Source organism: Oncorhynchus masou, chromosome 1 (genome assembly GCF_036934945.1).
Source record: "Oncorhynchus masou masou isolate Uvic2021 chromosome 1, UVic_Omas_1.1, whole genome shotgun sequence".
Taxonomy (NCBI): domain Eukaryota; kingdom Metazoa; phylum Chordata; class Actinopteri; order Salmoniformes; family Salmonidae; genus Oncorhynchus; species Oncorhynchus masou.
Window position 1 is genome coordinate 27,884,305 of NC_088212.1, and position 109,990 is coordinate 27,994,294.

Here is a 109,990-nt window from a genome sequence, read left to right on the forward strand (position 1 = left end):
TTGCCTGTATCCGTAATGGGTCAGCGGTCAAACAACCTCCACTCATCACTGTCAAACGCTCCCTGAAACACTTCAGGGAGCAGGCCTTTCTAATCGATCTGGCCCGGGTATCCTGGAAGGATATTGACCTCATCCCGTCAGTAGAGGATGCCTGGTTATTCTTTAAAAATGCCTTCCTCACCATCTTAAATAAGCATGCCCCATTCAAGAAATTTAGAACCAGGAACAGATATAGCCCTTGGTTCTCTCCAGACCTGACTGCCCTTAACCAGCACAAAGACATCCTGTGGCATTCTGCATTAGCATCGAACAGCCCCTGAGATATGCAACTTTTCAGGGAAGTTAGGAAAGAATATGCACAGGCAGTTAGAAAAGCCACTCAAAAAGGTTCTGGGACACTGTAAAGTCCATGGAGAATAAGAGCACCTCCTCCCAGCTGCCCACTGCCCTGAGGATAGGAAACTCTGTCACCACTGATAAAACCACTATAATTGAGAATTTCAATAAGCATTTTTCTACAGCTGGCCATGCTTTCCACCTGGCTACACCTACCCCGGTCAACAGCACTGCACCCCCCACAGGAACTCGCCCAAGCCTTCCCCATTTCTCCTTCTCCCAAATACAGTCAGCTGATGTTCTGAAAGAGCTGCAAAATCTGGACCCCTACAAATAAGTCGGGCTAGACAATCTGGACCCTTTCTTTCTAAAATTATCTGCCGAAATTGTTGCAACCCCTATTACTAGCCTGTTCAACTTCTCTTTCGTGTCATCTGAGATTCCCAAATATTGGAAAGCAGCTGCGGTCATCCCCTTCTTCAAAGGGGGGGACACTCTTGACCCAAACTGCTACAGACCTATATCTATCCTACCCTGCCTTTCTAGGGTCTTGAATGCCAAGTTAACAAACAGATTACAGACCATTTCGAATCCCACCGTACCTTCTCCACTATGCAATCGGATTTCAGAGCTGGTCATGGGTGCACCTCAGCCACGCTCAAGGTCCTAAACCATATCTTAACCTCCATCGATAAGAAACAATACTGTGCAGACGTATTCATTGACCTGGCCAAGGCTTTCGATTCTGTCAATCACCACATCCTCATCAGCAGACTCAACAGCCTCGGTTTTTCAAATGATTGCCACGCCTGGTTCACCAACTACTTTTCCGATAGAGTTCAGTGTGTCAAATCGGAGAGCCTGTTGTCCGGGCCTCTGGTAGTCTCTATGGTGGTGCCACAGGGTTCAATTCTTGGGCCAACTCTTTTCTCTGTATACATCAATGATGTTGCTCTTGCTGCTGGTGAGTCTCTGATCCAACTCTACGCAGACGACACCATTCTGTATACTTCTGGCTCTTCTTTGGCAACTGTGTTAACTACCCTCCAGACGAGCTTCAATCCCATACAACTCTCCTTTCGTAGCCTCCAACTGCTCTTAAATACAAGTAAAACTAAATGCATGCTTTTCAACCGATCGCTGCCCGCACCTGCCCGCCCGCCCAGCATCACTACTCTGGATGGTTCTGACTTAGAATATGTGGACAACTACAAATACCTAGGTGTCTGGTTAGCCTGTAAACTCTCCTTCCAGACTCTCATCAAACATCTCCAATCCAAAGTGAAATCTAGAATTGGCTTAATATTTCGCAACAAAGCATCCTTCAATCATTCTGCCAAACATACCCTCATAAAACTGACCATCCTACCGATCCTCGACTTCAGCGATGTCATTTACAAAATAGCCTCCAACAAATTGGATGCAGTCTATCACAGTGCCATCCAGTGCCATCCGTTTTGTTACCAAAGCCCCATATACTACCCACCACTGCGACCTGTATGCTCTCGTTGGCTGGCCCTACCTTCATACTCGTCGCCAAGCCCACTGGTTCCAGGTCATCTACAAGACCCTGCTAGGTAAAGTCCCGCCTTATCTCAGCTCGCTAGTCACCATAGCAGCACCCAACCATAGCACACGCTCCAGCAAGTGTATTTCACTGGTCACCCCCAGGGCCAATTCCTCCTTTGGCCTCCTCTCCTTCCAGTTCTCTGCTGCCAATGACTGGAACAAACTACAAAAATCTCTGAAACTGGAAACACTTATCTCCCTCACCAGCTGTCAGAGCAGCTCACAGATCAATGCACCTGTACATAGCCCATCTATAAATAGCCCAGACAATTACCTCATCCCCTACCGTATTTATTTATTTTGCTCCCTGGCACCCCAGTATTTCTACTTTGCACATTCACCTACTGTAAATCTACAATTCCAGTGTTTTTAATTGCTATATTGTATTTAATTCGCCACCGTGGCCTTTTTATTGCCTTTACCTCCATTATCTCACCTAATTTTCTCACATTGTATGTATACTTGTTTTAGTACTGTATTATTGACTGTATGTTTGTTTTACTCCATGTGTAACTGTGTTGTTGTATCAGTCGAACTGCTTTGCTTTATCTTGGCCAGGTCACAGTTGTAAATGAGAACTTGTTTTCAACTTGCCTACCTGGTTAAACAAAGGTAAAATACATTTAGAAATGAAGGTCACAGTTATAAAAACTTAGGACACTAAAGAGGCCTTTCTACTGACTCTGGAAAAAAAAAAACAAAAGAAAGATGCCCAAGGTCCCTGCTCATCTGCATGAACGTGCCTTAGACATGCTGCAAGGAGGCATGAGGACTGCAGATGTGTCCAGGGCAATAAATTCCAATGTCCGTACTGTGAGACGCCTAAGACAGCGCTACAGGGAGACAGGACGGACAGATGATCGTCCTCGCAGTGGCAGACCATGTGTAACAACACCTGCACAGGATCGGTACATCTGGGCATCACACCTCTGGAACAGGTACAGGATGGCAACAACAACTACACCAGGAACCAGGAACGCACAATCCATCCATCAGTGTTCAGACTGTCCGCAATAGGAGAGGCTGGACTGAGGGCTTGTAGGCCTGCTGTAAGGCAGGTCATCACCAGACATCACCGGCAACAACGTTGCCTATGGACACAAACCCACCGTCGCAGGACCAGACAGGACTGGCAAAAAGTGCCAGTCCTGTCTGACGAGTCGTGGTTTTGTCTCACCAGGGGTGATGGTCTGATTTGTGATTATCGTCGAAGGAATGAGCGATACAAAGGCCTGTACCCTGGAGCGGGATCGATTTGGAGGTGGAGGGTCCGTCATGGTCTGGGGTAGTGTGTCACAGCATCGTCGGACTGAGCTTGTTGTTATTGCAGGCAATCTCAACGCTGTGCATTCCAGGGAAGACATCCTCCTCCCTCATATGGTACCCTTCCTGCAGGCTAATCCTGACATGATCCTGCAGCATGACAATGCCACCAGCCATACTGCTCATTCTGTGTGTGATTTCCTGCAAGACAGGAATGTCAGTGTTCTGCCATGGTCAGCGAAGAACCCGGATCTCAATCCCATTGAGGACGTCTGAGACCCGTTGGATCGGAGGATGAGGACCATTCCCCCCCAGAAATGTTTGGAAACTTGCAGGTGCCTTGGTGGAAGAGTGGGGTAGCATCTCACAGCAAGAACTGGCAAATCTGGTACAGTCCATGAGGATGAGATGCACTGCAGTACTTAATGCAGCTGGTGGCCACACCAGATACTGACTGTTACTTTTGATTTTGACCCCCACCTTTGTTCAGGGACACAGTATTTCATTTCTGTTAGTCACATGTCTGTGGAACTTGTTCAGTGTATGTCTCAGTTGTTGAATCTTGTTATGTTCATACAAATATATGCACATGTTAAGTTTGCTGAAAATAAACGCAGTTGACAGTGAAAGGACGTTTCTTTATTTGCTGAGTATAGTAATGCACCATCCTAGTTGAAAGTGACCCTGATAAGTTCCTCTTCAGCACTTGTCTGACTCACATTATTTGTTGCTGCATGTCCTTTTTCTGATACTGCTCATATCTGAGTATGTACACATAGCTTAGTTGGAAGTGAAAAAGTTCTCAAGAAATTCTACCACGTGTCTCCTATCTCATGCGGTCATAAAGTATGAAGGGACCGAGAAACAATGAATTAGAGACAGCAAGAGGGGTCATTTAGTTTGTACCATCCTAGTGATTATCTAAAAGGACTTTGAAGGCACAAGCAATAGTACACTCAATAGTGTACTTGACATTTGTGTATGGTAAATGAAATGGACAGTTTCTTCTAAATTACTGAATTATATGCATTTCTAGTTTTTGGAAAGGCATTATAACCCAACTACACATTTCAACTGAAACATTTGAACAGAATGTGTTTGATGTGGTTGCTTTGACTGTGATATAGTACAGTGGCAAATGTTGCAATTCCCATACCAGGTGCTGTGTAGAAGGATGACCTTGAATAATGTGAAGGGTCCATGCTTTAGTGAGTGCGCCCTCAACGCCTCACCCTTGTCTGAGCATTCTGTCCCCTGTTCCCTTGTCCTGTACACAGTTCTGGGGTTCGACCAAATGCCATGGTGAGTAACACTGCTCATCTCGCTGGGCTGCACTCTCATCACAGCCCAGGTTGTGTGGTTCATCGCCTGTCCACGGCTTAAGAAGAAGATGAAGCGTAAATCTCATTGCTGTTATACAACTTCCAACTTTGAAAGGGAATCGATTGATGTAGAAATCATGCTGATTGCTGCCTTGCTGCTGTTTGTCCATCAGTTGAAGGCCTCCAGTCGCTGTGAAACTCCACTGATGGAGAACACCCCCTCCAAACCTGCCACACAGGAGCATCCCTCCACAATCAAACCTTGTGACTCCGTTCCCCAGACGCCACCAGCCGATAAGCAAAGGGTGCCTTTAACATTGGAGGCTCAGAGCAGGCTGATCTGGACAGCAACATGGACACCAAAGACTTGGACGTCAGCAATAGTGAGATCCCCTAGTGACTAGTGACAAAATTATTAAGCTTTATAGTATTTTTACACTCATCTTTATTGTCTGAACTGGTTGTATTGTAGCTGGTTATCCCTGTTAGGTATTAATGGCAGAATGGGCCCCATGACTATCACAGACTCACATAGTGGCCAAGCCCACACTGTACAAAAGGACTCAGGGCTCTACAAAGACCTGCTACACAAGCTTCACCTGGCTAAGGTGGGAGACTGCATTGATGACGAGGATGGATGACCCATACGGCGAAACAACAGCTACACCTCCTACACCCTCGCCATCTATGGCATCCATGGGGACCGCAGATACAAGGGGAGAGCTAGCAGATCAGCTCAGGAGATTGCGGCTGGACAGCTACAGCAGCTACCGCTTGGCAGAGGCAGATGGTGGTACAGTGGTTAAGGAGGAGGCAGAGGCTGTGGGGCTGACAATGGAGGCAGGCAAGGACATACTTCTAGAGGAGGATGAGCTGGAGGTGGATCGGCCAGAGGTCACACATCTCTTCCGGTTCATACAGATCCTCACTGCTTGTTTCAGCTCCTCGCCCATGGAGGCAACGATGTACGGTATGCTAGGACAGGGAATATTTAAGCAATAATTCTCAGGGGGGTGTGGTATATGGCCAATATACCATGGCTAAGGGCTCTTACTTAAGCACAACGAAACGCAGAGTGCCTGGATAGAGCCCTTAGCCGTGGTACTGTATATTGGCCATATACCACAAACCACTGAGGTGACATATTGCTATTACAAACTGGTTACCAACGTAATTGGTAAAAAATGTTATGTCATAACCGTGGTATACGGTCTGATATACCAGGGCTGTCAGCCAATCAGTATTCAGGGCTCGACCCACCCAGTTTATAAAGATAAATAATTACTGTCTGCTTATTGTTATAGGATGATTATGTGAAGTAAGTATGCTCTCCTTTTTTATTCTCTCTCAGTAATGCAATTGGTCCTCTGGTGGCCCTGTAGCTGGTGTTTGAGAGTGGCTCTGTGGTGTCCAATGCCCCCACACCCATCTGGCTGCTTTTGTATGGAGGAGTGGGCATCACTGCTGGGCTCTGGTTGTAGGGACGCAAAGTGATCCAGACCATTGGCAAGGACCTCAACCCAATCACCCCCTCCAGGTATACCATGCACTGAAACTATCTGTGTTTTATATACGTACGTTTGTGGGCCAATACAACAAAATATCACATTGTTCAAACTCCCAAAGTCAATTAAGTATCAATATCATTCAATGTTCTCTTGTATCTTATTATTACACAGTATATGATTCTTGCGAATCTTATTTTCTCCTTCCAGTGGATTCAGCATTGAATTGTCCTCAGCGCTCACAGTGGTAGTAGCCTCTATATATCCCATTTAGCAGACGCTTTTGTCCAAAGCGACTTACAAGTCGGCTGGGGCCACTAGCGGGAATCGAACCCACGACGCTTGGCGTTGCAAGCGCCATGCTCTACCGACTGAGCCACACAGGACCCTCTAATATTGGACTCCCTGTCAGCACAACTCACTGCAAGGTAATTCAAGTTTAACTGTATAGATGAGTCGGGTCAATTTTGAGGCTAACAACCAAAAACTGGCTAGAGCGCTATACCACTAGCCAATTTGTCTTATAATACCATAACGGAAATACCATAACGGAGGAATCGCATGACACTAAAATACGTAACAATGAATTAATGAATTGACCAGTGTGAGCTAGTAGAAACCAGTGTGAACCTGTGGATAGTGTTGAGTAAACTTGTTTTTGTTGTGTGCACTCAGGTGGGCTCTGTGGTTGCTGTTGGATGGCTGCGCTCAAGGAAGGCTGTTGACTGGCATCTGTTCAGGAATATCTTTATCGCCTGGTTTGTAACCGTCCCCATCTCTGGGCTCATAAGTGCTGCCATCATGGCTCTCTTCATCTATTACATCCTGTGAGGTTCAAATGGACCTGAGATGACCCCTGCCCTCAACATGTGTTGAAAAATGTGTGTTTTCAGCATATTCCTGAGTTTGTTTCTTTGTACACATGTGTTTACTGCACAGTACCCAGCATCACTGAAGTTGATTACGATGTAATGTTGAACATCTGCCATGTAATAAAAAAATGTATTGTTAAATGTCTAGTTTACAGATCATGCTAACACTAGAAAGAGCTGTACATCCAGAGGCATTAGTAATGAAATGTTTTATTCAAAATAAAATGACATTACCAAACTATTTGTTGTTGTGGTTATAAGCTTAGTACACATTTACCAGCAAGAAAATACAGTGCAATGAAAAAGTTTTAAAATAAATTAATTTTGAATAGTCAACTTTTTAAATTTGATTTAACCTTTATTTATCTAGGCAAGTCAGTTAAGAACAAATTCTTACTTACAATGACGGCCTACCAAAAGGCCTCCTGCGGTGACGGGCTGGAATTAAAAATGTATCAAATATCAACATAGGACAAAACACACATCACAACAAGAGAGACAACACAACAATACATAAAGATAGACCTAAGACAACAATATAGCAAGGCAGCAACACATGACAACACAGCATGGTAGCAACATAACAACAACATGGTAGCAACACAACATGGTAATAGCACAAAACATGGTACAAACATTATTGGGCACAGACAATAGCACAAAGGGCAAGAAGGTAGAGACAATAATACATCACACAAAGCAGCTACAACTGTCAGTAAGAGTGTCCATGATTGAGTCTTTAAATGAAGAGTTTGAGATAAAACTGTACAGTTTGAGTGTTTGTTGCAGATTGTTCCAGTCGCTAGCTGCAGCGAACTGAAAAGGGGAGTGACCTAGGGATGTTTGGGTTTTTGGAACCTTCAACAGAATGTGACTGGCAGAACAGGTGTTGTATGTGGAGGATGCAGTAGATATCTCAGATAGGGGGGGAGTGAGGGCTAAGAGGGCTTTATAAATAAGCATCAACCAGTGTGTCTTGCGAGTGGTATACAGAGATGACCAGTTTACAGAGAAGTATAGAGTGCAGTGATGCATCCTATAAGGAGCATTGGTGGCAAATCTGATGGCCGAATGGTAAAGAACATCTAGCCGCTCGAGAGCACCCTTGCCTGCCGATCTATAAATTATGTCTCCGTAATCTTGCATGGGAAGGATGGTCATCTGAATCAGGGTTAGTTTGGCAGCTGGGGTGAAAGAGGAGCGATTACGATAGAGGAAACCAAGTCTTGATTTAACTTTAGCCTGCAGCTTTGATATGGGCTGAGAGAAGGACAGTGTACCGTCTAGCCATGCTCCCAAGTACTTGTATGAGGTGACTACCTCAAGCTCTAAACCCTCAGAGGTAGTAATCACACCTGTGGGGAGAGGGGCATTCTCCTTACCAAACCACAAATTGAGAAGAGTGTGGGGCCTAGGATCGAGCCTTGGGGGACGCCTTTGGCGACAGGCAGTGGCTGAGACAGTAGATTTTCTGGCTTTATACTCTGCACTCTTTGAGAGGTAGTTAGCAAACCAGGCCCACAAGAATGGAATGGTCTAACGTATCAAATAATTTGGCCAAGTCAATAAAAACAGCAGCACAACATTGCTTAAAATCAAGGGCAACGGTGACATCATTGAGGACCTTCAAGGTTGCAATGACACATCCATAACCTGAGCGGATTGCATACCTGAGAGAATACTATAGACATCAAGAAAGCCAGTCAGTTGAATATTGACAAGTTTGTCCAACACTTTTGATAAGCAGGGCAAAATAGAAATATGCCTAGAACAGTTACAGTAGGATCAGCTTGAGCTCCACCTTTAAATACAGAATGAACCGTGGCTGCCTTGCAATCAATGGGAACCTCCCCAGAAAGGACCCGGACTCAGTGACTGGCTGCAGGGAGACACTTTGTACCGGGGCAGGAGAAAAAGAAGGAGAAGCATCGGAATAGTCACATTAGAAGGGGTGGGAGATGAGGAAATGTTGGACGGGCAAGGACTTGATATGTAACTTGTAACTTGATATGTAGTTTGAAGAAATAATAGATGAATACCCTCCGTCATGGTTTACATAGGCACATACAATACAGAGACATTGTAATCCTCATAAAATCTTGATTGTTGTAGTCTTTCGTTAACTTAATCAATCATAGGAACATAATGTGTTTATGTGCGACACCTGGGTGATAAGAAATTATAAGATAATAATGAAATGGTGGATACCAGTAGATAGTACAGTATTTTACGTCTACTGTATACGTAGACTAGTGTGTGTGTGTCCAGATAATTTGAGACTGGGTGGGCCTGAGGTGATCACAGTACAGGAAGTATTTAGGAAGGGAAAAGATCCAGGAGATGATACACAGTAACCTACATATTAAAATACTATCCAACATTGTAATTGCAGTTTTTTTATCATCAAAGTGCTACACAGATTACTAGGCAATGCAATAGAGATTAGCGATTAGGCTATACACTACAGCTACAGTGTATTGCAGTATGTACAAACACAAAGGGAATGGAGCAACTGTTGGCAATTTCCTAACTATGTTTTTTTTTAAAGAATGGCACAGCAGCCCAATTATTAGCTATGCCTTTGTTGGGCAGTATTCACAAACCTATATGACCTCTTGTCATTATATAATTGTCACCAAAACCAAGCCAGGCTAACAATACAGTCAGTGGTGGTTGATGAGGAACAGTCTGAGTGGGGGTTTTGAACCAGGGACACCTGACCCAGCACTAACATATGGATGGGGATGCTATACTCTCACTATTAGTTTAGATTCTAGGAAACCCTATATTTAATTAAATTGGCCAGAGCGGTACTGCTTCGTCGAATTGATAGAGGTAACTGTACAAAAAATATAATCTCGAATTTGACCTACGACACGGACGGAAGCGGAAGTAGTAACTGAAGCGCCGCTTGTTGTTGGAGCGAGCGTGTTTGCAGAAACGTATGGCTAACGCTTTTACTAACAACAAGTACATCACATATCGCTGAGTGTATATATTGATACAAAGGATTTTCGCTTACTTCTATTTCTTGATCCAAGCACATCAACATTGGCTGTGGAGCTAACGTTAGCCAACCTTAGTATAGCATCTCCATCTTAGCTAGCTGCTCTAGAAACTCGCTAGCTAATGTTCAGCTAGCTAACATTAACTTGTCATCGTTCTTCTAGGGACACTGTAAATTGTAACTTTTGAACCACAACAGTGCTTAAACTTTCATTCAAGCAATCATGGCGGATGTTACTGCACGTAGCTTGCAGTACGAGTACAAAGCGGTAAGTATGAAATTGAACTAAGCTAACGTTAGCTAACTAACGTCACTTGGATATGTTTTCACTCATGCTGTATTGTTTTCTTGCGCCTAAGTAGTTTGCAGTAGTTCGTTAGTTATCTAACGTGTTACCGGTATGCTAATATGTCTGGACAAAGTATTGTAATTTCTACTGGTTACTAACTAGGTAGTTAGCGAGAAGTTCGCCAGGTAACGTTAGTCTGTTAGCTAGCCAGTTTGTCCAATGTTGGCAAACGAATTTCTCAATAAGTGTGTTGTTTTTGTGCTTCAGTAAGTGTATAACTAGCCAGCATGGTGAAGGCAAGTTTACATTGCTTTACCCTTCCTCTTAACTTTGTCTATTGTCCAATACTAGAACTCCAACTTGGTCTTGCAAGCAGACCGTTCGCTCATTGACCGCACAAGGCGTGATGAGCCCACAGGAGAGGTGCTGTCCCTGGTGGGGAAGTTGGTGGGAACCAAGATGGGTGACAAGTCCCAGAGGACCAAACCTTCAATGCTGGAGGAGAGACGGGCAAAGTAAGTACAAGTGCCTCTTCAAGTATTTTTCTAGTGCGTGTCTCAAACACTTCTTGACTGACTAACCCATGTATGACTATTCCCTCCACCTTTGTCTTTTGAACTGTGCAGAAGGAGGAAGAGAGATGAGGACAGGCACGACATGAACAAGATGAAGGGCTTCACCCTCCTGTCAGAGGGCATTGATGAGATGGTGGGCATCGTGTACAAGCCTAAGACCAAGGAAACCAGGGAGACATATGAGGTCCTTCTCAGCTTCATCCAAGCTGCGCTTGGAGATCAGGTCAGAGAAACAGCTGTTAAGACACTTGTGCAATTATGTGTCTGTCTCAAGGGGTCGTTGGTTTGAAAAGAATGAAGAACACTATGCAGGCCATGTATAATGGTGGAATAAACAATGTTCTAATCAAATCAATGACTTGAATATGCCCGTGCTGTATTTCTGTATCTCTGCAGCCGAGAGATATCCTGTGTGGAGCGGCTGATGAGGTGCTGGCTGTGCTGAAGAATGATAAAATGAGGGACAAGGAGAGACGGCGTGAAGTGGAGCAGTTACTAGGGCCTGCAGATGACACACGCTACCACGTGTTGGTCAACCTGGGCAAGAAGATCAGTGACTACGGTGGTGACAAAGAGCTCCAGAACATGGGTAAGGAAACAAACACAATGATGAAGGAATGTTTACATTATATTCACTCAACTGGATCATGCATTCATTTCTGGCTACTATTAAGCACTAAAATGAACCAATGTTTCAACACACAGATGACAACATTGACGAAACATACGGAGTGAATGTCCAGTTTGAATCTGATGAGGAGGAGGGTGATGAGGACCAGTTTGGGGAGGTGCGAGATGATGGCTCAGATGAAGAGAGTGAAGGAGAGGAAGCAGACTTGGGCTGCACTCTGACAGCCAACGTAAGACCCCTCATTCACATAACACACACGTCTGTGTTTATACTAAACTACAATGTCTCTTTTAACCTTTGCACTAATTAAACATGTATCCTGTAGCTTGGCGTGACAGGTGATGTGATGACAGCCAAGAAGAAGGAGCTGCACCCTCGTGACATCGATGCCTTCTGGCTCCAACGTCAGCTCAGCCGTTTCTATGACGATGCCATAATCTCTCAGAAGAAAGCAGATGAGGTTCTGGAGATCCTCAAGGTATGTGTTTGTGTGTCTTATTTGTTTCAGTATCTCTGCCTTTGTCTATGTGGTTGCCTTGGTCTCTGACTGACTTCCTGTTTCTGTATTCCACAGACGGCCAGTGATGACCGAGAATGTGAGAACCAGCTGGTCTTACTGTTGGGATTCAACACCTTTGACTTCATCAAAATCCTTCGTCAGCATCGTCGCATGAGTGAGTACCTATCATTTCCACATCTAATGTACATTAAGTTAACATTTAGATGGGGACTATAACATCATGCATTGCCAAAATTGAGAGGTCACTCATAATCAATTTCTCTGCTCCCTCACAGTCCAGTACTGTACCATGTTGGCAAGTGCTCAGAGCGAAGCAGAGAAGGAGAAGATCATAGGAAAGATGGAGACAGATCCAGACTTGTCCAAAGTTCTTTATCAGCTGCAGGAGACTGAGAAGGAGGATATTATCAGGGTAAGAAACCATCTTAATTGTTGTATTAATCACTGGATGAATCATTGTTTCTACGCTGTGTACTGTAGACATATTGGAACAGACTGAAATACATAGAAGGATAAATGATCACCTAAGCATTTAATGTTGGTTCCCTTGGTCTCAAACAACGGCTGGTGTTCATGTCTTCAGGAAGAGCGATCTCGCAGGGAGAGAGTAAGGAAGTCTCGTGTGGACAATGACTTGGAGTCTATGGACATCGACCATGGAGAGGTGAGGAGGACCATGAATAATGCACACATGACTGTAGCCTGTCTATAGCCACTGTAATCCACAGACGATTTTCACATAAACTAAACATTACACACGTAGCAATGATATACATTCAATATGAATACATTGATGCTAAATAAATCTTAACTTCAACCATTTATTCCCCCCTCTCAGTCTATGACCCCTAAACAGTTGCTGGACCTGGAGGACCTGGCCTTCACCCAGGGAAGCCACTTCATGGCCAACAAGAGGTGCCAGCTGCCCGATGGCTCCTTTCGCAAGCAGCGCAAAGGCTACGAGGAGGTGCACGTCCCTGCACTCAAACCCAAGCCCTTCGCTGACGATGAGGTGTGTGTGTGCGCCTATGTATCTTTTTGATGTAGTGAGTACTGATGCTTCTAGCAAATGAATGGTCTTATTTTCAAGAATCTTCCCTCAAGCCTCAATTGATCATCTGTATTAATAGGTGCTGGTGACCATTGAGAAGCTGCCCAAGTATGCCCAGGCAGGTTTCGAAGGGTTCAAAACCCTGAACCGCATTCAGAGCAAGCTGTTCAAGACTGCTATGGAGACCGATGAGAACCTGCTGGTGTGTGCTCCTACGGTTAGTAAATAACCCACGGTCAACTATAATACACTGCTCTCTGCTCAGCACTCTGTCATGTAGCATATATTCACCAGTGCCGTTGTTGAACTCTGTTTTGTTTTATAACTTATCCCAGTGTATTTTCTTCCTCTGTCTATTCCACTGGGGGCCTCCAGGGAGCAGGTAAGACCAACGTGGCCCTCATGGCTATGCTAAGAGAGATCGGCAAGCACATCAACCTGGACGGAACCATCAACTTGGACGACTTCAAGATCATCTATGTGGCTCCTATGCGCTCGCTGGTACAGGAGATGGTGGGAAGCTTTAGTAAGGTGAGACTTGTTATTTTTATGGGGTCAGAACTCAGTGTTATATGCTGTCATGCACTTGAATTGCCAGGGGAGCTATGTTTGTATAATAAGGAATTCTGTGATTGTGTTTTGCATGTCTCCCTCCCTCTCAGCGTCTGGCCAGTTATGGCATCACAGTGTCTGAGCTGACAGGAGACCACCAGCTGTGTAAAGAGGAGATCAATGCCACCCAGGTCATCGTCTGCACCCCAGAGAAATGGGACATCATCACACGTAAAGGAGGCGAGCGCACCTACACCCAGCTAGTGCGCCTCATCATCATTGTAAGTACAGACACTCTCTCAAACTTAAATGGTTATGGACTTTATGCAAGACCCTTTAATCAAACATCCCCTTACTATTTCCCAAGCATTTCTATTATTTGACATGATTTTTTAAAACTGTAGTTATAAACACATTGGGTGTAAGAGCTGTATGTAACTGAGTGTGTCTGGTGGTCAGGATGAGATCCATCTGCTGCATGATGACCGTGGGCCAGTCCTGGAGTCTCTGGTGGCCAGGACCATCCGCAACGTGGAGCTGACCCAGGAGGATGTGCGTCTGCTGGGTCTCAGTGCCACCCTGCCCAACTACGAGGACGTGGCCACCTGCCTGCGGGTAGACCCCGCCAAGGGACTATTCTACTTTGACAACAGGTCAGCCAGGGCTCCGGAAGGAGGGTTAATCTCTCTACTTGCTCTCACTTATCATCCTACTATAGATGAACAGGTTTTGTGAGAGGTTGGATTGGAAGCACACATTTGACTGATACTCTTTTCTGTCGTCCAGTTTCCGTCCAGTGCCCCTGGAACAGACATATGTGGGCATCACTGAGAAGAAGGCTATCAAGCGCTTCCAGATCATGAACGAAATTGTCTATGAGAAGATCATGGAGCATGCTGGGAAGAACCAGGTGAGGCCTGCTCAGCCTAGTGTTCTTTAACCATCATCTGACTCTGCAAAACATGAGAAACATGAGATCTGGAAAATCCTAATGTCTATCAGATGAGAAATATCAACAGACAGAACGTTCCACACAATCTGGTATTCCTGTGCTAACTTGTGTTTGTCAGGTGCTGGTGTTTGTCCACTCCAGGAAGGAGACGGGGAAGACGGCCCGGGCTATCAGGGACATGTGTCTGGAGAAAGACACCCTGGGGCTGTTCCTGAGGGAGGGGTCAGCCTCAACTGAGGTCCTCAGGACTGAGGCAGAGCAGTGCAAGGTGAGTTCATCTGACCTGGGGATTAATTTTAGCTAACAAAGCCTGTAGAATCTCTCCATGTCCAGAATTCTACACACATCTGTCCCCAAATCTGTGAGTAAAAAAACAAATCTTACAATAATCTGATTATTTAAGCTGCAATATGTAACTTTTTGGGCGACCAAATTCACATAGAATTGTGAGTTATAGATCTGTCATTCTCATTGAAAGCAAGTCTAAGCAGCGGTAGATCTGGTTTATGTGCGCTATTTCTATGCTTCCCGTTAAGTTTCATTTTTACATCTTTTACCTTTGGTTTTGAACACCAGCTTTAAACAGCTGAACATACAATATTTTTGATTATTGAAAATATATTTCACAGCGGTTTAGATTTGTCACAAACTGAAATTAATTGAACTATTATAATTTTAGCAAGCAGGAAATGGCGACGCGATTTCTGCATATTGCATCTTAAAAAAAAGGAACATTATATACATTTTTTTCATCCCCCAGAACCTTGAGCTGAAGGACTTGCTGCCCTACGGTTTCGCCATCCATCATGCTGGTATGACCAGAGTGGACCGTACCTTGGTGGAAGATCTCTTTGCTGATCGCCACATCCAGGTTGGTCTCTACTAACCTCTTTCCTTTAATACAGTCAGAGCTATTGTTACAATGTCACCGGACCTGTCTCACTGAAAGGGCTCTGTCTGTTTCAGGTGCTGGTGTCCACAGCCACATTGGCCTGGGGTGTGAATCTGCCTGCACATACTGTCATCATCAAAGGCACCCAGGTGTACAGCCCAGAAAAAGGCAGATGGACAGAGCTGGGAGCCCTGGACATTCTACAGGTTAGTCTGCACTGGCTGGATTAGACTAGTGAGGTACATTCACAGGGCTAGACTTCACTGTAGCAGAGTATTTTGTGAGCTAAATAATGCTCAAACTCTGTTAGCTTTGTGAGTTTGAATGACACCTGTGTTCTGTGCTGTGTTCAGATGCTTGGTCGAGCTGGGCGTCCTCAGTACGACACCAAGGGAGAGGGCATTCTGATCACATCCCATGGGGAGCTGCAGTACTACCTATCTCTGCTCAACCAGCAGCTGCCCATCGAGAGCCAGATGGTGTCCAAGCTGCCAGACATGCTCAACGCTGAGATAGTGCTGGGCAACGTGCAGAATGCTAAGGTGAGCGTAAACTGGATTTACAACACCTCACAACTCACCACTAATAACAATACAGACATGCTGTGGTTTGCTACTGAAACTACCTGTGGAGAGACTGGTCAACTAGAACCATTAGTGCTAACATTCAAACCCTTGCTGCTGTAGTGGTTTCACTCCTCCCTTGTTGTCTCCTCTTCAGGACGCAGTGAACTGGCTGGGCTACACCTACCTGTACGTGCGCATGCTCCGTAACCCCACCCTGTACGGAGTCTCCCATGACGACCGCAGCTCGGACCCCCTGCTGGAGCGCCGCAGGATGGACCTGGTCCACACTGCAGCCAATGTGCTGGACAAGAACAGCCTGGTCAAGTACGACAAGCGGACCGGCGCTTTCCAGGTACACACTGCTCTACACATGCACTCTGTCCAGTGGGATCAATGCAATGACACTGACCTATTGAGGTCAGATCCGTCACTCTTCAAGATTCTAAGATGGTGAAAACAAAGATTGTGCTATTGATATTCATAATGGATTACTTTTCTCGTCCTTTCCTGAAGGTGACGGATCTGGGTCGCATCGCCAGCCACTTCTACATCACCCATGACTCCATCCAGACGTACAACCAGCTGCTAAAGCCCACCCTCAGTGAGATCGAGCTTTTCCGTGTCTTCTCCCTCTCCTCTGAGTTCAGGAACATCACTGTCAGAGAGGTATGCAGCACTAGAATAGGGATGGGCACGGTTATTCAAATATCCAAATGGACGTTACTATTCACTGACTTGGGAGAGTAACTTTTGAGAGAATAAATATCGGCCTACTTTAACAATGAAAAGGCTTTGACTAAAATGAACAACGATTATCTATGTGACATTGTTACATAGCCTAAAAGGATAAACCATTACATATTTTTTTAATGTTTAATGACAGTTTGTATGAGTGCGCCACATAAAAAAGATTCACCAGCAGCCTACACTGGTTTCACACGTGTAGCTTGTTGTTATTGTCGGTCAATCAAAGTGCTGCTGCAGTCAGAGGCTCCATGTGTAGCAAGTGAAGAGGGAGATCTAATCAATACAAAATGGAATTACAATTGCAGAATTAAGTTGGCTAAATGAGAAGGAGTAGGCTAAAACAATCAACCAAGAGGTAGGCTGTTGTTTCATATGAATGGAGTTGTTGTAGACAAGGACAGGAAGCACATGCAAAAAATACTCAATTAGTTAGCTGTGCTAAGTTAGCTCGATAGATATCGGCAGCAACACGTTTTTCTATCATACCATCTGATAGTGCCTGTCTTGGTTGCATTGAATCGTTGTAAAGAAGCTAGCTAGCTACAGTAGCCAGTTAAGTTAGCCAGGTAGTTAGCTAGAGTATTTAACTGGCCTGTAGCCAGCTAGCTTCTTTACAACGATTCGATGCAGCCAAGACAGGCACTACCAGATGGTAAGATAGATAACCTACGGCAGCAACAACTTTGGCTACTTTCTTTCTCTCCAACACACCCTTCTGCTGAAACAAGCAGAGGGCAGCACACCGGCTGTCTCCATTGAAGTTTGAAAAGTTTTTTTGATTTAAAAAAAAATTAAAACATGTATTTCGACATCTGAATAGCCAGGAAAACAAGGTGAAATCATTTAAAATGCCCATCCCTACTCTGGAATACTATATGTAATTACCAAATCAAATGTATTTATAAAGCCCTTCTTACATCAGCTGATATCTCAAAGTGCAGTACAGAAACCCAGCCTAAAACATCAAACATCAAGCAATGGGGCGGCAGGGTAGCCTAGTGGTTAGAGCGTTGGACTAGTAAGGTTGCAAGTTCGAATCCCCGAGCCGATAAGGTACAAATCTGTACAAACCTGTCGTTCTGCCCCTGAACAGGCAGTTAAACCACTGTTCCTAGGCCGTCATTGAAAATAAGAATTTGTTCTTAACTGACGTGCCTAGTTAAATAAAAGTAGAATAAAAAAAGGAAGGTGTAGAAGCACGGAGGCTAGGAAAAACTCCCTAGAAAGGCCAAAACCTAGGAAGAAACCTAGAGAGGAACCAGGCTATGAGGGGTGGCCAGTCCTCTTCTGGCTGTGCCGGGTGGAGATTATAACAGAACATCGGCAAGATGTTCAAATGTTCATAAATAATAATAACCACTGTAGTTGTCGAGGGTGCAGCAAGTCAATACCTCAGGAGTAAATATCAGTTGGTTTTTCATAGCCGATCATTAGGAGTATCTCTACCGCTCCTGCTGTCTCTAGAGAGTTGAAAACAGCAGGTCTGGGACAGGTAGCACGTCCGGTGAACAGGTCAGGGTTCCATAGCCGCAGGCAGAACAGAAGGCCAGAAATGTTACTGAATGCTTTTGGCCCAGGTCTACACCAAACCAGAAACTGTACAGTAAAATGCTACAGATACATGAATGCTCACGTGGGGTCTTATTTCAGGAAGAGAAGCTGGAACTGCAAAAGCTGCTGGAGAGAGTCCCCATTCCAGTGAAGGAGAGCATTGAGGAGCCCAGCGCCAAGGTATACTACTACTACACGTGTCAATGTTGACACTACACTGATCAATGATATGGAACACCACTGCAGTATGTATTGCTAGAGCCCTGTTGCTATGAGCCAGTTCTGAGGTGTGTGTTCTTATTACAGATCAACGTGCTGCTCCAGGCTTACATCTCTCAGCTCAAACTGGAGGGCTTTGCTCTGATGGCTGACATGGTCTATGTGACGCAGGTAAGGCTATGTCCATTTGTTTGTTTGATTAGAGAGATGTTTTAAGTATGTTACCAGTATCTGACTGTTAACTATATCCTTCCTCAGAGTGCTGGAAGACTGATGCGAGCCATCTTTGAGATCGTCCTGAGCAGGGGATGGGCCCAGCTCACAGACAAGACCATGAACCTTTGCAAGATGATTGACAAGAGGATGTAAATTAACCATTGCTGTTTATTCCTAGTTTTCACTGATGAACACCTTAGTCACCAGTCCTAGTGAATTATAGTGGACAAAAATATAAACGCAAAACAATTTCAACGATTTTACTGAGTTACAGTACATATAAGGAAATCAGTCAATTGAAATTAATTCATTAGGCCCTAATCTATGGATTTCTTATGACTGGGCAGGGGCGCAGCCATGGGTGGGCCTGGGAGGGCATAGGCCCATCCACTTGGAAGCCAGGCACACCCACTGGGGAGCCAGGCCCAGCCAATCAGAATTACTTTTTCTCTACAGAAGGGTTTTATTACAGACACAAATACTCCCCAGTTTCATCAGCTGTCTAGGTGGCTGGTCTCAGACAATCCCACAGGTGAAGAAGCCCAATGTGGAGGTCCTGGGCTGGCGTGGTTACACGTGTGCGGCTGTGAGGCCGGTTAAACGTACTGCCAAATTCTCTAAAACAACATTGGAGGTGGCTTATGGTAGAGAAATTAACATTACATTATCTGGTAACAGCTCTGGTGGACATTCCTGCATTCAGCGTGCCAATTGCATTTCCCCTCAACTTGAGACATCTGTGGCATTGTGTTGTGACATAACGGCACATTTTAGAATGGCCTTTTATTGTCCCCAGCACAAGGTGCATCTGCGTACTGATCAAGCTGTTTAATCCGCTTTTTGATATGACACCTGTCAGGTGGATTGATTATCTTGGCAAAGGAGAAATGCGCACTAACAGGGATTTAAACACATTTGTGCTCGAAATTTGAGAGAAATAACCTTTTTGTGCATATGGATCATTTTGGGGATATTTTATTTTAACATGGGACCAACACTTTACATGTTGTGTTTATATTTTTGTTCAGTGTACATGACGAGGCTAGAATGAAATGTGATGTTCCTCTGGTCTTCTCTGTCTGAATATTTCCCTCTCCTACACAGGTGGCAGTCCATGTCTCCTCTGCGTCAGTTCAGGAAGCTCCCAGAGGAAGTCATCAAGAAGATTGAAAAGAAGAACTTCCCCTTCGAGCGCCTCTATGACCTCAACCACAATGAGATTGGTAAGTCTGTTCTGCATTGCACCCCAAATGCCCCACCTCGATCTGGACCCACTAACACTACATGCTCATTGATTCATCCCCGGTTGTTGAAGTTGTCATTGAAAGTGTTTCTGTCCCTCAGGTGAATTGATCCGCATGCCCAAGATGGGGAAGACCATCCATAAGTACGTGCACCAGTTCCCCAAACTGGACCTTGCTGTTCACCTGCAGCCCATCACCCGCTCCACACTGAAGGTGGAGCTCACCATCACACCAGACTTCCAGTGGGATGATAAGGTCAGTGGATCTGTATACTACCCTCAGGCTGTTAGTTGAAAGCTGTTACATGGCTCAGATTAAATTAGGTTTTTCTTACTGTAACACACCCACACATTCATACACACCCTCTCTGTGGCCCATACAGGTGCATGGCTCGTCAGAGGCCTTCTGGATCCTGGTGGAGGATGTAGACAGTGAGGTCATCCTACACCACGAGTACTTCCTGCTTAAGGCCAAGTACGCCCAGGACGAGCACCTGGTCACCTTCTTCGTGCCCGTGTTCGAGCCCCTACCCCCACAGTACTTCATCCGCGTGGCCTCGGACCGCTGGCTGTGTAAGTGCGACACTCCTCTGGCTAGCTCTTATTAGTAACTTTGTCGATTCAAACTGTGTAAGCAAATCTAAAGTTTTGGAGGATGTCAATTGAAAATATTTCTCTCTCTCTCTGCACATATTTCTCTCTCAGCCTGTGAGACCCAGCTGCCAGTATCTTTCCGCCACCTGATCTTGCCAGAGAAGTATCCCCCTCCTACTGAGCTGCTGGACTTGCAGCCCCTGCCTGTGACTGCCCTGCGTAATGCCGCCTTCGAGACCCTTTACCAGAACAAGTTTCCCTTCTTCAACCCCATCCAGACACAGGGTAAGACACTCTGAGACTCTGAAGTGTCACCATTTGAGCTAACAGTTTCTCACTGGCCCATTCAATGACTTCGATCAGGCCCATGCCTCCATACCTTTGGTGCTTACATTGTGAGTAAAATAGCATGTGGTATTCTCTGTGTTTGTCCAGTGTTTAACGCTGTGTACAACAGTGATGACAACGTGTTTGTGGGAGCCCCCACCGGCAGTGGGAAGACCATCTGTGCCGAGTTTGCCATCCTGAGGATGCTGCTGCACAACGCAGAGGGACGTTGTGTCTACATCACACCCATGGAGGCTCTGGCTGAACAGGTACAGGGCTATCAAGATGGAGTGTTTTCAACTTTAACATAATGTTGTTTTTGTCTGACTTCTGATTATTCGCACTTATATTACCCATTCCATCCACCCCGTTTAACGTCACTCGTGTGTGTCCAGGTGTTTGTTGACTGGCACCAGAAGTTCCAGGATGCTCTGAATAAGAAGGTGGTGTTGCTGACAGGAGAGACTAGCACTGACCTGAAGCTCCTGGGGAAGGGTGACATCATTGTCAGCACCCCGGACAAATGGGACATCCTGTCGCGCCGCTGGAAGCAGAGGAAGAACGTCCAGAACGTCAGCCTCTTCATCGTGGACGAGACTCACCTCATTGGAGGAGAGAACGGGGTAAAGCCATGATCCAAACTGATGAAACCTATGTATCCACATGCCTAGTGCTTTGATAGCAACTACACAATGCTTTTTTGACATGTGAAGTAAAATATATTGATATTCATACTCACCGTCTTGCTTGAAGCCTGTGTTGGAGGTGATCTGCTCCAGGATGAGGTACATCTCGTCTCAGATTGAGCGTCCCATCCGCATCGTGGCCCTCAGCTCCTCCCTGTCCAACGCCAAAGACGTGGCCCACTGGCTGGGATGCAGCACCACCGCAACCTTTAACTTCCACCCCAACGTCAGGCCTGTCCCTCTGGAGCTGCACATCCAGGTCTGTACCATGACTGTAATGTCCTCTCAACCTGTTACATCATCAACCTGCCCTTATCCAAATAAAACCCCCATAAGGTTTTGTCCATAAAATATATTATTATCTGGCTGGATAATATCATATCTGCTCAATTTACCTTAATTGTAATGCCTCTCTCCTCTCTCAGGGCTTCAATGTGAGTCACACCCAGACTCGCTTGCTGTCCATGGCCAAGCCAGTGTACCACGCCATCATGAAGCACTCCCCCTCTAAACCGGCTGTGGTGTTCGTCCCGTCCCGTCGACAGACCCGCCTCACCGCCATCGACATCCTCACCTTCTGTGCTGCTGATGTGGTCCCTCAGAGGTCAGACCCATAACCTTTACACACTTTAATCTTTCTGAGTGGTGCAAGGAGTTTAAACTCTTTATGTATACAATGTTGGTAGATGTTATAACATGAGGTCTCAGAGCAGGAACAGATGTCCCTGTCTCCCTGTAGGTTCCTGCACTGCACTGAGAAGGACCTGGCTCCCTTCCTGGAGAAGGTGACAGACGGCACCCTGAAGGAGACACTGGCCAATGGGGTGGGCTACCTGCACGAGGGCCTGTCCACTACAGAACGCAGGATCGTGGAGCAGCTCTTCAACTCGGGTACAACTGGCCACTCCCTTAGACCTGCTGATATAGTACATAGTTAGAGAAAGTATAGCGGGTGATTGTTAAATGACATACTGTGTCTGGTCCTCTGTCTGCAGGTGCAGTCCAGGTTGTAGTGGCTTCACGCTCCCTCTGCTGGGGCACAAACATATCTGCTCACCTGGTTGTTATCATGGACACTCAGTACTACAATGGCAAAATACATGCGTAAGTAACACTGTTTATTTATTATATATATTTTTGGTTGTTGTAATGACTACATTTCCTAGTCTATATAACTCAGACCCCCCCTGCCTCAGTTTAAGTGTGTTAGTGACCATGTCCTCTGTGTCCCCAGCTATGTGGACTACCCTATCTACGATGTACTCCAGATGGTGGGCAAGGCCAACCGGCCCCTGCAGGACGATGAGGGACGCTGTGTCATCATGTGCCAGGGTTCTAAAAAGGTACGTCAGCAATATCCTCTTTTTCTCTCCATTTTCGCTGTCACTTTTTCTTTCACTCCATCATTCTGTAATTTTAGAACCTAATCTATTTTTCTCAAATCTAGGATTTCTTCAAGAAGTTCCTGTATGAGCCCCTGCCGGTGGAATCTCACCTGGACCACTGCATGCACGACCACTTCAATGCTGAGATCGTCACCAAGACGGTGGAGAACAAACAGGACGCAGTGGACTACCTAACCTGGACCTTCCTGTACCGCCGGATGACCCAGAACCCTAACTACTACAACCTGCAAGGTGAGACAGGCACACCTACAGCACTGGCACTGCTCTCTACTGTTGAAATTCTAGACATGTAGTGTTTTTCCATACCTGTAGTGTTTTTGTCTAGGAGTCTTATGTTAATGTGCTGCTCTCCATCTCTCCCTTCCAGGCATGTCTCACCGTCATCTGTCCGACCACCTGTCAGAGCTGGTGGAGAACACCCTGCATGACCTGGAGCAGTCCAAGTGCATCAGCATCGAGGATGAGATGGACGTGGCACCTCTTAACTTGGGCATGATTGCTGCCTACTACTATATCAACTACACCACTATCGGTGAGAACTACCACAACCAACATCCCACTGTCACTAAATATGGCTTTATCAGTCACATCACCTATGCTGTGAACCACCCCATAGACTAAGCAAATGTTAAAATAGAATACATACATTATACAGTATATAACTTGAGTTACTGATATTTTGTGTTTGTATCAGAGTTGTTCAGTATGTCCCTGAACGCCAAGACCAAGATCCGTGGATTGATTGAGATCATTTCCAATGCTGCTGAGTACAAGAACATCCCCATCAGACACCATGAGGACAACCTGCTCAGACAGGTAAACACACTAATTTACGTCAATAATCATAATATGCATTTTTGCACTTACCCCACCCAAATAGCCATGTAGAACTGGAAGTAATGGAAGTGTGAATTCATTGCTCACAAATACTAATCTGGAAGCATTCTATGAAATTGTCATTAATCAAGTTGTATATGTTGTGTTTTCAGCTGGCCCAGAAGGTGCCCCACAAACTGAACAACCCCAAGTTCAACGACCCCCATGTGAAGACCAACCTGCTGTTGCAGGCTCACTTGTCCAGGATGCAGTTGAGCGCTGAGCTCCAGTCAGACACAGAGGAGATCCTCAGCAAGGTGAATGAGAAATGAATAGATGCTTTGGTGCAGTCTACACTGTGGTAAATCGACTCTGTAGAGCAGAAGACTCTAGTATGACCTAGTGTTGAAGAGTTCAGAAAGTAGAGGGTCAGATTTGAAGTGTGCTAGTGTTTTAAGATCTATGTGTATGGTTGTGTGTCCTGTCCAGGCTGTGCGTCTGATCCAGGCCTGTGTAGATGTGCTGTCCAGTAATGGCTGGCTGAGCCCTGCGCTGGCTGCTATGGAGCTAGCTCAGATGGTCACCCAGGCCATGTGGTCTAAGGACTCCTACCTCAAACAGCTGCCCTACTTCACCTCTGAGCACATCAAACGCTGCATGGACAAGGTAACACATCTACTACTGCCTGTTACTCTATTCATTTGTTACACTTCCATTTTCCAGACAAGGGATCATGGCCATCTTGCTTTGATGTGGATCTTGAAACTGATCTCTCATATTTCTCAAGGGTGTGGAGAGTATCTTTGACATCATGGAGATGGAGGATGAGGATCGTAGTGGGCTGCTGCAGCTCTCAGACACCCAGATAGCTGACGTGGCTCGCTTCTGTAACCGCTACCCTAACATTGAACTGTCCTACGAGGTGGCAGAGAAGGAGAACATCAAAAGGTGATTTAAATGAGGGTATTAGATGTAGAGGGGAATAATTGTGGGGAAATAGGTTGACTGAATATAGAGAGATCAGTACCACAGGAAAATATTTGTTTGCTTCGGAGGTTGTTAATTATAAGGTCTTTGCTACTTACTACGACTGCTCAGTGAATCTATAGACCATTGAGAATGAGAGAAGCAGAGTAAGTGAAGGTGTCTGAAGGTGTCTGATATCTTCGTTTACAGTGGAGGTCCAGTGCTGGTTTTGGTCCAGTTGGAGAGAGAAGAAGAGGTGACTGGGCCCGTTATTGCCCCACTCTTCCCCCAGGTATGGATCATCACCTCCAGTTTGTCAAAACTCCTCTAGTGATTCATTCAAGAAGCACAAACTCAACAATGACCATATTTAACCTTTGACTGTGTTGTTGTTTCAGAAACGTGAGGAGGGCTGGTGGGTGGTGATTGGAGACCCCAAGTCCAATAGCCTGATCTCCATAAAGAGGCTGACCCTGCAGCAGAAGGCCAAGGTCTGTTTATAACCCTAACTGGACCTTAAAGAGCCAATACATGCAAGCATCTGCGTATTTTGACAGTTGCCTACATGTAGGCTAGCATGTAATTGATTTAGCGTCTGAAAGCCCGAAAGTAATCTTAAAGGTGAATACCCTGTGTCAGCAATGCTTGGCCTCACTTTCTGTGCCCTTTTCTCCCATTGCAGGTAAAGCTGGACTTTGTTGCACCAGTGCTGGGCGTTCACAATTACACACTGTACTTCATGAGTGATGCCTACATGGGCTGTGATCAGGAGTATAAGTTCAGCGTGGATGTGAAGGAGGCAGACAGCGATGGAGACAGTGATTCAGACTAATCAGGCATCAGATAACAAGTCATTTCTCAATTCAAGCTGGGATCAGTAGAGGTTGTTTGTTTTATACTGAACAAAAATATAAATGCAACAATTTTACTGAGTTAGTTCATATTAAGAAATAAATACATTTCTATGGATTTCACGACTAGCAATACAGATACCATCAAAAAAATGGGCCTCGGGATCTTGTTGCGGTATTATTGTGCATTCAAATTGCCAATGTTCATTGCCCATAGCTTATGCCTGCTCATACCATAACCGCATCATGGGGCACTGTTTACATCAGAAAACCACTCGCCCACACAATGTATTATGATCATGCTCTTTAATATGACACGCCTGTCAGGTAGATGGATTATCTTGGTAAAAGATAAACGTTCCATAACAGGGATGTAAACAAAGCACAAAATGTGTGAAGCTTTTTGTGCAAATGGAACATTACTGGGATCTTTTATTTCAGCTCATGAAACATAGGACCTACACTTTACATGTTGCGGTTATTTTTGTTCAGTGTAGATGAGTCACGTTTATGGGCTGTTATATTCTATTGTGCTTGAGGTAATTGTCAGCCCTTTTTGTTTAAATGTGCTCCAGTCGAGGATGGTGATGTGTATATAGTACCCAATTAGAGAAGTCTGCTTACATTTTTAGTAAACAAGTCATAGTATATCAAAGATTGTCTCAATTTGTCTGTAACGGTTTCACAACTCTGCAATCATGGTTGGGTACTTTCTAAATAATCTGTCAATTGTCAAACTCTGATTACTTTCCCCTTAAATCAGAAGAAAGGATCCATCCATCGTGTGTAATCATAGTGGCCTCTGACTTGCTCAGGTGGAACAAGCTGGAGCCTTTCAAGACTAATTTGAATGTCATTGAACAGTCAAAATGTATTTTTTTCCCCTGGCAACAACTGATTAGTACAAATAAATTCAGTTACTCCCAACCCTGTCTGCTATTAAGAGTGAAAAGCTTGTTTTGTTTGCTGGTGAAATACCTTTGTGCTGTCATGGCTTTTCCAATAAAAATGATCCAGACTACGTTGACTGTAAATTAATATAAATCTGAAGACCATCTTTATGAACAATTAATATAAAAGGTGAATTTTTTTTCAATCAACGCTTACTAGATAGAAGTGGTTTCTGGAAACATTTATCTAGCATCTACACAGTGTGCTGAATCCCTTGATTAAATAGCTATGACAATTTTATTTTCTTGATATTACAAAACACCATTGGAATGTGTGTATTGTATTGTTAATCAAATACATAATTATGACATTTAGGGCCCACATTCAGTTTTGAACCACAAGTGCACAGGCAGGTATCAGTATAATGAAATCAAAACCACTCTAACCTCATTAAAACAGGTTATTGCAAGAGGGATTAATAATAAACATCATACATGACAATTTCAGTGCTGTTGGCACCCTTGACAGTACAAGGTGAATTCAGCATTGTTAAAACACTGGATCTGGAAGTCCCAACATACTGTACATGTTCTCAGACCCCAGACTGGTAGTTCCAGACTGCTATCTCCCCATTGTCACTGCAGGAGACAAGGAGCCCAGCCTCCTTGGGGTGCCAGGCAATACAGTTGACATCCTGGGTGTGGGCCTTGGGTACATGGGCAGACAGGGAGAAAGCAGGCTGGTCTGGGTCAGCCGTCTCATCCTCCTTAAACACGCGTACTCCGTCATCACCACATGCAGTCGCCAGGGCACCCGTCAGTGGACACCTGAGAACAACCAAAAAGTACTGACTTGGTGAATCTGGCTACATTTTAAAATATGTAAATCCATTCAAATATAACCTACCTTCCAAAAGTTTGGGGCCACTTAGAAATATCCTTGTTTTCCATGAAAACATACATGAGTTGCAAAAAGAATAGGAAATGTTGACAAGGTTATAAATAAGTGTCCTTCAAACTTTGCTTTCGTTCAAAGAATCCTCCATTTGCAGCAATCCCACAGCAGCTCAATAGGGTTTAGATCCGGTGACTGTGCTGGCCAATCCATTAGACAGAATACCTGACTGCTTCTTTCCTAAATAGTTCTTGCATAGTTTGGAGCTGTGCTTTGGGTGTTTGTCCTGTTGTAGGAGGAAATTGGCTCCAATTAAGCGCCGTCCACAGGGTATGGCAAGGCGTTGCAAAATGGAGTGATAGCCTTCCTTCTTCAAGATCCATTTTACCCTGTACAAATCTCCCACTTTTACCACCCCCAAAGCACTCCCAGACCATCACATTGCCTCCACCATGCTTGACAACGTCAAGTTCAGCATCTCACGAATGTTCTTTGTGATTCGAACACCTCAAACTTAGATTAGTCTGTCCATAACACTTTTTTCCAATCTTCCTCTGTCCAGTGTCTGTTCTTTTGCCCATCTTAATTCTTTCTTTTTATTGGTCAGTCTGAGATGTGGCTTTTTCTTTGCAACTGCCTAGAAGGCCAGCATCCCGGAGTCGCATCTTCACTGTTTACGTTGAGACTGGTGTTTTGTGGGTACTATTTAATGAAGCTGCCAGTTGAAGACTTGTGAGGCATCTGTTTCTCAAACTAGACAGTAATGTACTTGTCCTCTTGCTCAGATGTGCACCAGGGCCTCCCACACTTTCTATTCTTGTTTGGGCCAGTTTGCACTGTTCTGTGAAGGGAGCAGTACACAATGTTGTATGAGATCTTCAGTTTCTTGGCAGTTTCTTTGCAATTTCTCACATAGAATAGCCTTCATTTCTCAGAACAAGAATAGACTGAGGAGTTTCAGAAGAATGTGCTTTGTTTCTGGACATTTTGAGCCTGTAATCAAACCCACAAATGCTGATGCTCCAGATACTCAACTAGTCTAAAGAAGGCCAGTTTTATTTCTTTAAATAAGGACAACAGTTTTCAGCTGTGCTAACATAATTGAAATAGGGATTTCTAATGATCGATTAGCTATTTAAAACGATAAACTTGGATTAGCTATCAAAATGTGCCATTGGAACACAGGAGTGATGGTTGCTGATAACGGGCCTATGTAGATATATATAAAAAAAAAAGTTTTAAATCTGCAGTGTCCAGCTACAAATAGTCATTTACAACATTAACCATGTCTACACTGTATTTCTGATCAATTTGATGTTATTTGAATGGACAAAAAAATGTGGTTTTCTTTCAAAAACAAACATTTCTAAGTGACCCCAAACTTTTGAACGTTAGTATATATTTCTATAAAGAGGACTCTCACCATGCAATATCATACACTGTCCGTCCATGAAACCCTGAAAGGGTACAAACACATTTCCAAGCCGCGACAGTGGCTTCTGTAAAAAAAAAAGAATAATAAAAAAAGTCGTTTTTCCTGATCTTCCTTTTCACCACACCATCTATGGAGCATTGTGTGTATCTTTCTCACCCTGCCCACCTTCTGGCTGACATTCTTTCCAGATCTTCACAGTACAGTCATCACTGCAGGAGGCCAGTCGCTGGCCACTTGGGTCAAAGGTTAAACCCCAGACAGTGGAGGTGTGTCCTTCCAGGGTCGCCCTGCACTCCCAGTCATCATCCTCTTCTTTATAGACACACACATTGTTGTCGTAGCTACATGAGGCGAGGAGCTGCGGAGAGAACATCACTTCGCTTTAGTGGGGGGAGACAGTGAATGCAGAGTACAGAATACTGAAACGATTAGTCCAGAAAAGCATTGCAATACCAATGGGGTGTCATGAGATTATATAACATTGCTATTAGTACAAGGAGTGAAACAGCATATGAAATAGTCAGTACCTCCTGTGTTGGGTGCCAGACAACATGCTTGACATCCTGTGTATGAGAGTTTACCACACTCACACACTCATACTCATTCTCATTCTCCTCATCCACTGAGAAGGAAAGAGATTGTGAGAGACTATTCAAAACTACATACAGGGAAACAGTTGAATGTTAATAATTGTTTCTCGTGATAGGAATAAAAATGTGTTTGTATTCCTATATTGATGCAGCACTAACCTTCCCAGATCCAGACGCTCTTGTCTCTACTACATGTGGCCAGCAAGTTACCAGATGGGGCCCAGGCCACACATTTGACCTCATTCTCATGTCCTTCCAACACAGTCAAGCACTGAAAGAAACAGAGACAGTGTGATGCTCTCAACTCGGGCCATATCTCATCATCATCACCATAAATGCATATACAGTAGTAAGCTGTTCACAGTGATCAGTCCCCTCACCTCAAAATCATCATTCTTCTTTTTCCAGATGCAGGTTGTGGCATCAAAGCTGGCCGAGGCCAGGTAGTTCCCACATGGGGACCATGCCACCTTTCTGACAGTTCTCTGGTGTCCATCCTGGAGCAAGGTCTTGCATTCCCAAGAGTCACCTACACAGATAATCAAATGGGGGTCATTTTTTCCAGTAGTATGCTACTGCAACCTGCAATTTGTGGCGGTCTGGCATGTGGGCATTCCTGCATCCCCCAAGCATCCCATTGGTTCCTGCATGAAACACAGGCAACACCGTGTGCTAACTACACTGAACAATATAAACGCAACGTAAAAAGTGTTGGTCCCATGTTTCATGAGCTGAAATAAAAGATCCCAGAAATGTTCCATAGGCGCAAAAAGTATTTCTCTCAAATTTTGTGCACAAATGTTTACACCCCTGTTAATGATTATTTCTCCTCTGCCAAGATATTCCATCCACCTGACAGGTGTGGCATATCAAGAAGCTGTATAAACATCATGATCATTACACAGGTGCATCTTGTGCTGGGCACAAAAACAGGTCACTCTAAAATGTGCAGTTTTGTCACACAACACAATGCCACAGATGTCTCAAGTTTTGAGAGAACATGCAATTGGCATGCTGACAGCATGAATGTCCACCAGAACATGTCCAGAGAATCTAATGTTCATGTATCTACCATAAGCCGCCTCCGTCATTTTAGAGAATTTGGCAGTACGACCAACACTTGCAAACCAAGTGTAGCCACGTAGGCCCAGGACCTCCACATACAGCTTCTTCACCCAACTTCCCTGAGAAACTGTGTCAGTGAAGCTCATCTACACGCTGGGTCGTCCTCATCATGGTCTTGACCTGACTGCAGTTCGGCATCATAAGCGACTTCAGTGGGAAAATGCTCATTTTTAATGGCCACTGGCACGCTGGAGAAGTGTGCTCTTCACGGATAAATCCCGGTTTCAACTGTACCGGGCAGATGGCAGACGTATAGCATCGTGTGGGCGAGCAGTTTGCTGATGTCAACGTTGTTAACAGAGTGCCCCTTGGTGGCAGTGGGGTTATGGTATGGGAAGGTAAAGCTACGTACAACAAACACAATTGCATTTTATCGATGGCAATTTGAATACACAAAGATACCGTGATGAAATTGTGAGGACCATTGTCGTGCCATTCATCCGCCACCACCACCTCATGTTTTAACATTATAATGCACGGCTCCATGTCGCAAGGATCTGTACACAATTTCTGGAGGCTGAAAATGTCCCAGTTCTTCCATGGCCTGCATACTCACCAGACATGTCATCCATTGAGCATGTTTGGGATGCTCTGGTTCGACAGCATGTTCCAGTTCCCACCAATATCCAGCAACTCCACACCGTCATTGAAGAGGAGTGGGACAACATTCCACAGGCCACAAAAAGCCTGATCAACTCTTTGTGAAGGTGATGTGTAGCGCTACATGAGACAAATGGTGCTCACACAAGATACTGACTGGTTTTCTGATCCATGCCCTTGTCTTTTTTTAGGGTATGTGAAATCCATAGATTAGGGCCCAGTGAAGTTATTTCAATTGACTCATTTCTTTATATGAACTTTAACTCTGTAAAATATTTGAAATTGTTGCATGTTGCATTTATATTTTTGTTCAGTGTAGTTTGCGACACAGTGTGCACAGCAAGCTACTCCTAACAAAATCATAAACGCAACATCAAATCAAAATCAAAATGTATTTGTCATATACACATGGTTAGCAGATGTTAATGCGAGTGGAGCGAAATGCTTGTGCTTCTAGTTCTGACAATGCAGTAATATCCAGAGTAATCGAGCCTAACAATTTCACAACAATTACCTTATACACACAAGTGTAAAGGAATTAATAAGAATATGTACATAAAAATATATATGAATGAGTGATGGTATAGAACGGCATAGGCAAGATGCAGTAGATGGTATAGAGTGCAGTATATACATATGAGATGAGTAATGTAGGGTATGTAAACATTATATTGAAGTGGCTAGTGATACATCAAGATGGCAAGATGCAGTAGATGGTATAGAGTACAATACGAGTATGAGTAATGTAGGGTATGTAAACATTATATGAAGTGGCCTTGTTTAACTTCTTGGTGACAGGGGGGCAGTATTGAGTAGCTTGGATGAATAAGGTGCCCAAAGTAAACTGCCTGCTACTCTGTCCCAGATGCAAATATATGCATTAGTAGTATTGGATAGAAAACACTCTGAAGTTTCTAAAACTGTTTGAATGATGTCTGTGAGTTTAACAGAACTCATATGGCAGGCGAAAACCTGAGACAAATCCAACCAGGAAGTGGGAAATCTGAGGTTTGTAGTTTCATTTAAGTGATTGCCTATCCAATATGCTGTGTCTATGGGGCCAGATTGCACTTCCCAAGGCTTCCAGCAGATGTCAACAGTCTTTAGAAAGTTGTTTAAGGCTTCTATTGTGGAAGGGTGTCGAAGAAGAGCTGTTCCAACAAGTGGACTAGGCTGAGGCCAATCAGTTGTTTACTGCGCGGTCACGCCATTCCTTCTTTTCCTCTGTAATGAATACACTATTGTCCGGTTAGAATATTATTGAAGATTTATTATAAAAAAAGACCCTAAGGATTGATTGTAAACATTGTTTGACATGTTTCTACAAACTGTAATGGAACACTTGACTTTTCATCTGGATTTTGCGCTCGCGCATTGTGCCTTTGGAATAGTGAACTCAACACGAACAAAACGGGAGGTATTTGGACATAAATATGGACGTAATCAAACAAAACAAACATTTCTTGTGGAAGAGGGAGTCCTGGGAGTGTATTCCGACAAAGATCATCAAAAGGTAAGTGAAGATTTAGAATGCTATTTATGACTTTTGGTCACTCCACAATTTGGCGGGTAACTGTATGGCTTGCTTTTGTGGCTCAACGCTGTTCTCAGATTATTGAATATTGTGCTTTTGCTGTAAAGCTTTTTTGAAATCTGACACAGCGGTTGCATTAAGAACAAGTTTATCTTTAATTCTATGTAAAACATGTATCTTTCATCAAAGTTTATAATGAGTATTTGTTAATTGATGTGGCGCTCTGCAATTTCTCCTGATGTTTTGGAGGCATTTCTAAACATGGCGCCAATGTAAACTTTTTGGATATAAATATGAACTCAAAAAAAATACATGTATTGTTTAACATTGAGTCCTGGGAATGTCATCTGATGAAGATTGTCAAAGGTTAGTGATTAATTTGATCTAGATTTCTGCTTTTTGTGACACCTCTCTTTGGTTGGAAAATGGCTGAATGCTTTCTGTGACTAGTTGCTGACCTAACATAATGATATGCTCTGCTTTCGCCGAAAAGCCTTTTTGAAATCGCACTGTGGTTCGATTAACGAGAAGTGTATATTTTAAAATGGTGTAAAATACTTGTATGGTTGAGTAATTTTAATTTTCTGTTGTATTAAATTTGGCGCCCTGCAATTTCACTGGCTGTTGGCGCGGTGGGATGCTAGCGTCCCGAACGATCCCAGAGAGGTTAAAGTGGCTGGTGATATATTTATTACATCAATTTTTCCATTATCAAAGTGGCTGGAGTGGAGTCAGTATGTTGGCAGCAGCCACTCAATGTTAGTGATGGCTGTTTAACAGTCTGATGGCCTTGAGATGGAAGTGTTTTTCAGTCTCTCGGTCCCTGCTTTGATGCACCTGTACTGACCTAGCCTTCTGGATGATAGCGGGTGAATAGGCAGTGGCTCGGGTGGTTGTTGTCCTTGATGATCTTTTTGGCCTTCCTGTGACATCGGGTGGTGTAGGTGTCCTGGAGGGCAGGTAGTTTGCCCCCGGTGATGCATTGTGCAGACCTCACTACCCTCTGGAGAGCCTTACGGTTATGGGCTGAGCAGTTGCCGTACCAGGCGGTGATACAGCCCGACAGGATGCTCTCGATTGTACATCTGTAAAAGTTAGAGTGTTTTTGGTGACAAGTCAAATTTCTTCAGCCTCCTGAGGTTGAAGAGGTGCTGCTGCGCTGCCTTCACCACGCTGTCTGTGTGGTTGGACCATTTCAGTTTGGACCATTTCCATTTCAGTTTGTCCGTATTTTCCTCAAAGCGAGCAAAGAAGTTGTTTAGTCTGTCTGGGAGCAAGACATCCTGGTCCGCGACGGGGCTGGTTTTCCTTTTATAGTCAGTGATTGCCTGTAGACCTTGCCACATACTTCTAGAATCTGAGCCGTTGAATATCGACTCTACTTTGTCTCGACATTGACACTTAGCTTGTTTGATTGCCTTGCAGAGGGAATAGCTACACTGTTTGTATTCAGTCATGTTTCCGGTCACCTTGCCCTGATTAAAAGCAGTGGTTCACACTTTCAGTTTTGCGCGAATGCTGCCATCAATCCACGGTTTCTGGTTTGGGAATGTATTCGTCAATGTTGTTGTTCGCCGCAATGCGGAACATATCCTAGTCCACGTGATCGAAACAATCTTGAAGCGTGGAATCCGATTGGTCGAACCAGCGTTGAACTGACCGGAGTGCGGGAGCTTCCTGTTTTAGTTTCTGTCTATAGGCTGGAAGCAACAAAATGGAGTCGTGGTCAGCTTTTCCAAAAGGAGGGCGGGGGAGGACCTTATATGCGTCGCGGAACAATGATCTAGGGTTTTGCCAGCCCTGTTTGCACAATCGATATGCTGATAGAATTTAGGGAGCCTTATTTTCAAAGAATTTACCGAGTTACAGTTCAAATAAGGAAATCACTCAATTGAAATAAATTAATAGGGCAGACTGGAGGTTATTGTACTAGCTAGCTTGATAGTTAGCGACACTGCTTGCCAGCTAGATTGCTAGCACACTGTCACTCCATGTGCTAGCTAGCTTGCTAGTTAACCAGCACACGGTGACACTCCCGTCTGCTGTGTACCGGAGTCTTCCTAAGGACTAGATGGCTAAACTAGCAGACAGTCCATTGGCGTACGGCTAGATAGATAACGTTGTCGCCACCGATCCTACTTATGATGGTTTATCAGTGGCTGGCATCCAACATTATTGTGCATTAATGCCACCTACTGTACTGAAGGGCATTGGCATCCCGCCTGTCCCTAACTTAAAACTAGAATGTAACTTTTTGAGCAACCAGACCAAATTCACATAGAAATATTGATCTTTCATTCTCATTGAAATCAAGTCTAAGAAGCGGTAGATCTGTTAAAATGTGCTTAAGTTTGGTTTTGTAGACCGACTTCAAACAGTTGAAAATGCAATATATGTGGCTTTGGAAAACATTTCACAAAGGTTTAGATGGTACAATGACTGCTTGTTTTGTCACAAACTTAAATTAGGCGAACAATCAGAATTGTAGCAACCAGGAAATGGCGGAGCGATTTCTGCAATGTGGATCTTTAAAAACCAATATAAATATAAAGAGGTGCCTGCTGATGCAGAAATGCCCACATGCAGGAACGCCCCCTTCAATTTGTTTTGTTTCCGCGGGCACATGCTGCTTTTAATGTTAATTTCACAGCGGTTTTGTCGTATTTACCTTCCCTTCCCCATATCCGAATGGCTCGGTCACCACCGCATGATGCCAGCAATGTGCCTTTGGGGTTCCATGCCACATACCAACAGCGGGAATCTGGATGCGCATTGAATTTCTGCAGAAGGGCCACAGTGTCGTTCATTGCTAGCAAGCTGCTATCTAGCTAGTGACTTGTTATTGGCAACTGATAATGCTGCTACCAAAACAGCAAGCTAGTCGTAGCTATGCAAACGACATACACAAGGAAGACAGCTTCAAATACGAGGTTTGTATTTGTAAATAAATTTCGCAACTAACGTTTTACCGAAAATACTCCATCAACGTGCTACTTTCTCTTCCTCTCCGTAGGTAAGTGCTGCCAATCTGAAGTCCATTCGGCTCATTACTGCCGCTATCAGTACACGATGATCATTGCATGTTTTATGGACACGTTGTACCAAATGGCCAAAGTGTAACTGCAGAATATCCCAGTAGGTGGCGGTATTAACAACAAATGTACCTTGGTCTGGTGTAACATTAAATCTAAAAAGAAGAAGTGATGATGAACAAGGAAACAATTTTACATGAAGATAGCTAGTTACTTGGCTGCCTTTTGTTTTTAGTATACGCCCTCCTTTGAACGTTTTAGATTACTTGAACAGATTGTGAGTATCATGTCTTCAGATTTGATATATTATGGGTGTCAGTTCACGTTACAATTTGTTTGAAGTAAATCAACTAGGATTTTAGACTGCTAGCTTCTGCTGCTAACAGGCCTACGTCGAGGTCTGAGCTTTGTAGCAAGCTAGACTGAAAATTATTGTTCAATTTGTTTTGTTGTTGAGTAATTTAGCTAAGAGATTACGCATTGTGAATAGACTTAAACCTAATTATTTGACACATTGTTACCAGTTGACCTACACTAACGTTATCGGTTTTAGTTAAGTTAGCTGATAATTTCACAGACAGAAGGACGCTTAACAAAAGCTGTCTGTCATTTGAAGACTGACTTAGCATAGCTATACATCAGGCACTGACTCCTGGTTGACGACCAAGTGGGAATTGGATGACAATGTATGCACCACCGGGTACCACTGTCCCCGGAAGCCGGCGAAGGAGAGGGGGTACTGCACTGCCCAAGCAGCCAGAGCGAAGCCTGGCATCTGCCCTCCCCGGAGCACTGTCCATCACGGCTCTATGTACGGCCTTGGCCGAACCAGCTTGGGTCCGAGTTCATGGAGGGACGTGTCCCAAGCAGGAGCTTGGAGTGGCTGATGTCCTGGGATACATTGACCCAAAACTCCTGGAGGGTAAGTAATGGTTTTGCCAACAGTGGCTCAAAGCACCTACTACCTGTGGTTTGTGTTAACTATCACCAACTTCTTCTTCAGATTATTGTGTGAACTCCCAGACCATCTTGCTGCTAAGGGTCATTGCTGCCTTCTGCTTCCTGGGCATCCTATGCAGCTTGATAGCTTTCCTTTTGGATGTCTTTGGGCCCAAGCACCCTGCCCTCAAGATCACCCGCAGATACGCATTTGCCCATATTCTCACAGGTATGAATGGATTTGGGCCGTGGACAAGAGAGGAAATTAGCAATTCAGCTAAAGTGTAACAACTATTTCAAGGCAAAGTATAAACTAGGGCTGGTATGGTACCAGTATGGCAATATTTTTCCTATGGCAAAAATGGAAACACAAAGCAGACCAAACTCTTTGGTCCTTTAAAAACCTGCTGTATGTAAATATTGTGTGCTATAGCTTGGAAAATAAATACATGTGACTCTGGATGACATATTGATGTTTGTTTCCAACGTTAGGGCTGTTTTACTAAATATTTTTTTTTAATGGTTTTGTTTCTCTGCCACAATACTAATGAGTATCACAATACTGGCCCTAGTAGAAACAATGGAAATCAAATAATCCCTTTCCTTTTTCCCCTGCCTGCTCTTTCTTTTTATGGTTTTAGTGCTGCAGTGTGCCACAGTAATCGGGTTCTGCTACTGGGCCTCAGAGCTCATCTTGTCGCTACAGCAGCAGCATAAGAAGTACCACGGATCACTCATCTATGTCACGTTTGCCATTAGCTTCTACCTGGTGGCGGGGGCTGGCGGCGCCTCCATTCTGGCCACAGCTGCCAACCTGCTGCGCCACTACCCCACAGAGGAGGAGGAGCAGGCTCTAGAGCTTCTCTCGGAGATGGAGGAGAGCAGTGAAACATATCCTGCTGATTATGACATTGCCAACCAGTTCCAGCCGCCTCCTGCATACACGCCTTAATGTAGCCAGCCCGGCCACTTCTTTCTCTTACATCCATGCTTCTCTATGAGCACGTCTATTGGCCTTGTCTCAAACACCTACAGATATGTGATCCAAAAACTGTACCCAATGGATATTCTCTGCAAATACTCTGCTTTCTATAATCAACATCAACACAAATGGACACACTTATTTCTTGATTGTGGGTGCTTGAGTGCATGAAAGCTTCCTTTTACGGTGGCAGAGATTCAATACTTGATTCGTGTTTTCACCACTGAAGCTTGGCTTTTAGGAATTTGCATGTATATGTCATTAAGGACTTGACCCTTACATGTAAAGCAAGAGAAACTGGCAATATATGGGGTGTTATTTTAAGAACTGTTGTACGGTTTGGGTCTACACCTGGTTTATTGAATGATCAGATATGGCGTGAGACTCAACATAGTGTATGACAGTGTTTTAAGTCATGGCTTAACAAAGGTCAAGTTCGGAAGTTGGGGCTTTTGACAGTGTGGCAGTAGTATTGGGCATTGGTTTGAAGTGTTAAATGACCGCTTAACATCGATCATTTGAGTGAACCTTGTGACTTGCCTGCCATGTGATTATAATTGGACATTTTATCAGTTAAACCTGAAAGGCACCAAGGTTAAACACACTGAATTTTAGACATTTATTTCTCAATTGAAATGGACCATTATTTATTAACTGTCTGTCCCTGGTGTGGTAACTTTTTTTATGTGAATGCAAGGCACTGTTTTGCATTTTATTTAGTCTTAACAGTTGTGCAGTTCTGAACTTGGAAGTCAATAGGTTTTCCATATTAAGATTGGTTAATCACAGTAGTAGTAAAAATAGTTATTTTACATAAACATGGCCAGTGATTGAGGCCCAAATTGTTATGAAAGTAATTCATGGAAAGCCATGAGAAATGTAAAGTTTCTCATGGTTTTGCAATGTACGTTATTCACATTTTTTGGATGTTGGACAAATAGAGGAACATTATTTTCTCTTTTTAACAACTGGCAAAAAGGGTAGTATGCCATTGTAGATCTAGACTCATCCTCTGTCCACAATGCATTGGTCATTTCATAAATTCAATCATTTCACTCAAATGTATCCAACTGAATGACAACTTTTATTTGTACTTTGTGATTTCTTAACTTGAGTTATGTGTGTCTGTGCATGAGTTCTTCCCCCTGATCCTCAGGATTGTGAGAATCTTATTGAATTCGTTTGGGATGAAATACTTCACACAAGTAATCTCAACTTGTGTTAGGATTCAGCCTTTTTTTCATGTGAATAATAATCTAGTTGTACAAGTGATTTGTTGCTCTATTGTTTATTTTGATATTGTTTCTTTTATTTTAGCCTTTCTGCTTTACTTTCAAAAGTGTGTAGAAATGTTAAGTAAAATATTGTGGACAGTTTATATATAAAGCTGGTCGTATTCTAAATAAAAAATAAATGTCCAATTTTGTTTTAACTAATTGCATTCAATCTTAGAACTAAAAATGAAGAGATTCATTCCAAAATGCTATATATGCATTTTCAGAAATGTTTGCCAATTAGCATTTTTTGGTTTAAAGAGCTTATGAAAGAGATTGGTGTATATTTTTCCCTTAATGATCATGGCATGGAATTGTTAAACAAATACATTTCACTAAATGGTTTGATTTCAGAGGGACAATCATATTTTTTTGCACATTTATATATGTCCACCTCCCTCTCAGAGAAAAAAGTGCTGCAAGGTTTTACACAGTCAAATGTTTTAATAAAGAACTATGCAATTGAATAATACAATAATATGATGCAGTAATATGAGATCTGTATGTAAAATATACAAGATATGAACATTCCATTCCAGCTAAACAATGGATCTAAGCTATAGTGTTTTGTGACAAAACCAATTTTTAATAGACATCTGGAATCAGTGTTGTGGAAACTACACTGAAGAAGTAGTTTACCAAGCTACCAATGACTTAATACAGGAAGAAGTTAAGCTACACTAAAGCTACTCTTGAGAAAAATAGTTTACATAAATAAAGTTACTTAGGAAAAAAATCGAATAAAATGTATTTCTATAGCCCTTCGTACATCAGCTGATATCTCAAAGTGCTGTACAGAAACCCAGCCGAAAACCCCAAACAGCAAGCAATGCAGGTGTAGAAGCACGGTGGCTAGGAAAAACTCCCTAGAAAGGCCAAAACATAGTAAGAAACCTAGAGAGGAACCAGGCTATGAGGGGTGGCCAGTCCTCTTCTGGCTGTGCCGGGTGGAGATTATAACAGAACATGGCCAAGATGTTCAAATGTTCATAAATGACCAGCATGGTCAAATAATAATAATCACAGTAGTTGTCGAGGGTGCAGCAAGTCAGCACCTCAGGAGTAAATGTCAGTTGGCTTTTCATAGCCGATCATGAAGAGTATCTCTGCCACTCCTGCTGTCTCGAGAGAGTTGAAAACAGCAGGTCTAGGACAGGAAGCACGTCCGGTGAACAGGTCAGGATTCCATAGCCGCAGGCAGAACAGTTGAAACTGGAGCAGCAGCATGGCCAGGTGGACTGGGGACAGCAAGGAGTCCTCATGCCAGGTAGTCCTGAGGCTCAGGTTCTCCGAGAGAGAGAAAGAAGGAGAGAATTAGAGAGAGCATACTTAAATTCACACAGGACACCGGATAAGACAGGAGAAGTAGTCCAGATATAACAAACTGACCCTAGCCCCCCGACACATAAACTACTGCAGCATAAATACTAGAGGCTGAGACAGGAGGGGTCAGGAGACACTGTGGCCCCATCCGATGATACCCCCGGACAGGGCCAAACAGGAAGGATATAACCCCACCCACTTTGCCAAAGCACAGCCCCCACACCACTAGAGGGATATCTTCAACCACCAACTTACCATCCCGAGGCCGATTACAGCCCACAAAAATCTCCGCCATGGCACAACCCATTGTTGGGGGGCGCCAACCCAGACAGGAAGATCACATCAGTGACTCAACCCACTCAAGTGACGCACCCCTCCTAGGGACGGCATGAAAGAGCATCAGTAAGCCAGTGACTCAGCCCCTGTAATAGGGTTGGAGGCAGAGAATCCCAGTGGAAAGAGGGGAACCGACAGCAAGGGCGGTTCGTTGCTCCAGAGCCTTTCCGTTCACCTTCACACTCCTGGGCCAGACTACACTCAATCATATGACCCACTGAAGAGATGAGTCTTCAGTAAAGACTTAAAGGTTGCGACCGAGTCTGCGTCTCTCACATGGGTAGGCAGACCATTCCATAAAAATTGAGCTCTATAGGAGAAAGCCCTGTCTCCAGCTGTTTGCTTAGAAATTCTAGGGACAATTAGGAGGCCTGCGTCTTGTGACCATAGCGTACGTGTAGGTATGTATGGCAGAACCAAATCAGAGAGATAGGTAGGAGCAAGCCCATGTAATGCTTTGTAGGTTAGCAGTAAAACCTTGAAATCAGCCCTTGCCTTAACAGGAAGCCAGTGTAGGGAGGCAAGCACTGGAGTAATATGATAATTTTTTTTGGTTCTAGTCAGGATTCAAGCAGCCATATTTAGCAATAACTGAAGTTTATTTAGTGCTTTATCCGGGTAGCCGGAAAGTAGAGCATTGCAGTAGTCTAACCTAGAAGTAACAAAAGCATGGATACATTTTTCTGCATCATTTTTGGACAGAAAGTTTTGGATTTTTGCAATGTTACGTCGATGGAAAGAAACTGTCCTTGAAACAGTCTTGATATGTTCGTCAAAAGACAGATCAGGGTCCAGAGTAACGCCAAGGTCCTTCACAGTTTTATTTGAGATGACTGTACAACCATTAAGATTCATTGTCAGATTCAACAGAAGATCTCTTTGTTTCTTGGGACCTAGAACAAGCATCTCTGTTTTGTCCGAGTTTAAAAGTAGAAAGTTTGCAGCCATCCACTTCCTTATGTCTGAAACACAGACTTCTAGCAAGGGCAATTTTGGGGCTTCACCATGTTTCATTGAAATGTACAGCTGTGTGTCATCCGCATAGCAGTGAAAGGTAACATTATGTTTTTGAATGACATCCCCAAGAGGTAAAATATATAGTGAAAACAATAGTGGTCCTAAAACGGAACCTTGAGGAACGCCGAAATTTACAGTTGATTTGTCAGAGGACAAACCATTCACAGAGACAAACTGATATCTTTCCGACAGATAAGATCTAAACCAGGCCAGAACTTGTCCGTGTAGACCAATTTGGGTTTCCAATCTCTCCAAAAGAATGTGGGGATCGATGGTATCAAAAGCAGCACTAAAGTCTAGGAGCACGAGGACAGATGCAGAGCCTCGGTCTGATACCATTAAAAGGTAATTTACCACCTTCACAAGTGCAGTCTCAGTGCTATGATGGGGTCTAAAACCAGACTGAATCATTTCAAAAACATTGTTTGTCTTCAGGAAGGCAGTGAGTTGCTGCGCAACAGCCTTTTTTTTAATTGAGAGGAATGGAAGATTTGAAATAGGCCGATAGTTTTTTATATTTTCTGGGTCAAGGTTTGGCTTTTTCAAGAGAGGCTTTATTACTGCCACTTTTAGTGAGTTTGGTACACATCCGGTGGATAGAGAGACGTTTATTATGTTCCACATAGGAGGGCCAAGCACAGAAAGCAGCTCTTTCAGTAGTTTAGTTGGAATAGGGTCCAGAATGCAGCTTGAAGGTTTAGAGGTCATGATTATTTTCATCATTGTGTCAAGAGATATAGTACTAAAACACTTGAGTGTCTCTCTTGATCCTAGGTCCTGGCAGAGTTGTGCACTCAGGACAACTGAGCTTTGAAGGAATATGCAGATTTAAAGAGGAGTCCGTAATTTGCTTTCTAATAATCATGATCTTTTCCTCAAAGAAGTTCATGAATTTATTACTGCTGAAGTGAAAGTCATCCTCACTTGGGGAATGCTGCTTTTTAGTTAGCTTTGTGACGGTATCAAAAATACATTTCAGATTGTTCTTATTTTCCTCAATTAAGTTGGAAAAATAGGATGATCGAGCAGCAGTGAGGGCTCTTCATACTGCACGGTACTGTCTTTCCAAGCTAGTCGGAAGACTTCCAGTTTGGTGTGGTGCAATTTCCGTTCCAATTTTCTGGAAGCTTGCTTTTCAGAGCTCGGATAGTTCCTGTATACCAGGGAGCTAGTTTCTTATGAGAAATGTTTTTGGTTTTTAGGGGTGCAACTGCATCTAGGATATTGCACAGGGTTAAATTGAGTTCCTCAGTTAGGTGGTTAACTGATTTTTGTCCTCTGACGTCCTTGGGTAGGCAGAGGGAGTCTGGAAGGGCATCAAGGAATCTTTGTGTTGTCTGTGAATTTATAGCATGACTTTTGATGCTCCTTGGTTGGGGTCTGAGCAGATTATTTGTTGCAATTGTAAACGTAATAAAATGGTGGTCCGATAGTCCAGGATTATGAGGAAAAACATTAAGATCCACAACATTAGTCATGGGACAAAACTAGGTCCAGAGTATGACTGTGACAGTGAGTAGGTCCAGAGACATGTTGGACAAAACCCCCAAAAATGTTCACTTCTTCCAAACTTCTTTGGTAAAAAATGTATCTAAATCTGAAATGTCATAGGGTACAAATTGCAAGAACAGAACACTGTAGTCAGATGTTAACAAAATGTGATTTTGCCTGTTACAGATGCAATATGCAGAAATCGCTATGCCATTTCCTGGTTGATAAAATTCAAATAGTTTGCCTAATTTCAGTTTTTTTGTGACAAAACAAGCATAGTGTAGTGTTGAAATAGCGCACATAGAACAGATCTAATGTTTCTTAGACTTGCTTTCAATGAGAGCGATATCTACAACTCACATTCCAAAGTGAATTTGCTCGGGTCGCAAAAAAAGTAACATATTGCAGCTTTAAACACAAAGTGAGAATTAAGCTCACAAAAAGTGTTTCATGTGAGAATTAGGCAGGTCTGAAGAAAGAAAATTCTTACCTATCGTACGCCCATATTTTGTTTTGTTTTGGGGGTGGGGGGCAAAAAAGGGTAGTGTGCAGTTCCAGTAGTTAGCTATACCTCTACATGGCAAAAGAAAGTACTCTAATTAACTACTGAAAACACTACCAAAATTTGAATTTAGTTCCAACTACCACCAAGCTACTGCAAAATGTAATTAAATTACTAGTTGAACTACATGTAGTTTTACCACTGCCCAATAATGTCTAAAATCTATGAATTTAAAATCTGACAAGAGTAATATTTTACAGACACATAAAGGTAGCTACCCATGAGCATTTATTTCTGAAAAATTGGTCTATATTGATGTTTTGTGAAAAAATTGTCTATATTGATGTTTTGGAAATAAACTGTTACAGTTGAGGCTGCTGAGGGGAGAATGGCTCATAATAATAGCTGGGATGGAGTAGAATGGATGGAATGGAGTGAAAGGAATGGTATCAAACCCATGAAAACCATGTTTTTAATACCATTCCATTTACTCCATTCCAGCCATAATTATGAGCCATTCTCCCCTTAGCAGCCTCCACTGCTATTCAAATGTAGGCTGCACACAATATTTATGCAATCATGTGTGGATGTCTTGAGCCATGTGTGGTCTACAGTATAATTAGGAATTAGAATACTAGAATGGACATGAACCTAATTATGATGGGATAAAGGTCAGGGAGTTGGTCAACCATGGTTTGTCTGTGCTGTGATAAGATATTGTGTAAAATAATGAATTTGAAGAATCTATCTGCACTATATGTTTGTTAGCTAGCTATCCAGACAGTTTTAGAGGAATGATTCCATACATTTTTCACATTAACTGCCAATATGCCAGCATTCCATTCAAACAATGCGGTCACAGCAATAGACTGGCTGAGATCAGTTGATAGGACATGGGACAAGTTGTAGATGCAACAAGTACTGATATTTGGTACGTTCGTAAATTCACTCTGGAGTGCCAGAGAGCACTCAGAGTGCGCTCTGGGCGTTCGTATATTGAGAGCGTTGTCAGATTGTCCGTTTGTAAATTCAGAGTGTTTCACTCTCGGAGTGTTTAGAGTGCAACCTGGAAGCTCCTGCCGAGGAGTAGGGTTGATCCGAGCGATCTGACCTCACAACTGCAGTCAAGCACCCAAGCTAACTAGCTTGTAAGCTACTTCTAGGCATAAATGAAAGAACACCTCACTCTAACCATTTTACTTGCCATAGCAGAGCTGGTTAGGCTGTTTTCATGGTGTCCAGAGCGTTGGTGACTGTAACTGTGCTGCTGGCAACAATTTAATTACGTTTTTTTTTTGCCGATGTTTACTGACACCGGCCAAATTCAACGGGTGTTGAGCTTTCGTAAATGAATCAGTTATTCTGCGCTCTGGAACACTCAGAAGAGAGTCAGAACGAATTTACGAACCCACCCATTGCGTCATATAATAGCACACACAGTTTTCCAAGAAAACAAAAATGCAGACATTTAGGGTATGTTTACATATATTTTATAGGAGATTTATACAGAAAATGTGTATAAAACCCATTTCAACTGTATTTATAATTAGATGACAATTTTTTAGGTTGACAATAATTATATTACACAATTTCTAATATCCTGCCTTACTTTTATGTTCCTGCATAAATAAAATCAAGGTTATGCCTCTACTGCCATTTATTCCAATTTGACTGGTTTGGAGGTCTCATTGACCAATATGGCTGTCATTTTAACTCCATTCTGGAATTTTGAGGGATTATGACATAACCCCTCTAGTAATTAAACAGGACCAATGCTGACTGTCGGTCGCTATGGTAACGACTGTTTTGTTGAAGGGAGGCAAGATTGAGACATCAGGAAGTAAGTCGAGCAGTGCGGAGTCCAGTCTTTTGAAGCTGAAATGTTTAAGATAAGAGAAATGTCGGCATGAACAGCCTAATCAGGACCTATTGGACTATCTGAAAAGTTACGTATTTTTCCATGATCGTGGTCCTCTGCCATGTGTGGCTCTTGGTGCTATTAACTTAGGCTACCATGCTGCTAAGAGATATGTAGCCTAATTTTACCCAGTGGTGGGCTTGGACTGAAATATGTGCTGGTACTTGTTTAATTTGGGCCGGTACTTTTTATATTTAGGTGAACGAACTCTGCAATACTTGTAAGCTAATATTCTATAAGAAGTGCACTAACTCATGCAGTAGACAATTTTAGGTACCGGTAGTTCACTACATTCCAGTGAGCTCCAAGCCAAGTCAAGCACTGATTTTAAAATGGCAAACATTGGAAGCCAGATTCATATATAGTGTCAAGTGGTACGTTAGCTAATAGGCGTGTTGTATTTTCTACTATCATGTCAAAAAAATAGCAGTCCGGAACCTGCCCCACTGGTCCCATGTCGGATGTCACTGAAAATTACCCCGTGACTGCCCAACCAATCCTCCACAAATGATGGACTCAGAAAGTAGAACGTTTCAATGCACCGTGGATTCTGACGTTAGACGACTGGCATCATTGAAGAAGGATGTTTTATTCCTACAAAAACAGCACAGAGAAACACTGAGGAAACTGCATGAGGAAATCGAAGAATTAAAACGTGAAAATAAAGGTATACAGTTAAATGCATCATGAGTATCCTAGTAGGCTAATGTATTATTAAATAGTGTTGTAACAGCCCTAATAATTGATTTATTCAATTTGCAGAACTGCACTATCAATTGATAATGGAGCCACAACAATCAGAAGGTATGAGTAGGCCTATGCCTGATATTTTCTTCTGTAGTTTTTTTCCTCCCACACCATCATGCTATTGGGGAACAAATTGTAAGTGTCCCTCCCTATTGAAATGTATTCTTATACCCCCCCCCCCCTTTCCCCTTGTGGTTTAGTATCTCCAAGATACAGATCTCAAACACAACAGCCCAGCTACACAGAGCAGACCAGCCATCCTCTGCATGGTCTGCCATCTCCATCATCAAGTCTAAGGTAATCATCACACTTAACACCCATATAATATCTTTCTTACATATCATTAATAATAAAATACTTTGGTGGCAGTGTTGATTGAACATTCTCTTTATTTTCACTCACACGCAGAGTGGATACAGCAAGCACATCTCATCTTTTAAGATCAGATTTAAATGCAAAATCAAAAAGGGGGTTGATCACATCCTTGCTTCCCCTGCGGATTGATGGTGGTCCATTTCACTCCCCCTATGCCCCCACCCTGCAGGAGTGTGAGGTCATCATTAGACAGCTCTGTAAAAACAACAACTTGCAGTCCCAGGAGGTAGGCTATAGAGAGGACCCTACTGTATCATGTTCTGCTCTCATTCCATGTCAGCATGTAAGAACACCATGTCACATTTAATCTTAGAATGTTAAAACTCTCTTCTCTCAACTTGTTTTTCAGCTGCTACGTGTGAAGGCCATCCTCAAAGACATAATAGTCAACAACAAGAAAATGTCCCAAGAGGCTTACACACTGACCAAGGCCTACCCCTCTGATGCAGACAGGTGAAATAGCCTACACAATTTATCAAAATGTTTGGAAAAACTCATCCCTAAAATAGTCTTCATATTTAATTATTTATTTCAGAGACAAAGACATTGGAATGTTTCCAAAACTACCTCTCAAGTCGCTGCCAAAAAAAATGTAAGTCAGTCATGCTATTTATAGTGTTATTAATGTGCTCCGTGATATTACTTAAAATAAGCATATTATTTTTTCCTTCTGAAGGCCCCCAGCCTCGATTGGCATGAGAGAAAGAGAAATCTTGCCAGCCATCAAACAGAGCCTAAACTCCAGAATAGCAGAGAGGCAGAAGAAGGCACAAGCTGTGCTGAGATCCCGTCTGAGAAGAGTGGTGCAGTAGGACACTGCATTATCATCACAAAATATGCATCCCTCAGTTTTGAACTGAGTGTGTTGTCTGTGAATAAAGTAAAGGTGTAAAGTCTGTGAATGATACAATCTTGAGTTCCATCTCACTGTTTAAAAAAAAAAAAAATTATTTCACCTTTATTTAACCAGGTAGGGTAGTTGAGAACAAGTTCTCATTTACAACTGCGACCTGGCCAAGATAAAGCATAGCAGTGTGAACAGACAACAACACAGAGTTACACATGGAGTAAACAATTAACAAGTCAATAACACAGTAGAAAAAAATAGTCTATATACATTGTGTGCAAAAGGCATGAGGAGGCAGGCGAATAATTACAATTTTGCAGATTAACACTGGAGTGATAAATGATCAGATGGTCATGTACAGGTAGAGATACTGGTGTGCAAAAGAGCAGAAAAGTAAATAAATATAAACAGTATGGGGATGAGGTAGGTAAATTGGGTGGGCTATTTACCGATAGACTATGTACTGCTGCAGCGATCGGTTAGCTGCTCAGATAGCAGATGTTTGAAGTTGGTGAGGGAGATAAAAGTCTCCAACTTCAGCGATTTTTGCAATTCGTTCCAGTCACAGGCAGCAGAGAACTGAAATGAAAGGCGGCCAAATGAGGTGTTGGCTTTAGGGATGATCAGTGAGATACACCTGCTGGAGCGCGTGCTACAGGTGGGTGTTGCCATCGTGACCAGTGAACTGAGATAAGGTGGAGCTTTACCTAGCATGGACTTGTAGATGACCTGGAGCCAGTGGGTCTGGCAACGAATATGTAGCGAGGGCCTGCCGACTAGAGCATACAGGTTGCAGTGGTGGGTGGTATAAGGTGCTTTAGTAACAAAACGGATGGCACTGTGATAAACTGCAACCAGTTTGCTGAGTAGAGTATTGGAGGCTATTTTGTAGATGACATCGCCGAAGTCAAGGATCGGTAGGATAGTCAGTTTTACTAGGGTAAGTTTGGCGGCGTGAGTGAAGGAGGCTTTGTTGCGGAATAGAAAGCCAACTCTAGATTTGATTTTCGATTGGAGATGTTTGATATGAGTCTGGAAGGAGAGTTTACAGTCTAGCCAGACACCTAGGTACTTATAGATGTCCACATATTCTAGGTCGGAACCATCCAGGGTGGTGATGCTAGTCGGGCGTGCGGCCTTGACCAATAAAATTAACATGAGTGTAAACTGGATAGTTCAGGACCCTGTTCAATACTTCGATGTCAAATAATGTCACATTCTGGTGCATTCAGAATAAAATCATTTATTCAATACAAACATACAAATTACAATAAGAACAACCAAATGTGCAGATATATTTTTTCAAACCCAGTTGGAACAAAACATTAAAAAATGTATTAAAAAAATGCAGATGTGCTCCAAATGTACAGATTTACAGCCACTCCTTATGTATAGTACAGGCCTCAATTCTTTTTTTATTTTCCTTTTTTGGTTACTGTAAAACAGTTCCAGTATAAAGTACAGTTTTGTCATTACATAACAAAAGTCAGGACACATTTTTATGCATAAAATGTACAACAATAAAGGGAGACTTCTTATTCCAACATATAATTAATCTTAACTGAGTATATTCACAGTGTGGTTTTCACATCAATGATGTGAATTTGCATGTAAACATTGTTGCATATCAAAACCCATGTTAATAAATATACAATAATGCTAATTATGCTTGTAGTACAAAAGATAAAAAATAATGATTAAAATATATATAGTACTTAATCTCAAACCATATATTGTTATTCTTGATCTCTAATAATTTAATATATGCTTAATTTGGGAATATGTTTAACCATATTTGTGAACAGTGAACTACCTTATTTTTGACAAAGGTAAAGCAAAGATGATACACAACCTTTCCCTGTCACGAACAACATGAGATATTTTTAAATTCAAGTCAAGAAATGTCAGCATGAATTCTTTTTCATATGATCGAGTATTAAGATGTTGAGTTTTTGAATGGTACCAAAAATATAAGGTTTAATTGTCTAGGGCTACAGTACATGAACACATTTACACTGTTAACTCTTACAAGCAATCACTCAACACTTTCCTGTTAGTCTGAAATACTCTGCAGAGAAAACTGAGAATGATTACAAACACATAAATGAGGGAGATTCACCTGTGACAAGATTGTAATTGGGAAAGATTTTTTTTTTTTTAAAGTTTTTCTACCTACTGTAACAATGCAATACAAAGATGAAGCCTCGCTCACTCAAAGCACAATCCATTTCCCTTGGGGATTGGTGACTCTAAATGCAAAATAGTGTTTGTGTTGATTACACAAAACACAAGAAATATAAATATCCAGCATCTCATAATAGGCTTCAAACAGATCAAAGTATTATTCTGTGTCAATAATGATGGCACACAACACAAGTATCAATATCTGTGGCAATTGGTGTGTACAATGAGCGCCATATAATTAAGCAGCATATCCGGTCTGTCAGTTGGCATTGTTCTGTCCACAGAAGATCCAGTTGAACTGTTGAGGATATGGATTTTGTACATATAAAAAATTAGGTATCATGAAGCTTCAATAAAGATATCCAGCATTTATCGAGGACCACAGTGCTGTATTATGGCATCTGAGAAACTATTTGCTTCCTTTCTTTGAAATATCTGAAACACAAAATGATAGAATACAGCACACTGTTAAATACATTCCCAGGACAAACAATACATCAAAATACTGCAAGATAGTCATTCCATTAGCTAGTACTGCCTGCTGTTGTCCCTGACAATTTTCATCCATCTGTTGTGAAATTGTGCATTGCTTAAAAAGACAGCGTTGTAAAATGAAAGGAAAAAGTGAATGTACAATTTCACAACAGAGAGGGATGAAAACTGTTCGGGACAAAGGCAGGCAGTGAGAGGTCAAAGAGAAGGTGAGAGGGTAGCAGTAGCAGGCAGAGAGGAACGGACCAAGGTGGGCAGGCGGTTAGAGGAGCGCTGAGTTGGAGTCTGTGTCGGGTGGGAGGCAGGGATCACTGGTGCAGGAGGATCCCTGAGCGCGCTTGTACTCCTGGTACTCCAGGCGGAGTGCGTTGAAGCGCGCCTCACTTAGGGAGCGACTGTATTGGCAGCGAGGTGGGTTGGAAACTGGTGAACTGACTGAGGGGCGGGAAGGAGAGGAACAGCATGGAATGGGAGAGTCATGGGTACAACTCACATCACCACAACCACAACAAAAGGCACAAATGAATTCACACATGATATGATACATTCAGTGTGGTGAATAATAACATACTATTCTCTTACCATTCCTGTGGCGGTCCTGGAGGCCAGCCGCAGAACGGGGTCGATCATGCCTGCCCTCCCCCCTGCCCCGTCTTACCACTGCCTGTGGCTTCATGGCCTCCAGGACTTCCGAGTCCACACAGACGTCAGTAGAATCCCACTCATAGCTCTCATCAACTGATGTGTTCCTTCTATTGACAGACACACAAAACAAGTGGTCAGTCAGACATACTCAGGACAATAGCAATAGTTTAACAGTATATCAATAACATATTTGCAATATCCTACATTTTTTGGGCTGTGAAGAAATCTGTGTGATGTTGGACTGGTGCGGTAGTTTCACCTTTTCTTTCTCCGCTCAAGTAGATCCATCTCGGCTCTGTGTCTCTGTGTCTCACTTTCCTCGGTTGTCTCTGGGGAGCTGAGAAGGGTAGGAGTGATAGAGAGAGACTGGCGAAGGAGGCCAACGCTACCTCTCCCACTGCTCTGACTGGCATAACTGGCCCTCCCTCCTTCCCTGTTATCTCTCATCTCCACCTCTGCCCCCACCCCCTTACCCATCCCTCTCTCTGCTTGTCTATGACTGTCTACATCTCTGGGTGGGAAAGGGCCACCATGGTAGGGTGAGGGCCAGCTATACATCCGGGGCAGGTTGGGCCTCGGTGGGCCCCTCTTGGACTCTATCGGTCTGGGGTAGTCCCCCCTCATGCCTGGTCTGGGTGGGTATTTGTCTGGTCTGGGTGGGTACTGGGGTATTGAGAAATCCATAGGAACGTATATGTGCTGTACAGACCTCAGGGCATCCTGATATGTGGTAGGTGACCTGGATGCATCAGGATAAGCACTGGCCTGTCTACGCAGATCAGATAGGTCTCGTCTAGCAGAGCCAGGGGGTTGACTTGGTGGGTACATGGAGGAGCTTAGGTAGGTATAGGAAGAACTGGATAGGGATCTGTCATACCGAGGCCTCTCCAGGGATCTTTCAGCATACCTAGCCCTTTCCAAGCTGCTTACACTCGGCCGTCTAAAAGGGACACCTTCTTGCCACAATGGGCCTGGCCTGGAGAAGGAGGATGCAGGGGTGTGTCCTAAACTATAGGACTTGACCTGGACGTCTGAGTTTGGGAACTTATCCCAGTAACATTTCTCTGAGACATAAGTCCTTGGGCTTTCAAAATGCTCCCATTTCTGTGACCCTAAGCTGATGGACTTCTTCAGAAATGGACGAGGCTGTCCCATGCCTGAGAGTGTTCTGCAGGGGCCGATGCTCAGAGATTTCTTCATGAATGGTGCACGGGGTTGATGGATCTTAGAGGCTATTTTATTAGTCCTGTTGCCCTGAGAATGAAGTCTTTGGGCTTGTTCTGAATATGACTCTGGTTTACCGGTAAAAGTGTCAGGGTGTTCTGACACAACGTCTGCCATGCCTTTATCTGCACTAACCAACGTCTTGACTGGACTTAAACCCCTTCTCGATAGTTGTCTCTCTGAGGCTGTGGTCTTTTGACTAATCAGTGGTTGCGACTGCTCATGGTTGTGATGATAACTCCCTGTGAGTTCTGAACCAGGTGATTGTTTTTTTGACCAGTCTGGAATCCCAGCTTTGTGGCTTGAATCTGTTGCTTCCACTTGCAGAGAGTATCTGTAGGCTGGCTTCTCAACTGCTTCTGAAGTTCCTGCTTGACCAACAGAGTGTCTGTTTTCTAAAAAAGAAACTTTTTTTTGGCATGAACTTGTCTCAAGGTTCTCCTGCACATGAACTGCCCAGTCTTTTGGAACCACGTCTGGCTTACCTTCCAGAGAAGTCTCTGTCTGTGGCTCTACGCTTTGGCAAGTAGTGACTGTGAGTTCAGATTCATCCCCAGAGTCATCCACACTCATCTCAATGAAACCTGGGAGGCTCAAATACTCCAGAATTGCACTTGTCTGCAGTGGGGACATTTTGGGAGCCTGGTTTGTCTGCTTGTTCTTGAAAGACTCTGAGACTCTGGCAACAGAGAACTGGGACTGGTCACAATCATACTCTTCCAGAAGAGTTAAGTGGGAAATGTGACTGGGGCTGTCACTAAAAAGCGCCCTATCACTTCTTCTGGAGTGTGTCCTGACACACTCTCTCTCCTGCTCAGTGTATAACAGTGAACTCTGAGGGTCATTCCCAATCTTATCATCTATCACTTTCCCTTTGGCCCCTGCTTTGTGGAGCTCATAGGGCAAAGTAGAATAACTAGAAGGACTCTGATTTACTCTCTCCCTAAGGCCATCTATTGTCTCTGTTTTCTCAGACAGACTATATGATGCAGTGCCTGGGTAAGGCTGAACAGGACTTGTGGCCCTTACTCGATCTGCTGAAACAGATCTGACACTTTCAGCTGCTGGCTCCAGATGCTGTGTACCACAAGCAAAAGATGATCTTTGTTGCTTATTTTCCCTCCAGCCTTCCTCAACCATAGAGCTTCTACGATACGTGTCCTGCTCTCTTTCTACAGTTCTGTCAGGATTCCTCGACCTGGCTCTGCTTCTGGCTGTTCCTTGACCAATAGGTGGGCTTTCTGATGTAGGGGAGAGCAGAGATAGAGTGGTGCATTGAGTGGCTGGGGAGCATGAGCAGTCTTCAGGTAGCGAGTCCTTCATGGCCGACCCAATGTGACCTTGGTGAGGATGTTGGACCCTTGGTGTCGTGCTTTCTAAGGGGCTCTCCACTGGGATAAGGCTGTTGATAGAGGTGACTGGGCTGATGTTCCATTGGATGTAGGAGGAAGGGAGCCGGTCCATTGGGCTGCTCGTGTTCCCAAAGTAGCAGGCCCTCCTATAGTCCAACAGCTGATGGGTCTGCCCGGAAGCCCGGTGGGCTTTGGGACGTAAGGTAATGTCTTGTGGCTTCCATATAGGATCCTCAGCCCCTGAACTATCCAGTTCCCTGTTAGGGCTTTCTGCCTTTTCAGGCTGCTTTTCCTCTTTCTCCCGCTCCCTTTCCCTCTGGCTGGTGGTATAGTTCTCCAGCTCCCTCTCCATCTCCTCCCTCTCTTTGGCCAACTGCAGACACTTGCTGAGGTTATCCCGCTCTTGTTCACTTGTATCAATCTGTGAGACCAGTGTTCTGGTGTTGGTCAGCTGGCTCTCTCTCCCCATGGTATGGTAGCCTGCTTGGTGATGCCTGTCCCTCTCCAGCTGTCTGGCTCTCCTGCCCAGGCTGGGGAAGATGTCCTCTGGGTGCCCAGCATGGTATCTTTTCAGTGAGTCACAGGCTCTCTTCTCACTGCTGTCGGAGTAGAAGCTGTCTCTCTCCAGCAGAGCCTCTGAGATGCCCTGCTCGTCATCAGAGTAGAAGCAGCCGTGACGGGAGAAGTTCCTGGCCATGGCCCTCACTCTACCCGGGGAAGCAGGGGGCTTGCTAAGGTCTGTAACTTCCACTGTAAGGTAGGAGTCCTTTCTCTCTCCCCTCTCAGAGCTCAGACTGCTGGACTTTGGAGAGTCTTTGAAAGATGTCTGATTGCTCCCTGTGCCGCTATCTCCCCCATTGGTTTTGGTTTGTAGGAAGACTGTTTTCACGTTTTTCTTCATGTGGGAAAGAGTAGACCCCTCTAGCAGGGGCTGGACAATGAAACGTCCATCTGGGCCTCTTGAGATGGACTCCAGCGCAGAGGGTGAGGGGGCATTACCCCCCAGGTGGCTCTCAAAGATGGTGTAGTGGGGTGGGGGAGAGGAGCTGGACAGGAGCTGACTACGCTGGTCCTGGTACTCTCCACGGCTGCCTTTATCAAAGGAGGAACGGTCAGACTGGGAAGATGAGGAGTTGGGGAAGAAAGACAGGGGAGGACACAGCTTTATCTTCAGAATGCTGTCAGGGCTGTCAGAAGGCGAGCGAGCTCTGAGGAAGAGAGAAGAGTCATAGGAGAAGGGATGAGTTCAGTTGAACAGAATAAGACAGGATATTGCAATATTACATTATTGTTTCAAGCTTAAAAGAACAATATGTAATGATGCATTCAGTGGCTACAAATTGCTATGCTTATTGTTATGAGAAGCAGATAAACACACATTAATATGCAATGATTCTTAAAAAAGGGCACATAAGAATGGAAAATGGGTTGATTAGAATACAGCCAATGCAACGAGGGAAATATGCTGGTATGGATGGGCACTTACTCTGGAGAAGGACTCTTCTGGAAAGCAGAGGGGAGATCTGGAAAGGGAGAAAAGGTCAAACAATGGCACATATAAGTCTCCCACACCAATGCTGTCAACTGAAATAGATTAACATGCAATTACATGAAAAGGAACCAGGCTTTGGACCAGCTCTCAAGGCTTTGGAAATCCAGCTTAATAGGCTTTGAAAATAGTTTAGTTGCTACATCTGTTTTTGGACATAAATTAATTATATATACACATTGATTCTTGAAGAATATAACTTATACACAGTACCAGTCAAAAGTTTGGACACACCGACTCATAAAAGGGTTATTTTTTTTACTATTTTCCACATTGAAGAATAATAGTGAAGACATCAAAACTATGAAATAACACATGGAATCATGTAGTAATCAAAAAAGTGTTACAAAAATCAAAATATATGTTATATTTGAGATTCTTCAAAGTAGCCACCCTTTGCCTTGATGACAGCTTTGCACACTCTTGGCATTATTTCAACCAGCTTCATAAGGTAGTCAACTGGAATACAATTCAATTAACAGGTGTGTCTTATTTAAAGTTAATTTGTGGAATTTCTTTCCTTAGTGTGTTTGAGCCAATTAGTTGTATTGTGACAAGGTAGGGATGGTATACAGAAGATAGCCCTATTTGGTAAAAGGCCAAGTCCATATTATGGCAAGAACAGCTCAAATAAGAAAATAGAAATGACACTCCATCATTACTTTAAGACATGAAGGTCAGCCAATACGTAAAACTTCAAGAACTTTGAAAGGTTCTTCAAGTGCAGTCGCAAAAACCATCAAGCACGAAGATGGAACTGGCACTCATGAGGACCGCCACAGGAAAGGAAGACCCAGAGTTCCCTGTGCTGCAGAGGATAAGTTCATTAGAGTTACCAGCCTCAGAAATTGAAGCCCAAATGAATGCTTCACAGAGTTCAAGTAACAGACACATCTCAACATCAACTGTTCAGCGGAGAGTGGGTGAATCAGGCCTTCATGGTTGAATTGCTGAAAAGAAACCACTACTAAAGGACACCAATAAGAAGAAATGTCTTGTTTGGTCCAAGAAACACCAGCAATGGACATTAGACCAGTGGAAATCTGTCCTTTGGTCTGATGAGTCGAAATGTGATATTTTTGGTTCCAACCACCGTGTCTTTGTGAGACGCAGAGTAGGTGAACGGATGATCTCTGAATGTGTGGTTCCCACCATAGAGCATGGAGGAGGTGTGATGGTGTGGGGGTGCTTTGCTGGTGACACTGTCTGTGATTTATTTAGAATTCAAGGCACACTTAACCAGCATGACTACTACAGCATTCTGCAGCAATACGCCATCCCTTCTTGTTTGTGCTTAGTGGGACTATCATTTGTTTTTCAACAGGACAATGACCCAACACACCTCCAGGCTGTATAAGGGCTATTTGAACAAGAAGGAGAGTGATGAAATGCCTCATCAGATCACCTGGCCTCCACAATCACCTGACCTCAACCCAATTGAGATGGTTTTGGATGAGTTGAACCGCAGAGTGAAGGAAAAGCAGGCAACAAGTGCTCAGCATATGTGGGAACTCCTTCAAGACTGTTGTGAAAGCATTCCAGGTGAAGCTGGTTGAGAGAATGCCAAGCGTGTGTAAAGTTATCATCAAAACATGTACTTTGAAGAATCTAAATCTAAAATATATTTTGATTTGTTTAACACTTTTTTTGGTTTCTACATGATTCCATATGTGTTATTTCATAGGTTTGATGTCTTCACTATTATTCTATAATGTAGAAACAAGTACAAATTAAGAAAAACCCTTGAATGAGTAGGTATGTCCAAACTTTTGACTGGTACTGTACATGTATGCCTCATGAGCTCAGCTCAACTCAATCAGAATCCAAAATAAAAGCTTGTTTTACTCCAATGTTTGTTAACATGGGAAACCCTGACAATATGCTTAAAACTATCATTTTGATATCTTGGATGGTCAGTACATTGCACCAATAGCTATTTCTATGAGTGGTAACATTTCTCCAGGCCCATCTTTCAGATTTCCATTCCTTTGTTATTGTTTCAACTGCAAATTGCCCATTTAAAGAACCTCTCAGAAAACACTTCAATGGATAGAACGCTTGAAATTCTTTCTCTTTTAGTATCAGGGAAATGTTAGGATAAAACAGTCTTTACCATCTCTCCTCTTCCTGCGCTGATGGGCTCTTCTGTGACTCATAACACAGACTGTCACCAAGGAGAGGATGATTGCCAGGAACAGGAAGCACACTCCACCCAACACACCAGCCAATAAGGGCTCAGGGACAAACTCCAGGAAGCCTGGCCAGACAGGGTACATCTCCATGCCTGCAACCACACCAGGCACAGTGTGTTAGTAATGTACTAACAACACCGTAGAGACAGCCATGCTTTTGGCTAACAATCAGCGTAATACATGTATCAACATAATGACAACTGTCAAGAGTCATGACTATCACCAAGCACAATTAATATAACTGTTACATAATGTTTAGGGCTGTTTAGTCTTTGTCACGCCCTGATCTGTTTCACCTGTTCCTGTGATCGTCTCCACCCCCTTAGGTTTCTCTTATTTTCCCCAGTGTATTTATCCCTGTGTTTCCTGTCTCTCTGTGCCAGTTCGTCTTGTATGTTAGTCAAGTCAACCAGCATGTTTTTCCCGTTCTCCTTGTGCGATTCTCTTTTTGATAGTCTTCCCGGTTTTGACCCCTGCCTGATCATCTTGCCTGATCATCTTGCCTGATCATCTTGCCTGCCCTGACCTTGATTCTGCCTGCCCTTTGGTACCTTTTGGACTCTGGTTTTGACCCTTTTGCCTGTCCATGACCATTCTCTTGCCTTGCCCTATTGGATTACTAAATATTGTAAGACTCCAACCACCTGCCTCCTGTGTCTACATTTGGGTCTTGCCTTGTGTCATGATAGTCTTAGCTTTATAACATAACCAGTGTTTCTATCATACAGTTGATCAGATCTGGCTGTACAGTAATGATACTAACCTGTGGTGTTCACATTGACAGACTCACTGGGCTCACTCAGTAGCTTGTTACTGCGAGACACCAATCTCAGATCATAAATGCAGTCCTGAGAGGGGAGAAGGACACGTGTTCAATCAACACAATTCTGGGCAACATACAGTGGCTTGCAAAAGTATTCATCCTCTTTGGTACTTTTCCAATATTATTGCCTTACAACCTGGAATTAAAAGTTGGATGGGTTCCGCTGTTGTACAGCAAGTCATACCACAGATTGGATTGAGATCTGGGCAATGACTAGGAAATTCCAAGACATTTAAACGTTTCCCCTTAAACCATTTGAGTATTGCTTTAGCAGGTTGCTTAGGGTCATTGTCCTGCAGGAAGGTGAACCTCCGCCCCAGTCTCAAATCTCTGTAAGACTGAAACAGGTTTCCCTCAAGAAATTCCCGGTATTCCTTTAATTCTGACCAGTTTCCCAGTCCCTGCCGATTAAAAACATCCCCACAGCATGATGCTGCCACCACCATGCTTCACTGTGGGGATGGTGTTCTCAGGGTGATGAGAGGTGTTGGGTTTGTGCCCGACATAGCATTTCCCTTGATGGCCAAAGAGCTCAATTTTGGTCTCATCTGACCAGAATACCTTCTTCCATATGTTTGGGGAGTCTCCCACACCAAATGTGTTTGCTTATTTTTTTCTTTAAGCAATTACTTTTTTCTGGCCACTCTTCCATAATGCCCAGCTCTGTGGAGTGTACAGCTTAAAGTGGTTCTACGGACAGATGATTAAAGTGGTTCTACGGACAGATACTCCAATCTCCGCTGTGGAGCTTTGCAGCTCCTTCAGGGTTATCTTTGATCTCTTTGTTGCCTATCTGATTAATGCCCTCCTTGCCTGGTCCGTGAGTTTTGGTGCGTGGCCCTCTCTTGGCAGGTTTATTGTGGTGCCATATTCTTTCCATTTTTTAATAATGGATTTAATGGTGCTCCGTGGGATGTTCAAAGTTTCTGATATTTTTTATAACCTAACCCTGATCTGTACTGTGTATGTCCATTACATGAAATCCAAATAAAATCAATTTACATTACAGGTTGTAATGAAACAAAATAGGAAAAACGCGACGGGGGGTGAATACTTTTGCAAGGCACTGTATCTGAAAACACATTCAAGCTTGGAAGTCATCATCTTAAGATTACAGTTAATGTACTTTAAAGTACTTTTCATTGCACCTCATTTATCTAATAGTTAGTGTCTTCATTCATTTTGCCAAGGTCCAAAATTATAATTGTCTCTCACCCTCAGTAATCCTTGTACGAGTAGTTCACTCTGGTTGGCCTTCACAGCGCTGTTGAGAATGACCCATTGGCCTCTGTTCCTCCGAGCCTGGAGGACATACCCAGTGAGGGATGTGGCCTGAGACTCAGGAGCATACCACTGTAGAACAATCCCAAGCACCGTCTGATTGGCTGACAGTAACGAGGGAGGGTCGATAGTTGGTAGAGTGGTGACCACTGTCGGTGGATCTGTTGGTAGGGCTGTGGAGGAGAGACAGGATAAGATCAGACTTGTACATACAACAAAATGTAGATCAGTGTCCAATACAGATAAATGAAAGAGTGCTTTGTCAGTTAAAACTTGTACTGACCCTGCGTCCTGACAGAGGTGATTTCACTGAAGGGCCCAGAGCCCAGTTTGTTCTGAGGCAGGACACTGAACTGGTAGCTGGTGCCAGCCAGCAGCCCTGTCACCAAAAGGTGGGACTTGGACGTGGGCACTGGGAGAGATGCCCACTCATGTTTCCCTCTGGAAGCCTGCTTAACCCTGGGGCCAAGAGGGAGGGACTCAGATTTAAGAACCATAACAAAGAAGAGAATGGCCAGTGTCATTGGAATAAACATTGAGATTAGTTACTAACCAGATAGTAAACTTCTGTGTGTATCCTCCATCAAATCCAGGTTCCCAGGACACATTGGCTTGGTTCATCCCGGTGCTTACTGACACGAATGAGGCAGCATGAGGGCTGGTGCCTGGGGGGGAAGATGAGGAGGGCAATTTGGCATACACCAGTGGAACGGTATACCCTGTTTAACAATGTACTACAGAATGGCATGTCTTGCCATGTTATTGCATGCAGAGGTCAACTCACCCAGAACCAAGACCACAGTGCCAGTGTTGACAGTGGCCACGCGGTTGGTGGCAAGACACTCCCAGCCCCCCTGGTGGTCTTTCCTGAGAGGTTTCAGGAGGAGGGAGCCATTGGACAGCACAGTGTATGTGGAGCGAGGAGTGGGACCAACCTATGAGTTGAGAGAGCAACAACAGAGATGAGCGTAAACAGACAGAGAGAGAGGGCTATGCTCTCTGGGGTTCCATCAGCTGTGTCTATTAGGGACACCTCACCTTGCTCCAGGTGATATTGGGAGAGGGGTCTCCATCTGCCTCACATGGGATGACTAGCTCCCGGCCCACCTCCTGCAGGTACTCAGCACGAGGGGACACAGAGAATGAGGGCGGATCCTGCGGAGGGAAAGACAGTTTTAAGTCCATCCCAGACCCACAGGCAGTAGGGTTTTCTATGACCAGGGAACATAGGCCTGGAGACCAGCCTTACCTGCAGGATAACCTTAGTTGGTTCAGACTGGCCCATGGTTCCATAGCTGTTATAGGCAGTACAGGTGTACATTCCCACTGCATCGTCATTGGCTGTGGCTATAAACACTGAGCCCTCAGAGTTCACCTTCCAGCCAGGGACCTGAGCAGACATAGACAGAAGGAGAAAACAAACATGAAATACAACATTGATCAATGACATATATTCTATGTATTAGGATTCATGTTTCCCAGTGTGAATACCTACATTGTCAAGGTTTAAATTGTTCCCATCTTTGGTCCAGTTGACAAAGAGCATGGGGGGCTCAGCCTGGACTGGGCAGAAGATGACTCCCCTCATGCCCGTAGGTAGATACGTCTCCCTGGGCATCCGGCCCACCCGAGCAGGGTCTAAGAGAGACAAAGGAAATATATATACAGTAAGTCACTCTACCAGAGATGGAATATAACACACAAGCCAGGAAATCAAGACATGCATACAGTAGCCATAGTCAACCACAATTCTTACGTTTGACTTTGAGGTGTGCTGAGGCAGAGGGTGGGGTCATCAGCCCATTGGTTGGTGTACAGGTGTAAATCCCAGTGTCCTCTGGGACAAGACTAGGGATGAGGAGTGTGCCGTCCACTAAGATCTTCACACGGGTCTTGAGATAGCTGAGAACAAAACACACACACATCACAACCTGGCCTTGAGTGTCTTCTAGGTTGCAATATGCTCCATTGTCTAAGAATTACCTGTGGTCACAATGCTACTACTGGTATATAATTGACTCACTAACAATCAAATTAACTTGTATTGTAGAGGCAAAAACTTTGTGAGATTACATAGAATCAATGCAATGGGCTTGGAAACATAGATACACATCATAAGACAGTATGCTTCTCACATATCCCAGTCAGTGGAGGCTCCTCAGAGAAGAAAGAGGAGGACCATCCGTTTTAGATAAAGCTATACTAAATATATTCAAATGTCATTAAATACTTTATTAAAATACACTGTTTTTCAATGAAGGTTTACAGTAGCCTCAACAGCACTCTGTAGGGTAGCTGTAATAATGAGACGGTGAGTCGGAAGCAAGTGCAGGTGAAACGTTTTTCTGAGGTTGCAATATGACACTCACCTGGACTCCATCATCTCCTTGATTACCTGCCCTATATATGTCACTCCCATTGGTTCCTTCCCCAGGCATAATTGTTTCTGTTTCAGTTTTATGGCTGTGCATTGTTCATGTTTTGTATTATGTTGTGTTTATTTATTACAACACTCACTCCCTGAACTTGTTTCCCAACTCTGAGCGCACATCGTTACAGTAGTGACCACCATGGTGTAGTCGGAGGACAGCTAGCTTCTGTCCTCCTCTGGGTACATTGACTTCAATACAAAACCTAGGAGGCTCATGGTTCTCACCCCATTCCATAGACATACACAGTAATTATATATTGTGGAGGACATCCTCCATCCTATCAGAGTTCTTGCAGCATGAACTGGCATATTGTCCACCCAATCAAAGGATCAGAAAATGAATCTAGTACAGAAAGCTTTAGCTACAGCGAGCTAGCACTGCAGTGCATAAAATGTGGTGATTAGTTTAATCAAAGAGAGAGAAAGACAATAGTTGAACAGTTTTGAACAAATTAATTTATTCCAAAAATAAAGAAGCAAGAAAGAGATAGAGAGACAGATTTCATTTTTTTGTTACTTTCAGTTTCACTTACTTAGCTAGCAAATGCAGCTACAGTTGAAGTCAGAAGTGTACATACACTTAGGTCATTAAAACTTGTCTTTCAACCACTCCACAAATTTCTTGACAACAAACTATAGTTTTGGCAAGTCGGTTACGACATCTACTTTGTGCATGACACAAGTCATTTTTCCAACAATTATTTACAGACAGATTATTTCACTTTTAATTCACTGTATCACAATTCCAGTGGGTCAGAAGTTTACATACTCTAAGTGTTGACTGTGCCTTTAAACAGCTTGGAAAATTCCAGAAAATTATGTCATGGCTTTAGAAGCTTCTGATATGCTAATTGACATCATTTGAGTCAATTGGAGGTGTACCTGTGGATGTATTTCAAGGCCGACCTTCAAACTCAGTGCCTCTTTGTTTGACATCATGTGAAAATCAAAAGAAATCAGACAGAACCTCAGAAAGAAAAATTGTATACCTCAACAAGTCCAGTTCATCCTTGGGAGCAATTTCCAAATGCCTGAAGGTACCATGTTCATCTGTACAAACAATAGTACGCAAGTATAAACACCATGGGACCACACAGCTGTCATACCACTCAGGAAGGAGACATGTTCTGTCTCCTAGAGATGAACATACTTTGGTGCGAAAAGTGCAAATCAATCCCAGAACAACAGCAAAAGACCTTGTGAAGATGCTGGAGGAACCAGTCCTATATCGACATAACCTGAAATGCCGCTTAGCAAGAAAGAAGCCACTGCTCCAAAACCGCCATAAAAAAGCCAGACTACGGTTTGCAACTGCACATGGGGACAAAGATAGTATTTTTTCAAGAAATGTCCTCTGGTCTGATGAAACAAAAATAGAACTGTTTGGCCATAATGACCATCGTTATGTTTGGAGGAAAAAGGGGATGCTTGCAAGCTGAAGAACACCATCCCAACTGTGAAGCATGGGGGTGGCAGCATCATGTTTTGGGGGTGCTATGTTGCAGGAGGGACTGGAGCACTTCAGAAAATAGATGGCTTCATGAGGCAGGAAAATTATGTGGATATATTGAAACAACATCTCAAGATCAGTCAGGAAGTTAAAGCTTGGTCGCAAATGGGTCTTCCAAATGGACAATGACCCCAAGCATGCTTCCAAAGTTGTGGCAAAATGGCTTAAGAACAACAACGTCAATGTATTGGAGTGGCCATCACAAAGCCCTGACCCCAATCCTATTGAACATTTGTGGGCAGAACTGAAAAAGGAGGCCTACAAACCTGACTCAGTTACACCAGCTCTGTCAGGAGGAATGGGCCAAAATTCACCCAACTTATTGTGGGAAGCTTGTGGAAGGCTACCAGAAACATTTGACCCAAGTTAAAAAATTTAAAGGGCAATGCTGCCAAATACTAATTGAGTGTATGTAAACTTCTGACCCATTGGGAATGTGATGAAAGAAATAAAAGCTGAAATACATCATTCTCTCTACTATTATTCTGACATTTCACATTCTTAAAATAAAGTGGTGTAAGTGCTAAATTGCTTACTGACTATACACTGTAAGGTTACTGCATGATTGTAGAGGGTTTACTAACGCATTAGTTCTATTAGCTATGTTGATGATGATGTTGCTTTAGCTTATATGGTGACAACAATGTAGGCTGTGCGTAGCGGTTATGATATGGTTTGGCTTGGATTATTATTTTTTGCCTGGTCACATACAGCTGATGTGTTGTGCATTGAAGTCCACAAGGGAATGGAAAAGGTGAGATGAGGAGAAAGCATAGATGCGAGAAGGAATTCAACATGGCTGCTGTGAAAGTGAATTGTGTTTACACGTGATCAGGTGTGTATTCATTCCGTCGATTCTCTTGAATAACGTTTCTTAGACGGAAGCAAACGGAATGAAACAGGGATAAACATACCAGAATTTGTCCAATAGAAACTCTTGTTTGCAACTGTTGGACTAATGATTCCACCCTAGATCAGCTAGATGCAGGCAAGATTGTGCAATGAAGTATTGAATGTGTCGCTGTCTGTCCATGTGTCTGTCACCTAAAAGAAAATGTCTCGACCTGTGTGCACCTACATTGTAAACTTTCATTCATAGGATAGGTTGAAGCAACCTCATGATGGATATAGGGAAATTTGAGTATAATGTACTGTAGTAGCCTAAACCTATCGCTGTCACATTAAAGTGGGTGAATGGAATATGAATGTTATCCAATATGCTGTAATAAAATAAGGCCTTGCTTATGAAAATAAAAAAGCTTGTCCTCCGTCATCTTAAACTGCACTGACCGCCACTGATCCCAGTATCTTCTGTAGTTTGTGTTTCTACTGTAGTTTGTGTTTCTGTGCGTTTGTGTTGTAGTTTGTGTTTCTACTGTAGTTTGTGTTTCTGTGTGTGTTTGTGTTGAAGTTTGTGTTTCTAATGTAGTTTGTGTGTTTACAATGTGTCAAAGTCAACTCACTCGATTTGGTAGACATTCTGTCCCTGTTTCCACCACTCATAGGTGAGGTTGGAGGGATAGGCCTCAGCTTGGCACTGCAGAACTGCATCCTGGGATATGTTGAGGGTGGTGTCCTTTGGGGCGATGATGATGAGTGGAGGACCTATTTTGAAGTTGGGAGAATTTAAGTTACTGCATACATGTGCTTTTCTCTGGTTGTAAAACAAGTGAGTCATACTGATAAACCTTAATGATACAGGTATGCGGACACAAATAACAGCTGAGGATTTGATGTGACAAGAACAGTGCATTTATAGACCATACACCACTAGATGGAAGTGTCACAGTAGCTCTGGGCCTGTATCCACAAAGCATCTCAGAGTAAAAGTGCTGATCTAGGATCGGTTTAGCCTTTTTGTCAGGATTTGGCCAGGGTTGTTCCGGGTTTTGGTCACTAGATGCCCCCATTGTGCTTTTTGACCTTATGTTTTTTCCCTTGTTCCCCATTATTATTTGCACCTGTGCCTTGTTTCCCCTGATTGTATTTAAACCCTTAGTTTCCCTCAGTTCTGTGCTCTGTGTTTGTATGTTAGCACCCAGCCCTAGTGTTCTGTGTATTCTTGTCGATTCCGGTGGATGCTCTTGTGGAATTCTGTTTTTGTTTTTGAGTATCTCTTGAGGCTTTTTTGTGCTATTCCTACCACCTTTTGGATTTGCCATTTTTGTATTTAAGGACTTCTCCTTTTTACTTTATTAAATACACCGTCTTAAGTACTGCTGTGTCTGCCTCATCTTCTGGGTTCTGCTGACTATTCGTGGCTCAGTTGGTTAAGTGACTGTTTCTCACTCCGGAGACCCAGGTTCGTAACCGGGTCCTGACACTTTTAGATTATAATGAATAAGTTAATATTGACAGATCCTAGATCAGCACTCCTACTCTGAGATGCTTTGGGGATACGGGCCCTGATAGTAAAATGGCCCCGGAGGGGAAGGCTTATTGGCTCTTAACTAACCATGCTATTTTGTTTGTTTATTCGCGTTGTTCGTAACTTGTTTTGTACATAATGTTGCTGCTACCATCTCTTATGACCGAAAAGAGCTTCTGGACATCAGAACAGCGATTGCTCACCTCAAACTGGAAGAAGAGTTGTTCTTCAATGAGTCGAACGGGAGGGATTTAATACAGACACCCGACCAGGCCCAGATCCCCGTTATTTGCTGGAGAAGAAAACGCAGATTTCGCGGAAAGAGATCAGGGTGCTTGTGAGGATCAGGCGACGAGTGGCTAATCTTCCCTTGCCTTCCGTCCTGCTAGCTAACGTTCAATCGCTGGAAAATAAATGCGACGAACTGAAAGCACGTTTATTCTACCAACGGGACATTAAAAACTATAATATCTTATGTTTCACCAAGTCGTGACTGAACGATGACATTAAGAACATACAGCTGGCGGGTTATACACTCTATCGGCAGGACAGAAACGCAGCCTCTGGTAAGACATGGGATGAGAGCCTATGCATTTATGTAAACAACAGCTGGTGTACGATATCTAAGAAAGTCTTGCGGTTTTGCTCGCCTGAGGTAGAGTATCTCATGATAAGCTTTAGACCACACTATCTACCAAGATAGCAAACAGGAAATCAGGTATCGAAGCACCAAGTCTCGGTCCAAGAGGCTCATAAATAGCTTCTACGCTCAAGCCATAAGACTCCTAAACAGCTAATCAAATGGCTACCCAGACTATTTTCCCAGAAAACATATGTGCTTTAAGTTGGCTTTCTGTTAAACTAAAGGCAGAGGCTGCGGATCCGTAGGTAACCACCCTATCCCAGCCCCCAAGAACCCTTTTCCCCAGGCACGCATTCAGCAGGACGCAATGTTTTGTAATGTTCAGAGAGAAATATGTGTCGTAGAGGAAACATGCCTCTCTGACATGTTGAACAAGGAATCACGTAGGCTCTATTCATGGCATTCCTATCTGCAATGTTCAACAACATTTGGCTACTGAACGTGGCCCAGTGCTGAAGATCGGAATCACGTTCTGTGCACGTGTTTCTTTACCTCTAATTTAAGCACATATTTTTGTGGTCAAGTTTTACAGGTGAAAAATTGTAAGCTGACATATGGAATTGTTTTAAGAAGGTCCTGCCATGGATAATTTAGCTATTTGATTTTGAATTTTAGGACACCTTTGGGTATCAAACTAAATATGTATAAATTATTTGATAAAATATTGAATTTGGCCTTTACCACTATAGCCCATAGAAACACATTGAACAAGACATTCCTAAATAGCAAAATATATATATAAATTATAATGAATATATATATATTCGTATAATTATATATATATATATATACATAATTATACGAATTGAGGCTGTTCTGAGGGCAAAAGGGGGTGCAAACTCAATGTTAGGAAGGTATTCCTAATGTTTTGTACACTCAGTGTATGTACTTGCTTATAGCCTGAGATCTTGGAGTTGCAGAAATTATGTAGCAAAAATGTAAGTGTAGGGTAAAGGCAAGCACACTAGGTGGAGACAGTATGCTTTGTGTGGTCAGTGTAGGCTCTTTCTCCCTTTCTCCAGCCTCCTCTCCAATGAGAGACATACAGTGTTGAGAAAGACAGGGGTACTGAATCCTTGTGTTCCTAATGTTAGGAACATTGATTCAGCTTTGATCTGACTTTATTAAACAACCACCATTCATCAGAGTAGCCTGTTCTCTAGGAGTAGAGCAGAGACTATGAGTAAAGTAGGGAATCCCATACATGCGCAGAAGCTTTAGGACCTTCAGCTGACGGGAAGAGGGGTCCAGAAAAGACCTATCCGCAGCCACTCCGTAAACTAATTGGTTAGTAAACAAAATAGTTTGTCTTCTAGACCAAACCTAAGGTTTAAGGACTAATGTATGAACCTTTAGGGGTTAATACATTGGAGACCCTTAAGGTGAGCGAACTGAGCTGATTGGGCTTATGAGAAGCCTGCCTCTCCCAGATGGTTTGAAGATAGTCAGACTGACCTTTGACCTGCAGCTGGGTAGTATGGGTCAGATTCCCCTCCGTGTTGGACACATGACATTTATACATTCCTGATGTCTCTCTGGTGACGGGGGCCAAAGATAAGGTGCCATTGAGCACCTGTGAGAGAGGGAGGGAGAGAGAAAGAGATTGCAGATGCTTTGAATCATGACCAACAACTTCATCCAACAACAGCAAACAGAAGCTTTTCTACATACCACCATGTTTTCACCATTCTCAATTGGGGTCTCATCTTTATGCCAGATAACAGTTGGTCGAGGGTTACCATGGGCACCACAGCTGAGGGTCAGGGAGTCCCCTAGCAGGACTTCCACAAAGGTAGGTGGAGTCTTGATAAATACAGGTGGGGCTGTAGGGGGAAAGTTAGATGATCTTTAAACAAATGTAACACAATTATCTAGCTAGTTAATTAACTATTGTGTAACAATTAGTTAACTATTGGGAAACTATGAATTATGTTACTGCTCTATCTGTAAGCTCGTAGTGGCCTCTGATCACCCAAACATGTTGAGTAACCAGGTACGTTACATGGATGTAACACAATACTTGCCCTGATGATATCCTATTTGATGCATAAGGGAGGAAGAAAATAAGACAAGATGGACAAATGGAAAGAAAGAGAGGATGAGAGGTAGATAGTAAATTGGAGTGGCATGTGTTTTGATATGTGTGTGAATGGGAAAACAGAATAGGAAAAGGAGAGAAGGAGAGAGTGACAGTAGGAGGAGAGAAGGATGCAGGACAAGAGAAACACTTGAACACAAAACATTGTTTTCCCTTTAGCCTCCACTATCCTGGTGAGGTCATGTGCACTGTGTCTACGTCCCCTGTGACGAGACGAGATGAGACATGTCGTGAGCACTTGTGTAAAACACTGAGCATTTTGCAACAACAACTTATACACTGAAAAAAAAATCCATATGAAGATAAACAGGAGAGGGACATGCTGAAGATGTTGAGAATATTCTAAAGGGAAAACACTGACGGTTGTGAGCAGTTAGAGGATGACTTGTCCTGTAGGTCCAGTTCCTCTGACTGCCACAGAGACCCACTGAGCTGCACCTGTGATGGAGAGGAAGGTCCAGGTGCCGTTGCGGAACTCGTCTGTGGTGCAGTCCAGGAGCAGGATGCGACACTCAAACCAGCCCTCGTCCTCCAGGCTCAGCCCCTCCACCAGCAGCGAGGCCCCCCGGGTCAGAGACACACGGCCTGGGCACAGAGAGAGACAGAGAGCCCCCGGGGTCAGAACATACAACCAGACTAGCAGAGTCAGCACATGCAGGCAGTGGGCTTACCAAGCAGAGGACACAGGCATCCAGTGTCACAAAAGGCCACAGGCAAAGTCAAACCTCATGGGTTTTCAGGACATCAACTATACTGTCCCATAAATTTTTCGGTGAGTTAGTATTAAATAATCAATTACACATTACTTAAATTCCCCAAAGGGTTTAGGACTTTTTGGTCTGCTTAATGGAATATATGGAATGACATAACTGGCAAACAGAGAATGTAATTTAAAGAGAAGCCAGAGACCTTGGGATAGGGAAGTACAAACACATGATTCAATTTTGACAAGCAGAGCAAGATTCTAGTTGAGAAAGATTTACCATATTTAGATTTCCTGTTGTTACGGAGAGTGATGAAGAGAATAGATAAAAAAGGTTAAAGGCAGTTTGGTACCAATACCAACACAAGAGAGAAGCTCTTATCAATGTCAAAATGTCACCAGATTCCATCGGAATCTGAAGATTTGTTTTGAAATGTATCACCTGCTTTTGTTTATCATGGAGGAGCATATGGAAGAGAGGGAAACTGTGGAAAGCGGAAGACACTTTATGAAGTGCCTCCCCCCACCTCCTTCCAAACACACGTCTCTCTATCTCACACTCCGCCCCTCTCTTTTTCTTTCTACTTCTTACAACTCCTTGTCGGGCTTTGAAACGTGATCTTTTGGTTGCCTGGTGACTGAAGCCTGGTTTTCAGGGTACTAAGTTACCCATCTTTCCCCACCCCCTCCTTTTATTCAGTCTCTCAATGAACTCTTTTTTTCCCCAAAAATGTGTATTGTAAAGCAGTGGAAAACTCATGCTTTTAGCAGGCAACAGCCAAGCAGTTTTAAAATAAACAGAGCAGTCACAGAGAAACCTCATGCATCCCCTCAGAACAAAACAAACGTACCCAATGAGTTACTCAGAAATGTAAGTTAATAATGTTTGGAGCTATAAATGAGCAGAGGAGGAAGCCCTTCTCTTTTAAACACAGGAAACATACATATTTTTCAAGGTGGAATAAGTTTAACCAATTAACCCTCTGACAAGGAATAGGGAAAGGGGAATACCTAGTCAGTTGTACAACTGAATGCCTTCATATGATGAGGTCTGATAAATGCTTAGGCTTTATAAGCCTCTGTAGTAAGCAATTGTAGTAGATAACCAATGCAATTCTAAAGCCTGCAGAATCTAGAATAAAGACTGTAGGCACCTTGTACACTAAATCCTATGATTGACAACACAATGTGTAAAAAGCCCCTATTTCATGAAAAAAAGCCCCTAGTCTGTTCATTGAATAAGCATGAGAATAGAGATGGAGTTGCACCCTCATCATTGAATCTTTTCACGACACAATCTTGCTCCTGAGGTCATTTCACCAGGGTGTTGAATGACAGAAAATATTTATTGAATTTACTTCAACTTCAGAGGAAAACAGCGACTATTCAGCTGTCCAGGATGTTTTCCCTTCAGACAGCAGTGGCCGGAGGTAGTCTTGTGATTAATTAAGCAAAATGCACCCACAGCCTTGAGGCTTCAGGGTGAAACACCACACTGTGTTTAAAAAGGGATTAGAATGAGTCACAATTAACCCCACATTCCAGAGTGGGGCTGTTGTTTTGGTTAATGGTAAGGTATGCCTGCAGAGATAATGATTGTCTGACCTGCTTCAACACAGACCCAATCATTACTGGGCGGCTCTCAGTTTGTGCTTACATAAAAAGGTACCTCTGATCCCAGGTCAGTGTTATTAGGAGAGCTGATAGGACACTCAAAGAAAGGAAATGTGTGCTGAAATGATAACAGGTGTATCAAAGACTTCAGGCATGGGCTGTTATCTCAAAGTGAGGGATCCTCCCTGAGCTGTCTATTTCCTATACAGACTTTTTCCCAAAGAGCAATGGAATTAACTCCACACCCAGTGCACTGGAGAAAAACTCTTTCATGTGTATCCCTTCATACACAATCTCACACCTAATCCCTTTGTGGCTTGAAATGCTGAGGAACATTTTAAATTCATTAAGATTACCAGCACCTCTAAGAACGATTAAGAATCAAACACAAACCAAGGAATTCCCAATGGCCAAATAAATCTAAATACTGACATGCAAGCATGAGGGTGCACAGCATATGAGTTGATTTTCAAAACCTTGAGTGTGCAGTTCCAACTGGCTCACCACTGGGGAATTTTTAGTTTGACTATGAAACACTTAACTTTCTTGCTCCCCTCCTCCCTGTCCATCGCTACAAAGGGAAGGCAACTCCCCCACACCACCCCTCCTAATTCTCTCAGATTACCATAGTGATGAAACCAAGAATACCCAGGGCTGTGAGTTTGGATTTGAATTCAGTTGCTGTGGAAACGGGGAGCGACGGGGATAAAACTCTGGGAAGGGAGGGCCAATCACAGGGGTAGGTTTGTGCCTGTGATTCAAAAAATTACACATGGAAGAAAACATGTTTGGATTTAAATAATGGGTAAATGGCTTGTGACCGATCCAGCAGTAGGAAATGGAGACAGTGGGTGCATTCGTACATTTACTCTGGCTACCTACTCACTCTCGTCTGAGTGTGCCAGAGCGCAGAATAACTGACACATTTACGAACGCTCAACACCCATTGAATATGGCTGGTGTCAGTAAACGTCGGCAAAAAAAGCGTAATTCAATTGTTGTCAGCTGCAGTTCTTGATAATGCTCTGGATAACATACAAACAGCCTAACCAGCTCTGCTAGGGCAAGTAAAATGGTCAGAGTGAGGTGTTCTCTCATTTGTGTGTGGAAGTAGCTAGCAAGCTAGCCAACATTAGCCAGTTAGCTTGGGTACTTGACTGCAGTTGTGAGGCCAGAACGCTCGGATCAACCCTGCTCCTCGGCCAGAGCGTCCAGTGTGCGCTCCAGTGTGAATTTACGGTTAGCAGGCACTGAAATTATGAACACACCCAGTGTGAGAGAGAAAAGCATGTTTTAATTTGAATCTGAGGTTAGACAATAGTGACATATGCAGTTTTATTTTAATTATTTGTCTAGCCATGGATGGTCACAAATGGCAAAATTGCTTCCATTCATAAAAAAACAAATTAGAATAAGATTTTTTTTAAACTAAATATGTGCCCTGTAAATGATTGCTTTTGTTAAAATGGACAGATGAGTCACTACCACATGATTTAAAATAATGTTCCAAATTAAAGGTGTGGACAATTTCCAATCCATCCCAACTCGAAAGAAAAATATGGGGATCTGAATACTCATCAAAGATGACCAAGTATTGATGAAAATTGATAAACGGCTCATTGCTGCATTCCACAAGGAATACAATGACAGATTATGGCGAGGTTATAGAAGGTATTTGGATCAATAATCCACCGACTACTACCAGCAGACACATTCATTAATCCCACTTGGCCTGCATTAGCACAATATCCCGAGGCCCTCCGATACACTAGTCTCTATGGAGCACAGAGACAGAGAAACACTAGCTACTCCTTTTTCCTGTCTATTCTCCTCACTGTTTTTCCACCCCCATGTATCACATGACAACTTCAGTCTACCTTACAACGAGCTGCTATTCTGACAGGTCTGGCTGGTGTGCAGTGAAGGGTGCATAATGGAAACTCTAATGCACCCGTTCAGTTCAGCGTTCCCCTCTAAGACGCACCACCCTCTTCACATTAGCCAGAGTCAAGTTCTCCCCCAGTGGGTGGCAGGTTAAAAATCACTCAGCTCTTTCTGAGCTGCACCGCTCACTGCACTGCCAGAGAACTGGCTTGCCTGAACAGCTGACAAAAGATTTTATGTAACCGTGGCCTATGGTTTTAATATACAATATACTTGAATGTACTACATGGTGTTTAAAATCACTTTGTGCTCCCATGCTGACTTTAGTAAAACTGGTGTTAAAATCGTATTAATTTTACCCACATAATTCCATTAAAGCTGGTTGTCACACATATGGAAGTCAACACTTCCGATGCAGTGATTGTGTGGCAAATGCTGTTCATTGTGGTCCATGCAGCCTCTCAGCGTTAAATCTCTGGGATAATGTTCTATTGTTCGGAGGAAATGGAATGGACATGTGATTGTTGCAGTGGTGGTTCCCACTGCTGCGTAATTACATGTTGTAATGCACGGGGATATACAGAATTTCATATGCTACAATTAATAGCGGCACCTATGGAGGAAGACAGATCATTCTGTTTACAGAGGCCTCAGTTTTGTTTTTCTTTGTCTGTTCCGTATGTGTTTAAGGGAGACAGGCAGAGGTGCATTGTGGGATGTGTTTTGATTTGAATACAATCATAAGTCTGGGGCCATCCCCTGACAGCCCACCCCTCCCTTACCCCCAAATTTCCCTCTTCAATCCTCCTCTCCCCTAATCAGTTTAACCCTCTTATGAATAGCTCTTTGTCAAGCAAGAGATTACAGTTAACTCAGTCCCTCTCCCTCTGTCCGGCTGTTTTAACCCTTGCACCAGCAAGCACGTTCTGCTCACATGGTCAAGCCACTGCAGCAGTGAGTGACACATGCAAACCTCAGCCCCAGCCAACTTGGCCAACTACAGAATGGCCCTCCATGCCTGAATCAGAAATCAAACCATTTAGAAGCAACAAGTCAACCATGGTCTACTGCATTCAAATCTGTGACAAAGCATGGAAGTGTCAATGTACCAATACCTGTTTTTAATGACACTGTATTTGAAACATACTAACATACTGTATGACTTAGAAATATCATGTGCAGGTGTTCATGCATGTGTGAGTTTTTTTATGAGCCCTTTTTTATTCCATACATGATATACAGTACTGGTAAATAATTGACAGATGCTGCATTTGTTCTGCTCATTCGTTTAAATGAAATCAAGCTTTATTTATTCAGTACATTTCAGACATGGAATTTGTATTAAGGCAATTCTAACATTTTAAAAACATTACAATACATTCATTACAGAATTCACAAGATACTAAGTGTGTGCCCTCAGGCCCATACTCCACTGCCACATATCAACAACACAAAATCAAGGTGTATGTGTGTGTATTGTGCGTATGTTATCATGTGTGTGTATGCATGCCTCTGTACCTATGTTTGTGTTGCTTCACAGTCACTGCTGTTCCATAAGGTGTATTTTTATCTGTTTTTAAAATCTGATTCTACTGCTTGCATCAGTTACCTGATGTGGAATAGAGTTCCATGTAGTCATGGCTCTATGTAGTACTGTGCGCCTCCCATAGTCTGTTCTGGACTTGGGGACTGTGAACAGACTTCTGGTGGTATATCTTGTGGGGTATGTATGGGTGTCTGAGCTGTATGCTAGTCATTTAAACAGACAACTTGGTGCTTTCAACATGTCAATACCTCTCACAAATACAAGTAGTGATGAAGTCGATCTCACCTCTAGAGATTATTATTATTATTAATGTTTGCTCTCTGTGTACATCCAAGGGCCAGCTGTGCTGCCCTGTTCTGAGCCAATTGCAATTTTCGTAAGTCCCTCTTTGTGGCACCTGACCACACGTCTGAACAGTAGTCCAGGTGCGACAAAACTAGAGCCTGTAGGACTTGCCTTGTTGATAGTGCTGTTAAGAAGGTAGAGTAGTGCTTTAATATGGACAGATTTCTCCCTATCTTAGCTACTGTTGTATCAATATGTTTTGACCATGGCAGTTTTACAATCCAGGGTTACTCCAAGCAGTTTAGTCACCTCAACTTGCTCAATTTCCACATTATTTCTTACAATATTTAGTTGAGTGAATGATCTGTCCCAAATACAATGCTTTTAGTTTTTGAAATATTTAGGACTAACTTATTGAAACCAACTGCAGCTCTTTGTTAAGTGTTTCAGTCATTTCAGTTGCTGTAGTAGCTTAAGTGTATGGTGTTGAGTCATCCGCATACAAAGACACACTGGCTTTACTCAAAGTCAGTGGCATGTCATTAGTAAATATTGAAAAAAGTAAGGGGCCTAGACAGCTGCCCTGAGGAATTCCTGGTTCTACCTGGATTATGTTGGCTTCCATTAAAGAGAGACTTCCATTAAAGAACACCCTCTGTGTTCTGTTAGACAGGTAACTCTTTATCCACAATATAGCAGGGGGTGTAAAGCCATACGTTTTTTCAGCAGCAGACTATGATCGATAATGTCAAAAGCCACACTGAAGTCAGAAAACAGCCCCCACAATCTTTTATCATCAATATCTCTCGGCCAATCATCAGTCATTTCTGTAAGTGCTGTGCTTGTTGAATATCCTTCCCTATAAGAATGCTGAAAGTCTGTTGTCAATTTGTTTACTGTAAAATAGCATGCTGTATCTGGTCAAAACCATTTTTTCCAAAACTAAGGGTTTTTAACAGGCTGATTGGTCGGCTATTTGAGCCAGTAAAGGGTGCTTTACTATTCTTAGGTAGCGGAATGACTTTTGCTTCCCTCCAGGCCTGAGGGCACACACTTTCTAGTAGGCTTAAATTGAAGATATGGCAAATAGAGGGGCAATATCATCCGCTATTATCATCCAAGTTTTCAGACCCCAGTGGCTTGTCATTGTTGATTGACAACAATAATTTTTTCACCCCTTTTTCACACACTCACTTTATGGAATTCAAAATGACGATTCTTTTCTTTCATAATTTGGTCTGATATACTTGGATGTGTAGTGTCAGCGTTTGTTGCTGAAATGTCATGCCTAAATGTGCTAATCTTGCCAATGAAAAAAATCCATTAAAGTAGATGGAAATATCAGTCGGTTTTGTAATGAATGAGCCATCTGATTCAATAAATGATGGAGTTGAGCATGCCTTTTTCCCCAAAGGTGCTTCATTCTTTATATAATTTATCTTTGTTTCATAGTGTAGTTTCTTCTTCTTTTTTTCAGTTTAGTCACATGATTTCTCAATATGCAGTAAATTTTCCAATCGGTTGTGTAGCCTGACTTATTTGCCATTCGTTTTGCCTCATCCCTCTCAACCATACAATTTTCCAATTCCTCATAAATTCATGGGGATTTAACAGTTTTTACAGTCATTTTCTTAATGGGTGGATGCTTATTAGTAACTGGGAAAAACAATTTCATAAATGTGTCAATTGCAACGTCTGTTTGTTCCTCATTAAACACCACAGACCAACAAATATTATTTACATCAACAGCATAGGCATCACTACAAAACTTATTGTATGACCTCTTATACACTGTATTAGGCCCAGCCTTTGGCTACTATATTGTGATCACTACATCCGATGGATCTGGATAATGCTTTCAAGCACATTTCTGCAGTATTAGTAAAGATGTGATCAATTCATGTTGATTATTTTATTCCTGTGCCATTTGTAACTACCCTGGTAGGTTGGCTGATAACCTGAACCAGGTTGCTGGCACTGGTTACAGTTTTAAACTTTTTGAAGCTTTTTCTTGTGTGGGCAGTTTGATGAAAGCCAGTCAATATTTAAATCACCCAGAAAATATACCTTATCAAGCATTTGACACATGTATCCAGATACTGACTGTTACCACTTGGTGGTCTATAGCAGCTTCTCACAAGAATGGGCTTTAGGTGAGGCAGGTGAACCTGTAGCCATATTACTTCAACAGTATTTAACATGAGATCTTCTCTAATCTTTACAGGAATGTGGCTCTAAATATAAACAGCAACACCTCCACCACGGGCATTTCTGTATTTTCTGTAAATGTTCTAAACTTGTATTACTACCACTGTATCATCAAAGGTATTGTCTAAGTTAGAGGTCGACCGATTACTACCTGGCATGAGGACTCCTTGCTGTCCCCAGTCCAGTTGGCCATGCTGCTGCTCCAGTTTCAACTGTTCTGCCTGCGGCTATGGAATCCTGACCTGTTCACCAGACGTGCTACCTGTCCCAGACCTGTTGTTTTCAACTCTCTAGAGACAGCAGGAGCGGTAGAGATACTCCTAATGATCGGCTATGAAAAGCCAACTGACATTTACTCCTGAGGTGCTGACTTGCTGCACCCTCGACAACTACTGTAATTATTATTATTTGACCATGCTGGTCATTTATGAACATTTGAACATCTTGGCCATGTTCTGTTATAATCTCCACCCGGCACAGCCAGAAGAGGACTGGCCACCCCTCATAGCCTGGTTCCTCTCTAGGTTTCTTCCTAGGTTTTGGCCTTTCTAGGGAGTTTTTCCTAGCCACCCTGCTTCTACATCTGCATTGCTTGCTGGTTAGGGGTTTAGGCTGGTTTCTGTACAGCACTTTGAGATATCAGCTGATGTAAGAAGGGCTATATAAATTGATTTGATTTGTTTTGACTTCACACAGTTCACAATGAGCCAGGCGGCCCAAACTGCTGCATATACCCTGACTGCTTGCACGGAACACAAGAGAAGTGACACAATTTCCCTAGTTATAGGAAAATCATGTTAGCAGGCAATATTAACTAAACATGCAGGTTTAAAAATATATACTTGTGTATTGATTTTAAAGAAAGGCATTGATGTTTATGGTTAGGTACACACTTCTCTGCAAAATCTTTAAAAAGGGGTAAGCCGCGCTTCAGGGACAAGAGGTAAATACCTTCACCCAAACCTTCAGGAACTCCGCCGAAACCAAAGCCGGGGCTTCAGGCTGCCCCGGAATGATGTAACCCGATTCACACTCTGAAAACCCGCCAATCAGGGATAGTATATCGTCCTCGGAATACAAACTCTGAACACAGGTAAAGAAACCGGAATGAGCCAAACTCAGCTGAGATGACACCCCTATCAACTCCAGCCATCAATCTTCCTCACTAAGTCAGCCTGGCCGGAGACAATGGTCATGCAAAATATTCCAAACCAATGCCTCCTGAGTTTGTTTCCACCTCTGGCAAACAGGACAGCACTCATGAGTATCATTCATTTTCATTGTGAAACCACATGCCATAAGCCAGGGTCAGTGGTTCAAACTCAGCTGGTTAGCCTTTTTGAACTTACTCTTGCCACTGACCATCTTACTCAAGAAAGGAAGCATTAGCTACACAAGCAGAGCAAAGTAGTTTGCTTTTAGCAAATCCAAAAAACCAATGCCAAGACCCAAAACTCACAACATCACGTTCTTCCTTCGGGAGAGCTGAAGTGCGAAGAATTTAGGAAATGGATGCGAGCCCAGTTATTATAGCGAGGAAGGTGGGGCTTCTGAGGGAGGGCTCGGCATCCATTGGCTGATGGGGCTTGATTTCAGTCTCTCCCACTGCTCCCTCATCTTTGAGCTCCAGCCGTCTTCATTCCCCTTGTACCGCTCGAGGATAGCGTAGATCATAACACTGATGTCCGGGAGGGCACTCTCCTGGGCTACAGCGGTGTGGGAGCAACAGTCCACCGTCTGCCTCAGTCTGGAGGAGTTTGTGGCGGAGGTACGGAAGGTGGTCGAGTCTCCATTGTCGGGGAGAGACGCTGCTCGTAAACTGCTCCAGCTACGTCAAGACGTCCATAGTGTGGCAGACTACGCGGTGGATTTTCACACTTTGGCAGCTGAGAGTGCCTGGAAACCAAAAGCATTGTTCGACATGTTCGACGCGGATTATCGGAGGTGATCAAAGATAAGCTCACAGCCCGGGAGCTGCCCATGGATCTCAACTCCCTCATAGTCTTGACCATCCGGATCGATGGGCGGCTACGAGAATGTAGAAGGGAGAGGGAATCTGTCCCCTGTTGCCCTCGATTCCCATGTTGCCTCCGAGGAATCCCGGAAACCCCCGAAGGCATTTCCGAGGGAATCCGATGTCACCCGAGTGCTCACGGGAATTGTAGAGGGCGGACGCCTCCTCCAGAGCCCAAGCTACTGGGAAGGGCTTCGATTATCTCCGGATGAACGTATACGCAGACTGAACACCAGGAGCTATCTGTATTGCGGGACAACAGGACATTATATTTCCATCTGTCCATTAAAACGTCCAGGCTCATCAGTAGGTATGAGTACTCTGTTGAGCCGGACGAGGAGCCCATTACTCAAATCAAATCAAATAAAAAATTCATTTGTCACATACACATGGTTAGCAGATGTTAATGCGAGTGTAGCGAAATGCTTGTGCTTCTAGTTCCGACAATGCAGTAATAACCAACAAGTAATCTAACTAACAATTCCAAAACTACTGTCTTATACACACAAGTGTAAGGGGATAAAGAATATGTACATAAAGATATATGAATGAGTGATGGTACAGAGCAACATAGGCAAGATACAGTAGATGGTATCGAGTACAGTATATACATATGAGATGAGTATGTAAACAAAGTGGCATAGTTAAAGTGGCTAGTGATACATGTATTACATAAAGATGCAGTAGATGATATAGAGTACAGTATATATGTATACATATGAGATGAATAATGTAGGGTATGTAAACATTATATTAGGTAGCATTGTTTAAAGTGGCTAGTGATATATTTTACATAATTTCCCATCAATTCCCATTATTCCCATTATCAGTGTGTTGGCAGCAGCCACTCAATGTTAGTGGTGGCTGTTTAACAGTCTGATGGCCTTGAGATAGAAGCTGTTTTTCAGTCTCTCGGGCCCAGCTTTGATGCACCTGTACTGACCTCACCTTCTGGATGATAGCGGAGTGAACAGGCAGTGGCTCGGGTGGTTGTTGTCCTTGATGATCTTTATGGTCTTCCTGTAACATCGGGTGGTGTAGGTGTCCCGGAGGGCAGGTAGTTTGCCCCCGGTGATGCGTTGTGCAGACCTCACAACCCTCTGGAGAGCCTTACGGTTGTGGGCGGAGCAGTTGCCGTACCAGGCGGTGATACAGCCCGCCAGGATGCTCTCGATTGTGCATCTGTAGAAGATTGTGAGTGCTTTTTGTGACAAGCCAAATTTCTTCAGCCTCCTGAGGTTGAAGAGGCGCTGCTGCGCATTCTTCACGATGCTGTCTGTGTGGGTGGACCAATTCAGTTTGTCTGTGATGTGTATGCCGAGGAACTTAAAACTTACTACCCTCTCCACTACTGTTCCATCAATGTGGAGAGGGGGGTGTTCCCTCTGCTGTCTCCTGAAGTCCACAATCATCTCCTTAGTTTTGTTGACGTTGAGTGTGAGGTTATTTTCCTGACACCACACTCCGAGGGCCCTCACCTCCTCCCTGTAGGCCGTCTCGTCGTTGTTGGTAATCAAGCCTACCACTGTTGTGGCGTCCGCAAACTTGATGATTGAGTTGGAAGCGTGCGTGGCCACGCAGTCGTGGATGAACAGGGAGTACAGGAGAGGGCTCAGAACGCACCCTTGTGGGGCCCCAGTGTTGAGGATCAGCGGGGTGGAGATGTTGTTGCCTACCCTCACCACCTGGGGGCGGCCCGTCAGGAAGTCCAGTACCCAGTTGCACAGGGCGGGGTCGAGACCCAGGGTCTCGAGCTTGATGACGAGCTTGGAGGGTACTATGGTGTTAAATGCCGAGCTGTAGTCGATGAACAGCATTCTCACATAGGTATTCCTCTTGTCCAGATGGGTTAGGGCAGTGTGCAGTGTGGTTGAGATTGCATCGTCTGTGGACCTATTTGGGAGGTAAGCAAATTGGAGTGGGTCTAGGGTGTCACACCCGTATCAATGCCACCCTTTTATGGGGTGACCAGGCCAAATCACTCTGGGTGCTCATTGACTCTGGGGCAAATGAGAGCTTTATCAATGCTCCCTTGGTGTCGGAGCTTGGTATCTCCACTCAGCCCCTCTCCATTCCCATGGACGTCAGAGTGCTGGATGGGCAAACTATTGGCAGAGTCACCTGCAATACCTGCCATTGACCTTCTCCCAGACACTATACCCCCTCGGGTGTTGGCTTTACACCCGGTCGGGTCTGGAGACCTAGGCCATAGAAAAAATACCCTCTACCACTCACCTCCTTGGCTTTTGAACCTCTTAAGGTAGTGACCATCTTCTCTAAATTGGACCTTCAGAACGCCTACCATATGGTTTGGATACGGGAAGGAGATAAGTGGAAAACAGCCTTTTACACAGCTAGCGGGCACTATGAGTACTTAGTTATGCCATTCGGGCTGACCAACGCTCCCGCTGTGTTCCAGGCCCTGGTCAACAATGTGCTCCGGGACTTGCTGAACCGGTTCGTGTTTGTCTACCTCGACGATATCATGGTCTTTTCCCGGTTAGCTCAAGAACACGTCCTCCATGACAGACAAGTCCTTCCACGTCTCCTGGGGAACCAGCTTTTAGTTCAAACGGAGAAGTGTGAGTTCCATCACTCCACCATCTCCTTCATTGGATACATCATCGCTGCAGGACATATACAGATGGATCCAGACAAGGTGAGAGTGGTGGTGGATTGGCCTCAACCCACATCCAGAGTGCAGCTGCAACGTTTCCTGGGCTTTGCTAACTTCTATCTCCGCTTCATCCAGGATTACAGCATCGTGTCTTCCCCCCTCTGTGGTGGAGGTCGACACCTTGGATGTCAGAGTTGGGGCCGTCTAGTCCCAGCGTTCTGCCCAGGATCAAAAGCTGCACACCTGCGCTTTCCTCTCCCATCATCTTACCCCTGCTGAGAGGAACTATGATGTGGGAAATCAAAAACTCCTTGGTGTCAAGATGTCGTTGGAGGAGTGGAGGCAGTGGTTGGATGGGGCAGAACACCCATTCTTAGTGTGGACGGACCATAAGAACCTGGAATATCTCCGCACCACCAAGCACCTCAACTCTAGGCAGGCTCGTTGGGCCCTGTTATTCACCTGGAGGGGTTCCGGCTAACCAGATGTCTGTCCCGGACTCTGGCCGTTCCCCGGTCCTGGAATGGGCGCATTCCTCTAGACTGACCTGCCATCCAGGCTCCAGTCAGACCCTGGCTTTTGTTCAACAACGCTTTTGGTGGCCTTCCATGGTGCCGGATGTCTCCGCATTCGCCACCGCCCTCACGGTGTGTGCACAAAATAAGACTCTGCAGCAAGATATGGCTGGCCTATTTCACCAACTCCCTGTTCCTCACCGCCCCTGGTCCCATATATTGGGCTTCCCCCATCAGACGGCAACACTACTATCATGACGGTGGTGGATAGGTTTTCTAAAGCCGTCCATATTATTCCCCTTCCCAAGTTACCCTCAGCCAAGGACACGGCTCAGCTCATGGTGCAGCACATCTTCTGGATCCATGGACTTCCGGGCGACATGGTCTCCGATCAGGGTCCCCAGTTCTCGTCCCGGTTCCGGAAGGCGTTTGCACCCTCATTGGGTCGTCGGCCAGCCTGTCCTCTGGTTTCAACCCCCAATCTAACAAGCCAATCAGGACCTGGAGACAGCCCTTTGTTGCCTCGTCTCCACCAACCCCACCACCTGGAGCCAGCAACTCGTGTGGGTGGTATACGCCCACAACACCCTTCCCTGCTTGGCCACTGGTCTCTCACCCTTTGAGTGTTCCTTGGGATATCAGCCCCCGCTCTTCCCCGAGCAAGAGGAAATCAGCATACCCTCTGCCCAGATGTTCATCTGTTGCTGTCGCCGTACCGGGCCGCTCTTTTGAAGACCACATCCAGGTATCGGAACAAGCGGATCGCCACGGGACCCCTGCTCCCCGCTAGCGGCTCGGGCAGAGAGTATGGCTCTCCACTCGGGACCTGCCCCTCCGAGTGGGGTCCCGTATACTTTCCCCCGTTTCTTCGGCCCATTCCACATCTCTAAAATCCTTAGCCCCTCTGCTGTTCGCCTTCTGTTGCCCCACACCCTCCGTATCCATCCTACGTTTCGTGTGTCCAAGATCAAACCTGCATCTCACTGTCCTTTATCTTGTGTTTCCAGGTCCACTCCTCTCCCCCATCTCATCGACGGCCTTCCGGCTTTCACGGTGAGGCGCCTCCTGAGTGTTCGACCTCGCGGCAGGGGATACCAGTACCTGGTTGACTGGGAGGGTTATGGCCCAGAGGAGAGGTGCTAAGTCCCTGCTAAGAACATCCTGGACTCAGCCCTCATTGCTGAGTTCCACCGCCGGCACCCTGGTCATCCAGGTATGTGCCCAGGCAGGGCGCCAGGTGGCGCTCCTAGAGGAGGGGGGGGTCCTGTCACACACTGATGGGTTTCACCTGTCTTTGTGCTTGTCTCCACCCCCTTCCAGGTGTTGCCCATTTTCCCCATTATCCCATGTGCATTTATACCTGTGTTCTCTGTTTGTCTGTTGACAGTTTGTCTTGTCAGGTTTTACCAGCGTGCTTTCCCGTCTTCCTGTTTTCTCAAGTTTCTGTTTCCTAATATTCCCAGTTCTGACATTCTGTCTGCCCTGACCCCGAGCCTGCCTGACTCTGACTCGATTACGAACCTCTGCCTGCTCTGATCCCGTTCTGTACCTTACTGACTCTGCCCTGGATTACAGACCTCTGCCTGCCCTTGACCTGTCTTTTGCCTGCCCCTTGTTTGGTCAATAAACATCTGTGATCTGGGTCTTATCCCGAGTTCTGATACTTTCAATTTATAACCCTCTCCTTGTTGTAAACTACTCTTCCAACAGTACAGGTGTTATATCTTAATTTGATCATCCTATTGTTGCAGAAAATGCACATTTGTAGTGTATTCAAGGTTTAAACTTTCCACTTTAACATTTCAGACTTGATTTTCCCTATCCAAAACTGCATCAACCCCTAATTTTAAAAATTATAATCCAAACAAAAATGCATATTTCCTGTTGCTGCATGATTATTTTCCTTCTGTGAGAAACTTAGATGAACTCAGATTAAGATCCTATATCTGTAGGTAACAGAGGCCTGGCTCAACCAAAGCTCCTCTCTTCTCCTCTGTGAAACTCAAGCCAAGTCTGGGACAGGTCTGGGATAAGGTAGAACCTCCCAGGCAGTGCTTGGTTCTTAAAGAAGGACCTCACACAAAAGCTCCCAGGCAGCACAATACTGGGCCTGATCTCATCCCCATGGGACACACCTACAGCGCTGTGAGATGAAGTAACAGAACCTTTGTCCTGATGGAGTAACTTAGAGCTGGAGAACATGAGATCCACGGGTCTAGCCTGCATTCTTCTCATATTGTGTCACTGTTTGGCAAACGTCTCCCTGGTCCAGTTTTAGTAGAAATACAGATTGCTGCTAGACCATGTGGGTCAGCCTCAGCTGCCACCTCTCTGTTTGGCTCTCTCCTGGCTGAGTTGGTCGAATAGGGTCATGTTTAGTAAGGCCTTGTTGACCAACGTAAAATGTCAATTCTAATTAAAAGATGGTGGAGGAACAAGGCTCATTAATTGAGGTCCTTTAAGTGTATTTGTATGAGGGCCAAACAAGGCCATGACTCCCCCGTTGTTCACGGCTCACACTGAGACAGAATGATGGGGGCCTGCTGGGCTGAGTCTGGGGTTTTGCCGCTGTCGTTCTACCCCCAGGAGGGTGTGCCCTCCACACCGTCTCCACTCATTTACTTCAGAGGAGAGGACACATTTGATCTGCCCCTTTTAGAGCAAGTGCCCCTGACAGCGCGGCCAGTGAATGGAGACTCACATTTCCTCAAAAAGCACAACTCCAACAGACTTCACGAGCTGAGTTCACTCTACTTCAGTATTTCAGTGACTATTTATTTGTCTCTTCCTCTTTGTTCTCAGGTGATTGATGTTCAGCCCTCCAGGGCATGTTTATAAAAGAGACATGGAGGAAGAAGGATGTGGCACTGGGCAGACTCCTTCAAAATGGTTTCTCTCCAGAAATAAAAGATTTGCAGAGCAGCCTGCACAAGTAATCTGTCTGTTTCAGAGCGAATGGCTTCTAATGGGGTCAACAGAAGGACATTACTCTGTGGCACAGACACAGACACAGCAAGCACTCCTCAAGCACTCACTGTAATCTGAAATACACTTGATATCCTATCTGAACAATTAGAGATTAAACGTATTACTTTATTATGCCCCCATCCAAGATAATGCTTCCTCTCATTCTTTCATGAGACACTATTAGACTGGCGGATGGTGTCAGTGCAAGATTGTACATGAGAGATAGAGAAGTCTCATAAACTCTTAATAAGGATGAAAAAAAGCTAGGCATTTCTTCATATTACTAAAAAGTTTTGTTGTGCTTGTTAGTCCTTGAGCATAGACAGCTTGAGACAAAGATCAGGAAGTGGTTGTGTTTCATACTGTCATAGTGAGGTGGGGCTGTGGTTCAATCTGAAATCCCCCACACATTTTAATTTGATGGTAGAATACATTAGATCCGCAGTGCTGATACGCTTCACATGTTGCCACCTGCCTCCAAAAGGAGGGGAGCTGAGAGGATATAAGGCAGACAGGGGTTAAGCAGATCCCAGACACACAGAGAGAGAATATCCTTCATCAAAACCAAGTCCTTTTTGATTTCTAACAAACCGTTAGATTGTTGTTGTTACTTTTCTGTTGTTTTTAACCCCATAGCCTCAGTGATGAATTATGGGTTATGTTGCATCACATGATTGCCTTAAAACAATAACACTGGGGTTTATGGGTGGGTCAGAAAGACGGCCAGACATCTGTTGGTTAGTGCTCTTCCGGCCATTCCTGAATTGTCAGAGCCTGGTCGGTGTCCAGTGCACGCCAGGGTCCATTTGATCTTTAGTGTGATAGCTGAAATCATCTACTGATTGTTTTTAAGTGAAAACCAACTGTATGTGGACTTGAAAGGCTTCCTGCCAGGTTCAGTGACCTCGATGAGAGAATATGGGATTTTGGAGGCACAAGTACTGGCGTGGGCTCCGTCAGAGGAAGGGGTGGATGTGATATAGACCTTTGTCTTTTGTTCTCTGAGAGACAATGACTGGATTATGGTACTCTAGGTAAGAAAACTATATTATTCCATATACTTCATTCATTCTCCATACAGCAAAGCAACCTCTTAACTGGGTCACCCCACTGAATACCAATAAAAAACTGTCATCAGACCACCAGCCCCCAACCCAACCAAGCCTGTCTCAATTCAACCATACTTTTTTTATCCCTCCCCCCCTTGCACTCACACACATACATATGCACACACCCCACACACAGCCCCGTCTGTCATCCCACCTCCCTGACTGAACCATTAACATATTTACGTCCTCACCCAAGCCCTGCCCCAGTCCCCTGCCCCAGTCCCCGCCCCGGTACTATGGAGGCCCTACCACACACCCAGACACACAGTGTAATTACAGGGCTCTTGTTTGGGTGGATTACCTGTTTGGGGTATTCTCACCACTAAACCCCCCCAGCATTCATAAATACCATTGTAGCCCCCTTCCACTTCCCCACCCCCACTCAAAACAAAACAGCTGTACTTAAATCACATTCCCAGCCAGCTACTAGTGAGGGGAAAGAAAGGCTCAAAGGAAGGTAATTGAAAGTTGTTTTAAGACAATGTGACCTTGTTACACAGAATCTCTTCAGATATAATCAGAGAAATGCGTATTTTTCAGGTCCTTGTCTTGAGGTTAAACTCTCCTTTGTCCTTCTCCCATACGATACACTGAGGAATGTAGAGACTGCACTGGGGTGTTGTATGCAGGCAAATGGCTCCCAATAAATCAGCAGGACAAAAGATTCAATTGCACCAGGACTCAAAGTGAGACCCAAAAGGTTCAAATGTTCAGCCATGTTGTATAACTGCAATTGCCACAGTGTATTTGCTATGCATTGTGTAATTTGAAAGAAGCAGTGATAAGACAGATCTGGGACAAGAGGACTCACCCTTGTAGTTGGGATGCACACGTGGTGCGTACACTCCGAATTTGATGAGGATGGGAACATTGTAACCCAGACGAACCCACTCCACCACGTGCAGTGGGAACAAGTTTGGGGTGGTTACTCCTGTAGAAAGGGGGTTAAGACTGCAACCTAGCTCTGCAGTCCCCCCAACCCTGGCTCGTACCACCGCCTCCACACCCTGGGACGTACCTGAGGAGAAAGTACACAGGTTGCAATAATACAATGGTGGTAGGCTGAGCATGACTGGTGAATCGGCAGGAAAACATGTTGATGCCTGAAGAGTCAACAGTCAAGATCCACATGTGGATCTGTTCCACATAGGTTTGAGTCTCATGCAGAGCCAGATACATGCTGAGTTTTCTCCTAAATGCATTCTGTGGAATTTCTGGTTCTGAAGATATTGAGTAAATATTCACTTGATTTTTTGCAGGGCCGAGAACCGATGATAAAATTGTTTAGCAGCCAGCAACAGCTTGGCTCCTTTATGAGAGGGAAGGGGAGGACAAGAAACAAGGCTAAACCCAAAAGGCAAGGATGGAAAAAATTGGAAGGACATTGAGAAACTAACATGCAGTAAAGGATAAGAGATTAGAGTAGATAGCATAAACACATTTAAATGTCAATAAATATTGGATGTCAGCCTGCATATTTCCAATGACTGTGGTAATCTCTAGAGTATGCTTAGTTTAAAACAGACAAACAGGGGCCATGTAAAACAATGACACTCCATTTGGTGACAAGACCGCTGGACTGCAACTCTTTAAACATGTTTCAATTCCATTAACGACACATGGGCCAGAGCCTGAGAGCCTGGCAGTGTTGTGTTGTCTCTGTACCTCGTCTGGCCTAGTGATTAAGCAGTAATCTCAAAGGGGGACACTCCCTGATAGAGGGCAGGGCAGCAGGCCCCTCACCGCTCTCTCCCACTCCGCCACCCCCTGGGGTCCACACATGGCTTGCGCTCCACAAAACTCCCCTCCCCCTAGAAGCGTGCCATTGGGATGGGGCCAGTATAAATCCCAGATTGATCTTAATCCGCACCCGTAGATTTTTTTTAGAGTAGGATTTCACCCCATTCCCTTGTACACACTTGTGTCTAGACCCCCAGACCCCCTCCTCATCACTTTCCCCAATCCAGGCCATGTGTACATAGTAGCAGATGTCAGAGATGTATCCGTATGATGCTGTAAATCATATGTTCTAGGCAGTACATTCAGAAAATTCCACTGGCCAGTACATGGGAGTCAAGGGCTATGTGAACAATGAATCTAAAGAGAGTGGTATAAACTACAGAGGAAAATACATTGGTAGTGAAGGGTAGAAAAGGATGCAGAGAGACAGAAACGGAAGATAATGAATTGGATGAGAGGGTTTCTCTGATAATGAATTGGATGAGAGGGTTTCTCAGATAGTGAATTGGATGAGATGTTTTCTCTAGAGGTACATTTTACATGATACGTTTTTACGGTGTATAATTTAACTACAGTGTTGTACCATTGTAATAGAAATGTATGAAGTGAATTACTTGGGTAGCTAGGAGAGCAAGGCAGGTGTAAGGAGAGAAATCAATAAAAATGTGATGAGCATAGCAAATCTTCCCAGATGTACAGTATGATACTTACGCAGCAGACAGAGGGCAACAACAGTGGTGACACCCAGATGCCACAGTCTCTCCAATCCCATGGCCGTCCCTCACACTCCTTCACACATCTCCCAACCTGAAAACACAGAAACGCACACATTCAATTCAAACCTCTGACATACAGTAACACACAGCCTTCAATACTGTACAAGGACCTTCCCACTGCATCTGGCATCAGCCAAGACCAAGGTAATCGTCCAAGTTAACATCAACCCTAAAGTATTTCATAATCCCTACTTTAAACTGGATTCCAGTCTGTTGATCACTTGATAACTGACTGCATTCTGTAAATAATCTTTGCACACTGCAAATGTGATGTCTGATCTGTGGTTGGGATTTGGGAAACATGCTTATTCAAAGTAGCATTGGGAGGGGAAATATTTCCTCTGAGTGGACATCATGCCCTGTTTGTGTGTGTTTGTGTGTGTGTGTGTGTGTGTGTCCCTGTCACTGATACAGTCAAAGAGATTTACCTTCTGCCTCTGATTGGTTCAGCTCATACCGTAGGTCTCCTATCATGCTAACTGGGCTAAAAGCTATAGACACGTGACACGTGCAAGAGGAAAACACCAGCGACATCTCTGTTTACTGACTGGCTATCTCAACCTGGAATATACAAGGTCTGAGGTCATCTGCTTTTGGCCTAAAGAGCAGGAACCCAGACTTTATCAAAGAAATTGGAATTACAGACATTGTCATCCTACAAGAAACATGGTATAGAGGAGATCTCATCATCCCAACCCCAGTCTAGTCATCATCCCAACCCCAGTTGTCATCATCCCAACCCCAGTTGTCATCATCCCAACCACAGTCTAGTCTTCATCCCAACCCCAGTCTTCAATGCACTTTCAATTCATTTCTCCTCTTGAGTTTCAATGTAAAAAATGGTATCGTCCAGAGTTTTTGAGAAGAGAACCCTGTAAATGTAAGGGAATTTAATTTATATCTCTGATATTGTGCAGTATTGCTCTGACCCACTGAATATTACTGTAACCAGACTGCTGAATAATCAATTTCCTAGAAAGTAAAATGTTTAGAACCTGACAATAAAATGGGTCAATAAAGCTGGGAAAACTGAATCTGTGCTACACTGGTCAGTGATGTGTTAAGGTTGCAACCTACATCTTAAAATCTACAATTTAAATGATCCCCTTCCCTTTCTTAGAAAATAATGGAATGACCCCCCCATCCCCACATACACACCGTATTCTCCCACACACTTTATTCAGAGCCACTAATACCAGCTTATCACTAGTGTAAGTTAATTACACTAATATAAGGAGGCTATTTTTGGAAAGCTAACAACAGCATATTACGCCAACTCAACTCACGTGACACATTTGGTGCTCTAGTGTCGCATGTTAGTTTGCCATTTCATCATGTAAAAACTGGCGCACTAGTATTATCCAGCCCTAACTCCAGGTTCGGCAATTTACCTGTGCTGAGACGGGAGGAGTGGCAATATTTCTAGCCATGACCCACAGTTTACATGGAAGGAGAGATGTGCCTTTTGCGCCGGTGAATCTCGTTTTTAGAAACATAAAAAATATATAGGTTTCCCCCCATTTTGTTTAATTTGATTAAAAACTAAGCATAGCCTACCCTCCCTTTAATCAAGGCTGGTTTAGCAGCATTGCATAGGTGTGTCTTTTTATCCTGACCATTAGCCAAAAGTACCCTATGAATAAAGGGGTTTTAATATGGTCTATTGAGAGTGCTTTGAGGTTTTTTCCCCTCACAATTCACATATCTGAATTTCACTTGTTCAAGTAGGCCAGGGGATGGCAATAGGTGGCCCGCGGGCCAAAACTGTCCCGAAAGTAATTTTTTGGGGGCCGACTAAAGTCTTTAGGATTTTCGTTTTTGGTAAAAGAAATACTGTAAAATCACCAGGAATTCAGCTAAAAGGTATTCCCACGAATAAAAAAAAGAGACAAAGGTGATTGTGTCTCAATGTAATTAACTTGTGAAATTATTGTAATTTTCAAATACAATCTCTTTTTGGGATTAATTTTTGTCAATTGGCAGTGTACAAATTATTTAAATCAATTGGCCAGCGGCTGAATCTAGCTGCCTAATCCTGAAGTAGGCTATCCATCCCCATTTGCAATGAGCGCCTCTCGTCCGTTTACCAAAGACACACTACTATTCAGTCTTCTGATGTTTTTGAGAATCTTCCTCGCACATAGGAATTGATACAATTGACTAGGGGCAGGATGATACCAGTATCAGGATAGTCATTAGTATCGTGGCAAGGAAACCAAACACAAAGCGGATTTAACTTCTTCTTTTTTTAAATAATAGATTTAAGATTATTATATATATATTTTTTCAATATCCAATTGGAAGTTACAGTCTTGCTGTAACTCCCGTACAGACTCAGGAGAGGCGAAGGTCAAGAACCATGTGTATTTTGAAACACAACCCTGCCAAGCTGCACTGCTTCTTAACACAGCGCGCATCCAACCCGGAAGCCAGCCGCACCAATGTGTCGGAGGATACAACGTGCACCTGGCGACCTGGTTAGCGTGCACTGCGCCCGGCCCGCCACAGGAGTCGCTAGTGCGCGATGAGACAAGGATATCCCTACCGGCCAAACCCTCCCTAACCCGGACGACGCTAGGCCAATTGTGCATCGCCCCACGAACCTCCCTGGTCGCGGCCGGCTGCGACAGAGCCTGGGCGCGAACCCAGAGCCTGGGCGCGAACCCAGAGCCTGGGCGCGTGCCCTAGAACGCTGCGCCACTTGGGAGCCCCTCTGTAACTGTATTTAGGCATAGCCTATTTAAAACAAGTTGTTGTTTCATAATACCGACTTTTTAGGCCTAATGAATTTAAAGTTGCTTATTGACAACATTTGACATGTCTTGTGAGAGACCCGTGGGGGTGTCCAGACTACAGACCCTGCAGAGAGAGCCTGTAGGGGTCAAAGTCTACAAGTGTAGACAGGAGAGACATAGGACAGCCCCCACCACTATTCTGTGGCTTCAGGTACAACCTGTTTCCCATGGCAACAGAACAAGGCACAAAGTCCTTTAAATGCAAACAAATGAGGCCTACAAGTTTAGCTCAAGACGCTACATACATTGTATGTAGTAATGAGGGGTTACATACTGTAGGTCACTGATAGTATGTATATAAAATGATAGTGCTAGTCATCTGCTGATGCACAGTACACCATCTTCCATAATGTCAAAGTGTCTTTCCTCTCACAATGGAAAAGAAAATTGGGTGCGTTTACAATGATTATCTCTCTATTTTTAACTAAACAGAGGACTCAGAGTTCTTTCTGAAAGCATATATTCAGACATCATTGCAATTATGGGACCTGCTCAACAAGAGTTTTTCTTTTAGTTTTTTGAGTAGCTGGTTTCATACCAATACACCTTGTAAATGATTATGAATTATCAGCTTAGACGTCTACTTTTGAATTATGTTCATATTGCCCAACAGTAACTTAAGTTCCTTTCACTAAAAACTAGCTTTAGTTTAGAGGGTTGGGAATGAGTGGTAGCTAAGACCATTTTACACAGTCCTGAACAGCAGACAAATGCAGCTCTGCCAACACAGGGAGCAGATGAACCAGGGGTCTGGGGAACTGAGGAGAGGGGAACCTGGGGGTATCTGAGGGGAAGACAGAAATGACATAATAATGTCTAAGAAGCCATTGAGGGTGATCTGGACCGTTCTGCCATACTGAGTAAGCTGATACACAACTGATACACAACCACAGACACTCATATAGTCTGGGCTTTTGCTCCCATACGTTTGGCAATCAATGCAGTAGACTAATACACACTTACATGTGACTTTGTAATGACAGTGTAAGGATTTTTAACCTTGTTAAGACTAGTTGCATCTCTTACTGGTCTTCAATGAGACAAGTTACCTAGGACTGCACACTTGTGAACACCTAGTCTAATCCAGTACTGCCGCTCCCAACCTTAATAGTGTAATCAAATTAGAATTCAAGGTTAAAGGGCATCTGTCAGCAGCACACTGTCCTGGATACGCTTGTACAAACACTTGGTGCATTTATTATTTGGCACTGCTACCCCTAGCAGACTGACAGTCTTTGATCCAGCTGACAGATGCACTATACCAAAACGCTCCCCTTCCATCCATCACCTGTGAGAGAGCCATCATACATAAAATCCATTATCTATCAATACTGTTGTGTCTACTCCTCAGTAAAGTGTTGTAATCATGTCAGCAACTACTGTACCCTAACCCTCTAGAACATTCTGTTTACAGGAATGCTTGCCATTTTGATCACATTATAAATAACATGGACGGTTTATCCCATCCAAATGTGTCACACACTTGCAGTAGAGCTAAGGGAGCAGACAACGAAGAGGGCCAAGCCGGATCACATACCAGCAGGTAGGCTGCAGCACAGTTTGAAGAGCCCTACATTAAGAGGTGAAATAATCCACCCCAGGCCAGGCCAGTAGTGAGCCCACTGAAAGCAGACCTGAAAAAAGACAGTGAAGTTCAGATCAAAAGGATTTCCATTGAGATCACAGCTTTGCAGCTAGAATCACACCCAGACAATATTGTGAATTTATATCTCAAACTCATGAAAAATCTACCTGACACTATCCATCTGTTTTACTCTCTACTTCCACTCATCTGGCAATACATAACCCTAACCCTAAGGAAATCCTATTGGTATAGCGGCCAAGGCCCATCAGTGATGGTGGTGACAGAGATGGAACTGATAAGCAGCTATATTACTTTCTTAGTAATCCTGGTTAATCCTGCTTGGGTCAAGGCCTCAGAACAGGCCAGCTGGGTTTGAGGGGGGAACTTGACAAACTGAGGACCATATCACAGGTGCAAAGAAAGAACACACCTACTAGTAAAACATAAACAATGGAAACAATTCATCCACTCCACATCCCACGAGACTAATTCTTAAAAGCAAAAGGTTTAGGCCAACAACCTAAACTTTACTGACCCAATGAGGGAGTACTGAGACCAAACTCTTATTTCAAGATGCAATGGAAAAAGAGACATCGGAGGAAGCATTTCCTACTTCTTAAAAGGTCTGAAGGTTCCACCATTTCCACTCTGATATCAAGTTCAAGTTGAAGGAAAAGCTCCTAGTAGATTTAGCTGTAGCACAAACTCATTGTGTGGAATGTGTAGACTTTTATTTTTTGCTTCTTAGTGTTGTTTTGTCTAAAGATACACAAAGTGCTGTAAAAAGGAACAGTAGAAAAATACTCTCCAAATCCATACAGGGCATTTAAGTTATACGTTGCTCAAAATACTCCAAATTTATGTGTATCCCTCAGTTACCCACTGCAATGACGGAGTGTGTAGACAGAGTATAGTCATCTATTCATCTACTACGTTCCTCACGGTTTCGTCCTTTTGTCGTATCTTTCTTCTCCTCCCTACCACATGCACTCAGTTTGAGCGCTCCAGACAAAAGTGCCTTTTCGTGGGAACGTCCAATGTATAGAGGACGTGTCGGGGTCCCTGACAAAAGACAAACGTTATGCAACAGAACACGTCCGTAGACAAAGGCAATGTAATGTTGCATATCCACCAGTTATACAACATTACATCCACCAGTTATGCTGTTCAAGTTGAAATTTTATTGTGCACAAGTACAGTGAAATGCTTAATTTTGAATGTGCTATTTTGCCTCTCCAGAAGTGTGTTTCTTATCAAGTCTATAAAACCCTCAGTGGAGAAGTGGATCAGCCTGGCATCAGTTGAGACCCATTAGGTCTAAATGTTGTGTACCGACATCCTCCTTTAATTTGACCAGCCCTTTAGAGTGGTTTGTCCCACCCTATGACCTCTGGTGGCCAGGCAAATCCTAATTCAGGCCAAACCATGAGGACATAAAGCTGCTTACAAACACTGAACTGAGGTGAACAGAAAGTGTCTCAAGGCATAGATAGCTGACTGCTGCACCTGAGCTAGAATAGTTCACACAAATGACCATGTCGGTTTTGTTAGAAGGTGAGAGACAAAATTAAGATGCTACCCCAATGTCTTGGTTGAGCCAAAGAAAGCTAAAATAACACGAAAGAATCCATTTGATTCTGGAGGTTCATTTGTACCTAACCAGGTCAACTCTTACCATCTAAGACTGAGGAAAATATTCAGAGTTGTCAACAACACTGCAGATTGAAATAGCTATGTCTATACTATGGTGCTATTGACACTGCATTCAGCAGAATATTTCTTTCTTTGCTCCCTCTCTTAAATCTCCTTTAGGTTTCCCCAAAAAAACTATAAGCGGTTTTGTTTCAAGTCCATGCAAGAAACAAAAAAGTCAATTATATATGCTTTAGTACACCTCAATGCTAAATAAGTCATTAACCAACATTTTAAAACAGTGTAAAAAGTTAGACCTTCTCTAAACAAGTATGCAGAACACTGAACCACAGTGTCTGGTAAATAACTAAGGCCCATGGATGAACTGAGCGTTACAGTTGGACTTCGGTCACAAAGGTCAAAACCCTGAATATTTAAATCTACAAAATTAGCAATAATAATCCCCCATCACTCTGTTATAATGGAAACTTTTACTAAACCATGAAATAAGTGCCATGTTAGAGAACTAAACTTTTTAGCATCAATGATGCCCTTGTGTCAGGATGAAGCACCACAGTGCCAACAGTCAGAATCTCCAGTATCAAACTCATACCCATGTCAAGCAGAAGAAATGAAAGACACAACGCATGGTCTTTCAGAATGAAACCAGTCTCAATAACCACGTGTGGACTGAACTGGCGACTCATTCAGAGTATGAAGTAAGAAACTATACATCATATTTTAGTAGCAGATGCTGTTCTGATTTATCTGTTTTCAAACATAAAGAAAGAAGATCATGTGTAGCAGTCAGGCTTATATTTGCATGCAATAAATAAGTCAAGAATTATAATTAAATCAAATATCAAAAACATTTCTGAAATGGTTACTTTAGAGCTCAATTAAGTAACTAGATGGTTTGTTTACATGGGTGCCCATGTCATAGTCTCCATATCAGGCAAAAACAGTTGCCCCTATTGTCTGATGTGCAGTCACGTGGACTGATAGGAAAGGGACCCAACCTCTATAAGAAATTACTATTCTGCTGTGATTGATTGACCATTTTTCTCTGTATGCATTAACGTAATGCATTAATTAATCTTAATTTATTGAAGGCTATGAATAATCTGCCTGGTTCTAAACGTTCACTTACAGTAAATGCTAACTCACGCTTAAGCAATTATCAACCTGTAATTACAGTGGATAAAAAAACATGTCACGAGCTAAATAATCAACAAGAACAGACGTCAGCACCATGCACTACAGGAGATATTCTGCTTGTTTCCATGGTCGGTTGAATATTCCAGACAAAGGTATAGCCTACAACAGCATACATTTTGTTTAGACTAAAACTGGAATGAGGAATTGTGATTGTGAAATAAAAACATTTAATATAATATTGTAAGTGAATGGCCCCTATTTACATTTGCATTAAAAGTGGACCCCGTGTGAAACTCACAGAGGCTGTTATTCACATGTAGGTTGTGCCCGATTTAAAAGTCCCTTTACCTTGCTTGAGGCACTTCTCTGACTTGACCAGAATAAAATCAGTCCATCGAGTCCTTTGCTTTTTTCAGCATGCAGGTTGACGTATTTGGGCATTCATTAGTTACTCTAAAGTTTGATAAGGTTGCCTTAAAAATGCAGGTGTTCGACAAAGGCAGGTGGTCGCATAGTTTATAAAAGCGTGGCAGACTGCCTCACGCGCGCCACATGATAGTTGTTAAACATAACCAGGGAAGTTTTAGGAAAATCTCCTAGTAGATTTAGCTGTAGCACTATCTCATTCAATTCTCAGGTTGTAAATCCCATATAAAGATAGAGAAAAACCTAAGAAGCACCTAGATTGGTTTAGAATCGTTTAAAAGTTTCCGAGCATTATTTTATATTGCTCTTCTTCGTGTTGCTTTGTCCAAAGTTACCCAAAGTGTTGTAAAAAGGAGCAGTAGAAAAAATACTATCCGAATCCATAGAGCGCATTTAAATTATACGTTGCTCAAAATACCCCAAAATGATGTATGCCCGCCAGTTCCCCACTGCAATGACGGAGTGTGTAGACAGAATACAGTCGTCTATTCATCTACTACGTTTCTCGCAGTTTCGTCCCTTCGTCGTATCTTTCTTCTCCTCCCTACCACATGCACTCAGTTTGAGCGCTCCAGACAAAAGCGCCTTTTCGTGGGAAAGTCCAACGTATAGAGGACGTGTCGGGGTCCCTGACAAAAGACAAACGTTATGCAACGGAACACGTCCTTAGACAATGGCAATGTAATGTTGCATATCCACCAGTTCTACATTTTTTTAAATTATCAAAATGTTATCCAAAAGTCCTTGCGTTAAGCTTTTGTTCCCCTCCATGTGTCTTTCCGTGTATATTCAATTATTAATAAAGCCGTTATTACTGGGAGAAAATAGGCTACTTTGTCACAAAAGTTACATTAAAAGTTCCTTCACCACACGTTTGCCAATCAATATGGGAGTGGGATAGTATTACTTTGAACAAATGCAACAGTGTTGTCCCTCAAAGAACTACATGTAATGTCTGTGAGCTTTGCTTTGTTTGGGGTCTGGAGTTGTTGTGGTAAACTGATCCTAGACCTGCCCAAGTAGCAACCCCCTACTTAGTTGATTTAGGAAAAACTACTGTAGACTTGCTATACTGCCAGTAGCACCATTGACCCAGAAAAGATCCAATAATAACAGCTCTCACACTCACAGATATTACACTTTTGGTTCAGACAACATCAATGGTTGTCTGTAGAATATATATATACAGTATATATAATTCTTTCTTTTTTTATCCACAAAGTAAACTTTGGCACACCACAGGGGGGTGTGAGTTTACACAAAAGTGGAGAGTAGTTCATGATACAGTCTTTATTGGAGCTGATGCTCAACCACAAATGCCTTTAAATTGAATATATGGATACACTATAGACTTCATTGCAAGTGACAATGCCTTTCAAAATCAGCCAGTTGAAAACTACACCAGACACTATATTGTTGCGTGACAACTTTTCCTTCTTGACTCTCACAGGCCTAGCAGCACACCATATGGAGATCAAAGGATTGGCATTAATCACAGAAATTACTCCTACCAGGAACCCTCTAGGAAAGCATAAGCGACATTTCAACAGAAAAACAAAGTCAATTTTCAAGTTTAGCCATAATATCTCAAACTCATGGTTCTGTTGGGGTACCAACCAGTGAGAGTAAATTGATTTGCGGTTACACTGATCAGGTCTTTCAGTTGGACAATACAATTAAACTCATGCCTCCCTTACAGCACAGCTATGTATTTGATCAGAAATGACGTCCTTCCCTTTTATAGATAAGTGTGGGTATACCTACACGAGGCCAAAACTATGGGAATAAATAAACAACATTTGCTCTAAACCTCAAACTGCAAATCATGTGGGGAAAAAAATGCATCCTAGAATCACATTTCCAATTGGTCAGTCAACTAAAAATCAAGGGTGGTCTCCAGTGATAGGTGGGATGAGAGTGGCTGAGAGGTGGGATTAAATAGCTCTGTTCGGGTATGTTTTATTGTTATGTGATTGCTGTATATGAAAGTGCCATGTATGTAAAATGTATATGTAAAAGGTATGCATATGTAGCAAAAAAAAACAAGACATGTCATGAAATAAATACAAATGTGCATGTTATTTGTTAGAAACAATAACACAAACCTATCTAAATATAGTAGTCATTCATAATGAAGTATGGTGGTAATCCAGTCAAAGAACAAGAAGTGAACAGACATGACATGATGAACAAACATCAAAAGGACATCTGCTTTAGGACTACCCTGGATCCCAGTCTGTTTACTGTATTCAACAATGTTATGTGAAAATAACAAAGGAGTTGCCTCAGTTAGGAGTGGCTCAGTCATCAAAGTCTGGGATATCATCATAGGAGTAACCACGGTAGCCCTTCGATGCATAGTAAGCTATCCGCAGGTGATAGAATCCCGGAAGGAAAACCAAGATTCCAATTATGAGAACGGGCACAGTCCGGTCAGCATGCTGAAATAAATGAAGAAAAAAAAGATATCTAAGAAACACAATGGAATATGTCAAAGTTAATTATGTGAAATCTATTTGTTGTGCTGTTGTAAAACATGACAGGAATGTACAGATGGACTCAAAGTTCATACTCACTGTGACTTCAAAGTATCCTGCCAAAAGGAGAGCTCCAATGGTGATCAACAGAGAGCCAATCAAGAAGAGGACAGTTGCCAGTGCAATGGCTTTGTATGGAACCTTTGGTGGGCTTTTTTTGAACTGGGGGTGACAAACACGACTTCATAACAACATACCACAGAATTTCAATATATTGAATGATACATTTTTGTAATTTGTGTATCACCAAACCATCCCAAAAGCTTTTTTTCAATACTCAATACTGAAAACATTATTCTATATACAGGGTTGTTTGATGCAATAACAACATTGGACTATGTCTATAGGCTACATAATCCCATAATTACCATGGGCAGTTCATTTCAAATAAAACTAAGCCTATATAGATTCTATTCCAACCCTACCAGGCCCATTCTAGCACACTAAACCCTTACCTGCAGGTCAATGTAGCCGTCATCATCATTGGCTAATTTGGAGTACCTGACCTTAGTGTTAAGTATTCCTTGTCTTAAACTGCTGCGAGCGTTCATCTTTACTTTAAATTACTTGCTAAAATTGTTGCATTGTTATGTTACATTGGCAGCCGGTACATTGTATCATTTCATATTGAGAAATGCTACAATGATGACACTTGCCTATTCAGATACACTGTTGTCAACTTGCAACGAACGTGTTAATCAGTGTGTCAGCTCCTCTCGACTCACTACAATTAGCCTATGTTGCAACCAAATGAAAATAGAAAGAGGGATACCGCCTTTTCAGATCAGGAGTTAGAACATAAACACAACATTTTGTTGCAATAAAAACGTCCGCACTCATGCTCTCTTCCTTGTTTAGTCTGTACAACGCCTGCGCAAAGCTCTAAACCGTCCCTGAACTGGAATGGAAGTAGGCTAGGCTACCACTAAGGGGCGGTGCTGTATCACATCTGAAAAACAAGTTGGTGCAGCTCAAGTGGACCACAACACATGTAGGCTAGAAGACACTCATGTCAGTATCTGTCTTTTCATAAAATCAATAGATCTATCACGTGTGAGTCCACATATTGTAATAGTGACACTGATGTTAGATAGTTAGCGTTTTTATATTCTGTATTTTGTGATTTTGTAGTGGTTTTAGTGTAGCTTTCTCAGCATCCTCTTCCCATGCATAGTTTACTTCAGCCCATTCATACAAGCTACCTTTAGCGCCTATTGATGAAGGTTTCTTCTTCCCCGGGGACTTTTGCTAAGAGCCCCGACACGTTCTCAAAACAATCATCGCTTGCAGAATGGTTTTTGAAACATAAGGAACGTACAGTGAGTGTACAAAACACAAGGAACACCTGCTCTTTCCATGATAGACTGAACAGGTGAATCCAGGTGAAAGCTATGATCCGGTAATAATGTCACTTGTTAAAGCCACTTCAATCAGGAAGGGGAGGAGACATGTTAAATAAGGAATTTTAAGCCTTGAGACAATGGAATGTGTATGTGTGCCATTCAGAGGGTGAATGGGCAAGACAAAAGATTTAAGTGTCTTTGGAGAAAGTATGGTAGTAAGTTTCAGGCGCACTGGTTTGTGTCCAGAACTGCAACACTGCTTTGTTTTTCTGTTCAATCAATCAATTATATATTTATTGAGCCCTTTTTACAACAGCAGTTGTCACAAAATGCTTATACAGAAACTGAGGCTAAAGCTCCAGAGAGCAAGCAATGCAGATGTGATCAACAGTTTCCTGTGTATCAAGAATGGTCCACCACAGCAAAAGGGGGTGCAACTCAATGCTAGGAAGGTGTTCCCAATGCTTGGTAAACTCTTTGTATTTTTCATATCATTGAGAAACATTAATAAAAAGAAAAGGTTAAATTACTACACACACCTTTTATAGGGTTAGGGTTAGTGTTCCCACATGGCCATATCTCCATGTTACAGTGCTTGTTTACGGAAAACAGACGGAAGACAGAAGTGTGATCCAAACACCTGTGTCTAAGCCTAACTGGGGAGTAAGTGTAGTTCGTCAACTGGAGGCACACACCGTGTATGGATCTGTGAAAATCAACTATAGTAAGTGTATCTTGTTTATTTGAAAATGTATTTCACTCTGATATGAAAGATAAAGGCCATATATTTCGAAAACCATTTCGCAAGTGATGATTATTGACATTTCTAAATGTTAAAACACAGTGTCTGAGATGTAGTTCACACAGAGCCAGCCAAGGGCGAAGCTAACCTCTGAAAACCATACAGAGAGAAGGGTTTTCTAGAGCTACGCTACTTATACCCTGGCTACACCTTGAGGTAGTTGTCAGATCGTACATGATTATACTGTGCATGTTCACAGCATAGTGCATAGTATTGACTCGTGTCTTTTGTGAGCATATGAAAAGAAACCAAACCAACAGATGGTAACTGGGAGGGCTTTTGTAACAGTTCACCTAACATGACTCTTTATAGGCTTCCAGACCTCCAGCTACTGCATCTGTCACTTCCTGTTGTTTGTGCGAATAAGATTAAGAAGGTTTTTTTGAAATATCCATCAAAACTATTCAGGGATCACCTTCCACCCCTACACAGTTACACAAAAGTATTTGTAACTAAACATGAAATGGTATAAAATCCATGTTAGACATTCCTTTTCATTCGATGACAGCACGTCACATTGAATTGGCAATCATTGTTATCTGAAATTATTATCTAATATGGTTATCTCATATATCATCATTTGCCTTGAGGCTTGTACTCAAATATAGATTTCTGTGTAAATATAGCCTTCAGGACCATTCCATCAGGACTACCTAGTCCGACAACTCCTGGCAGTCTCCGTCCCCAGTCCACTTGGTCCTGATCCAGTTTCTGCTGCTCTGCCTGCGGCTATGGAACCCTGACCTGTTCACCAGACCTGCTACCTTGTACCAAACCTGCTGTTTCGACTCTCTCTCTCTCTCTCTCTCTCTCTCTCTCTCTCTCTCTCTCTCTCTCTCTCTCTCTCTCTCTCCTACTGTCTCGACCTCTGAATTCCCGGCTATGAAGGGCAAAACTGACATTTACTCCTGAGGTGCTGTCCCTGTTGGTCATCTATGAACATTTGAACATTTTGAAGAACAATCTAGCCTTGATTGCCATGTATTCTTATCTCCACCGGCACAGCCAGAAGAGGACTGGTCACCCCTCAGAGCCTGATTCCTCACTAGGTTTCTTCTTAGGTTCCTGCCTTTCTAGGGAGTTTGTCCTAGCCGCCGTGCTTCTACATCTACATTGCTTGCTGTTTGGGGTTTTAGGCTGGGTTTCTGTATAAGCACTTTGTGACATCTGCTGATGTAAAAATGACTTTATTGTTTAATATACTTCAGTGTTACACTGCTTTGTTTCCATCTCTGTGTCCTAATAGGCATACATGGAATGTACCAAACATTAGGAATAGCTTCCTAATATTGAGTTGCACCCCCCTTTGCCCTCAGAACAGCCTCAATTTATCGGGGCATGGACTCTACAATGTGTCGAAAGCGTTCCACAGGGATGCTGGTCCATGTTGACTCCAATTCTTTCCACAGTTGTGTCAAGTTGAATTGATGTCCTTTGGGTGGTGGACCATTCTTGATACACACAGGAAACTGTTGAGCCTGAATAAACCAGAAGCATCACAGTTCTTGACACACTCAAACCATTGCGCCTGGAAACCTACTACCATACCCCGTTCACCCTCTGAATGGCACACATACAATTCATGTCTCAAGGCTTAAAAATCCTTCTTTAACCTGTCTCTTCCCTTTCACCTACACCGATTGATTTAACAGGTGACATCAATAAGGGATCATTACTTTCACCTGGTCAGTCTATGTCATGGAAAGAGCCTGTGTTCCTAATGTTTTATCCACTCATTGTACATACTTACTCCCATGTCTGTTTTCATCAAATTGCCTCAGAATGAACAAAACTCTGCAGTGTCAATCTTGTCCAGAACACTGTGGTCTATAAAATGACATATCGCCTTAGATCAATAGCCCTTTAGTATATTCACGAATTGTGATGCAAGAAGTTTACTTTTTCAATGAATGGTGATATTGGGTAAAAAAAAACAATTAAAGTCCATCCACTTCTTAGAAGATGTTGCTCGTGTTTACCATGGCTCTGTCTCGGAGAGTGTTTAACAGACTACAAACCATTTGATTATCCATCCAGTGTCCGTGCAATAAGAGCTGTGCCTGATGACTCTGCACGGGTCAATAAAGTGGATACACGGACTGAGAAGAGAAAGCAGAGAAGGGCAGAGGCAGACAGTCTATTCAGGTTATCTGATGATTCTTATCAGGTAGCAGAGTGACATCAATGTTATTTTTACCCTCTACAGTGTGGTTTATTCAGGGAGATTAGAAACAGAAGCACACCAGGTAACTTGTACAAAAGCTTTGATGACATTATGTATGAAGGTTCATCTGGTTGTGACTACTGTCGTCTGACTGATTCTCCCTGCAATGGATTGTCATCTCTCTGGTCACGTACAGCAATGGCCTGGATGGCACATAAAGCAGTACTGCACACCTTTTACCCTCTGATAAATAATTAATGTAGTTGCCATTGATAGAGGGTAATTGTCTTCCATCTCTGAAAATTGCTTTATTCCCAGCTAGTAAATAATGTTCTGAGAATCATATGTTTTTGAATGCTTGGTGAGAGTGTGGTTGTCCTATGGTCATTTTGCTCACAACCTTCCCACAACGTTCTGGGAATGGTGCAGGATACCCAGCTAGCACATAACATTCTCAGGTGGGAATTTCAGTATACGGGTTTTCTCGTGGTTCTATTTCAAATAATGTTCTCAAATTGTTCTCAGAACGTTAAGAAACAATGTTCTGAGGGAATTTCAGTATTTCAGCATAACATTTTCTGCAGGTTTCCTCATGTTCTTAGAACATTAAGAAAACCTTCCATAAAAACCACAAGAAATCATTAGTAATGTTTAAATAATGTTGTACGAATGTTATTTAAAAACATATACTGTACATTCTGTTCTGTGTCACCAAAACTCTGTCTATCATCTATCTTGTTAAGTGTGTTCAGGTGTGTTGGCTGCACCCACTAATTAGTCACACCTGATATTAATGAGTGCTTGTTTCCTTTGACTGGACTAAAATTAACAGCTTTGTATGAGTACAAAAAAAATCATGCTAGCTCCGTCCTGGTGGCGCAGTGGACTAATTCCATGCATGGACAACAGGAGATCATGGTTTAAATCTCACTCGCGATGTACCACAATAAAAATGAATGTTTGCATAATTAAAGCCAACAATGTGTCCTCTTTGTGCTTGGAGTTTGAAACAGTTAACCTAAGCTAGCAGTGTTATTAAGTCTTATTGAAACATGTTCCCAGAACATTATTTAATTACCTTAAAATAACGTGTAATTTACCATCTCAGAATGTTAATAAAACCTCACAGGAAAACTTTCAGGAAACCATAGTCAAATGTTCTCAGAACCTCCCTGAGCGTTCCCAGAACAGGCAAAATGTTCACTTCCGTTCTCAGAACGATTAAAAAACTTTACATTTTACTGGTCAGCATACTTATAGCTTCATTCCCAGAACCAATGGGAAAGCAAAAACAGACATTCCCACAACTTCCAAGGAACCAAATGTGCTAGCTGGGTTATTCACATTTCCCCTCTGGTCCTGGGAAAATTGGACAATCTCATAGACAAAACAGAGAGCCCCCTGTAGGCAGGAGTGTCTGATAACAACCTCACCATACAGCCCTCCAGCAAGGTGGCTGGGAAACAGTGATATGAGCACTTTGTCAGGGTCACGCACAGCGTTCATGGAGTAAATGCTCAGTAGATTATGAATACTCTTACGGATAAATGTGCTTTAGCAAATAAAACAGGGAATATATGATTTCATTATCTGAAAAGAATCAGTGTTGCTTTATATAAAATACATTAATATCTTGTCTGAAAAGGTATTTGAATCTTGAAGATGCTTTAGCTAATTACTCTGTGATCAGATAATACAACATATGGTTAGAGTTCAGAGTAACCTTGGGAATACTTAATTGACAAGGATGTGATGAAAATGTTACTTTGAACATACAGATGTAAAGGGAATTTTATTTGGAAAATATTGCTCCGAGTGTTTAGTGAGACACTAAAGACACTGAAACAGTTAGTTTGTCAACATCTAAAATAGTTTGTCCGAAGGAGACATGGAGTGTTGTCATTTTAGATGATAACCACTAGAGCACATTATAGCATAATACCAGATGAACATAGCCCTGGGGATGTGTGTGTGTGTGTGTGTGTGTGTGTGTGTGTGTGTGTGTGTGTGTGTGTGTGTGTGTGTGTGTGTGTGTTTGTGGTATCATCCCTCCGTAACCCAGGGCGTGACATAGCACAGCAGTCAGGGAGCTGCAGCAGGGCCATCATTAGAGTCCTGTTTGGGGGCAGAGTTCCATCAGCTAAAAAAAAATTAAGCCGAATTCATTACAGAAATTCCGAGAGGGGCTTGACCGCTGGCTTGACCATTACACCACTTCAGCGTCACACTATTGCCCTGTGTCGGTCTGCTGTCACTTTAAACTCACTGCTGGGCCCCAGACATCAATCAATGTGACATTCTGTGTGTCTGACACATATGCTAAGTTTAGGTGGGTATAGAACAGTATGACAACAATAATGACCATTTCCTTCCCCATAGATGCCATTACATAGGCTACATGGAACATGATGCTTTTTAAATTCCTCTTAAAGGGATAGAAAATGTGATCTTACCGAAAGTGATTGGTTCACAGAGAGTGAGATACTGAGACACTGTTTTGCCACCTGTATTTATTTTTGTACTTTTTATTGATTGCCAATTGGTAGTTACAGTCTTGTCCCATCACTGCAACTCCCTTACGGACTCAGGAGAGGCAAAGGTCGAGAACCATGTTTCCTCATAAACACGACCCCGCCAAGCCGCACTGCTTCTTGAAACACTGCCGTACAGCTGGCGACCAAAGTCAGCTGTGCATGTGCCCGGCTGCGACAAGGAGTCGTTAGAGCACGATGGGACAAGGACATCCAAGCCAGTCAAACCCTCCCCTAACCCGGATGACGCTGGGCCAATTGTGCACTGCCTCATGGCAAGCTGCAACACAGCCTGGGATCAAACACGGATCTGTAGTGACGCTTCAAGCACTGCAATGTGTGTGGTCTAAGTGCCTTAGACCGTTGTGCCACTTGGGAGGCAGATTTAACTTCTTTAGGAAAACAACCTGTTGTATTGGAAACAAACATCATTGTATTTCATGTATTTGTAACCTGTTGAATATTATCTGACATGAAAATGTTGGTTCTCAAAATCAACACGCAAGAATTTCCTTCTCATCTTCCAACTGTCTGCACATGTGAGCCTTGAATTCACTTGAACCACTGACGCATCAAAGCCTGTCTTTTTTTCTACCTGAAATGTTTTTGTGTGTGGGTGGATGATTGGCTGGTGTGGTAACAAACTTCATCAGTTTCAAAAGGCTTCATCCTCGGTTCAAAGGATGTATACATGTGAAGACCCAGGTATCTATAAGAGGCTGCAGGACAGATGTACATGATCATACAACGTCTCTCTTTGGTTTTATATTAATTTGTCATCTCCTCATACTGTAAAAGGCTCTTGTTATTAGAACTGGATGGCATAATTTTTTGTCAGTAAATCCATAGATGGTTTTGTGCTCCAACCCATTAATAAAAAAAATGAAATCTGACACAGTGGTTGCATTAAGGAGAAGTGTATCTATATTTCCGTGCATAATAGTTTTATCAATGTTTATTATGAGTATTTCTGTAAATTGATGTGGCTCTGCAAAATCACTGGCTGTTTTGGAACTACTGAACGTAACGCGCCAATGTATACTGAGATTTTTGTATATAAATATTAACTTTATCGAACAAAACATACATGTATTGTGTAACATGAAGTCCTATGAGTGTCATCTCATGAAGAACATCAAAGGTTTGTGATTAATTTATCTCTATTTCTGCTTTTTGTGACTCCTCTCTTTGGCTGGAAAAATGGCTGTGTTTTTCTGTGATTTGGCTCTGACCTAACATAATCGCAAGGTGTGTTTTCGCCGTAAAGCCGTTTTGAAATCGTACACTGTGGTGGGATTAACAAGAAGTATATCTTTAAAATGGTGTAAAATACTTGTATGTTTGAGGAATTTTAATTATGGGATTTCTGTTGTTTTGAATTTTGCGCCCTGCAATTTCACTGGCTGTTGGCGAGGTGGGATGCAGGCGGGTTTTAAGGAACTTGACAAAACAAAACAAAAAATGTTGGTATTTCATTACTTTAACAGAACGTTTCCGCAGAACATTTCCGTTTTGGCAATGTTCAAGGAATGTTCTCCAACTGATTTGACATTGGGAATGTTTTCAAAAAGTTGAGAGAATGTTAAGAAACAATGTTCTTCTGTGGGAATTTCAGTACATCAGCATAACGTTTCCTACAGGTTTCCTTATGGTTCTAAGTCATGTTCTTAAATTGTTCCGAGAACGTTATAAAACTTTCCATAAAAACCAAAAGAAAACTTTAGTAATGTTCAGAGAACATTCTACGAATGCTATTTAAAACGGCATGCTCACAGCATTAACAAAACACTATATTTTTGTATATAATAACACCTTGTAATAAGGCATTTATAATGGAATAGTAAATCATTTATTCATTATTTTATTTTACTCTGACATTTGTAAATGCTAGTAATCTAGTTATTCACACAAACCTTTGAAGTACAAAATAATGATTCATAAGATCATTTATAAGATGTTTAAAATAGGTCCTCATAAATCATTTACTAATTATTATTTAAGTGTTTTTATGTGGTCTCATCTAAAGTTAGGGATATTTTATAAACTGTCATCATGGCAAAGGGTGGCTACTTTGAAGAATCTTAAATATAACATATATTTTGATTTGTTTAACACTTTTTTGGTTATTACATATGTGTTAATTCATAGTTTTGATGTCTTCACTATCATTCTACAATGTAGAAAATAGTAAAAATAAAGAAATTAATGAGTAGGTGTGTCCAAACTTTTGACTGTTACTGTATATAAAAAATGTTATTGGCCATTCCACCACCCCATCTTTGGGTGACACAAATAACTTTGCTTTTATAACTTTTTTGTTGTTGTTACATGCTCATTCTACACACATGGTACTTCTTTACACAATAGTTACATAGAAAAACTCTACTTATTTGATATGCATTACATCTGGATGGATAGTACTTAAACATTCGGTATACATTATAGTGTTTTCAGTCATAACTATAGATCATGAGCTTTTACTCCCACCCTTCTCTATGCTCTATCTTGTTAAGTGTGTTCAGGTGTGTTTCCCATGCCTGCTAATTGGCCACACCTGATCTTAATGGGTTCTTGTCTCCTTTGAAATGAGTCTGTTTGAATAGGCTAAAATGAACAGCTTTGTATGCTTTAAAAAAATATGGCATGCTAGCTCCATCCTGGTGGCACAGTGGATTAATTCCATTGATAGAAAACATAGGTTTGTATCATACTGAGGCTGTGTCACAATAAAAAAATAATGTGTTTGCGTGATTAATGCCTAGGAAATTAATTTAACCTATATTTTCCATTCTCAGAGAATTAATAGAGGCTGTCATTGTAAATTAGAATGGATTCTTAACTGACTTGCCTACTTGAATAAAGGTTAAATAAAACAATTGAAAAAATACTGTCACATTCGTCATAACGAGGAGACCAAGGCGCAGCGTGAGATGAAACAAACATGAAGCTATAAACACGAGTGCTGACATACAACTACACAGACAATAACCCACAAACTATCCAAGGCATATGGCTACCTAAATATGGTCCCCAATCAGAGACAGTGATAAACATCTGCCTCTGATTGAGAACCAACCTCGGCAACCATAGACATAAAAACACCTAGACTGGAAAAACCCCATAAACATACAAAAACCATAGACAAGACAAACACGCATATATCACCCTCGTCACACCCTGACCGAACCAAAATAATAAAGAAAACAGAGATAACTGAAGGCAGGGCGTGACAAATACAGGAAAACTTTCAAGGAACCAGAGTAAAACATTCTCAGATCCTCCCTGCAACCTAAAAATAAACATTCCCAGAAGAGGCAAAATTTCAGTTTTATCAGTCAGGAAACGTATGGCTTCATTCCCACAACTGCTGTGAAACCAAAAACATCTGTACCCACAACTTCCAATGAACTAAATGTTCTAGCTGGGTATCTAAGGGAAGTCATTAAGGTGAGTGTCAGTGTAAATTGCAATATTTGTAGGAATGTTTAGACAAGATATGTCCCTAAATTTAAGTGTAACGTGCTCTCCCTGTCTAATTTAATTGATTTTAGAATTGTCAATACTCAGCAGTCTGCCCTGGTGTCTGAAAGGGTCAGACTGATAATTGACATTCTGACAGGTCTTTTACAGATGGAACTTGACAAGATGCACACACACACAGACAGACATAGAGAGGTGGTGGAAAGGTAGGGAAAGAGATACAATCTGTATTAGTAATAGTCTGCTATTGTTTTAACATTTAGAGTAATCTCTCATCTCTAACCAAATGAATCTCTTTTTTGACATGTGTTCATATTCCATCATTCAATTTAATGATGTCTTTGATATTTTTTCATCACTGATAATATCACATCAGTGAAATTAAATGGCAGATGTGCAGGAACGAAGGGTCAGACCAGCTTTACTCTGCATGATCCCAAATGTGCAACCCAAATGTTGTCATTGTGAAATATGTTTACTGTAGATAACTACCATTGCTAGTAATTATGAGTGGTGATTAACAACTAGGAGTTGTCATGGTTATGTAAGTGTTAGGAGGGGAAAGTGAATCTTCCCAGAGCAGTAGCAGCAGGTACTGAGAGGCAGTCCATTGCTCATCTGCCAGGAGAAAGAGGATTCCCAAAGCTCTGCTATGATAGCGTCCTAAAGGCTTGGGTTGGTGTTGAATCTTTACGAGTTTGAAAACAAAACAAGCTGTGAACAGTTTACAATGGATGAGAATGAGAGAGAGTGTTGATGGTATCCTCAATGGTATTAAATATACAGACCACAAATTCCAATTGACCATACTTAAACTCTTTAACATCATCCTTGGCTCGAGCCTCTTCCCCAATATTTGGAACAAAGGACTGATCACCCCAATCCACAAAAATGGAGACAAATTTGATCCCAATAACTACCATGGGATATGTGTCAACAGCAACCTTGGGAAAATCCTCTGCATTATCATAAACAGCAGACTCGTACAGTTCCTCAATAAAAGCAATGTAATAAGCAAATGTCAAATTGGCTTTTTTTAAATTACCGTATGACAGACCACGTATTCACCCTGCACACCACAATTAACAAACAAACAAACCAAACCAAAGGCAAAGTCTTCTCATGCTTTGTTTATAAAAAAAAACACTTTTGAATCAATTTGGCATGAGAGTCTGCTATACAAATTGATGGAAAGTGGTGTTGGGGGAAAACAACATTATAAAATCCATGTACACAAAGTGGCCTCATCCTACTACAAATGTCTACTGTTTGCTGATGATCTGGTGCTTCTGTCCTCAACCAAGGAGGGCATACAGCAGAACCAAGATCTTCTGCACAGATTATGTCAGGCCTGGGCCCTGACAGTAAATCTCAGCAAGACAAAAATAATG

General features: G+C 43.0%; 6 protein-coding genes, 1 long non-coding RNA gene and 1 pseudogene across 12 annotated transcripts; 5 read left to right on the forward strand and 3 right to left on the reverse strand.

Moving 5' to 3' along the window:
* Window positions 1-6,976, forward strand: part of LOC135550242 (sodium-dependent phosphate transporter 1-A-like) — a 10,737-nt pseudogene extending 3,761 nt beyond the window's left edge.
* Window positions 6,977-9,733: 2,757 nt separating this feature from the next.
* On the forward strand, window positions 9,734-26,545 carry LOC135540983 (U5 small nuclear ribonucleoprotein 200 kDa helicase). The gene is made up of 44 exons (XM_064967138.1): window positions 9,734-10,142; window positions 10,515-10,678; window positions 10,790-10,961; window positions 11,135-11,327; window positions 11,444-11,598; window positions 11,695-11,847; window positions 11,944-12,043; window positions 12,165-12,301; window positions 12,473-12,553; window positions 12,728-12,901; window positions 13,020-13,157; window positions 13,316-13,471; window positions 13,603-13,773; window positions 13,952-14,145; window positions 14,279-14,402; window positions 14,563-14,712; window positions 15,205-15,315; window positions 15,411-15,542; window positions 15,690-15,878; window positions 16,057-16,254; window positions 16,416-16,568; window positions 18,300-18,380; window positions 18,507-18,590; window positions 18,678-18,784; window positions 19,740-19,858; window positions 19,980-20,134; window positions 20,262-20,451; window positions 20,584-20,757; window positions 20,908-21,068; window positions 21,195-21,422; window positions 21,553-21,744; window positions 21,911-22,089; window positions 22,225-22,376; window positions 22,481-22,589; window positions 22,720-22,828; window positions 22,933-23,122; window positions 23,259-23,423; window positions 23,586-23,707; window positions 23,881-24,024; window positions 24,197-24,373; window positions 24,495-24,655; window positions 24,884-24,965; window positions 25,072-25,164; window positions 25,356-26,545. Exons 1-44 carry the CDS (start codon window positions 10,098-10,100, stop codon window positions 25,503-25,505), a joined length of 6,414 nt encoding a protein of 2,137 aa, XP_064823210.1. The 5' UTR covers window positions 9,734-10,097; the 3' UTR covers window positions 25,506-26,545.
* Window positions 26,546-26,547: 2 nt separating this feature from the next.
* Window positions 26,548-35,635, reverse strand: LOC135540995 (probable cytosolic iron-sulfur protein assembly protein ciao1-B). 2 transcript variants are annotated; one of them, XM_064967153.1, is made up of 7 exons: window positions 35,262-35,635; window positions 29,715-29,863; window positions 29,494-29,605; window positions 29,272-29,366; window positions 28,910-29,102; window positions 28,733-28,808; window positions 26,548-27,242 (listed from the first exon to the last, which is right to left on the reverse strand). In XM_064967153.1, exons 1-7 carry the CDS (start codon window positions 35,398-35,400, stop codon window positions 27,008-27,010), a joined length of 999 nt encoding a protein of 332 aa, XP_064823225.1. In that variant the 5' UTR covers window positions 35,401-35,635; the 3' UTR covers window positions 26,548-27,007. The 2 variants fall into 2 exon arrangements, with proteins under 2 accessions (XP_064823225.1, XP_064823219.1); XM_064967147.1 differs by having other exon boundaries at window positions 28,901-29,102.
* A 126-nt stretch (window positions 35,636-35,761) lies between these two features.
* LOC135541015 (transmembrane protein 127) lies at window positions 35,762-38,967 on the forward strand. Of its 3 annotated transcripts, none has more exons than XM_064967165.1 (4): window positions 35,762-35,902; window positions 36,242-36,547; window positions 36,629-36,793; window positions 37,206-38,967. In XM_064967165.1, exons 2-4 carry the CDS (start codon window positions 36,304-36,306, stop codon window positions 37,514-37,516), a joined length of 720 nt encoding a protein of 239 aa, XP_064823237.1. In that variant the 5' UTR covers window positions 35,762-35,902; window positions 36,242-36,303; the 3' UTR covers window positions 37,517-38,967. The 3 variants fall into 3 exon arrangements, with proteins under 3 accessions (XP_064823237.1, XP_064823243.1, XP_064823232.1); XM_064967171.1 differs by having other exon boundaries at window positions 36,268-36,547; XM_064967160.1 differs by having other exon boundaries at window positions 35,762-36,547.
* Window positions 38,968-45,298: 6,331 nt separating this feature from the next.
* On the forward strand, window positions 45,299-47,451 carry LOC135550310 (coiled-coil domain-containing protein 74A-like). 2 transcript variants are annotated; one of them, XM_064981113.1, is made up of 8 exons: window positions 45,299-45,434; window positions 45,835-46,074; window positions 46,170-46,211; window positions 46,355-46,451; window positions 46,563-46,755; window positions 46,879-46,982; window positions 47,065-47,121; window positions 47,206-47,451. In XM_064981113.1, exons 2-8 carry the CDS (start codon window positions 45,915-45,917, stop codon window positions 47,339-47,341), a joined length of 789 nt encoding a protein of 262 aa, XP_064837185.1. In that variant the 5' UTR covers window positions 45,299-45,434; window positions 45,835-45,914; the 3' UTR covers window positions 47,342-47,451. The 2 variants fall into 2 exon arrangements, with proteins under 2 accessions (XP_064837185.1, XP_064837099.1); XM_064981027.1 differs by having other exon boundaries at window positions 45,299-46,074.
* Window positions 47,452-48,603: 1,152 nt separating this feature from the next.
* Window positions 48,604-95,833, reverse strand: LOC135541036 (protein turtle homolog A-like). 2 transcript variants are annotated; one of them, XM_064967176.1, is made up of 22 exons: window positions 95,665-95,833; window positions 88,082-88,177; window positions 86,442-86,648; window positions 68,607-68,753; window positions 67,742-67,893; window positions 67,526-67,643; window positions 64,523-64,664; window positions 60,875-61,020; window positions 60,614-60,756; window positions 60,368-60,508; window positions 60,157-60,273; window positions 59,903-60,053; window positions 59,672-59,783; window positions 59,402-59,577; window positions 59,053-59,291; window positions 57,778-57,862; window positions 56,936-57,106; window positions 54,760-54,796; window positions 50,957-54,481; window positions 50,635-50,804; window positions 50,299-50,487; window positions 48,604-49,995 (listed from the first exon to the last, which is right to left on the reverse strand). In XM_064967176.1, the coding sequence occupies exons 2-21, from the start codon at window positions 88,140-88,142 to the stop codon at window positions 50,315-50,317; spliced, it is 6,213 nt and encodes a 2,070-aa protein (XP_064823248.1). In that variant the 5' UTR covers window positions 88,143-88,177; window positions 95,665-95,833; the 3' UTR covers window positions 48,604-49,995; window positions 50,299-50,314. The 2 variants fall into 2 exon arrangements, 1 of the variants encoding a protein (XP_064823248.1); XR_010455907.1 differs by lacking the exons at window positions 48,604-49,995; window positions 50,299-50,487 and having other exon boundaries at window positions 50,719-50,804; window positions 50,902-54,481.
* On the forward strand, window positions 71,129-84,628 carry LOC135541051 (uncharacterized). Its single transcript, XR_010455908.1, has 3 exons — window positions 71,129-71,224; window positions 82,562-82,767; window positions 84,357-84,628. It is a non-coding gene; the product is annotated as an uncharacterized LOC135541051 (long non-coding RNA).
* Window positions 95,834-97,685: 1,852 nt separating the features above from the next.
* On the reverse strand, window positions 97,686-99,146 carry LOC135541058 (transmembrane protein 230-like). The gene is made up of 3 exons (XM_064967192.1): window positions 98,735-99,146; window positions 98,319-98,441; window positions 97,686-98,183 (listed from the first exon to the last, which is right to left on the reverse strand). Exons 1-3 carry the CDS (start codon window positions 98,828-98,830, stop codon window positions 98,043-98,045), a joined length of 360 nt encoding a protein of 119 aa, XP_064823264.1. The 5' UTR covers window positions 98,831-99,146; the 3' UTR covers window positions 97,686-98,042.
* Between the last annotated feature and the right edge of the window lie 10,844 nt (window positions 99,147-109,990).

Excerpts from the sequence above, each read along its gene's own strand:
- LOC135540983 (XM_064967138.1), top strand. The coding sequence starts at position 10,098 with ATGGCGGATGTTACTGCACGTAGCTTGCAGTACGAGTACAAAGCG. Across the intron at positions 13,472-13,602 it reads TGGTGGGAAGCTTTAGTAAG|CGTCTGGCCAGTTATGGCAT; the intron begins GTGAGACTTGTT and ends CCTCCCTCTCAG. Across the intron at positions 24,966-25,071 it reads TTGCCCCACTCTTCCCCCAG|AAACGTGAGGAGGGCTGGTG; the intron begins GTATGGATCATC and ends TTGTTGTTTCAG.
- LOC135540995 (XM_064967147.1), bottom strand. The coding sequence starts at position 35,400 with ATGAACGACACTGTGGCCCTTCTGCAGAAATTCAATGCGCATCCAGAT. Across the intron at positions 29,103-29,271 it reads TCTGGCACCCAACACAGGAG|CTCCTCGCCTCATGTAGCTA; the intron begins GTACTGACTATT and ends TTCTCTCCGCAG. Across the intron at positions 28,809-28,900 it reads TCAGCCAGAAGGTGGGCAGG|AAGCCACTGTCGCGGCTTGG; the intron begins GTGAGAAAGATA and ends TTTTTTTTACAG.
- LOC135541015 (XM_064967160.1), top strand. The coding sequence starts at position 36,304 with ATGACAATGTATGCACCACCGGGTACCACTGTCCCCGGAAGCCGGCGA. Across the intron at positions 36,548-36,628 it reads TGACCCAAAACTCCTGGAGG|ATTATTGTGTGAACTCCCAG; the intron begins GTAAGTAATGGT and ends CTTCTTCTTCAG. Across the intron at positions 36,794-37,205 it reads ATTTGCCCATATTCTCACAG|TGCTGCAGTGTGCCACAGTA; the intron begins GTATGAATGGAT and ends TTATGGTTTTAG.
- LOC135550310 (XM_064981027.1), top strand. The coding sequence starts at position 45,915 with ATGATGGACTCAGAAAGTAGAACGTTTCAATGCACCGTGGATTCTGAC. Across the intron at positions 46,075-46,169 it reads ATTAAAACGTGAAAATAAAG|AACTGCACTATCAATTGATA; the intron begins GTATACAGTTAA and ends TTCAATTTGCAG. Across the intron at positions 46,756-46,878 it reads ACAACTTGCAGTCCCAGGAG|CTGCTACGTGTGAAGGCCAT; the intron begins GTAGGCTATAGA and ends CTTGTTTTTCAG.
- LOC135541036 (XM_064967176.1), bottom strand. The coding sequence starts at position 88,142 with ATGGGATTGGAGAGACTGTGGCATCTGGGTGTCACCACTGTTGTTGCC. Across the intron at positions 61,021-64,522 it reads CAGAATGTCTACCAAATCGA|CTATCTCAAGACCCGTGTGA; the intron begins GTGAGTTGACTT and ends TTTTGTTCTCAG. Across the intron at positions 54,482-54,759 it reads CAGAAGAGTCCTTCTCCAGA|AGCTCGCTCGCCTTCTGACA; the intron begins GTAAGTGCCCAT and ends TCTCTTCCTCAG.
- LOC135541058 (XM_064967192.1), bottom strand. The coding sequence starts at position 98,830 with ATGAACGCTCGCAGCAGTTTAAGACAAGGAATACTTAACACTAAGGTC. Across the intron at positions 98,442-98,734 it reads ACGGCTACATTGACCTGCAG|TTCAAAAAAAGCCCACCAAA; the intron begins GTAAGGGTTTAG and ends TGTCACCCCCAG. Across the intron at positions 98,184-98,318 it reads CAGGATACTTTGAAGTCACA|CATGCTGACCGGACTGTGCC; the intron begins GTGAGTATGAAC and ends CATTTATTTCAG.